Source organism: Arvicola amphibius, chromosome 12, assembly GCF_903992535.2.
Source record: "Arvicola amphibius chromosome 12, mArvAmp1.2, whole genome shotgun sequence".
Taxonomy (NCBI): domain Eukaryota; kingdom Metazoa; phylum Chordata; class Mammalia; order Rodentia; family Cricetidae; genus Arvicola; species Arvicola amphibius.
The window spans coordinates 123,176,428-123,298,323 of NC_052058.2; the positions used below are offsets into that span (position 1 = coordinate 123,176,428).

Genomic DNA, 121,896 nt, shown 5'->3' on the forward strand with positions numbered 1-121,896 from the left:
GATAGTTCTACTAAAGGTTCCTTGCCATTGTATAATGGTATGTCAGGTTTTTTCAGGCCTCAGCCAAAGTTGGTTGCCTCAACATTGCTATCAAGACTTCGTGTGGTTGCCCAGGTAGTCAATTGTCTCTGTCTTCTGTTGCACATTTTGGAAGTTTCTCGTTTGTGCTTCCTGGTTGCTTTGGTAATTTTACTCTCCTTCTCAGATCTTTGATGGGGTTGAAGATTAGATAATGGTAGCTACCTTCTAGATTATTTAGACTTCCCAAAGTAGAGTGATTAGAAAAATTCTTCGTTATATACTTCTCGCCTGATATTGTTTACTTTTTGTAATTTTATATGATCTGTTCCCATTGTATATAGTTGTATTTGGTTTCTGAATCTGTCTTATTTAGACAAAAGGGGGAGATGTTGGGGCAGCTGGCCCAATCCCTGCGTTCAGGGGCGTGGCTGCTCCAGCGGGGTAGCATTCCCCTTAAATAGGATTGGGGAGCCGGAAGGCGGCCCGCTCTTTGCGCTGCCCCGCGCTCACCTTCGGCTCCGCTGGACCCTTGGTTCTGTAAGTTCCCTTATCTCCCCTTGTATTAAAATTGAGTAATTATAAAAGGACTATTTTTGGTTATTTCCAATCTTCGCCGCATCATTGAAGCACTCTTTCTTAGCTGTGCCATTGCCCACCTCAACAAGAGCATGCAGTAATGTCTTTGGGAAGATGCCTTGTAGTTTAAAATATCACGTATCAGCAACTTTGGCCAGCTGTGTTTCTGATATACCTTCAGTGGAGCGCTCTAAAAACCCACATGTGGACTGGAGATGCCACTTGGTAGCGTGCCTACTTGGAAACAGGAAGCGCTGGATTCATCTCAGCATGTGGACCCACTGAATTCAGTGTTCTTACAGAGAGTCTTGCGCTGTGGACATCTACCCAATGGTCACTGAAATAGCTTGGATGGGCTGATGAAATGAACACTCTAATAAACAAGGCTGCAGGAACCAAAGGAAGTGGGCTGTGAAGTGGTTTAGTCTACAGAGTGTTTGCCTAGCTTGCACAAAGCCTTGGGGACAATACCCACCACTGCATAAACTGAGCATACAGTGTACATCCATAATCTCAGCACTCCAGGAGGTAGAGCCAGGAGAATCAGAAGTTCAAAGCATCCTTGGTTGTCACTTAGTTATCGAGGCAAGCTTATCTATAAATCAATCAATAAACATTTCAAAAATAAAACACAATTCTATGTATGCTAATGCATTCCTGTAATCTCAACATTCAGGAGTGTGGCTGTGAGTTTGATGCCAGCCTGAGCTATGTAACTTTGTTTCAAAAGAGCAAATGTCCATTCGCTAATGCCAGTCTCTTTCTCATGCTTGGCATTAGGTATCATTTTGAACCACATGAGAGAGCATCAGAAGTGCATCAGTGTTTCCCATTGGCTGAAATTAGCTTTGCCGCTCCCCTCCCCTCCCCTCCCTTCACCCTATGGCACCTAGATCAAGTCCCTCACCTGACAGTGCTAGACAAGTACACGCGAGATAAGCTCTTGGCCTCTGGGTTATACCCGTAGCCATTCTTTCCTTGGTGCACGTTGCTAGAAGCTGTGAAATACCTGCTCGGTGTTGGGAAGATGTTACTGACAGTTGCTGTTTGCCTCAATGCTGGGCACATCTGTCATGTCAGCCCAGTACTTGGGAAAACACTTTGGACATGTAGTCAGTTTCTGCTGCCCTTAACTGTGCTCTGTGGCTGCTCATAGGGAATCCTGTTGTCTCAGGACCAAGCGTAAGGTGGCTTTGTGTAGTAGAGTCCAGTCTAGTAAAGCAGTTAATGCTCATACATGAGAGAGAAGGTCAGGCCGTTCCTCAGACATCAGCGTTGGCCTCACCCAGGCCATTTGCTTTATTTCTCTGTCTACGGAAGGACACCGGAATGCATTACAAACATTTTTTTCTAGATGGATGGAGATAAAGACAAATTGGAGCACTGGACTGAGCTCCCAAGGTCCTAATGAGGAGCAGAATGAGGGAGAACATGAACAAGGAAGTCAGGTCCGTGAGGGGTGCGTTCACCCACTGTGACGGTGGGACAGATCTAATGGGAGCTCACCAAGGCCAGTTGGAATGGGACTGATGGAGCATGTGATCAAACCGGACTCTTTGAATGTGGCTGACAGTGGAGGCTAGGAAGCCAAGGACAATGGCACTGGGCTTTGATTGTACTGCATGGACGGGCTCTGTGTGAGCCTTGTCAGTTTGGATGCTCACCTTCCTGGACCTGGGGGGAGTTGGGAGGACCTTGGACTTCCCATAGTGTAGGGAACCCTGACTGCTCTTTGGCCTGGAGAGGGAGGGAGTGGGGGTGTGGGTGGAGGGGAGGGGAGGGAAGTGGAAGGAGGGAAGGAGATGCTTTCTTACATTTATTTATTTACTTATTTGTTGTATGTGTGTGTCAGCCTTTTTCCACTGAACCATCTTGCCAGCCATCCCCTGATTTTCTTTGGTCATTTAAATGTCAGTTTTGTAAGTTATAATCTGTTCTCACCCCATTTCCTAGAGGTGCTTTTCCTTCTCCTCTTGAGGGTGAATGTACAATTGAGGTGGCACTGGGAATAACAAAGAAGAAAACCACTGCTATGTTTAAAGGAGAGACGATCATGGGGAGAAACCACTGTTTTCTCAGAACCCCATCCACACGGTTGTTGTGTTGTGTTTCTCAATTGTGCGGATGGCCCCAGAGCCTGTGCGGTCTCAGCAAGCCCTCCACCATTGAGCTTCATTTCCTCAGCCTCACAGGACTGCTGGGGAGATGATATCAAAGAACGTTCTGTAGGTGCCATTTTGCCACAAGCTGCTTCTCAAGGCTCGGGTCCTTTTGTTTAGACCAAAGCAAGCTTTCTGAATTGTGACTGCTTGTTCCTGATTTTTAAGGACTTTATTACAATGACTGTTTTAAGCAAGCACGTGATTGATGCCCTGGGAACAGATCCGCATTTCAGAGAAAAGCTCCAGAGAGTGACATAGAGAAAACAAGGCTGAGCAGAGTTCAACAATGGGCATGACAGACACTCAGCTAAGTACTGGAAAAACAAGAGGGACCCATATTCCTTACAGATGTAAGTAGGGCAGCTCCCCAGCACAGTGTTTATTCTAGTGTGTGACCCTGCTGACCCCTTTCTGGAGCAGAGGCTTGCGGCTGGAGAGTCACAGAAGCATGCTGATTGGCCTCGCTGGCTGGATCCTGGCTGAGAGCCCAGATCTCTGGCAGGCCCTTTGTACTCACTTCCCCACTCCCAGCATCCAAGACTCACGTGTGCTCTGCTCTCCGGAAGACCTCAAGACACCCCTCTTCCTTTGCCCTTTCTTTCAGTTTCCTGTGAAGATAAGCAAAGTCAAGAGAATCACCGTCTTTTCCCAACCACTCGTCCAGTGATTCTGTCTTTGCCTGCTCGTTTTACCTTGTGACTGATGACTAGGTAATCATGGCCAGGGCTCCTGCTGAAGGTCCTCTCTTCCATATGCACGGAGTCCTGGTCTCTCTCCTTTTCAAGGACATTCTGCCTGTTGTTGAGCCCCTTTATCTCTGAGGTCCAGCTTCATCTCTCTCCTGGGTCCCTCCCATTAGAGCATAGACAGTTTCCTCTCTTCTAACCTGGGAAGCAAACCCAGCCTTCAGCCAATGCTGAGTCTTCAAGAGTCAGGCTGTTTCCAGAGTCCTGTCCTTCCCTTTCTGTTTGTCTCCATCTTTCATTTTCTCCATAAGCTGTGCTGATTGTGCTGGAGCCTCTGCCATCCCAGCGTAGTCCACCCTGTCAGGGGACTTCTGTCCTGACCAGTGCAGGGTGGCTTTGGGAACTCTGGTACAGTTCGCATCTTCTCTTCAAGTCTTTGGGAATCTCTGCTGTTCCTCTTCAAGTCTGATTGCGACAGTTCGTCGGCCTGCCCTTGACCGTGTTCACCTTCCTGCTTCCATTCATTCCTAGTGTGGGTGACAGTTGTACGGCTGGGGAAGACTGTGGGGCCACTGGCAGTGAGATCAGGATTTATCTCAACTGCTTGTACGGGCTTTTTCTGAACCATTCTCTTCAGAGGGATACCTTGCTCAGCCTAGATACAGTGGAGAAGGCCTTGGTCCTGCCCTATAACAATCCGCTAGACTTTGTTGACTCCCCATGGGAAGACTTTATCCTCTCTGAGGAGTGGATAGGGAGTGAGGTGGGGGAAAGGTGGAGGGAACAAGAGGAGGGGAGGGAGTGGGAACTGGGATAGGTTTGTAAAATGATAAGAGACAGTTTTCTCTTAAATAAAGAAACAAACAGACAGAGCTGAGCAGGAGAGCCATCAGGGGCCCAGACAAGGCAAACCTCAGCATTGTTTAGTAGGACCTCTCTGACCATGCCTCAAATCTCTTGACTACTGTTTGGTCATGGAGAGCAGCCGTTTCTAAAAGCCCCTGGGTTCTGCTTATGGCTGGCTCTGTTGGCATTTGTGTAAGAACAGTGTGTGTTGAGCAGCTGTCAGTGGTTCAGCCAACACTGGTGTTAAATCCTTGCATGAGAACCATTGCTTACTTTATAAGCAGACCTATGCGAGAGACCAGATCTTTATTTTTTATTTTATTTTATTTTATTTTATTTTATTTTATTTTATTTTTGACTTTTTGAGACAGGCTTTCATGCAGCCTAAGCTGGCCTCATACACAAACTCTGTGTAGTGACTATAACCTTGAACTCAACCTTCTGGCCTCTCCTCCCAACTTCTTTGGATGGCAGGAGAACACCGCAAGGCCTGGCTAAGAGGGCAGTCTTTATCAGTGAAGTAACTGAAGGAGAATGAAAATAACGGCAACCCTTACACAGGAGGAAGAGCTGGGGGGAACCTGCGTGGAAGACAAGACTTTATCTTGTTACCAACAAGCAGCAGCAGACTGTGCCTCGGAGCCGAGTCACTCGCTGCCTTCTGCTCTGGGTCACCATCCATCCTCAGTAGCAGCCAGGAGACGATTCTAGGGAAAGATACTAAGTTTATTATGTTTGGCCAAAGGTCACACGCATTATGACCAAACTAATCAAGCAGTACTTTTAAAACTTCTCCTACTTACCATCCAGCTGGAACATAAAAAAAATGACAGTGAATCACTTCCTCAGGGCCAACAGGAAAGCTGAAGTTTGAGCCTTGTGTGTGATTTTGTTCCTTTGCTTGTTTAGGAAAGTAAGCCATTAGAAGTTGATATCCATTTTCATTTCAAATACATCTATCTTCAGACCATTAGATTCCATGTTATAGTCTATGTATTTGAAGAAGCAGAGAAATATATGTTAATGAGAATTGAAAAGTTCTCTAAGTTTGTCATGAGTGAATATTTTTAATTGCCACATAATTAGATAACCTTCATTATGGTGCAGTTATTTATTTCGAAATTAGTCACAGTTCTTTATGATCACTTATATTGGTTTTACTACAGAGTATTTTTAGATTGTAATCTATGATGAGCTAATCATAGTTTTAAAAGGAAAATAGTGTATCTGTAGCAGGAAGAGCATTCAGATAAAGGAAAATGCGTTTAAACTTCAAGTATATTTCTTTTGACCAGACAGGTCAAGTCACGAGGACTTCCAGAGCTTAGAAGAAAATGCTAAGTGAGCACCTGTTTCAGCTCTCAACCCCTTTCTTTTCTCTTCACTCAGTCAATACTTTAAAGCATATTTGGCAGCAAGGAAGAGACCTTAAACATGACAACACTGTTTTGACACGTAATTTCAAGACAAAAACCAAGTTAGCCACTCCTCCCATTGTTCTTCGCTCTCACTAGCTGACTCTGGGATGCTGGGATGCTAGGTGAGCAGGTGTGCACGAGAGGCCTCACTGTCCAGCTCTGGGTCCGGGTGCTTTCTTCAGGACTGTCGGCTGCCTCTGTGTCCTGGGAAGCTGCCGGGACTGACATCTGCTTGTCAACGCACCCTTTCCCTTATTCTTTTCTGCTCGTGTCCATCTCTTGGAGGTTTTTTTGTTTGTTTGTTTGATTGACTGATTGTTTGGGTCTGTTTTAACCTCCTTTCTTCCTCAGCTTGGTCACTCTGAGCTCTATGATGCTTTTGAGCTTTGGAGGCCATTTTGAATCTGTTCTTAAGCCTCCATGGCCCAAGGCTCCAGTTGACTGGACAACTGCTTAGATTTTTTTTCCTCAAATCTCGGATCTCAAAATTAAATATAGTAATTTAGAGTTGGTGCATGCCGTTAATTCCAGCACTTGAGAGGCCCTGAATTTGATTATCAGCATCCCCCCCACAAAAAAAAACTTAGTAGTAAAAATTTTTTCTGACACAAAGAGCTATACATTATTTTTGGTAAAAATTTGTTCACAATAGAATTATTTTACACCAATTGGTCAGATTTTTAATACTGTAAGGCTAAAATGTAAACCTGTTTTTCATATATAAAATGCTTGTGATTGATACTGATTTCTAAATTAACTTAATGAAAGTAGGGTAAGAAATATCTATTCTCTTTAGAGTGAGATTTTGAAGAGCCTACTTCTGGTCTGTGCATAAATTTTGATCACTGTCTTGCAGCTGTCCTAAGTAATCAAGACACTGATAAGGAGTCACAGTAAGAGGGTGAACTCTATGTTAGTGCAAGGCTTTCATCCCCAAGTACCTGCAAGGGAAGTCTACCCTCAACCTGAACTGCCTCAATGGAATGCTTTACAGACGTCTGAGGCAAAACCTCACGGCCCAGGCTGACTTTGGCCCTGCTTACCCCTCTGCTGTTTGAATGCTGGAGCAGTAGGCGTGCACCTCCGTGCCCAGAGACAACTCCAGAGTTTTATAACTTGACGGTGCTTGAACAGACTGAAGCCTAAGTCCAGTTTGCTTGTCATTTCTGGGAGTGATATGGTGGGAAGACAACTTGAAAATGTGGCGTTTGAAGCTAATTAGAACTTATGGGTTTTCTTTTTTTTAGATGGGGTGTACCACAATTAATAAAAACCCAGAGACAGATATTGGGGTTCAATCTGAACACTAGAAAAGCAAAACACCCAGCCACTGGCTCTTACCTCTACCTCAGGTAAGGTAAGAAAATGGCAATCCTGCCTCCAGGAATCCTCAGAATGAAACTGAGCCTGAAATCAGTCTCTTCCTATTTTATATTCCTTTCTATAAAATAGAAAATAAAATAAAATAGTGCTGGGATTAAAGGCATGTACTATTACTGCCACGTTTTTATGGCAAACTAGTGTCACTACTGGGATTAAAGGTGTGTGTCAGCACTGCCTGGTCTGTAAGGCTGATAAGTGGGGCTGTTTTGCCCTCTGATCTTCAGGCAAGTTTTATTTATTAAAATACAAATGAAATATCACTACAATAGTGTCTCATGTTGGTGATCCCCCCTGCCTCTGACTCCCTAGTACTGAGCTTACAGGAACCCTCCATGTCAAGGGTCCCTAACTTTTTCAAACCTTATTTCCTGAATGAGAAGTTAGCTATGAATTAATAAGCATTTCTCAGAAATTGCAGAACTGAGCCAGGACAAGCTGCAGTGACTGTGGACAGTGCTAATGGGAGAAATGTGAGCTACGGCTTCAGCACTATCGGCCGCTTACTGAGAGAACAACCCCATACCGGTGAGGTTTCAATCTAAGAATTTAGAGCCTTTCAAATATTGCTTGTTGAACTATGTAGAAAACAATAGCCTCTCCCAATGACGGAAGTTTACAAATCTTGACTGTACTGTTTTTTAGTGTAGGTGTTAACTGTGATCCTGCACTTGCTGAGAAACAGCCAGCTTGGACGTCAGCTGCCATGACATGCACTTCTGCCTCCATGTTCGTCATCCTGGTTACCCTTTGTATGGCACGGCTGTGAGAGCAAGTTTGGTTTTTCTTATAATTGGGTTTGTCCTGCTAGGAACTGAACCGAGGGTCTGACACATCCTGTGGAAATGCTCTATGGCCTAGCCACATGCCCAAATCTTTTTTTAAAAAATTTTAGATCTGTAAAGCTTTATTTGAGAGGACCTTCATGACAAATTTAAAATCTAGGGAAGAACTTGATCTCAGGGGTTCACAGGAGCTGCACTTTGATCCCAAAGCATTCATAAATATGGACAGTGTAACAGACTTTTCTTTTTAAAAGATCCCATTGAGAATGGTAAATGATGGCTGCCACAGGCCTGATTTCCTCTCCCCAGAGGCATGGACATCCTCTTAGCCCAGTGCATCAGCTATGTAAGGTTACTGCATCATCCCAAATGTACAGCTTAATTCCTGCACTGAACAGGAAGTTTTATGGTCCAACTGCTAGGTTCAAACCTGGGACAAATGGCTACTGATGTTCCTATTTAATAGACCAAAGTAAACCTGTCTTCCAGGTTCTCCCAGCATCCCAGCTTGTTACAGAGTATGGCTAATGTAGTTTACATGTAATTGGCCCCATAAGCTCATAAGGAGTGGCACTATTACGGGGTGTGGCTTTGTTGGAGTATGTGGGGATGGCCTTGGAGTAAGTGTGTCACTACTGGGTCACGCTTTGAGGTTCCCTATGCTCAGGATACCTCTCTCCTGTCATGGTGTGTCTTCACAGAAGTAGAAGCCCTAACTACGGCAGCTGGTATATCCTACTCTCTATCCTAGACGTCTCCAACGCAGGGGCCGTGCTGTCCTTCCCTAGATGATCCAGCCATTTGGGTTACCTGGCCCTTTACCCTTGGCCTCTTGGTCTGGCTCTCCTCTCTCCCTTCCCTTCTTCTTCCCACATGGCTCAGGGTCTTGTCCATCCTGGACTCCCCAGATGTCTCTGCCTCTGGCTATGTCCTCCTTTCATCCACAATAAACCTTCTCCTCCACCAAACCTAGGGGCAGCCGTGTCCTTCCTTTTCATTTCAATCTTTCCCATTCATCTGGTGCTGAAACCTGGGATTCGTACATAACCGGAAAGGAGCTCAGCCAGTCTGAACCAGATGCTGACCTGACGTTCCTGGGCTCTCTATGGATCGTTTGTTTCTGCTGGCTTCTGCCCTCCATCAAATTTCACCCCAAATGCTAGCGTCGGCCTTCTCATCTACTTCTGCCTCCACGATCTATTTTCCTCTGTCCATTTCATCACATAGTTCACCGGAAAGCTTCTTTGCGGCGTGGTTCTGAGTGCAGCCATCGAGTTGGACCGCCAATGGGGAGAGCTGCTTCAGCAGCTGATTTTCCTGTGCACATGAGATTGTCTACTTTTATCTTTATTAATAATGGTATTTTCCAAACCTTTCTAGACTCATGAGGAGATTTATATCAAGGTGTTAAAATATTTATTTTACAATTCTTCTGATTTTGCTATTCCGTGGAATCTTTCATAAGTAGTGATTTATCATTTGCATAATTTCAAAGTTATGACTCAAATGATTTGAAAATGAGAGAGAAAAAAACCCATCTTGTCCTCTTTGCCAGCTCCTATGAATCATTGTGTCTAACACATTATTTATGTTCAGCTTTGGCCAGTCCATTTTCAATGTTCAGTTGTAGTGGTGTGAGAGTGTATGTAACAGAATTAACTATCTCTGCACTTGAGGCTCTCCTGGGTGGGATGAGAAATATGTGTACAGTTTTGGTCATTCCGTTATAGTCCATGATGACACAAGTTCCTCAGTTCATACTTGGGGCTGCTTTACTTTTTACCCTTCTCCCTGGGGGCTGCTACTTTGTAGGTATTTCTTTAGAGCAGTCAAATATTGGTGCCTTTGTTTTGAGACAGGGTCTCCTGACTGGAACCTGAATGGCCAGGTGTTGAGTGGGAGGACCAGGGATGAGAAAGAGAAGACAAAACCAGCAGCCAGGACCAAGAGGTCCTGTGGAAGCTGGTGTCAGGCAGCGTTATTCAGAAACAAATCACAGCATCATATATACTGTTTGCAGGCCAAGGTCAGCAGAGAGCTAGGTCAGAAAGGAGACACAGCATTAGATGGATAGCCACAGTCCAGTGGGGAAGAGCTGGGACCTCAGAAACCAAAACCTTGACTCATTCGAGGCACTGGCCTCAGCCTCGGCCTCAGCCTGGCCTTGCCCAGTTCGGTCCTGGACAAGGACATTTGACCTTTCATCAGGGCCTCTGAGGAAGTTTTGGGTCAGTCTGGCTCCCCACAGTCTTCTGTAGGCCAGGCTGACCTCTGATTCAGCGTATAGCTCGTCCTCCTGCCTCTGCCTCCCAATTACTTTTTTCTCTTTAAAAAAAAAAATCCTTTCCTTCCCTTTCTCTCTCTTTCTCTGTGTGGCTGTCTCTCTCGTTCCTCCCCCATCTTTAATTCTGGGATAAAGCCTCAGATCTGCTTTTCAGTTCTTAAGTGCTGGGATCACAGGTATATGCCACCATGCATAGCAGGTTCTATTCACCATGTTCTTAATAATCCCAACACTTAAATAGTGGTATTGAGTGGGCTGGAGAAGTGGCTCAGCAGTTTAGAGTACTGGCTGCTGTTGCTCATGACCTGGAGCAGTGGCTCAGCAGTTAAGAGCACTGGCTGCTGTTGCTCTTGACCTGGGTTGAATTCCAGCACCCACACAGCAGCTCACAACCGGAGTCTGCAACTCCAATTGCACCCAGTTGCACAAATCAGATAGCCGTTTCAGACTTCCACAGACACCCTTTCTGGACTCTTAGGTAGCCTTTCTGCCTGTCTGGTGAGCCTCTGGGGTCCTCCTGAGTCACCTCGAAGCACTGGGATTACCAGCTCGTTTGATGCATGCTGGAGACCCGAACTCAGGTCCTAATGCCTGTGCAGGAAACGCTACCAACCCAGCTGTCGCCCTAGCCCTGAGAATGCGCTCTCTATGCGAAATTTTGTAAAAACAAAAACACTACAGCCCAAGGATTACTTTTAATTCTTCTTGGCTCATTTAGATATTGAGCCACGCCTAGTATCTCAGTCCACCTCCTCTTGCCTGGGGATCACGATGCTGCTCCTTCACCAGCACCCTGTCAACCTGCGTGCCTCTATGTGCCACCATGATGAAAACAGACCGAACCTCTGTAACTGTGAAACCACCCAATGACGCGCTCTTCTGTGGAAGAGTCGCCGTGGTCATGGTGTCTCTTCACAGCAGTAGAAACCTGAACCTTTTGTAAGCCTTCTGTAAAAACGTTAACTAGAACTGTTCTCTTCATTTTAAATTTGGAAACAAAATTTTGCTAGCCTGGAGATGAGATTTAATTCTCTCGGTTTATTTTGATCCTTGAACTATTTTTAAAAGTATAAATGAATAACTGGACTTTAAGACAGAGACTTTATTTAATGTTTGCTAATGTTTTGTTATTTAAAATTCATTGCATGGATAGTAAAATTCTCCCAGCATAGTACTTGAAAATATTGTTCGAATTAATGTCTGTATATGTTCACTTTATATTAAAATGAGGTAAATGCATATTTGCTGTAATTTCTGCTTTTTGCATGGGTTTGTATATGTTGTGTGCATGTGGGTGGGTGCACATATGCATCTGTGTGCATTGTGGAAGAAGAGGCCGCTATGTTGGTCAGCGATTCTCCACGTTGTTCACCGAGGCAGGGTCACGTGTTGATCCTAGTGCTCACCAGGTCAGCTATTCTAGCACGCTAGCTTGCTCCTGAGAGCTGCCACCACCTCTAGCTCTGGGGTGACGGGTGGAACGATGTGGGAGCTGGGATCTGAGCTCTGGTCCTCAGGCTTTATGCTCAGAGCCGTCTCCTCGGACCATCGTTTTATTTTTCAGCACTGTTGGGAACGGAATCCAGAATCTTGCCCACGCTAGGTAGGTGCTCTACCATTAAGTTTTATCCATCACTCTCTGGAAGGTAAAAGACAAACTCTACGATGTTGAAAGAATACAGTTTTCTAACCGTAAACAAAATATAAAGCAGAAGGGCCTGAGCGGATAGTACGGTGAGAGTCTGTCTCCAGAATTCCTGAAGGCCATCCAGCCCTGCACGGGGCCTTCCTGGGAGTGCAGAAGCACTGGTTTTCCAGCCACGCTTGTCTGATGCTCGAAGTTAGCAGAGAATGCAGATGCCTGTGTCCGTGTCCCAGGACTGAGATCCATTGCTATCTATTGCCAGGGGAACAATTCATCTTATTGTCGGTTCTGGATGGCTTTTGCCTGAAGTAAAGCCACCTGAAGGAGTAGGCGATTCATCAATTCATCGGTCTTAATTATTATCTGCTCAGCAGGGGGAGGGCTGCTCCACCCGAGAAGCTGGGGAGGCAGCAAGCCCACCTGATAGGAACATGGCCATAATTCAGAGAAGGGAGGGCTAAGAGTTTACTATTTCCCTATGTCAGTAAGGGCACTGCCAAGAACTAGTCTCCTAAACTCCCAAATGCTCCCGTGGCATCCACGGCCCCAGGTCAGTAGAGGACAGGACCCGGAACACAATGTATTCTGGGAAGACTGGGAGCTTAGATGGGTCAGCTTCACAAGGGAGACAAACACTGTGTGGTCTGGATGGGAGCACACAGGTGTGAAAACTGTCCTACAGGGACTTTGCACTTGTGATTCTAGAACGATTTTAGAGGTCCATCTGAGTGGAGGAGGTCACTCTTTCAAATACAGATGTCGTGAAGGAAAGCATGGAGACAGGGGAGTGACACAGAGGACAAGGAAAGGGGGCAGAGACTGGAGGATGCAGCCAGGAGTCCAGCAGGTCTCCCAAGCTGGGAGAGACATGGAAGAGGCTTCCTTAATCTGCCGAGAAAGGAGGGGACTATGTCCTAGCTGCTGCTGTCACCGCCAAGCTCCAGTTTAGAGCTCTAGCCTATAGGGTTGTTTCTCCGTCATTCCTGCCCACCCGCGCCCCACCTGTCACGCCTCGCTGCACCCCAACACGTCCCGCCCACTTCCTGCAGGAGATAGTCAGCTGAGCCTTCAGCAAGCTTCCTTCAAGCTCTGCAGCGCAGGCACCGCCCCCCACCTCCTTTCCGTAGTGTCTTGCTGGCCGGCTCAGCGGTGCCCTGAGGGTGGGCTTGTTTCTTGTAATTTCTAGAGGATCTGTGGACCGAGCAGACAGATTTGGTGAGTGGTGAGACAGAAAAGTCTCTCTCTCTCTCTCCTCTCTCTCTTTCTCTCTCTCCTCTTTCATAACTTCGAGACTCCATAGATGCCCAGTGCCTTCATGGGAATTCCTCGTGGGAAGTGGTGGGAGCAGGTTGAGGGAAAGGCAGATCTGTTCATCCGAGTTAGGTCCAGCAGCTTGTGTGTTTGTCATCAGCCTCAGAGGATACCGGCGATTAGAGAAGAGAGCGGCGCGGGGTGGGGGTAGGGGGCGGGGACGGGGACGGGAACGAACAAGGACGATCTATGGGAAAGAGAGGAAGGGCAGACAGAATGGAAAGGGTTTTCTAAGGGTTGAGTTTTGGGAGAAGGGGCCTGAAGCCAGAAGAAAAGGAAAGGAAAGCTGTAATAAATGAAAATGAATTTGGTGCTTCCTCTCAAGTTGGGCGTCTGGCTGAGGCTCGTATCTGGACGGTGGGGAAATATTATTTTACTGAGGAACCTTAGAATGCCTTGTCTTTCCGGGACTGTATGTGTCAGATGTGTGACAGGGGCTCAAACTCCTGGTGCTCGGAGCTTGTTTCCTTTGGAAACTGTTTCCAGGCAGGGTCGCTTATATCTCAGGCTGACTTGGAGTTTCAACTCCTGCTGCACCCTAGTTCCCTGGCGCTAACTTTAGAAGCATGTGTCACCTCATCTAGTGCCAGGGACCTGCCCTTTAAGCAAACACTACCAACTGAGCTCAGTCCTCTTCAAGGATGGCATTTTGTAGAGAAGGAATGGAGTGTAACATCCCATCTTTTCCTAAAAACCTGAAGTTTATTGCTGATTAAACACCTTCAAAGCCCCTTCCACATATACAACTGAGGCACTTGGCTGAGCCTGGACACGCGTCTCTTCAAGTAATTCTTGTCTTTCTGCTTAAGAAACTCGTCCACTTGTTCTGAACTTATTTTCTGTTACAGATTGCCTGGACCCAGGTGCTTTAGTGTGTGGCCCACCATACTCTGAGGGGACTGCCTCTGCTTCACTGCTCAGCTGGTGAAATTGCATGTCCTGCTGCTCATGACAAGATGACTTCACAGAGGGGTTCAGAGAGTGCGCACATGAACCACAAGGGCCCATGCCACACTGCTCTCTGCAGTAGTAGCTCTTCCTCGCATGGCAGCAGCCTAAGACCACCCAAGAGTTGTGGAGGGCAGAGCAAACCAGTTCAGTTCAGCACTGTGGGCTCATCATGGGTAGCAGAGCGCCAGACTGGCTTGCTGACGTTGCTATTGTCGCTTCTGTGGTACATGCCTATGGCAGGTAGGATGTGGATGGAATGGGAAGGAACAGGGAAACAGGGAAGCCACTGTTGCTCCTGCCATCCCTGGTGGGCTCCTAGGGCTTGTGGTCTGCCATCTCTTACCCTGCCTCTTGTCATAGTGCAGATTGTGTGTGTGTGTGTGTGTGTGAGTACTCTTGTCATAGTGCAGATATATGTGTGTATATATATGTATATATGTGAGAACTCTTGTCATAGTGCCGATATATACGTATCTATATGTATATATATGTGAGTACTCTTGTCATAGTGCAGATATATGTGTGTATATGTATATATGTATATGTGTGAGTACTCTTGTCATAGTGCAGATATATATATGTGTGTGTATATATGTATATATGTGAGTGCTTTTGTCATAGTGCATATATATGCGTGTGTATATATGTGTGTGTGTGTATGTATATATGTGAGTGCTCTTGTCATAGTGCAGATATGCTGACCATGATGTGGGAACATGGACAAGGTTGGAGAAAAACTGCCTTTGTCTCACCCAGGCATCTTTACCAGAGGTTTTCGCAGAGGTGAGGAGGAACAGTTTTATCTCGTGGTGACGATGTAAAGGTCTTAGTTCTGTAGCTCAAGCATCTAAGATAAGGGACTGGTTAGTTCAGCTCCAGGACAACTTCCTATTTCATCACCATAGTAGAGAGGTCTTTCTTGCAGCTTACACACCTGTCAATGGCTTTAATCCCATTCAGAGGGCTGCAACCTCATGCCATAATCATCTCCCAAAGTCCTTACTTCTAAATGCTGTCCCAGTAGGGGTTTAGCCTTGACATATCAATGTGGGAAGGATGAAGAATTCTGTACTTAGCACATCACCAAACATGTTAACTGAAAATATAACATTTTTATTATGCATGCAAATGGATCTACAGCCTTGCTGTGACTCCTGTCAGACTTCTTTGTGGAAATTGATCAGTTGGGGCTGCTGAGATGATTTGGCAGATTAAGCCTGATGAAATAAGTTTGCTCCCTGGAGCCCACATGGTTGAAAGAGAGAACTTACTTCCACAAGTGTTCTCTGGCCTCTATATAGAAGCTACACACTCATAAACACCACACACACACACACACACACACACACACACACACACGGTAAATGTAATTTTTAGTTAAAAAATTAATCATCTGATTCTTAAATGTGCATGGACCCCCTAACAGCCAAAACAAGCTTATAAAGAAAGGGCAGGGAAGGAGCTCTGTCTGGATTAACAAGGACCCTTAGGTAAGAGCTGTTCTGAGCTATTCAAGGCTGTAACAGGGACTGTACATCACATTCCAGTGACTGGGTACCAAGAGCCTCCTGTAACTGTGTTCTTTTATTTCCATAGGTGGGCTGGAAGTGAAGACAGCAGAGATGCCACAGATGGTATTCCTACATGCCAATGTCACTATAGTCTGTGTAATCCCCGGCTTATCCCACCTCGACATCACGACTGTGGGAATCATCTGGTCTTTGAAGAATGAGTGGCATGAAGCCGAGGTTCCCATATATGAATTTTATGGAAATCACCTCAAGGCATTCCGACCTGGAGCCAGTGTGTCATTGTTGGGGCTAGAACGGGGAGATGCCTCCCTCCATCTGCCCAGGATCGAGCTGAGTGAGGCAGGAGAATACCGGTGCAAGCTGGTGGTCACCCCTGACCAGGCAGAAGGCACAACCAGGCTAGACGTCGTGGGTGAGTCCTCAATGAAAGTTCCCTGTGGCTCCGATGGTGCTGGGGCTAGTGGTGGATGTGGGTGGCCAAGCAAAGCAGAGGGTTTAGAACATGAGTGACAGGCTGGAGGGGGCTCAGTTCTGTCCATTGCAACTCATGTCAAGAAGCAAATACTAAAGAGGACGAGGCAGCAGCATCTTGAATTTAAGGCCATCTGGGCTTACACATTTTGTGTGAGTTGTATGAGGCTTGGTTGTAAAGTCCAGGCTCTGGCTCCAACCCCTAGTCCTGCTCAAACTAAACAAAAGCAAAACACTTCGACAGCCTTTAGCAACTAACCAGTCTCTCTGAACTTCCGTGCCCTTTCCTGTCCTCAGAGGTAGAGAAAACCAGCCTAAGTTGCTGGAAGGTGCCTTGAGCAGTGGCAGATGTTTTTCTGCTGCTCGAGCCAACCTTACCACAGTGCGTGTCTGTGACCGCTTCTGCCTTCAACCCCACTGCGTTCGTCTGCAGTTACATAGATTGCCATTGCCATTGCCTGATGTCAGGGTGTTGTGCATTTTGGTATTTAGTTAGACTCACTGGCATAGTCTGTTTATTTGTTTGTTTGTTTGTAGACAGTTTCGTGCATCCCAGGATGTTGGCTCTGAACTTGCTGTGTAGCTGAGTACTTTGTATATTTTGGACAAAAAAAAACCCCTTTATTGCCTATATATTTCACAAAATAGGTTCTTAAAGTCTTCCTTATCATTTTACTTTGCCAACGTCTACACAGAAGTGTTGGATTTTTAGTATCCTAACTTACTATTTTTTCCTTCATAGTTTATGACCTGACATGATTTTCCTATTGGGTTTTCTGGAAAGTGGTCTCAGGTAGCCTAGGCTGGCCAGGATTTGCGGTGTAGCTGCAGATGGCCCTGCATTCTGACCCTCCCGCCTCCATCTCCCTGTGCTGGTAGTGCAGCTTGTGCCTGCTCACCATGCTAGCCGTCTGTCCTGTTGTCAGTGTCACAGCGTCTGTCCTCGTGCCCCTCTGAATGGATCCAAATGACTGCGTCTTCCTGCACTATCTCTTTAAACTGCACAGGGCGTTTCCAAGACAAGCATGCTAAGACTCACTAGTGTCCACTGCAGCTATGCTCCAGTGCTTCTTCATAATCTGAAAAATGTCTGACAATAGCTTCATAAACTCTACTTGACAAAATTGCTGTGTAGACGGGGGCACAGCACACATGCCAGCACCCTGCTGGCACGGCCACCAGCATGCCCAGAACAGATTAATGTGTTCACTCATACCAATAAGGTCTTCCCTGTCAACCTCCAGAGAGCTCCCAGTCTGGTGTGATAAACGGTGGGGTCCCTAAGCTCATTGCTGGGATAGAAGCCATTCGGTGTGGTGTGAGGAAAGAAACAGGCGATTGGCTCTGACCAAATTGTGGCTTTTTTCGATGGCAGCTTACCCAGCCATGGCATTGTTTGTGAAAGCAGAGAGATATGGTGAAGGGCAGCACATTATATGCAAGCTGGATGGATTCTACCCAGAAGCCTTTGACATAAAGTGGGAGAGATGCACCCTGAAGGATTCCCGCTTCCGAGTGATTACTGACGGCATCGTCATTGGTCCCACAGTGAAGAATGATGATGGCACCTTCAGTGTTACCAGCTCCTTGGCCCTGAAACCAGCTCTGGAAGACCGTGGGATTATCTACCACTGTGTGGTGTCACACAGATCCTTGCTTGTACCCAGGAAGCTCAATCTCACTCTGCCCGAGAAAGGTAAGCATCCTCCTGCTCCCCACACACACTTGAGGACACGTGACTGGATGCTTGGGATTTTGAGAAGTCTAGGACCTTTGCTGGGGAAGGAGAGGAAATTTGGGGCTAAAGGAGAATCAGCAGTCCAGATTTAGGTCCTGTGCTGATGGCCCAGAAGTAGATGGGAGGCAGGGAGTATAGTGCAATCAGGGCTGTTTGTCAGCTCAGAACAGCCTAAGAATCTGGATGTTCCAGTGGCAGGGAGTGAGCAGCTTGCCAGCTCCTTGGAGAGCAGGGCCAGCATCATCCTCTGAGGATAAAAGACTGTCAAGGACCAGGGCCCAGCTGCACCAGCATGCTTTCTAGTCACGTTATAGGTTCCCTCGATGCTGTTTTATGTCTAAATCAGTAGTCTGTGAGGTGTGCATCAAGATGAGGCGTCGTGGAAGAACTTGATGATGGTTAAGGCTTGCTACGAAGTACCAGACTCTTAGGCTAGCACAGCCACTGCATATGTGCTCATCCTGGTAAGGTGAGGGATTTGAGCTCGTATCTGGGCTGCCCTGACTGTGGCTCTAGTGTTTTGTGGAGATGACCCTGCTGATCAAACATCTCTTCCTAGCTGAAAGGAATATAGAAGGTAAGGATCAAATAGGGCCATGTGTGTGTGTGTGTGTGTGTGTGAGAGAGAGAGAGAGAGAGAGAGAGAGAGAGAGAGAGAGAGAGACAGAGACAGAGATAGAGAGAGAGAGAAAGAGAGAGAGACAGAGAGAGAGACAGAGAGAGAGAGAGAGAGAGAGAGAGAGAGAGAGGAGTGAGAGAGAGGTGGCTGTGCTGGGTGAGCTGTGGGAGATGGCATTGTGCCTAGAGTAAGGACTAGAAGCATGTATGAATGTAACTTAAATATGCTATGTGTTTCTAATATGCATTTTTGTTCGGGTGGATGTGATGGTACATGATGTAGTCTAGAACCCATAAAGTTGGTGTGACATATAGTGTGTGTATTACTTAGACCTTATTTTGTCTCTCACATATTCCTTTCTCTCCTTCATTTCCCCTTCTCTCCCACTCTCTTTCTTCCCTCCTTCCACGCCTCCTTTCTCCTTTCCTTTACAGTTTGTATTATGTACGTGGGGGCATGCAACATGGTGCACGTGTGGGCATCAGAGAATAACTTTGAAGTCAGTTCCCTCCTTAAATGGGAAGCAATGATGCAACTCAATTACTTTAACTCACTGAGTCGTCTCAGACCCTCTGCTCAGGCTCGCCTTGAATTTGCTATGAAGTCTAGGATGATCTTGAACCATTGATCTTCCAACTTGCACTTCCAGAAGGCTAGAATTATAGGTCTATGTCACTGCACCCTGCTTAATTCAGTGCTGGGCCTTGAGCCCAGGGCTTGATGCTTGTGGGACAGACACTCCACAGTGGGGTGACATCTCCACCCCCTTCCTTTATTTATGTTTGAAACAAGGTTTCGATTTGTAGCCCAATTGTCTTGAACTTCATAACTCCCTAAGGCCGGGTTTCCAGGTGTGTACCACCGTGCCCCTGAGCCAGCCACCAGACCGTACTTCCCTGTGCTAAATACACTGATGTCTGGATGTGCGCATTAGGAATGGTGGCACAGAGGCCTGATAGTGGATCTCCGATGAGAAGTGACACCAGCCACACAGATTTCAGCACCAGTCCTGTGTAGTCTTGGGCCCAGTAAGTTGTGTGTGTGTGTGTGTGTGTGTGTGTGTGTGTGTTTGTAACTGTTCCTATTGCTGTCAGAAAATGCCCCAACAAAGGCAGCTTAATGAAGAAAGGGCTTCTTCTTGGCTTCCCATTCAAGGGTAAGTCTGTCGAGGCAGGAAAATGATGGCAGCAGGTACTTGAGGCAGGTGGCCACAGTGTGTGTGAAGTCAGGACACAGGAGGCCCTGAGAGCTCAGCTTGGCTTCTCCTTGCTCCATCAAGGACTCAAACTTATTGAGCAATGTCAGGCACAGTTAAGTGTGTCCTCCTTCCTCAGTTAACCTAACGTAGATAATCCTGCACAGATGTGCACAGAGGCTTGTCTGCTACATGATTTTCGGTCCTATCAAGTTGACAGTAGTGACAATCCTAACATCCTTCCCCCCCCCCTCTCTCTCCAGGATCTGTGGAGATATATGTTACTATTGTTTTTCCCAGTGTTCTCCTGGGTTTGGTGCTAGTTTTTTGGCTCTGCTGGTGGTAAGTACCTTGAGACAAAGACACAGTTCTAGACAGGCCTGTGTCTAGAACTTGGCTTCAGGGATTTGTGATCACAGTCATCAGACAGTGTCAGGAGCTCTGGGGATGGGTGCTGGGGTGTTCTGTGTTGTTTTCTGATGTTGCTTTAGAAAAAAGTTTTCCCATCTGTTCTCTTCTCCGTGACTCTGCAGAAGGACTATGGAGCCTCTGCCTGTCCGTGGGATACGGCTTGCACTGGGAATCACATCTGACCCTTTTGTTGAGAGAGGGGCTTTGAACTGTAGTGGACTGTCATGTTCTCCCACACACAAAGTCATCAGCAGAGGGAGTCAGTGCCCTTGTTGCTCATATTTTGTTAACACCTTAATGGGCTAACTGACTACAAGTTTTCAGTGGGGGACCAAGAATTTCTAAGTCCCCATTAGATGTTTCTAAGTTTAATTTCTGATACAAACAAAGAGAATAGTGCAGTTGCTTTAGAGGATCAGGACCCAGTGCAAACGTGTTGGTTAGAAGGGTCTAGGTTGTCAAGTGGATCAGCATCACTTATGGGCCTGCCAAGGCACCATCTGTATGGCTGATGCTTCTCATTACACTGCATTAGGAGAATTGGGATAGTCAGAGAAGAAAATAGGGACTGCTGGGCTGCAGAGATGCTCGGCTGGTAAGCGCACTTAATGTTCCTGTATAGGGCCTGGGTTTTCATTTCCCAGCGCCTACATGGTGACATCTGCTCATCTCCACAGGATCATGTACACATACGGTGAACAGAAACTCATGCAGGCCACACACGACCACATAGAAACAACACAGAAATAAGTCTGTCTTTAAAAGACGAAGAAAAGAAAGGCTGCTGATCCAACACAGGCCAACTGTTTTCTGGGGCTTACTTTCCTGGTTAGGGCTGAGCCAATGGGAAATCTGCTCATAAGGTTTTCTGGAGGGGTTTCTTGTGATGTTGATTGCTGCCTTTTGTTCTTGCCTTTCTCTAGCTGCTATGCAGGTGCTGCTACCACTTAGCAGGAACCCTTGAGTGGAAAGGGCACAAAGCACGTGACTCCGCCTGAATCTGGCATCCATTTCTTCTGTCTTTGCTTCGTCCTTCAGTGTCCTTCACAAGGGGACAGCTCCTGGACTGGGGTCCAACCGTCTGACATGCTGTCAGCTAAGAAAATTTCAGCTGTAATTTTTAAAGATCAATTTTTAGGATTGTTTTCTATGTGAGATTCTTAATCATGAAAACACGGTATGTCAAAACTTCCAATGAAAGCAGTCTGCAAGGGACATTTCTAGCTCCAAGTGCCTACTAAGATAAATATCTTGATGATACACCATAGGGTTTTGGAAAAACAAGCTGAAGCCAAACCCCAAATCTACAGTTGGAAGGAATTAAGATTAAGGCAGAGATTAATCAAATGGAAATGAAAAAGTATGTTAATGACTCCAAAGAGTCCTTTTGTATCAAATCCTTACTCAGGCTACTGGCAGAAAGCAAAGCCCCACCTTAATAAGGTCAGAGATGAGAAAGGAGCCATCCAGAAGCTAAGGGAGTCTTAGGACAGTCTTTAAAAATAGGCATTCCGCTAAATTAGAACGTTTTTAAAGTATTAGATGAATGACTTGGTATATATGATCTTCCAGAGTTAACCTCAGATGAGATAAATAATTTAAACAGATCTGTTAGGAGAAATGAGATTATGTAATGATAATGATAATTACAATAAGAACAACAATGTCTCCAAACAAAGTATTGTTCATCTCTGTCCAAACCATACATGGTTCTCTGAACAACAGAAAAATATACATACTTCTAACAAATCTGTAGTTTTTGCTAGGACTCAAAGGTATGAGTCTATTCCTTCTGTCTACAGATACCCACTATCTACTCTTTTCCTACAATATGGGTTTTTCTTTAAGTAAATTTTAACTTCTGTTCCCAGTTTAAGCTTATCTCAATAGGCTTCCACTTAGCTGGCAGACAAATCTAGGCATCAGTTGTTGACTACAACCTGCTCTGAATGGCGACGAGCCCTGGACTTCCTGAAAGCTGATGTGGACCAGTCCAACTAATGTGAACACTCCCTGTTCCTTCAACGAAGTCTGATGAGTGCCCCATTGCCTAAATGCTCCCCCCTTTGGCTAGCCTTTCAACCTGCGTGGGCCTGGATAACAATGCCCCAATGTCAGCTTGCAGTAGTTGTAGAAAGGAACACATCGTCCCGTGCCTCCTGCCCAGAATAGGTTGAAAGGCTGAGTCAAGGGGGAACTCCCTGGCATGGGGGACAAGATAACTACCTATAGTGCCTGTTGATACACTAGGTCCAGAGTTGTCAATTAATGGATTTATTAATTTAAGTAGTTCCATACCTCCTTAAAACCAGGGGCAAGCAGGACCCAAGATTGGGTCCTGTCTTTGGTGCTTGTGAAGGTGGAAATGTAGGAGCCAGCCATGGTAAACTAAATATGAACAGGTCACCCAAAGGAAGTTCTTTACTTCCAACCATTATTACCTACCAGAGTAGGACTCAGCTATCAATAAATTTAATAGAGGCCTGAGTCTCAGTAGTTTATCTGGAAGCAATACCTGATTGCAGGAAGAACCACAAGCTGAGATTACCTGAGCACCACCCAAGAACACACCATCCAAAGAAAATGCCTAACATTCCAACTGCTGTAGATAGGACCACCTGCCAGCACACATTCACCAGGACATCCCTAGACAAATGTGAGCCAATCAAGTGTCCTGAAGTTCAGAAACCCCTTACCACCACCTTTACTACTACAAAACCCTATTCTAACTAAGCTCGGAGCTCTCCCTTTATTCCAATACGTTGGACATGCAGAGAGACCAAGTATTAAAATAAAGTCTCTTTGCTTTTTTTTAAAACAAAAAAAGCAGTGTTCAAGCCCTGACATCATTGGTAAAAACTACCAGATGTTCAATGATGCAGTAACACCAGCCTTCTGAACATAGGAAAGAAAAGAGAACCACCAAACTCTCTTAGAAAGTCAGAATTAGCATCATACCAAAACTAGATGAGGACATAACAAGAAAGGAAGTGGGTTTTTTAAACATTTATTAATTATTTATTTATTGCATGTGTGTGAGCTTGCCCATGGGTGTGGAGGTCAGAAAAAAAATTACTGTGTTTTCACTAAACTCAGGTAGGAGACAAGGATGTCCACTTTCTCCGCTCTTATTCAATATACTTCTTGGAATCTTAGTTAGGGCAGTATGACAAGAGAAGAAAACAGCTATTTATACCTATCTATTTGTCTATCAGCTGTCTGTCTGTTGGTCTGTCTGTCTGTAATCGAGGCAAACAGGAGGAATATCAGGTCCAGTAAGATGGCTTAGCCTGGGCACCTGAGTTCCGTTCCCAGAACACAAGTGAAGGCAGAAGGAGAGAGCCAACTCTGTATAGTTGCCCTTTGACTGCCACACCCTCCCCATGGCATGCCGTTCCCCCTCACATGCATACACAGTAAAACAGGAATGTGGGGCATAGATAGGAAGGAAACACCAAGGTCTCCTTACGTGCAAGTAATACGAGAGACCCCAACAACCCCACCAGTGGTGTACTGCATATGTTGATGTTTTTAAAATGACATATTTGTGAGTTTTTAAAAGTGTTTTTACTGTCTTTGACTAGGAATTTGTAAAGCTCTGTATATGAACTTGATGTATTATTCAAAAGTTTACAAAGCCAAGTGATCCATGGTTGCTCTCTTTTATAAATATATTGTGACCAAGGAAAGCCTTCACAAGCACAGTCCTGCTACTTGAAGCCCTCATCTGCCCGTTTGCCTTGAAATACATGTTTTGTTGTTGTATGTATGAGATGCACTCGCACTGCAGAGAAATGGTCTGTTTGTGGACACGATGCTAGAATCCTGAGAGGCCTTACAATGTTGTCCTACTGAACAAAACGCCTTAAGTTATTCTTCACCAATAGATGATGAATTCATAGCAAAGAGGTCTCTGCAATGACGATGATCTGCGCTGGCTCCTTTGTATGCTAAAGATACCTGTGTTTCTGTTGTGTTACATAGCCTTCTAAGATCCAAAGTTTAGGGGAACAGGACGCTAATGTCCTCAAAACTAGAACTGTTACTGTGCTATATGAGGCAGGATAGGAAAACAGGGGAAAGAATGGGGAGAGGATGGAGCCCCCTGCTGGGGAGTCTGGTTGGAGCCTCTCACCAGCTTAAAATAGTTTCAGCCGTAATTCACATTTATGAATTGTGTGACTGTGGTTGACAACAGGGACATTTATGTGAAGGGTGTTAAAATAGCATACACCTGCACGTCCAAGACCCCAGGGAAGGTCTCCCTCCTCCCCCATGTGTTCTCGGGAACCTCCTAAGGAATAATAGCTTTGTTTACAATGTGATGGGCTAACTGCCTGTATTTCTACAACCTAGACTTGTTCCCCTGCCAGGTGCACTTCAGGGACCACCCTTTAGAGACAGTGACTTCCAAAGTCATTCCGTATCTAATCCAAACATGGCATTGAATACCTTTAATCTAGCACTGGGAATTAGATCTTTGTGAGTTTGAGACCAGCCTGATCCACATAGTGGGTTTGAGGCCAGCCAGGGCTACACAATGAGACATGCCTCAAACAAGTAAGAGAAATAGTAAATTCTGTGTATTGGCATTGTAAAGCCAATGAAGGAAGGTTGTTCTCTAGGAAACCCATGACCTCAGGGTGCGTTTTTATATTTTTTTCTCAAATGCCTTTTTTTCAGTCCTTGTGTTGCAATGTATAGTAAAAATCTCTTTGTAATAAACTCCAAATATTCTCCTCGGTGGTTTGTTTTGTAATTCTTTGCTTCAGTGAGTCAGAAGCTGAATTTTCTGTGACAACATTAAGAAATAGCTGTACCTGAGTCAAGGTCTCCAAAAGATTGGAGAACTCCTCCAGCCGCAGGTGGCAGTTCTAAGCTATCTCCACGCCAATGGCTGTAGCACCTTTTCTGGGCCTGGGCTGGATTGTTTGGAACCTTATGGGTGAATTCCCTCTGGGCCTGCATGCTACTTTGGTTTCTTTATTTCTTCTGTTTTCTGTCAAGACCTACATGGTGTTTAATAAGTACCCTGACTCCAGAAAAAAACAATCCTCAGAGCCAGCCACTCTGTTTCTGGGTCAAAGTGAGTGCTAGGCAGCCTTCCTGGGGCATCATCATGAGGCTGACTCTCCAGATGTGGCAAGCTTCTGTCCTAGTTAGGGATTCTGCTGCTGTGAGGGAACACCACCACCAAAGCAACTCAGGGAGGAGAGGGTTTCTTTCCATGTCCTTGTTCATCATCAAAGGAAGTCAGGATGCAAACTCACACAGGGCAGGAATGTGGAGGCCATGGAGGAGTGCTGCTCACTGGCTTGCTCCATCTGCTTTCTTATAGAACCTAGGATCATCAGCCCAGGGATGGCCCCACCCTCCATGGGTGGGCCCACTTCCATCAATCACAAATTAAGGAAATGTCCTATAGGCTTGCCTACAGCCTGATCTTAGAGAGGATTTATTTTTAATTTTAAAAGTTGTATAAGGCCAGATTATGAGGGTGTTACGAGACTGGGTGATCTGTCAAGAATTTTCAATGACAAAGAGCAATGATCTAAAAAAATACTTTCTATTTTGCATTTGGTATAACTATCTGCTAGTAATGTAACCATTTAGTTAACTACCTGTTAACTACCCAGAGAAATCAGACTTATCTCTCCAAAAGAGGTAACAAAATATGTTATTAAAAAAATAAAATATAGTAAATTTTTATAAAACCACAGGTACTTAGCTGAAATTAAGACATGGGTTGTTAGTATCCAGTCACACCTTAGCCCTGCCTCTTGGGAACCTGGCACAGTGCATCACCTGGCTGCCAACGGCAAGCAGTGCACTGACTGTACGCAGGTGCAAAGAGCCCTTTAAGGGACAAACTCCCCCAACTCCTGATCTTTCCGTTGCTCTTCTGAAGAGCTAGACAGGTCTTTGTCTTTCTCTTTCTCCCCCTTCTCTCTGTCTCTCTCCCTGACCTCCCTTCTACTCTCCTCTCAATAAACTCCACACTCAAGCTCCATCTGCATGGCATATTTGTCTCCTGCCCACATGGTGCTTACCTGCCATGGTACCTGCCAGGGTCCCTCTCACACCATAAATCATAACATGGGTCACTTTAGAAAGCAGTGTATGAGGTCAGTACTACTACAGCACCACTGAAGGCCTATGCGCCATGACCGAACACCCTTTAGGGGTGCTTTTTGTGTCTTGTTCTTTGAAAGTCTGTTTACTTAGATGGCACGTGGTAGGCTGACAGCTGACAGTTGACCATTGACACAAACCTCCTGAGAGATGTCCTGAGTGATGTGCTAAATACTAAGATTAGGGAAACCCTTCCCAAGGCCATAGTGGCATGCACACCCTTTCAACACCACGTCTGCCATCGTCAGTGTCAGCTTGCAGCTTCTCTTTACTTCCACAGCAGTCAGCCACAGCTTTGTGTAACCAGTGACTTGGTATGAATTAAATTCTCTCCAGCGCTTCCAATGGAATCAATTCTCTACCAATGCCACAAAATACATGGTCAACCTGGATGGCAGAGTTCCACAGCCTAAAAGGTGTAACTCATATCTCCCTCATGACCAGAAAAGCGAGCATCTTGATGGCCTCCAGCTCTCTTCATGCCGCGCTCATGTACAAAGTCAATGTAGCTGCTGTGCCCAGTCCAGGGTCATGGCACAACCTCTGTGTTCCCCTGGCTTCCACCACACCCACGGTGCTCACTGGTAGCAGAGAGCCATTTCCTGTTGTGTTAGTCTGCAGAAGAATTCCGTGAAGGTGCTCTCCCTCCACCGGCAGAGGATCAGAGGATGAGGGAGGAGTCAGGAGACCTCGCAAACCAAGCTTGCTGGGAGTCATTAGCATAGTGGGTTGAAGCAGTCTGCACACTGAGATCTTCAGGTTCTCTCGTGTCCTCTGTAGGCAATGTCGGCAGTACCGCTTGCTGGCCTTCTGTCAAAGGAGCTCGACCTTCTTGCTTTGTTAGTTTTTTTGGTCTGATACTGTTTTCCCACTACATCTAAATCGTGATCCTGGTCAGATGAATCTTGATTGATGGGAACTCTTTTGAACAGGTCCTCAGAGGCAGAAGAAGGCATAGTCCTCCATGATGCATTTCTGTAAGGGTTTGCAGACTTTTGGATGATCTAAAGACAAAGGCTTGTTCTTGCTCCATGTCCTGGTCTTCATCTTCCGTGACCACTGGAGTTAATTTATTCTTAAAATCCAATCTGATTATCTTGGGTCAGAAAAATAAGCTGATTTTGGTCTCTCCTTCAAAAACAAGGACTCCTGTTGGGGTTAATTCCAAGCCATAGTCGTTCCCATTTCTATCCTTGACCACGTGTGTATCAACTTGATACATTTCTAGCTGTTGACTTTATTCAGATAATTGGTTCCAGTTTGTGATGGTGTCTGACCTCTGTATTCCTCCCATTTCTCAGAAAGTAGCCAGTTCCATCTTTTCAGTCCTGAACTCGGAGGTGAGTCCAGGACTATGTCCCGTACATTCATTGTCACCAACTTCAGCTTGCAGGTCATAAGCTGCCAGCTGAACTGCTGTATCAAAGGGAGACTAATTTCCCACTGAGAATATCTTGTTTTAACTGAATAACAATTAAATACCAATTAGCTCTTCATGAAGATTATCTGGTTCCAAGAAATAAAACTTAAAGATGAAGAAAATAGGGTGAACCAATTTTTGCTTGCTTTTTTGTACCATCCAACCAATGTGCTACTTGGGCTGAATCCATGAATCTCAGACCAAAATAGTCACTTTCCATCGATTCAAGTGATACATAATTTGACCCAACAGCTCTTTCCCTTTGGCCTTCTTTTGGCAAGTCCACTCTAGCCAGAAGACACACCCTGCGTGTGGCATCTCCAGCGGCAAGAGTGTAGGTGCAATGCACTGTGCCTCTCAGAGTCACTTCTCAGCGTGTTTGCATGTAGACCGGTGGCCAGGAAGCTCAGCATTTCTGCCACTGTACTGGGAGGGAGGTTGTGAAGACCATGTAGCAACAGAGAACACAATGACTGGTATTTGACCCCTGGGAGAGATGCCCAGCTGGCTTGAGGGGAGGATGGGTCTCAATTGACACTGAGAATCCCCCTGGAGGCACTTTCTTAATTGAGGTTCCTTCCTTTCCGATGACTTTAGCTAGTGACAAGCTGACACAAGTTTGTCCAGCACAGCCTTTGTCTTACCTTCAAGAGAACTGTCCAGGTGAGGCTCCACCAAGGTGAAGCAAGTCTTCATTGACGCAGAACTCCAGATCTCATGAAGCAGCAATGTACCCATTCACAAACATCCAGTCCTGTGAATTCCCAAACTTAAAGACCCAGAAGGTGAGAGGAACGGTTTCTTCCAGCACTATGGGATAGAGGTTTCAGGGCCGGGTTATCCCCATCATGCGTTTCTGGCTCACAGAAAAGTCTAACAAACCACACACTGCTTCTGGGTTAGAAGCATTTCATTGGCTCCGTGGGGAAGCCAGGGGTATCTGTTCTTCCCCCATTGTTCATTCCCCTTGAACTCAGTGTCACAATCCCCTTAACAACTCAGGGAAAGCCCAAGACCAGGTTTTGGGATCTGATTGGAGCCACAGTTGAAGGAAGTGCTCCCCAGAGAAGTACAATGTGGATCCCAGAGAGCACTAGCAATGGCCATTTCTCGGGGGGACCTACAGTGCCGTCTTCAGGTAGAGAATTCAGAAGCATGGCAGAAATCATGAGCCTACTCTGTGACACTTTCTGTATCTTTATCTTTTTCTTTCCTTTTCATACACGAGCAGACACAAGGACAAAGCAAGGCTAGGGAGAACTGAACATCTATTCCTGAGAACTTGTTCTTTGCTGCATTTTATGGAACTGGGGCCACTTTAAAGCAGAAAATGTATAGAAACAGAAATTTGTCTATGTTTGTGATCTGGTCTGGTCACAGAACAAGTTAGAAAATGGAACAGTTTGGCCTAATATGGAAACTTGGACTATAACGGAGTTTTATATCTGGATGGGTTCTGCACAGAGATGAGGATGGATCTCCAATCTTTTTCTTCTTTTAGATGAATCCATTCTTGTTGTTGAGAGTGTCATTTCAATCACAACATTTCTCCCTTCCCTTCCCTCCCTCTCAAGGGTCTGCTGGTCTCAGTATCCAGATCTTGATGTCGCTGTGATGAACCCCACTGGGGGTAGCTTATAAGATTTGTTAGCCTCATTGAATGAATGTACAATGATTCCTCTAATTTAGTCCTTGTTTGGAATGTTCCAGTCAGTGTTTATATATGTTTACTTTAAATGTCTTAAAATCATAAAAATTCATAACATTTGCTGTAATTTCCTTTTTCTTTTTCTAGTGGTGCTGGAGATTGGCGCAGGGCCCTGCCCACAGCTGGTAGATGCTCAATCTCTAAGATTTAGCTCCTGTGCACAGAAGGCATGTGCTCCACCAGTAAGCTTTAGCTCCAACTTCTGGAATTTTCTGAAGCAAAGGACAAATTTGAAGACAGCACAAAACTACAGTTCACAATCGCTAACACAGCAATCCCAGGCCCAAGGGCCTGAGAATTTGTCACACAGAAAGATTGTGTTCCCACCATTCCCAGGGGCAGCCATGGAGCTCACTTCTTTTCCCTTTCCCAGGGAGTGCAGGCTTGTCTGCATCCCATGCCAACTCAACATGGGATAGAGACACCGAGGGCACAGGATAGAAGCTTGGCCACAATTCAGAGAAGGGACAGTGTCAATTAATTTTTTTTCCCTTTGCCAGGGTGAGCTCCAGCAAGATCCTACTACCTCCCATTCCTGCCTGACTCTCCAGGGTCACTTGAGGCCCCAGATCTCAGGGACAGGGCCTAGAACACAGAAGTTCTAGGGGGAAAGGGAGGTGGGCCAGCCTCACAAGGAGATATGTCCTGCATGGATGGGACTATGACCACAAATGTATAACTTGGGAATGTGGGCTCATGTGATAAAGGGTGTTTGCAAATGTGATTAAATGAAGGATGCCAGACTCATCTGAAGAGCAGCCATCCTGCCATCCCCTGCGCCATCATTCCTTTACCCTGGCTCCACCGACGAGCACCTAGTGTGTCTCCTGAGTTGACTGTGTTGAATACTGCAGTAGACAGGGTGGGGTATAGGGCGTAGATATTCTTAGAGTGACTTGAGTTCCATTGGATGTACACCCAGGGGTTGCACAGCTGGCTTCTATGGTACTTCTGCTTTTAGGTTGTCTGTCTGTCTGTTTGTTTTGTTTTTAAAGAAATCTCGTACAGATTTCCACTAGTTGTACCATATTTCTACCCACTAACGTCAACATTTCCTTTCTCCCTCCCTCCCTCCCTCCCTCTCTTCCTTCCTTCCTATTTCCCTCCCTCCACTTTCTTTTTATTTCTTGAGATAGGATGACATGTAGCACAGACTGGCTTCAAATTTGTTAGACAGCTGAAAATGACTTGGAACTCTTGATCTACCTCCCGAACACTGGGATTACATGGTGTGCTACTGTATTAGTCAAACTGAAAGCCTTCTGTATTACTCAAATTCCCCAGATCAGTTGAATAACAGAACTTATAGAATGAATATCTCTCTCTCTCTCTCTCTCTCTCTCTCTCTCTCTCTCTCTCTCTCTCTCTCTCTCTCTCTCTCTCTTTCTCTCTCTCTCCATATAAATTTGAATACATATATATGTATATATACGTGTATATATACGTATATATACATATATATGAGATTTATTAGAATGGCTTACAGGCTGTGGTCCAGCTAATCTAACAATGGCTGCCGAAGAATAGAAGATCCAAGAATCCAGGACTTCTTCAGTCCATGAGGCTAGATGTCTCATCCAGTCTTCAGATACACTGTAATCCCAAAGAAGCAGGCTCTCTTGCCAGTGCAGGAATGGACTTGCTACTGAGGCAAATGCAAGCAGGCCCAGAGCAAAGTTTCCTTTTTTGTGTCTTTAGACAGGCTCCCAGAAGATGGGGTGGCCCAGATTAGAGGTGGGTCATCCAACTCCAAAGATCTGGGTAAAAGGCGTGTCTTCCCTTCTCAGAGATCCTGATTAGAAATGCATCTTCAAATGAGGCAAATGTCCCTTACAGGTGTGCTTCTCCATTTGGGGGTTTTAGTTAATTCCAGATGCAGTCAAGTTGACAACCAAAACTAGCCACCACAGCTTCAAAGCCTGGTGACAACCATTGTGCCCAAGATGGGGCAAGATGTGATCTTGGTCGACTGCATTTTCCTGACAGGAACATGTTGAATCTTTTTCCGTATATTAGAAATTCTTACATTACACTTATTTATACATACATATGGCTGTGCACATATCATGGCACGCATGTGAAGGCCACTTGAAGGAGTTGGCATTCACCTCCCACCAGATGGGTCCTAGGGACCAAACTCAAGTTGTGAGCCTTGGCGGCAGGTGCCATTATCCACTGACTCCTAACACTGGACCCGTTTTTCTTATATATAGGTGATTTGTGATTTTGTTGTTGATGCTGTTTGGGTCTTGAGATGTAGCCTCGCCCTGTAGCCCAGGCTAGCCTTAATCTTACAGTAATCTTCCCGCTTCAGCCTCCAAGTGCTGCGATTGCAGTCATGAGCCACAAGCCTTCCGTGCACCGCACTTGAGAACTGGTTATTCTATTGATGTGTGCATCACTGAAAGAAATGCTTGTTCTTCTGCTTATTCCTCTGGGTTCTTCATATAGTCTATATGTTAATTCCCTGTCATGTGACTGGCTTTGAAGATTTCTTTCCATTCTGCAGGCTGTCTTCAGGGTGTTGTTTTCCTTGCTACGCAGAAGGCTTTCAGCTCGCTACACTCGGCTTCCCAGTTATTGGTGTTCCCAAGGCACTGGAGTCTTTCCAGATCGTGTGTCTATTTCACTCTCTTGCTTTCCTCTAAGAGTTTCAGCTCCCCACACCTTACATTAAAGTCTTCTTGTGAGTTGGTGTTTGTGCAACGTGAGATACAGGGATGGGGACTCTCCATTCTTCACATACGGATACCCAGTTTCCCCACATCGTGTGATGAAGAGTCTGTCTTTTCTTCTGCATATATTTGTGATGCCTTTGTTGAGAATCAGGTACTATGGCTGTGTGGGCTTTTTTCCGGGCCCTCTCCAGCTCCATCTCAGTGTGCCAATAGCGTGCTGGTTTTGCTACTATGAATCTACAGTGCAATGTAAAATCAGATATTATGACTCCCCCAGGATTCCCCTTTTGCTTGGGATTGTTTTGGCTTTTCTGGGTCTTTAGTACTTCCTTATAAATTTCAGGAGAATTTTTTTTCTAAGAAATACTTATTTTATTGGGCCTCTGTTAGGTTTGCTTGTTACATAGCAAAAACTGACTGATACAGTTCTCAGGAAGCTGACCGTTACCAAGAGCAATGTGATAGAGGCGGGTGAAGCTGCAAGGTCCCTGCTGAGAGAGTGTCTGCCCTGGGTACTGTAGTCAGCTGACATCCTTCCAAGGAGCCAGGGCAGCATTTTAGCTAATGTTCTCTCCCTGAATAGCTCCAGCCTGACTGAGTAAAACAGGAGTTCTCTGTTGGGGCAGTGTCTCTCTCCAAGAGATTGAGGCTCTTCCTACTCGATCTCTCCTAGTTCCTTCCTCCTCTCCATTCAGCAGACTGTACTGTGAGCCAAAAGCCTCCCTCCCGCCTGCTCTGCTCTGTATCTTCCAAAGAATCACCCCTGAAGCACATGTACTTCTGACTCTACCTCTGTGGCTGCTTCACCGAGGCCCCAGTGACACAGCAGAGACTAAAGAACTCCACGGAGGACTCGGCTCGTTCCTGACCACCTCAGGGTGGACAGTGGTAGTTTTTTATCTGAAGACTGTGGAGAACAGATTCTTAGCTGATTTCAAATTGCTCTCTGGGTGGGCTTTCTTGATGACTCATAATAGGTCATGAAGGCACACAGTAGAGTAAGAATTCTATAGTAAGATGATTTGCACGCTACCCCAAGACAGATGGGAAACTAAGGGCTTAGCAGGAAGTGGACCCCGAGCAAACTGTCCTAATAGTGTATGGCGGGTGTTTGTTTCTCTCTTAGTTACCATGAAATACCTCACCTCCTCCTCCAGTTATAATGTCATCTGACCAGAGCTGGAATTGACCAAATGGAGATAAATATCAGGCAGGTAGAGCTCCGCCGATTCTGGTTGACTCTGACTGCAGGACAATGGTCTGGGAGTTCGAGGCGCACTTGCATTGCAGCAAATGAGGTGGCTTCAGGGTGGGGAGGCTCAGAGCTAACATAAGAGAGTTAACCTTTCACCAGCGGTGGAAGAGAGCTGCTGGTGCTGACCTGTACAGGCTGAGCCTCAAGTGGGTCGTGGAGCGCAGATGCACTTGAATCCCGTGGTCTCTGGGAGGTGCTGAGTTGGGCCACACTTCAGAGGGAAAGAGTTATTAGAGGGATTATTGATGCCATAGGCAGACAAACAGCCCGGTGAGGAGGAAGAGACAAAGTGAAACTCCTCTCTCTTATTTCTGAGAAATGAACAAGGCCCCATGTCACTTAAGTAGCTCATAGGATGTAGTTGCAGGCTATTTGTCCCTGGTTGCTCTGTGGTTGAGGAAGGATTTATTTAACGTGTGTCCTTGATATGTGATGTTCACCACAGCCCTTGGCTTCTAGGGGAACCCAGCACACTTCTTTTGAGGAAGTCAGAACTAATTCATTGTGGTGGCACTTGTCAGATCTCCGAGGCAGTGAGGATTACAGAGGCATGTTCTATCTCTGACGTCAGGGAGGCTGAAATGGGCAGGGCCAGACCCAGGATCTAACATTCAGTTCATTACCACCAGGACCTAGAAAAAATCAAGTTGAGGTGACAGACAGATCACACCCTGGACTCACTTCACTTCAGAACTGGGCCTGCCAAGAGTGGGAGGAGAATGGAGCATAGCAGGACCCCATTTCCTTTCCTGTGAGCGCACGCGGTGCCCCAGGAACCATTTCCCTTCCTGTGAGCGTGTGCAGTGCCCCAGGCAGGGGGGCCCAGTAGAGAGGCTGCCAGTCTAGATCCCTGCCCTGGTCTCTGGCTCCACTCTTACTGTTCTTGCTCCCGCTCTCCTTTAGAGCAGGGATAGACCTGTCGTTCTTCAGACCCACAGCACTCTGGGGATGTGAGGACACAGTGGATGTGCAGAATTCACGTCGTCTTTCTCAGTCACCTGCATGCATTGATAAAACTCAAGCTGTACGATTTTAAGACTTTGGGAGGGGACACTAAGACCTGTGGTTAGCCGTGGATGCCTCCCCCTGGTGACAAGAAACTGCCCAGGGAAGGTGTTAGGAAGGAAGCCAGGTGAATGACAAATCTGCAAGGGGAGAGAGGGTCCTGTGTAAGCTTGGGTGTCATCTCAGAAGGGACATCCCCTGGAGATGTCCATCCCCAGGTGTCAGACCCGAATGGGTTTCCAGTTTGCTTTGCAAGTTCATTTCCAGACCAACAAACAGTCCCCAAGGAGAAGAGAGCAGCGTGGCTCTCCTCCCCTGTGGAAGTCAGACCTGATGCTCTGGAAATGTCACTCGCATGCTGAGTTGGGGACCAAGGGGTGGTATGTGCCCCGCCCCAGAATGCACTATCGCTGCTTGACTTGTCACACAGTAGAATTAAAGGCAAGAGAGATGGACGGGTGTCCATGCAAGTGGAGTATAGGCCAGTGAGGTCCCTGTGCTGTCGTGGGTACTTTGGGCATAACTGAAACTGTCACTTAACAGAGTGGTCCTGCTACCACTTTCAAATATGGGAGTTCCAGGCTTCCCTGAGCACATTTCCCCTCTAATTCTTAAATAGCAATACTGGCTGGCTATCTCTTCAAGACTTGAGTTTTCTAGTTTCTCTCTGAGCTAAACTTTAAAGCTTGGGATCTCTAATAGTGGAAATCAAGACCAGCAGCACAGATTTTCTGGCCTTTTGTAGGTCTTCCCTGTAGCCAGCAGGTGGCACCATAGCCTCATTTCTACAGGCTTCGGGCTGTCACCAGCCGCTTATCAGGCAGTTGGAAGGAAGGTTATTTGGAAGGGTCACCTAGGCTGCTGCTATTCAGCAGATTTCGCAAGTGACTCTAGCTCCTCCCTGTGGCCTTAGGCATAACTAGACGAGTCCCAGTTGGAGGCTACACCTGATTGGTAGATCCCAGCTCTGAGGGGGCTTCCCCCACCACACCTTCTCTCTAAACTGGAAAAAGCTAGTTCTGCTGAGGTGGAATCGGCCCTGGGGACTGTGTGTGAAGGGAAGAGGGCTAGGAGATTGGTAGCAGCAACTTCCCTGGCTCACCCACCCCTGCCTCTGGAGTATTCTGAGGCAGATCCTCCCTGATCTAGGGGCAGCCATCTTTAGCGTCGCTCTACCTGTAGCCCTGGGTTGTGGTCGTGTGCACAGCCCATCTGCCCATCATTCATTCTTTCACTGAGCAGCTACTTAGTTCCAGATGCCGACGTGGCACTGACCTGGAGGAGACATAAATTTAGGGATAGGGAGGAAGACCCTTAAACACGGGCAAAGAAGATGGCCCATGTCACAGAGGAGAGAAGGGCATCTCTCTCCAGGGACGGTCAAGAAGAATTATTGGGCTGGGGGTTTTATGACTATCAGCAGAGGAGACCATTCTTGATGTGGAGATAGGGAGCTACAAACCATTCCACACCGTAGTGACGATCACAACTCTACCCACTTGGGGGGCTATGGCTATGGTGACAGGCAGGTGGACAGCGGTGAGGGGGGCAGAGACAAGGACACCAGCCCTGAAGCCCAGATATGAACTGGGAGGGGCACCATGCAGGGAGTGAGACCAGGCAGAGCAACGCATCACCGAGAGGCAGTGGAAAAAAACACCTTTTTGTCGTAACATACTTTTAGTGAGCTTTCCCATCACGTAGCTAGTTCAGCAGCAATCACAAGAGTTAGCATTTTATTGAATACTTGTTATGAATCGGCACTTCTGAAGCATGTTACATGTGCTTTTCCACCTGCTCCGAGTCAACTCACTGAGGTAGGGACTGTTAACATGGATGAGACAACCGAGAACAAACTCATACACGGGGATTCAGGATATGAGCTGAACAATACCCTAGTTAGAGCCCACACCTCTCTGCCCCTCCCTGTGGGCACTTCAGCCCCCAGCAGAGTCTCAGGAGGGAGGCCAGGCCCTCACTTATGATGTCTGGTGGAGGTCAACCGGCTAAGATGGCCAGACAGACTGATTGGTGGGAGGAGGAGCCTAAGGGGGAAGGATGAAGTCCTCCTGAGGTGAGGGAAGAAGAGCCTGCTTTCCTGGCCTCCCTGCCAGGGGCATGTCGGGTGGCAGACGCTGGCAGTGCCCCCTTTTTTCCAGCAGCATGCCCTCTGCTTCCCCCCAAGAAAAGCCCCAAGTTCAGGCCGCAGGCGGGAGGCTTTATTGGGAATGGGGCAGTAGAGTTCTGGGCAAGGACACATGGCCCTGCTCGGAGAACCAAGGCTCAGGTCAAGCCCAAGGGCCTTGCCTCGGGGAGCTCTCTTCCCTCACCACTGAACTTTCCAATATTTCTTTTTCTAGCAAGTGAGATAAGCCATCCCTACCCACCAGCATCCTCCAGAAACAGTGACTCACAGCTACCCGTGGGGAGCCAGGAGTGAGTTTTGCCTGGACTGCATCTTGTATGGCAGGCACAGGACCCTTCTCAGCATATCAGGGTTTGCCCAGCACCCCACTTCCCAGCCTCTCAGGGTGGGGACAAAATGAGGCAGTAGGTGGGACACAAGATCTCCAGTCATTTTCCCCCTGCTTTGTCCCCTTCTGGCAGCAGTGGCCCTGTGGAGGGCAGCCGGGTAACCGTGCCCTGCCCTGCCCTGCCTGTGTGGGCCCCTCAGCGCCTGTGCTCTCACCCAGGCCTCCTCCTCTTACTGGCAGGATTCTTCAGCCATCACTTTTACAAGGCATGAATAGGGCTGGGACCTGGCCAGGTATTTCTTAGTGGCTACAAAAACAACAGTAGATGCCCAACTTGGGGGTCGCTTTCCCCCAGTTACCTGTCTGCTTGTGGCAGGATGAATCGTGAAGGGCCAACACTGGCTTTGAGACCTTAGCTTTGGGAGCCCTGAACATTCTATAGCCTCCCCAATGCTGGGCAGAAAGACGGGGTAAAGCCGGTCCTGAGCTGGGCCTGGGAGGAGCAGGAACAAAAATAACCCGGTACAGGCTCCTGCTGGGGCCAGAAATAGCATAGTGACAAGTGCCTTGTAACACCCTGGGCACACAGCAGCAGGGAGGCTGAGCCGAGGAGGGTCTTGTCACACAGCAGACCCTCACCTGGCCAAGGGGCTCGCACCCCATCCACTCTACATACCATATTTTACTCTCCATGTGCCCACATAAGTGAGTGGGGGCCCGAGGGACTGCAATTTAGGACAGGGAATCCGGAGAGATGCTAAACTTGGGCTTGGCCTTCGCCACAGCTACACTGCGCTTGCGCAGGGGCCCTCGTGCTGAGGCGAGAGTCAGAGCATCCAGCAGGCTGCGGTCCTCATCAAGTTGGCGAGCTGTGCAGAGTGGTGTGGGCACTTTAACGGTGTTACCAAATTTGGAGTAGTCCACAGAATATCGGCCGTCCTCCTCGGCCACAATGGGAACAAAGCGCTGCCCCCATAGAATCTCGTCAGCTAGGTAGGAGGTGCGGGCCTGTGTGGTAATGCCTGTAGTTTCTACCACGCCTTCCAGAATGACAATGATCTCCAGGTCTTGGTGGTGGTGCAGGTCACTAGGAGCCAGGTCGTAGAGAGGGCTGTTGGAGTCGATGACGTGGTAGATGATGAGCGGGGCCACCAGGAAGATGCTGTTGCCACCCACGCCATTCTCCATGGGGATGTCCACCTGGTGGAGAGGCACGACCTCACCCTCAGGGCTGGTGGTCTTGCGCACCACCTGCATGTGGATGGTGGCGCTGATGATCATGCTCTTTCGGAGATCCCCCACGCGAAGCATGAAGCAGAGGCGGCCATGTCGCAGGGTGATCACAGCATGCTTGCTGAAGATGAGGGTTTCTGCTCTCCGATGGGCCTGCGCCGTCTTCATGAAGATGCAGCCCAGCATGATGGCATTGATCATTAGCCCTACGATATTCTGTACAATGAGAATCAGGATGGCCAGAGGACATTCCTCTGTCACCATGCGCCCGCCGAAACCAATAGTCACCTGGACCTCGATGGAGAAGAGGAAGGCAGACGAAAAGGAGTGGATGCTTGTGACGCAGGGCACAGTGGTGCCCTCTCCGGGGGCCAGGTCACCGTGGGAGAAGGCAATGAGCCACCAGACCATGGCGAAGAGCAGCCAGCTGCACAGGAAGGACATGGTGAAAATGAGCAGCGTGTGGGGCCATTTGAGGTCCACCAGCGTGGTGAACACATCCTGCAGGAAGCGGCCCTGCTCTCGAATGTTCTTGTGGGCGACGTTGCAGTTGCCTTTCTTGGACACGAAGCGGGCCCTCCTTTCCCGAGCACGATACCTGGGCTCTGTAGGGTCCTCTGCCAGACGGGTCAGCACGTATTCCTCAGGGATAATGCCCTTTCGGGACAGCATGGCTCCGTTGGCCCCAGGAAGGGGCTTCCCCCATGGGGGAGCACTACACTGACCTTGCCTATGGTCTCTTTGTGGGATCCCCTCTTTGAGCTCTCTCCTCCTTGGGCTACCCTAAGCTTGTACCAACCTCTTGCCTGAAATGCCCCCAGCTGGGTCCTGCTTCTCTTTACACCAGTTTCAAATGCTAGCTCCACCTGCTCCTTGCTTACTGAACCCACAAACCAGCCTGCTCCCTACCTGGCCCTGGATCCCCGCTAAGCTATCTACCACCACCCCTGAACCTACCCTGAACTCCCTTTCCCTGGCTGAGCCTTTCTTCTCAAACCACCTCAGGACTTACCACCTCCAGCCCTCACTCGATCCCCGCTGTTCTCTGGTCTCACCCACTCTGTCCCCTCCAGACTCCAGCTTCACTTCTTGACCCAGTCTCCCCTCCAGGTGTGTTCCCTGACTCCCCACCCCACCTCTCCCCTAGCGCCCCCGCCGCTCTCCCGATCCTTCTCTAGCTCTCGTCCTCTCTGTCTCCTTGGGATCCCGCGCCCTTCGAGTCACCCCGCCACCAGCTGCGCTCGGGATCCCCTCGCCCTCCACCGCCCAGGCCCCACTAGCTCCGTGTCGCGGCCTCCCTGCTGCCCTGCCGCCCGCCCGAGTTCCCCGCCGCTCCGTCCCCGCCCCGCCTGTCGCCGCCGCACCTGCTCCTGCCGCTCAAGCCGCGGCCACCTCCCAGCCCCCTCCCACTCCGGTGCTCACTCCCGGCCGGCTTCCAGGGCTTGTGTCTGTCTGCGAGCCGGTCTTCGGGCGCCGACCCATGCGAGGTGGGGGTGGAAGGCTGCGGGCGGGGGGCTCCCGAGAGCAAGTGCAGACTCCGCCGCCAGGGGGCGCCAGATCGGCTCCCGAGCGGAGGACTGGGGCAGGCCTGGGCATAAGCCCCGCCCACAGAGGATTCTCGCCCCACCCTCGCCTGCTGCCATCCTCAGCCAGTCTATAGCACTTTCTTCAAGTGGAAAAGTCTTCTAAAGACGTTCCTTTTGTGAAATTCTCTTAGTCTGGCTCAGGAGTTCCTGGAGCCCTGACTTCTATTTTCCCCAGTCCGCAGTTGGCTCTTACCTGTCTCTCACACAGCACTTGATTCCCAGGGAAAGAAGGCCGTGAGAGTGATTGATTCAATCCTGAGGCTAGGATGAGATAAAACAATAGCCTCAGGACTCCTCAACTAACTATTCTTCCATTTAAGAGTTATTCTTGATCCTACATTTGTTTGTTAGTTTGTTTATTTGTCTGTTCACTTATTTGAGACAGGATTTCTAGTAGACAAGGTGACTTCACACTTGCTATCTAACAGAGGATAACCTTGAACTTCTGATCCTCCTGCTTCCACTGCCAGAGTACTAGGATTGCAGGGGCAGTGGCTACCACCCCTGAATTTTAAGAGGACTGCTGCATTTGCTTTGTACTCTGTACACTTTCACCCTGATTTCTTCCCCTTTAACCATGGGTGGTGTTGGAATCTGGGCCTAAGGAGCTTGAGCAGAGGGGGTGACTGATGTTATTGTCAAGAAAAGTGGTTATGTTTCCCTTGCCGATGTCACTATAGAGCAGTCCCTGAAGGCTGTTGGGTCACCTGTAATGCAATGGTATGTTCTGGGGTTCAGATCCTTTAAGACAAACCCAGCCCCTTTTGTGATTTGAGTGAGGATCTGAGGCAGGGGCTAGAGTAACAGTGGTACTGGGAATTCGGGATACTACGGAACATTTCCATATTGAGTAGGGGTCGTTCAGAGAGAGAGTTGTCTTCTATCTCTCCAATTCCACCTATAGGTTGAGTGGTCCCTGTTACAAAGAGTGAGATCAATACTATACTAATTGGGCATTATTACCGAAGGCAGAGAACATCAAACAAGTTGAATAGAAACTAGGAAGTCCAAGGACACAGTTAAACGGGAAATCTGAGGCCACTTCAACATTTATCCATCAAAAAAGAACCCTTGGAGAACTCCGGCAACTTTGGCTATCTTTCAGAAGTCCCTGAGGGAAAGGAGGCATCACAGGTAGGCTTGCTTAGCCCAGTAGGTAGTACCAGGATAGGGTGGAGCAGGAGCAGGCTTTGATGGGCATATGCAAGAGTCTGTTCTGATCATAGTGACCGGATATGGCCCACATGGTGGAAAGATACAAGTCTGAGCTGGTGGGCCATTAATTAGATCATCGCAGAGGGATCTGAACCAGGATGGCCTTGGGCATGCTCTTCCTCTGCTGCTTCCTTGTGGTGTGAGTCCTTCCCTGGCAGAGCAGAGCCCCTTATCCCTCCCTGTGTCTGCTCCTGGAAGTCCCGAGTGGAAGGAACTGCTGGTCCCACAGAGGCCTCTTAGGGCTGGCAAGGCAGGCCCTGCCCTTCCATATGCCCTTAGCTAATCCCTACCCCAGGAGATAGGAGGCTACTCAAAGGGCTCTGCCTTCTCTGATTCCCTGTTGCTCATAGCCATCTCCCCAAACACTGTACTTGTCCAGTTCTTTCCCCCAGAAGCCTATCCCACCCACATGCCCTAGGATTAAGGGTCTTTGATGCCTCCCTACCGCCTTATCCCGCCATACCCCACATGAACCACATGGCACGCCTACTTCCACTGTCACTCCTGCTGCGTGATCCCCACCTCTCTCTCCACCCGTCTTTCTGATTATCTAATTTCTTCCCTCTTACACCCAGCACGAATCCTGCCTTTCCCAGGCAGCCTGCCAGGCTGAGCTCTCCCTGATTGAGTTACTCTGGCTCTGGGCACTTCAGCCTTGCCGGGCTCCCTCTGGTGACCGATGAACTTTCCTTATGTTGTAGAGCTCTGGCCCTCCTGCAGTCCTGAGAGATGAAGGCCTAGCTCTGCAACCCCAGAGTCTCATAAGTCAATGAGGCGATAAGCAGGCGGGATGCAAATTATAACCAAATGTATGTAAATGAGCACCTGCCATTTCTTGGTGCCAACAGGGTTGGGACAAGCTGTTGTTTTGGTCTCCTGGTGTCTAGTCCCTGGCATCTTTGAGCCACCACCTGGCTGACTTGTACAGGGATGGCTCAGGGACCACCCTTCTCCCACTTCTGAATGCTTGTGGGTGGAGGAGGGAGGCGGAGATAGTGGCTTGAGATCCTGGCCTAGCAAGCAGAGTATTCCAGAACTCTACCAAATGACTGGGTGGGGGTGAGGGTGTGACCAGGTGAGGCCCTGAGATTCGGGTCTAGGGCTTCACTGGCATATTGGGGAAGAACACCTCATTTTCCTCCTGGTGGCTCCAGGACAGGGTGTAAGCTCAAGCTACTACTAGCCGTCTGTCATCAGACACGAGGGAAATAGCATTCAGAAATGGAGGCACCATCCTGATGTCACACACCTGGAGAAGCATTCCTCCAGTCTCGTGATCACAGTGAATTCAAGTTCTTGTTAAAGCCATGCTGTTCCTGTTGGAGGAGATGCTGGGTGCCAGACCCCACCATTATAACCCAGGTGAGCAGTAGAGTACCGTTGGATGGCGACCTGCTCCTTTATCTGATGGGGCTGCCACTGAGCCGTTACCCCCCTTGCTGTGGACTGAATTCCATCCCTAAATTAAGATACCGTTCTCAGTTACATTTATTTGGGGCCATGAGGAGATAATTAAGGTTCAGTGAGGTTGTGGTAGGAGCTAATTCAGTATGACTAGGGACTTCGAGGAACAACGTCCCAGGAGAAACCAAAGCACCTTGGTCTTGACTCTCAGCCTCCAGGATAGGGAGAGATACATTTTTCTGCGAAAAGCCACCCAGACTGTGGCATTTTGTTATGGCAGCTGGAACTGCCTGATACAGATCAGAAACATGATTTTTGCCTCTGTTCGCATGGCATCTTCAAGTCTGCTCGGTTCCAAAGGCTGGCTGATTTCTTGCACCCACGGGGTACTGTTGCCCCCCCCCCATAGAGCCAAGGCCTCCAGTAGCAAATAATTAATTTATTTACAAATGTTTTACACTTAGAAATCCTAGGCAGGCTAGTGGGGCGTGGGGTGGCACTTTGGCGCCAGCAAGTCACTTGTCCGCACGGACAAAGGAGGCGAATACGCTGTCCTTTTGGTTGAGAAGTGTCTCCGGCTTGTCAAACTCCAGGATAGCACCCCTCTTCAGGACCATCACCAGGTCTGCACTTAGGATGGTGTGCACACGGTGCTGGGTGAACAGGAGGGGCTGGTGTGTGTGGCGGGCGGGACAGCGGAGGAACCCTGTCCTCCCCCAGCCCGGAGGAGGCCGCTATGCCTCTGCCCGGCCACCACTTCTTTTTTCATGTAGTTCTGACAGACCTGAGGCTAACTATGTAGCCAAGGATAAGTTTGAACTTTTGTTCTCCATTCCTGAGTGCTGGGATCACAGTGTTAGCACCATGTCCCGTTCCTGCAGTGCTGGGGACTGAACTCAAGGCTGCACACCTGCCAGGAAAGCATTCTCCACAACCCTGTCTGTCTCCTGTCTGAGGCGGTGCTTCCAAACTGGGGTGGCCTTGATCCAAACCCTCTACCCTTCTCTCCTCCATAAAACCTTAGCTCGGCCCCCACCTCCCATCCTCAAGACTTACAGACTCCATCTCCAGGCCCTCATTTTCAATGAGAAGCAACCCCAGCCTAGCTCACAGGGCTTTAGGGAACAGTCTCTCTTGGAATCCAGAGAAATAGGGACAAGGCCTGAGGCAAGTAAAAGAGTAAATCTCGACACCCCAACATTCTGCTCTGCCCTTCTGCCAGCTCTCTGGACTCACTGTGAGGACTCTAGGGTCTTTCCCTGCCTACAGGAACGAGTCCACTGGTGACACTCCCAAAGGCGACCTTTCCACCACACACAGTGGCCCCTTACCGCAATGGTGACCACAGTGCGGTCTGCGAAGGCTGTCATCACCACTTTCTGGAGGATGTTTTCCTGTCAGGTGGAGGTGGTAGCTAGTGATTCATCTGCTCTGTGGATGGGATCTGGGATGGCTCTGGGAACATGGGGTCCCGTTCCCATTCACCCCAGCTCCTAATTCTATGCCCATCTTCTCTCTGGTCAGTCCCAGAGGACTGACCAGGTTCTCAACACTCAAGGGCTGAACTTGCTTTTGCCACATACCCCTTGATATGAATTAAATGTCAACTTGAGGCTAGGGACCACTCTATGCCAGCTGCTCCCTGACATGCCATCCCAGGACCAACCGTAGCCATGTCGATGGAGGCAGTTGCTTCATCCATGATAAAGATGCTGGTCTTCCTCACAAAGGCCCTAGCCAGGCAGAACAGCTGCCTCTGGCCTTGGCTAAAATTCTCCCCTCCTTCTGTGATGATGGCGTCTGGAGAGGCAGAACCAAGTTAGTTCTGGCTGCGAATACAGTAGCCCCATGGCTTGTGAGATGTAAGGAGCACATGTACAGGGCCCACGGATGCGGCTGTGTCAGGGTGTGTGCAGGGATGATGCAGCCGATACAAGAGGGCATCCATCTGCATGGATATGATGTGCAGTGGCCATCCTGGGGCAGCGCACTGCTGGCCCTGGGCAATCCTGAAGCCTGGGCCAGAAGGTTGAAACAGTGACGCCAAAGCTTGTCTAGCCCCACGGTACCTACACCGTGGCTCTGACTGATCCGGAACTGGAGCAGCATCCTGCCAATAGGCTGTATGACGCCTGTCTTTTATCTATGTCCACAGTGACTCCTCCCCAGGGCGGATGGACAGGCAAAACAGGGCTAGAGATACACTGTGGTATGGCGGACTTGCTCCATATCTCCCAGGGACCCTGAATGTCCCCTGTGCTAGACTCTGAGCAAGGTGAGTTGTATGATCAGAGGCGAATTGTTTAACCTTTGAACCCAGTATGGTGAAAGGTGGGGCTACATGGTCACTGAGTTCTAGCTAGATTCAGGGCTCCAAACTGGGGGCTCATCTTAGCCATGGGTGTGAAGTTTCCCCCGCAAACCCATCTGCGCAAGGAGCAGTCACCCAGGCCTCCTGGCAGCGCCTTCACCACCAGCTTCAGCTGGGCGATCTCCAGAGCCTCCCACAGTGTGTTGTCTGAGCATTTCTTCTCGGGGTCCAGGTTGAATCTGGGGGGAGGCACAGAGAGCCCTCAGGGAGCAGGGTTCTGCCTTCATCCCCAGAGTAGGGCTTGTGACTGGGGACTGACAACCTGGTGCAGGAGGGGTGCACTGAGGAGGTGGCAGTGAGTAGAGCACTTGGAAGAGCTGGTGTGGGGGAGCCAAAAGCACCCTCTTAAGCCTAGTGAAGGCGGCCTTCTGGGGACTCCCACCTGTGCTCAGAGAGCAAGGCTGGCCCGGGGCTCTCACCTGATGGTGCCACTGAAGAGGACAGGGTCCTGCAGAATGATGGACAGGCGTGAGCGTAGTGTGTGCAACGGCAGCTTGGCGATGTCAATGCCATCAATGATGATGCGCCCTGTATGGTGATGATGTCATAGGTCATGTGCCACCAGGGTAGGAGTGGTGCTGGGCACGGATTCAGCCTGGGACACGGATCCCAGCGAGGATCCCGAAAGGCAATGACTGTCATGGGGTTTCCTGTGACATCCCAACTAGAGGCCAGGACTGAGGTCTTGCTTGGTGACTGTGGGCACACGTGTGGCAGCTAACACACAAATCACCTTCAAACATATCCACCATTCGGAAAAAGGCCAGAGAAAAGGAGGACTTCCCGCTGCCTGTGCGGCCGCAGATCCCAATCTGGAAGCAGAGAAGCAGGAGCACCCTGTGGCCCTGGGGTATGCACGGGTGTGGGAGGTCACAGCACTGTGGCCCTGGGGTATGCACGGGTGTGGGAGGTCACAGCACTGTGTCCCTGGGGTATGCGGGGATGTGGAAGGTCACAGCACTGTGGCTCTGGGGCATGCAAGGTGTGGGAGGACACAGCACTGTGGCCCTGGGGGATGAACAGATGTGGGAGGTCACAGCACTATGGCCCTGGGGGATGCAAGGTGGGGGAGGTCACAGCACTGTGGCACTGAGGGGATGAACAGGTGTGGGAGGTCACAGCACTGTGGCCCTGGGGGGATGAACAGGTGTGGGAGGTCACAGCACTGTGGCCCTGGGGGGATGAACAGGTGTGGGAGGTCACAGCACTGTGGCCCTGGGGGGATGAACAGGTGTGGGAGGTCACAGCACTGTGGCCCTGGGGGGATGAACAGGTGTGGGGGGTCACAGCACTGTGGCACTGAGGGGATGAACAGGTGTGGGAGGTCACAGCACTGTGGCTCTGGGGGATGCAAGGTGTGGGAGGACACAGCACTGTGGCCCTGGGGTATGCATGGTGTGGGAGGTCACAGCACTGTAACCCTGGGTTATTGGGGTATGTGGGGATGTGGGAGGTCACAGCACTGTGGCCCTGGGCATGTATAGGTGGAGGAAGTCACAGTGTTGTGACCGTGAGGTGTGTGCTGGTATGGAGGTCATGGCATCTCCTCTTGTCTTGGTTTTCTGACCAGCTTCTCTTTGGCCAGGCTGGAGCCAGGGTCAAGCTTGCTTCCTATGGTGGTTCAGAGGGGGCTCTCTGGGGGACCCAAGAGTAGAGTGCAGGTAGAGATGGCTAGTTGTGCAGGCCTAGGAATGGGTCTGCAGGGAAGACCTGCATCTTGTTTGGCAGCGGTCCAGGAGGGAAGGCCCCAATGTGCCCCCATGTGCAAGGGCAGGACGATGTGGGATGGTGAGTGTGATGTGTGGGGATGTATTTGCTTCTCCACCAGCAGTAGGGCCATGCCTGATCCTACTGCTTCCTGGTTCTCGGGTCCTAAGAGAACTTACATAAAGGACTGATACAGAGACCAAAGTGACACAGAAGGGCCAAAGGGGAGGAGACAGGCAGGGGTAGAGATACTGCCCAAGGCAATGACAGTAAGGCAAAAGGACACAAAGAGGGACAGAGAGACAAGGGCAGAGAAGGAGGGACACAGCAGAGATGGGCTGAATGAGGATAGGATTCAGAGTGCTGGACACTGGCAGCTTCTCTCAGCCTCTGCTCTGAGGCTCAAGGGAGAGTCATGGATCCCCTGTAGAGAAGAGGCAAAGCCCCCTAAACTAAGGAAGTCCGAGATGGATGCCTCTGTGATGGTAGGGTCTGAGGGTAGGAAGAGGGCCACCGCTGACTGTTGCCCACCCAAGGGGTCCCACCCAGCTGACCTTCTGTCCTGGAGAGATGAGGGCGTTGACATGCTTCAGCACAGGCTTCAGGGAGCTGTCATAGCGCACACTCAGGTTTTGAATTTGGATCTTCCCTTGGTCTGGCCAGTTCTTGGGGATCAACGATGGTGCTGAGAGCCAGGCTGGGGGTCAGCCACCAAACGTAGGCCACTCCTAGCACCCCGAAAGGCCACCTCCCCACTCCGGGAATACCCTCTACAGGTTCTCACCCAGGAGCCCCTCGTAGCTCTCTGCCTCAGTTTTCAGAAGTGCATGGATACGCTTCACAGCCCCCAACTGAATCTCCATGTCCGCCAGGTTCCTCACCATCCAGTTGAGGTAGTTAGAGACCTATGCAGACGAGCTGGTCACAACGGCTCAGTGGTCACTGCTTTCTGCTTGACCTTCCGGATGACTCTGCTTACTCTGAGGACTAGGAGCCACTGGAAACTGCCTGGGAAGGGGCACCCTGGAGCCATGAGAGGCTACAATGGCAGTGGCTCTTCATCCATCAATCAGCAACGCCTAGGTGGGTGTCACCATCTCCCCCATATCTCAGTGGAGGGCAGTGCCCTTGGTGCCCAAGAGGGTACCTGACTCCTCCCGCCCCCGCCCGCCTCCACTCACCATCAAGGCGTAGGTGAGGCCCAGGCCTACCAGACCAGCAGAGAGCTCCCTGTGTAGGGAGTTGGAGATGGAGGTGGCAGCCGCAATGAGCACCACACATGCTCCGATGTACTCCTGAGGAAGGACAGCGGCTGGCCTGGGCTGTTGTGGGTCAGAGCCTCACCTTGGGGCAGAGAGTAGCTCAACCAGCCTGAGCCCCGGCCCCATACTCCCACAGCAGACACACAAGGGGCTGGCGGAAGCTGAGGCCTAGGAGGTAATGTTCACTCCAAGGTTGTGCACCCTGCTTCCTAAGGAAGCGTGTCTCACCACCGGCTTCAATAAGCCTTCACATGTGTGCATCAATGGCCCACTGAAGGCACACACTTGCCAGCTACCCACTTTGGACAGGATCTTATAGCCCAGGTGGGCCTGAAACTTCGTAGTCTTTTCTGCTAACCCCAGAGTGCTGGGATTACAAACATGGTGTGGGCTTTGGGCATGCCAGGCAAACACTCTCCCGGCTGAGCTGCATCCCCATTTGCAACACCTCCACTGTCCTTAATGTCTACACCCTGCACATGTCCACTTTCCTTGTTCCTGGAACACCTCTGGGGTCTATGGGATGGAGACGCAGGTTAGACGTGGAGGGCTGCCAGGGCTGGAGAACAGGAAGGCTCTGGGTCCCCACTATCAGCCAGTCCCTTTTGTTCTTCATCTGTTCCCCCTGTTCCAGCCCCACGTTCCCACCAGAACCCTGTCCCAGGCCCCAGAGTGGGATGGCACTTGCCATGCGGACTTCCAGCCACCTGTTGGCTGCCGTGAGGAAGAGGGAGGCAATGTTGTTGGAGTCTGTATATTCTAGAAGCTTCTGCTGGAACCGGGCCTCGTACCTGGAGAGTGAGCAAGATGTGACGGTGGGAGGTGTCCAGGTGGACACACTTCTCGCTTACAGAGGGCTCTCGGCAGCCCCCAAACAGGCTTGCTCTTAGGTTGACTTCACAAGTGGTCCCTGCCCCTCTGTCCACCTCTCTCCTGCTTCTGGCCCACAGGTGTCCTGTATTTTTCTCTATGGGGAGACAGCTTATTCTTTCAAAGTCACAGAGTGTGTCCCCGCTGAGAACATCAATGGTATCCAGCATAAGAACCACGTCCTGGTCAGGGCCAGTTATCAGCCTTATGTCCTGCCACCACGATGCAGCAGCCTCCCAAGCCTGCTCGGGGTTCATGGCAACATCTCTCACCCCCAAGCCCTTGGCTCATGCTCCTTCCATCACCTGGAAGCTTTTCTTCTTGCTCTTTAAAAATCTGGTCCCTTCTCAACTCTCAGGCCTGACCTTGACTGCTGCCTCCTCAGAGACACCTCCATGGCTCCTCTCCCCCACCCCAGGGGCTACCCCGACTCCTCCCTACCCCTCAATGGCCACTCCGCACCTCTATGAGCATGTCTCTGCAGCCTGTTAGCTGCTCAGAGTCTGCTGGAACACTCCCTTCTCTGGCATGACCCAGCTCGCTCCCCAGACTGGCGAGTTATGAGGAGGGCAGTGTGTATGCGCAGCTTTGGAGCCTGGCACTATCATGAAAACATCAGGGACAAGTGAGCTGACCCTCCGATAAGGCCTGGCCCTCTCAGGCAGGTAGGATCATTCTGGACAAAGATCTCTGGGCTTTCTGTCTGAACCGCCAGGCCTGGTCATTTCTCCTGCATCACAGTACACAGACCTGCCTCCTCTGATGGTATGGGCTCCTCTGCCACCTCCTTCAGACCCCTAGAAGTACTTGTTTAATGATGAACAAAGAGACCATGAGAAGCCATCTTGACACCAAACAGGGAAAAAAACCAAACTTGGGCACTCAGGGGGCCCGCCATACCTTGTTGGGCCTATGCCTATTCCTGATACTGTTTGTTCTACTGAATTATTTCCGGGCAGAGGACGTGGATCTGAGGATGAGAAAGTGCATCTCTGAGGTACAGGGAGTGTGCACTGTACAACCAAGTGGTGAACATGTGTACGTGGGTGAGAGGTCTGAGGTAAGTGTGAAGCTTGGCACGAGAAAGGTTTGTGTAAGTGCATGTTGATATGTGCGTGTGAGTGCACGCGTGCCCAGGGGACGCTGAGGAGCGTATGGGGTTTGAGGGCCCATGTACATGACAGGGAATTCGAGGCAGCTGACAGTTATGCCTGAGGACTGGGAAAGAGCTCTGCCACAGTACAAACCCAGACTGGCAACCAAACACCAGGAGCATACTAGGATCATGGTTTCTTCCTGGGCTAATATCGTGGGGACACTGATGTTCAGCGTGGACCGAGGGTCTCTGGGCCACACCGAGACCAGTGTAGAGCACTGTGGAGACTGCTGTTTCTGTTCCAGTCCGCTCATGTTGGTACACACCACTCTGTACAGATCTGCCTCTTCGGAAGGAGGGCTGGGCTGGTCTTCTCAGCCACTTCTGCCAGACTTTGCTTTTGTATGGCAGGCCCAAGAAGTGCTTATTTGATGAAGACCAATGAGAAGCTGTCTTGACACCACTGCCCCGGGCAGAGCAGCCTGGGTTTTAGACTCACACCTATGCCACATGGCTATTGTAAGGATGACTGTTAGTGACTCGCGTGCAAAATTTAGCCTTTGGCACTCCACCAGTGTGAAGTCAACAATGCTAGTTAGCTTCTACTGGGGCAGACTTCTGGGCTAAAGCCAGCAAATGAGCCACACACAGCAGTGATTAAAAGTCTTCTTTTCAAATGTAGGAATCATTCACCACGATGAGCAGGGGGTGGCCTAGGCAGCAGGTCCGTGGCTGACCAAAGGCTCAGTCTGAGCCCTGGCTTGATCTAAGGTTTAATGACATGCTGGAATCTGCTCAGAAGCCTAGTCCATTTAGAAAAGCAAGTCTGTGATGCCAGGGCCCAGCCCAAGAACAGCTAGACACATTTTAAAACTTAGAGCAGAGGCTAGAATCAAAAATAAAGCAGCCTCGGGCAGCTGGGAGCCAAGTCTGGAGCCCTGCACCAGGCTTTGGGGCTTCTGGGTTGCGATGGACAGGCTTGTGAGGAGTAAGGGGTGTCCAGGGAAGGCAGCCTGGCCTAGGGCACAGCTGTGCTCTGCTTTTCCCAGATGACATCTGAGAGGTGAATTCCCACAGGCCCACTTGCCTCAGGAGCAAGTAAGGCCTGTGCCAAAGCGCAGTGCACACTCCCTAGGGCTGACCTTGGACCTGCTGGTAGCAGGAGAGATGAAGGTCTTGGGCCCTCAGCTCTTAAGTCCTAGGGTTGCTCCTGACATAGGGTTTAGTGTCACATGGCCATTGTCATGCAGCTGTGCTGTTCTTAAAATAACCTGTTGTTACTGTCTGGGTTAGGCTTGGAGAGGAGAGTCCAACTATGTGGGTCAGGGGTCTCTGATCTGGCTCGGAGGAGGGACAGAGGCTCCAGGAGACTCAACCACTTCTTGGTTGTGAGGAGCAAGGGTCTTTTCCTGTCCCTGATAGCTTGAGATTGCTCCCAGCCCAACACCACCACTCAGGGTAGAGAGGCCGTGCCAGGGACACTGACTTTCAGAAAATCCCTGTGTGGGTGAACTTTTACCTGTCCTCTGAGTCACAGCTACTAGAACTTTTCCTCTAAGAATCCTTCCCTGGCTGCATCTTGTCTGTGCTCCCAAAGTCTTCCCTTTGGTAGAGAAGTAGTCATATGGCCTGTGGGGGACTGTCGGCCAAGTGAGCTCACTGTGTCAGATGGGTGAGCAGGCCAAAATCTGGGCTTCATGGGGCCATTTCCCAAAGAGGTCATGTGACCGCTCAGTGCCTCAGTTTCCCTATCTGGGCAGTGGGAACAATCACACCTAACACCTAGGTCACCACGCAGAATGGGAGGGCCTCAGGGCTGGCTCCAGGTATAGGGGCCTTTCCAGTGAGGCCACATCTGTGCCCAGCTGGTTAACCATGCCCTGCCTTAGTGCAGAGGCCCACAGCTGTCTTCAAGGCTAGGCTCTGGAATCCACATGGCCCGTCCTTGCAAATGGCCATTGCCCAAGGCCTAAGACATGATTTAGAGGGGTACGCCCTGGGCCGTCCTAAGTAGGGTCCTTTGATTTGTGTCTCACAGCCTGTGACCCCGAGGCCAACCCCACTCCAGTCCACCCCTCCATGGGGGCCTCTGGGCTCGTACCTGAAGGCGCGGATGGTGGTGAGTCCTTCCACAGTTTCAGCGAAGTGTGAGAGCAGGGGGAGCTGCGTGGTATCATCCAGCTGCTGCAGATCCCTGCGACAGACGGCAGTGTTAGCAGGGCAGCGTGTGCTCAGCCTCAGCGGGAGGGCAGCTGCAGCTGCCAGGCTGGGTGGCCTCATCGCCCTCAGCCTCAGTTTCTCCTTGCTGAGAGAGACAGTGTTGGCATGGTCCCATCACGCTACTGGGGGCAGCAAAGATGTTTATGCGGAGGGCTTCAACAGGGCCCGCTAAGCCCAGGTCCTTTCACCTTGGGCAATGTCCACCTGCCATCTGGTTCCATTTCACAGGTGGGCACCCTGGGTAGGGACAGCTGGCCGAAGGAACAGAAAGGCCAGATTTGACGGTCTCAATTCCCTGTTTCCTGAGAACCACAGGCCTCAGGGCATCTTAGGCCAGGACCTAAATATATAGTTCCTGGGTGGGGAGAGGAGGCTACAGGTCTCCATGGCAACAAGGGGCCTCCCGTTCCCTATAGCCATGCTTCATATGCCAAGTAGGCCAGCTGGGACACAAGAAGCAGCTTCCCCAGACACTGTTCCAAGAGTCAGGTACCAGGAACGGGGCGAGCATGTCTTCCCTGGCAGAGAGATGAACTTTGTGGGGCTGCTTGTGCTACAGCGTGTGGAAATACTTCAAGTGAACACGGCAGTATAATGTTTGGAAAGACACTGGCATATTGCTAATGCCAGCACAGAATGTCCCCCTGGGTGCTCAGAAATTCCAGGCCATTCAGACAAAAAGTCATTTATATCAATGCTGATTCTTATGAGCAGGTGATTACAGTAAAAGAAAAAAATGCATTTAAACATAATGATTATTGTTACCAAGCAGTATTTTGACTCTTGGTTCTTATCAACTATATACACTTGGAAAAGGTACTTAACTTTTATGGACATTACCTAAAGTAAAAAAAAAGTTCATTTTGTATCATAAATACTTACATGCTTATATGACCAAAGCAAAGGATTCACAGAGCTGTTATGAACATAGTCTGGTAATTCATTTTATAGATCAAAATAGAATGCATATAAACATACACATGTATGTGTATGCAAACACGTATACATATATATTAGGAATGAAGCCCAATGCCTGGAGCATGGCAGGCAAGTGCTCTACCCTGACCCACTCTTTATCTCGGTTCTACCTCGCTGTTTTTAACATGCTAATTATGAATCAGGATAGTGATTTAATAATGGTTGTCATCAGCAGGTTAAGTAATTGTGGTATTTTAGTTTTTCATTCTAATTTTTTGAATCAATGAGTTTCACAGAATAACTCTTAGGAAGAACTCTCTAGAGAATACTCTAGAATACATCAAGGAGGAAGTGTGTGTGTGTGTGTGTGCGTGTGCGTGTGCGTGCGTGTGCGTGTGTGTGTGTGTGTGGCGTGCCCTAACCTCACAAGGGCAGATCTGACCCGCGAGTGTCTGCGAGAGCCTTAGCCTATCACACTCTCACATCAGGTGCTGTCTGTGTCCCCATAGAGACCAGCCTGGGTCCTAAGTCAGCGTGGCTCACGGCGACCATTGGGACAGATGAATGAAGGCCATAAATGTGCACTTACCCTGCCCTAGTAATTCCATTCCTGACCACATTCCCCAAGGAAACTACTGAGATATGAACCGCAGCACGCGTGCTGACAGACAGTAGCTAGGAGAGGCATTTCCTCCATTCCTGTTGGCTCTTTCTAGTTCCAGTTTTGGGAAAGCACGACTCCATTACATTTACGATGATGATTCTGGCAAGCGTCCCAAACTGCCATCACAAAGGACTTCCTAACCCTGTTCCCACACCTTCACCCACCAGACTAGAAACGCTGCTGTCACCTGGATGCCACTCGGAAGTACTTCTGGATGAAGTAGCACACCACAGCGAGGGGTAAGAGGGCCACGAGAAACACAGGTGTGACGTAGGAGATGACAGTCAGGGCAGAGACACAGAGCAGGGTGGATCGGCTCAGACACTCCAGCGTGGATGGGATGTGCTGAGGAGGTGAGGGGGAGACAGCGGGGACATTTCTGTATTAGACTCTTTGGAGTACTACGTGCCACAGTGTTTGTCTCGTTTTACGGCAGGCACATAGTGAATCTGTCCAGCTACCCTGCAACCTCTCTGAGGGCAAGAATTAAGACTCTGTTTTCTCACCGTCTAGTTAAGATAAGTCAACACAGGAAATAGGCTGAACTCAAGTGAATATTCAGGATATCTTGTAACCTTCCTGAATGAGCCAGGGGAATCTTAGATAGAAACCAAAAAGACCTGGTTTCCCTTCAGACTTACAAAGCTCTCAAGGGAGGCCCCAGACCCCAACGTGGTGTCCATCAGATAGGGACACTGGGATCCCCACAAAGGGACACTGGGCTCTCTACATGGGTTCTGGTCATTTATGCAGAGAGACCAGCATCCAAGAGGAAAAAACCCTGGGGTCCCAAGAAAAGCCTGGCATAGTCGGTACCTGGTCAATGGTGTTACAGTCAGATGAAAACCTGTTCAGGATGCTCCCCAGGGGCGTGGTCTCAAAGAACCTAGGAGGCAAGCAGAACCACTTTTTACTGATTTAGTTTGTTTATGGAATGATTTAAATGTCCCTAGAACTTCTGTAGGTCTGGCTTCCTAGGAGCAGTTGCCTTCGTGGGTCTAGAAATATCTGGCTCATGTCCTTGAGAAGTCCTACAGCCACTCAAAAGAGTGCTGGCTTCCATTTAGCCTCGCTTCCTCACAGGTAATCACGGATGTCCTCCTTGGTCTGACTCACTTGGCAACTGATCCCATGAGACACAGCGTCCTCTCCCAGAAGCGGAGGTCCCTGCGGACAGCCTGTCAACTGGCTGACAGTGAGAGGCTATGCTGGCTGTCAGCACTCTGTCCTGGAGTTGGCCCAACCCAACCAGAGAGTTTCTAAACTTCAGATTGGGGGCAAACAGAGAATAAGTCAACGAGGCCGCCCTGTCCACGGGCCACAGAGAGATAACAAAGTTGGTTGTACAGGCAAGGGGACAGCTGTGAAGTAGGGTCCCAGAGGTCTGGAAGGCATGAGACCAGGTAACCCGTTTGTCTCTGTGGTTCGGGTGTGATGTTATAGCTTCTAGACACCCGGCACTTTCTGAGCTTTGCTCCATCACATGAGGGCAATTTGAACAGTTAATCCTGCTTCCAGTGCGAGAAACTGCAGGCTACGGAGGGAGGGGAGAGAGGAAGCAGAGGAACTTGTGGGCTGAGACGGACAGATTACACCACCTAGGGAAGGGAATTAACCTTTACCCAAAGTCTGCAGATGCCTATGTTGAAGGCTGATGTGAACATCAGATGAGCCAATCATGCAAAATGCTCACAGGGTCTGCTGAGTAAATGTCAATTCTCTCTGTTTCTCACAAAAAGACACCCTGGCTTGAGTCATCCCCACAACCCCACAGAGACCATCAGCATTCATCTTATAGAGGAGGGATTTTGGACTCAAAGCATAGTGACCTGCCCTGGTATTATCGGGTCTGCAGTACCTCATGGGGGCCAGGATAATGCAGTTGAGCAGACTGTGGTGCAACCTCTTGGCCACTTTCAGTCCTGTCCACTCCACAGTGACAGAGGTGACAAGGCACAGCACGATACCCAGGCTGCAGAGCACGGTGAATACCATGGCATAGACAGACTGGTCCAAGGCACATTCCTGTGGGGGGAGGGAATGAGAGTGTCCTGGGGTTGTATGTGGGCTCAGCCCCGCCTCTTCCTCTCTGCCAGCCCTGCTTGGGGCTCCAGTCATACCTGGCTGAGGGAGCAGTTCCGGGCAGCAGGGCTCAGAACCAGGGCACTGTCAGTCCACTTGGCCAGCCAGTAGTCAATGGCCACCAAGACCATGTGCTTGAGCAGCTGGGAGAAGACAAGCAGGGACAGGAGCAGAATGCCCGCCGAGGACAAGTACTTAGAGCAGGCTCGCCACGGGATCTTAGCTCGCTGGTGCAGCACTGAGGATAAGTTGTCATCTTCCTCGCTCTCAGCGGCCTCCTCTGTAGGGTGCAAGAACCCACCCTGTAGCTTCACAGATCACAACTCTCTGAAGGTGAACCAGGGACATCTTATTCCCACTTACAGATGGGAAAGCATACAGAAAAAAGAAAGATGCGCCATCAAACCACACTATTCGACTATGCCTAGAACCCTGGGTTTTAGTCTCTCTGTGTGTGATGGTTAATACTGTCAAGTGGAATCACCTATAAGACAAGTCGCTTGGCACACTGAGAGGGATTATCTACAATAGGCTAATTAAGGTGGGAAGGCCTGCCCACCACGGGTGGCGCCAGTCCATGAGCTGCAGTAGTACACTGAATAAAAAGGAGAAAGTGAGCTAAACATTTATGGCTTTCTGCTGCCTGATTGTGGATACAAAGTGACCCCCCAGCCTCATTCCTGTCACCACGCCTTTCCTGCCATGATGGGTTATATCCCTAGACCTACAAGCCCCAACACACCTTTCTGAAGGTTGCTTCTGTCAGTTACTAAAAGGAACTAGCTCATCGTGGGAGTTAACTGCACTCCCAGGCTGGTGGTCCATACCTTCCTCCTCTTCCTCATCCAGTAGAAGGCCGTCTTTGGAGGACATGGCACGGGGCAGGCCCTGAGATGGCTCTGAGGCTTTCCTCTCCATGACTGTCTCCTGAAAGACAGATGGACACTGGCCAGTGTCTTCAGGGAAGGAGAGGTTGGGAACAGCTACACTAGTGACTAGTGGCTTGCAGGTTATCTCTACTTTGGGGATGGTATACGTAGACACACGTTCATCTTGCCAGAGTTAATTTCTTCTCTTTATCAACTAACAGCACCTGCTATCTCAGAGGGGAATATTCTTCTCTGTGTGTGAAGGAGTCTATGTAGCCCAGACCAGCCTTGAACTCTCCATCCTCCTGCCTCATCCTCTCCAGTCTTTTACTATAGGTATGCACCACCACACCTGATTCTGCCCTGTTCTTAGTCTCTGGGATGCAAGCAACTCAGGTGGGCACATGACCGTGGACTGGCTAAACCTCACATTCCATCATCCTAGCAGGAATGATCCAATCAGGGTGAGCCCACGACTGGTGGCAGAGGGAAGCCCAGGGTTACTGACACAGCGCCGCTGCGGTGAGAATGGGGCAGATTTGAGAGCAGCGGAACAAAGAAACAGAGAGAAACCAGTGGCGAAGGAAACCACAACTCTCCTGGGACTCTCTGGTTTCATGAACCAACAGTTCCTTACCACCACCACCCCTTTGGCTTTGTTTAGATAGTTTGAGCTGGTTTCAGGAGCCTTTCAGCTAAGTGGTATCTAGACATCTGTGTGCATCTGAGTCTGTCCTGGGTCCCTGCACAGGTGCCAGCTGTGCCCTGGAAGAGCAAATTCAAGACAACCCTACATCTGTCCTTTTGGAGACTTCCTGGCGGGTGATGAGGACAGGCAGGCCTTGTGAATTCGGATTTAGTAGAACCTTCTAATTAAGGACTGCTGCCTGGTCCCCATATTCTCACCTTCTCCAGTTCTTGGTCTTGCCGGTTCATGAGGGTCTTCCAATGCTCAAAGAGCTGGCACTCAGACCTCTGGAAGTCTTTAAGTGTCCCCTCCCTCTGGATGGTGCCGTCCTTCATAGCAATGATCTGCCAAGCCACAATATAGGTAGCTTAGAGAAGTCTGAGACAGAGGGATGGCCATCTTGATGTACTGTGCAACCTGGTAACCCACCCTCACCAACATCATTCTCAGTGGGTGCCCCAGCAGAGCTAACGAGTGTACCTTGGCCAGGACTGGCAGGCTACCCACAGGACCTCATCAGCATCAGTTTCCAGACACTGAGCAGGCCCACTGTATGCTATCCCGAGCTGCTCCTCATGTAGAGTCTATCAGTTGTGGTAGCATGCTTGTTAGTCCAAGCGAGTGTGGCTGTGCCCTTTTGGAGTACAGGAAACTGTATCTGAAGCACCCAATGTCACCATCATGTAGAGCCAGCTTTAACTGTCGCCCACCCCATCCTGGGGTTCTGTGCACAAGTACCTCACGGGGCAGACACCTCCATATTTGCTTTACTGGTCTCAGGATTACTCTCCAATACAACCACAATGCTTTGCTTTCTGAACCCATTTAACCTGTTTTTTAATAGCTTCAGAATTGTTTTGTCCTTTTTATAGTGGAGAAGGCTCTCACTCCATGAGGAAGGTTTATTTCAAAAGAAATTAATTAACAGACCTATTTGGCTCAGACTTGAAGCTCAGGGAGGGTCTCAGATGTGTGGCTGCTATCCACAGAAGTTTTGACACAGGAGTAGGCAAGCGATCAGTTATCTTTATCTTAGCATTAAGTGATTCTCAATGAGATGGAGAAAACTATGCCCTACCTATTGAAGAACGGGGAGGGGAGTAAACAGTGTGGGGGTCACTACACCATGTTCCGTGGGAGTGTTGTCTGCAGGGCCACTGCCACTGTTCGTCCAGCATTCTGCATCTGACTGAGGCTCCACCCAACCCATCCCTGAAGGCCAATGGTCCAGGGAGTCGGCTCTCCCGACTATGGAACAGGATCATCCACAGCCAAGGAGAGCCTAGGGTACACCAGAAGGGAACCAAGCCAGGTAGGGAATGTCTGCATGCCCAGGTGACACCAAATCTCAGGACTATAAGTATTTGTTAGCCTATACAAAACCACCCAGGGCTGGTGTCTTGTGCTTTGTGACCATCAGCCATTGCTGCTGGGATGGGACTGGTTCTGTTTAAGATCACTCACACACACACACACACACACACACACACACACACACACTGCTCCAGTCTGTCCCCTTGTGTACCCTACCCAATCTGCATGCGGCAAGTACTGTAGCTTGTGAGTCACCAGGACCACTGTCCTCTTGTCATTCCGGAGCAGCTCCAGGATGCCGGCCTGCATTAGGTGGTCACTCAGATGGACATCCAAAGCTGAGAAAGGGTCATCCTGCGAGAGATGATAAAGCGTGTGGGGAATAGGTGGACGTGAGCAGAAGTCTCCAGAGTCCTATTGAAGCTGATCTAGGTACTGACACCAGCTAGCTTTGTGGTCTTGAAATACCCACCTGTCCTCTTGAGGGCTCCAGTGTCTTACTTATCACCCTTAAACAGACATTATCAGTCAGCTTCTGGTCCTCTGAGGCATCCATGGATACCCATCTCCTACGAAGCCTGAACTCCTCAGTACAGTGCCCAGGTCTCTCCAGTTTGCTCAGCCCCCCTTTTTTAGTCCCACTTCTCATCTGTCCTTCCCGAGTTCCCCCCAATCGCCCGAGCTGTCCTTTCTGTGTGACATGCTGCTTTGCCTTCTGCGTGACACGCTTTCCACCAAGCATTCTCCTAACCACGAGTCCTGCTCCTGTGTCCTATCCTCTCTGTCCCAGGGACAACCCTGTGCAGAGCCAGGTCTGTACACCCCTGCCTGCAAGGTCCCCAGGATCTCACATCCTGAGCTGTCCCTGTTATCAACGAACTTAACAAATGGAGGAAGGTAGCCACTGGACTCTTCTTCACAGTCATTTAAACATCAGATGGGACCCTGGATGAGCTAGAACCTCGTAAATTGCTGACTGTGTGTCAGGTCTAAGAACTTACACGTGAAGCATCGCGGGTGAGGAGAGCCGTGTGTGAGGGTCGGGGACAGAATAAAGCCAGGGTCAGAAAGCTGAGGTCGCTTGTGCTGAAGCTTTGTCTGAATGCCCCACTTCTCTTTTGCTTAATTGACTCTTCAAGGCTTTCTCCAGGAAGCCCTCCCTGATCACTCTGGTCATCTCAGCTGTCTCATGGTCTGGGCTACACAGCTTAGCTTTGAACCGGCTATATTTCCTGCACGTGTGTGAGTCTGTCTCCTTAATCAAACTTCAAATCTTCAAGGTCAAGGGCTGGGTATTAAGAGTCTTCAGTATCAACCAAGGAACATGAGTCAGAACTTGGCATGAAGGGGACAAGTTTTGTCTCGTGTTTGACAGCTAGAGTGTTGTGTTGAGAAGGGTTCTGAGGCCAGCTTGAGTTCCCTAGAGAAATAACTCAGAAATCAATTAGCAATGTCTAAGCTGAGCACAAGCTGAGACGTGGTGTCACACGCTCCAGGGGTTTGTATTCTGATGGTTGGGGCTGCTCTTTGGTCCTTTAGATAGGTTGTCTCTAACCATGGCTTGCCTGCTCTCAAGGTGATTGGAAGGCTCAATGGGAAGTCTATAATAGGTTATGAGCACTGTTCTTGCCTGCCTTATTTTCTCTATAAGATGACGCTGTGTATCTAGCAGGAGAGGTTTGTTTCTGATTGGGGGGGGGGCGGTTGTTGGATGATGATGAGTGTTAGGAAACCAGGCAGTCAGATGTGTATGTCCAAGAGGAGCTTCAGCTGGGGCACTCACCAAGAAGACAACATTGGTGTTCTGGTAGAGGGCTCGGGCCACACTGATTCTCTGCCGCTGACCACCAGACAAGTTGATACCCTGTCACCAAAGGAGAGGAAAAGGTCATGCCCTCAATCCTTCGGGTTCTCACTGTGTACTTGGATCTCTATGAGAAGATGGAGTCCCCAGACATCAGTCAGGTTGCTCAGGGAGCTAAGGAACCTTATGGTATTCAGGAAGAAAGGAAAACTCACAAGGTTCAGAAAGCTCCTGAAACTTACAAGATTCATGGTTATAACAGCAGAAGCAACTGCTGCAGAAGAGAGACTCCAACTGGCCACACTGCAGTAAGTTATGCAGGCTGCTGCAGGGAAGCAGCTTTTGTGAGTTATTAGCCATGTTGGAGTGGGCTTTGGATGATGCAGCTGCCTTTGAAACGGTCATACTTCCCTAATTAACCCCCAATAGATTCATGGGTTCACTAAGACAGACTTGGATGGAAATGGTTTTGGGTCTGTTGTTGGTGCCCCATCTGTGATAAACAGAGATTTCCTTGTCTTCCCAGGGAAGACACATAACACAGCACACCGGTTATCATAATTTCACACTACTTGAAGTTCTTCAGGCCTTTCCTTTGTCCAATTCCACCATTCATTCTTCCTAAGAAGGACCTCAGGGCACAGTGGGAGCATGGGTAGGGAGCAAGGTGGGATCTGCCACTAACCCGTTCCCCAATCTGTGTCTGGTCTCCATGGGGCAGGATGTCTATGTCCGGCTGCAGGGAACAGGCTTCGATGACCATCTTGTACCTGGAGAGTAAGGACAGGGGTTAGTTGACTGGCCTGGTCAGAGTGGGCCCTGAATCCTTTTATGGTCATTAGTCTGTGGCTTGCTGTGCCCCGTGAGTGTTGGCTTTAATGCACTTCCTGCCTAGGGCAAGCAAACACCATGAGAGCATGAAAGAGCTAAGGTCAGCGCTCACACAGCCTGCGGCAAGTTAAATATTTGAAGGATGAAATCGTATGGAAGCAAATAGGCTGAGTGAGGGATGAGACTGGGCTTATGGTCCCCGAGCAGTGGGAAATGCTGTAGCCAGAGCTCATGCTGGGGCACCATCTGGGAAAACCACTGCTGATTGTTTGGAGGTGGTAATGATGATGGTTGATCAAATATTTGCCTAGCCTGCACTTCTCATCCTTTTCTGGCCAGCTCTTAGTCTGAGCAGGAGCCAGCCAGCACCCAGGGAGACTTCAGAGTTTCTTGGTGACACCTGTCCTTAGGTAGCTTTGGATTTGACACCCATTTCAGTAATGTACTGGCTCACCTTGGGTAAGGTATTTAAGCTTCAGAACCTTGCTTCCCTCGAACATAAGAGTATTACTGCCAGGGACACGCACACATAGGAGAGTGGGAACTGCAAGGTTAACCATGCCTAGCTCAGCCCCACTCCCATTCTAGCTAGACAAAGAGGCAATGTCCTCACCCTCCTCTATCACATGGGAAGGGGCTGCTGGAACCCAGGCACCTCTGGACCCTTTGCAGACAGACTAGATAGTGGTAGCTGGACTCTAGGATGCCCACAAGTGCCAAGACCACACCCAGCCCTCCCCAGTTTCTCTGTCAGATGCTATTACCGCTGCTTATTGAAGGGACTCTCGAAGGTGATGTTCTCCTCCACAGTGGCGTTTAGCAGCCATGGTTTCTGAGATGCATAGGCCACAGGGCCTCTGGTCCTAGGACAAACTGGTGGTGAGCGTTAGGCTCTTCCCCGGGGGGCTCACTCTCAGAGCAACTGTCAGGCCAATCAATGGCTTAGACTGGGGCAAGAGGGTGGGTGTACTGAGATAGCCAGGTCATGTGACAGGAATCTGTGATGGGTACTGCATTGTAAGTCATGCTCTTCCTGAAGGTCTCAGACCTCTGCAAGGACCTATAGTTCTTCCAACCCCGCGTTGAACCTCTAATCCCAGGGACACAGTATGCAGCCACATGTAAGGGTCTGCGTACAGCCTAACTTGGGAACTCACTGTGTGATCACATGGGCATACGGGGAGACCCAGGACTTGGCTCTTTCTGAAAGGAGAATGGGGGAGGTCCCCCATGACATAGACTTTGGGAGGAAAATCTCCCAGGTCAGAGGAGACCCCATAGAGCCTCTGCAGGCAAGACTGCATCAAGATATGAATCAGTGTTCTAAGTGGAAGCCCTAGCAAGTCTAAGCCTCGGAAGCCTTGGGTGGCTAAGAACAGGCCTTCCATCTCATCTACTCTAGCCTCCACCAGCCCCATCTCAACAATGTTGCAGGGAGGATCCCCAACTGTCACCAAAACAAGCAATTCCTGACCCAGCTCCTTTAATCCCTCAGCAGCTGCTGAACTCTGCACAAAGGACATTTTTACAGAACCAGAGCCGGGGCAATCACATTCAATGTATTGTAGTTTCCAAGGCCCCTCTTCGCAACTCCCCTCACCCCAGAAGCTGCTGAGAATGAACAGCTGTGAACTCCCGGAACACAGCGGAGCACAGAGCTCTTTCCGGGACCCAGCTGCTCCCAGAGCACAATGGCTCTACAATTCCCAGACCCTTTGAGGAAGCCTGCCGGTCAGGCCTTTACGCTCAGCACAGGTACCTGACATCAGAGTCAGCCGCTGCCTCCCGCTCCGGGCTGCTGCAGTGGGAGAAAGACACAGGTCAGCCCCACCATGGGCTGGACACAACCACCACCACCCCGTGGAGATTTTAGCTTCTTCAAATCCCACCATGTGCTTCTGCAGGCCGTGGCAACCAATCTGCAGATGTGGCCTAGATGTGGTGAGGCCGGCAAGCCTCACTCCCTGACCATGTGGGTACGTGAAGAGACCCAGCAATCAGATCATTTAAGGGGGAGAATAGGGTGGAAAGGCCCCATGTGGGGAAACTTCCTGGGTCAGAGGGGTAGCCTGGTGGACTTTTCAGCCTCACCCTTGACTCTAGGTTCAAACGAGCAACCAAGACCTCAGGGCAACAGGGTGCTCTGACCACAGCCAGGTTGGGCCAAGCAGTTGACAGAATCTGTACCATGTGGGTGGCCACCTACAATTAGGAAGCTGAGAGAGAAGTATGAACTGCGGCCTTCCCCACATGGAGCGTGAACTGCCCTGTTATTTTATTCTCGTTGGACACATCTGGACTTTCACATGCCGTGTCTGGGTTTGGGCTCAAGTCGTACAATCACTATGGTTTGGGAGGCCGGGCCTGTGGGGACAAGGTGGCAGGCAAGGCAGAAAGTAGCAGGAGAGGTGTCTCTGAGGCTGGGGGGAAAGCCTTAGTGTACCAGCGAGCTGCACAGAGGATCAGCTTCGCCAGCCCAGCACACAGCCTCCAGGCTTTGCCTGTGTTCTCAGGGAAGGAGAGAAGGCTGTGCCATCTTTTTCAACCATCTATTAACTTTGGAATTTTTAGTCTTTCATTGAGCATATTTAACATGACTGAATTTTCTGTGTATAGCATGAAGGATGCCCATCGCTGCTTCTTAGAGACAAGGTTTTTTGTTTTGTTTTTTCTCATATCTCTGGAGCTTTTCAAGAACTATCTTTCCAACTATTTGTTTCCTACTACATTCTTTTTTATTTATTTAAAGGCAGGGATTCTTGCGTTCTAGCCTGGCCTTGAACTCCCAATCCTCCTGCCTTCACCTCCTAGGTACTGGGATTACAGGTGCACCACCAGCCTGGCTCCTGACACACAAGCATGGTTCATCTAAGGTTTTTGTCCTCCCCTCTGGAACTAATCTGCCTTCACTGAAGCTGCCAGGCTTAGCCTCAGGCTTCTGAGAACCCATGACTGCACAACCTTGAACTCACACTTAGTGTTCTCACCCACAGGCCCCAGTACCCCACCCATGCCAATCCTGTCCTGAGGCGGTACCTGGAGTCCTCTCCCTCGCTGTCCGAAAGGCTGCTGGGTCAAAAAGAAAGATGAACACCAGTTAACTCCCCATTGCCTTTCATCATGCCGGAGCTTCATGGAGAAGCAGTACCTACTCCTCCCACCTCCCACTCTTCCCAGGGGCCCGAGTGGCTTCCTTGAAGCAGAATTGACTCATCTCAATCTCCACATCCGGCCGAGTACCCTCCAAACAGCACAGGCTCAGCTGCTGCTACTGGCATTGACCTGGGGCAGCCGTGAGGCTGGCTGGGCACCATGGTGGTTTCATACCCAGGGCAACTGAGACCAGGGAGGGAATTTGACTTTCCCACAGCCCCCTACAGTCACCACTGCACACAAGGCTTCTCACACTGCAGAATCTGATGGCAGATCAAAAATAACTGGAGCAACTGTTTTTAAAAAGTAGAAAACTTCTGTGTGCATGGCAGGTGGTTTAAATCTGTCAGTGCCCGGGGAGCTGATGCCTCTCACAGTAAGGGGCGCATTTGTTAAACAGTGATCTAAATCTTAGGGCCAAGTTTCTCGGTGCTCTTTCTCCTGTGCCAGCTCAACACCTCTCAACCTTCCAGAAACATCTTCCACCAATGGAATGTGCACTTGTAATCTACACATGTGGGAAATCAACCTTATCTGTATTCATATTCATTTGTGATTACAATTTCTAAATTGATAGTATTTCTAGACTGGGCTGCATACAGCTCAGACTGACCTCAAGTTTGCTCTGTAGCTGAAGATGATCTCCCTGCACCCACCTACCAGATGCTGGGACTGTAGCCTGTACCACCACACCCAGCTATCTTATTTTAACAATGCTGAAGACGGCCATCATGCATTGAGCTTTTATAAGTAGTGATAAGTACTGTAATAGAATGGTCACTTAATATTTTTTAGATTTATTTTGTTATGTATTTGTTTATCATTTATTTATTTTATATGTGTGCATTAAGCCTGTGTGTAAATATGTTTACCACGTGCACGCTCTCTAGCCCAAGGTCAGAAGAAGGCGTTGTATCCCCTGGAACTGGAGTTACACGTGTGAGCTGCCATGTGGGTGCCAGGAACTGAACCTGGGTCCTCTGGAAGAGCAGCCAGGCCTCTTAACTTCTGAGTCATCTTTCCAACCCTAGAATGATCACTTTTAATGAACATGGAAGTTTCTTTTGATTTCTCAACTCCATTTTGCAGATAGGCTCTGAGAGGCTAAGTTAACTTGTTCAAAGTCACACAGCCAGAAAATGACAAAAACCTGATAGGTAAATCTGTCCTGTCTGGGGAGGACCAGGCGAGGTATGTCCTGCTCTGGGGAGGACCAGGCGAGGTATCTGTCCTGCTCTGGCGAAGACCAGGCGAGGTATCTGTCCTGCTCTGGGGAGGACCAGGCGAGGTATCTGTCCTGTCTGGGGAGGACCAGGCGAGGTATCTGTCCTGTCTGGGGAGGACCAGGCAAGGTATCTGTCCTGCTCTGGGGAGGACCAGGCGAGGTATCTGTACTACTCTGGCGAGGACCAGGCGAGGTATCTGTCCTGCTCTGGCGAAGACCAGGCGAGGTATCTGTCCTGTCTGGGGAGGACCAGGCGAGGTATCTGTCCTGTCTGGGGAGGACCAGGCGAGGTATGTCCTACTCTGGGGAGGACCAGGCGAGATATCTGTCCTGTCTGGGGAGGACCAGGCGAGGTATCTGTCCTGCTCTGGGGAGGACCAGGCAAGATATCTGTCCTGTCTGGGGAGGACCAGGCGAGGTATCTGTCCTGCTCTGGCGAAGACCAGGCGAGGTATCTGTCCTGCTCTGGGGAGGACCAGGCGAGTTATCTATCCTGTCTGGGGAGGACCAGGCGAGGTATCTGTCCTGTCTGGGGAGGACCAGGCGAGGTATCTGTCCTGCTCTGGCGAAGACCAGGCGAGGTATCTGTCCTGCTCTGGGGAGGACCAGGCGAGGTATCTGTCCTGTCTGGGGAGGACCAGGCGAGGTATCTGTCCTGCTCTGGGGAGGACCAGGCGAGGTATCTGTCCTGTCTGGGGAGGACCAGGCAAGGTATCTGTCCTGTCTGGGGAGGACCAGGCGAGGTCATGACACATTTATTGACACCAGTTCCTGGTCCCTTCCTCTGGGTCTTGTGGTCCCTGCCCATTCTCCCAGACCAGCCTAACCTAGCATCTCTAACCACCAGATTGCTGCGACTGACCCGTCATGGACAGATTGCGAGCACAGGGCAGAGAAACAGCGCAGACAAATTCCTGCCCTCCAGCCAAGGTTCAGATGAGTTTCTCTTGGGGGAACTTCCTCCAGAGTAGCTAAGGATGTGGTCTGAATCTCCGTGGTGTCCCTGAGGACTCAGCACACCCCCTCTAGCCCTGACTCAGCCCTGACTCGATCATCTTGATCCTTGCTGCTCAATTAGCCCTCCTAATGGACTGCCTTGCTCACCATCAGCTCCTGAGCGAGCCTGGTGGGCTCAGTGGGATTTAAAGGAAGGAAGAATATCTTTTCCAGCCCCCACAGTGCTCAGCACGTGATAGAGCTGTAATAAATGGAGCCTATTAACAATGATTGATCATTAGGAAGGAGAGATGGAGGCAGGCTCTTGCTAGCTGCCATTCCCATGCAGTGTCGAGGAGCTTGAATTCACACTCTGGTCTCACCCTACAACTGTATCCTGTCCCCACTTTACAGATGAGCACACTGAGGTTGCAGAATAGGCCCCATGCAACAGAGTCAGAAAGAGGCGAAGCTGAGGTGCTAATCTGAGTTTACTTCCTCTTTCAACTGTAGTCCTATGCTTCTAGCAGGAACTTTACTAAGGCTTTGTGTATATATCTTAAGCTAAAAAGCAAAGAACAGTACGTTCATGCTCTCTCATCGAATGTTGAAGTGTGTGTATGTGTTTTATATGCACTTGCTCATACAGCCATGTGTACATGCTGTTAGAGGCCAGAGGTCCACACTGAGTGACTTCCCCCTTGGTTTTTGAGACAGGACTCCCATGGAGCTCACTGGAGCAGCTAGCGTGGCTGTCCAGCAAATGCTGGGAACCACGCGTCAGCTTCCTATTGCCCGGCAAGTTCTTCACGGTTTTCTCTCACGGATACTCTGCTTCTCCTTGCCTGCACTTTGCACGCTATGATGCATCAAGGCACAGAGCCTGCTATGCAGGGCTCACATTCTGAAGCATGAATCAGACAGACTGACAGAAGCCAGAGAGTTAGTTACAAGATCCCAGAGGAAAGTAGGAGGAACCAAAGTATTAGAGAATTTTGAGGAAGATGATACACAAACATACAAAATGAATATAAAAATATAAATATAAAATGTTCCCCGCCAGCTCATGTGGTAGACACTGGTTCCCCTTTGGTCTTACTGTTTTGGGGAGGTTGGAGAAGCTGGGACCTACCTGGAGGAAGCAGGTCACTAGGGTGGGACACTGTGGCTATCTTGTTCCTGCCTTCTTCACTCTACCCTGCTTCCCGTCAGTCAGGAAGCTGCTTCCTCTTTCACCCTTCCCCAGCTGCTGTGCTGTTATGGCTCACTGGAATCCACTGAGCCAAAGACTATGGATTCTGTTTATGTGTTTTAAAGGCAGAGTCTCACTCACCATAAGGGCCTGGCTGACCTGGAACTTGCTACGGAAACTCAGGCTCACAGAGATCCGCAGAGCTGTACCCATAAAAGCCCAAACAATTTGTTTACCACCCTTAAATTATTTTCTCTGGGATTCTGATTATGGGGGTGCAGAGTAGCCAACAGCCTCAGCATTCATTCAAGGTCCCAGGAACAGATGAGAAGGAGACAGGAGGAAACTGAGGTGGAATGAGGTTAGGACTTACAGAGCCTCCAAAGTCCATTGTTCCTCCCTCCTGCAGGCCTATGACTGACCTGAAGCATTACCTCCCACCCATGGTATCCTGCACAGTTAGTGCCAAGGCCATATCTCTGAGATAGAAAAGACAGGGTATATTTTCATTGCTTTACAGGAGAAAACTAAGTTCCAAGAAGGCAGTATCACCTGCCCAAGGTCATGAAGCGAGGGAGTGGCACAGCGAGGACTAAAGACACCACCTGGTTCCCAAGCCTGCCTAGTCCTCTCCAGGCTTCCTGTCTACTGGATGCCTCAAGGAGACCTAGGAGCACCTGAGCTCCCAGTCCATCCTCAGCACACTAAGGTACAACTAAGAATGGGAGACAGGCAACTTTGAGCCAAACACCACAAATCAACAGGCAGACTCTGAGAAAGATCCAGAGCTAGGAGGGCCACTACTGGGCATAGCCACACACACTGACAGGTCACATGTGGGCATCTCAGCAGGTGGTAGGGAAAAGGTAGCAGGAAGTCCTGGGAAAAATAGATTTGTACTTCCTCATGGGGTGGAAACTTCTCCCCACCCTGTGCTTTCCTAAGGCCTACTTCCTGATGACTTTTTGGGGACATTAGAAGTCACGCTAGGGACTAATGACCTTACTTTTCACTTCCTGGGAAACAAATTGTACCTGAGTGCATCTGCTAATATTGACTTTTTATTAACATATTTTCTTCTTAGCGATTACACAGGAAGTTTGCAAATTCCCAGGTTGACATTCATTGAGCCAGGAAGCCAGGAAGAGGCTGACGACTCAGGAGAGGGAACGTGTGGGAGTCACATGGCTCTGAGACCCAGAACCAAGTTTGCTCAGGACAGCTTTGATGTGTCTCAGCTGATGGAGTCTCAGTGTCCATTCCAGGGCTCCTTCTACAGAGCTCTATCTACCTGGAGTCTCTTGATGGAAAAGGCCCGACTTCCATCCCCTAGAGTTACACAGAGAAGGGCCCCAGATCTGCACTGGGCACTGGGGAACAGCGTGGAACATTAAGGGGCCCAGAGTCACACAGACAGATCACCAGACAGTAAAAGGTGAAGTCATGGGGCTGGATCTGTCCCAAAGTGGGCGAAGAAGCTTGGAGTCCCCATCATGGAGCAACTTGAACAAAGGCTTGTGGGAGAGAGACACAGTCCCAAGCAGTCTCTGGCTCATTCATTTGTAAATGAATTCATTTACTAAAGTGACTATGGATTTGGAGAGAAAAAAAAAATGTGGTTCTTGTCTCCAGGGAGCTCACTATGGTTTCTCCTGGGAGACAGGCTGGGGTACAGTACAGGAAATTTGTTCTTGGCAAGGAGGCACATGGCTGAATAATGTTTATCATAATATTTATAGGGCTCTCACTACATGCTAGGCTAATCCTCTCATCAACCCCATGGGTTAAAAGGGGAAACTGGTACAGAACGCTTATGGAATTTTCCAAAACACAAAGATCAAATCTGAACTCAGGCAGCTTGGCCCAGAGCATCTGTTCCTGGCTGCTCAGCCATACTTAGCTCATTTGGTCCTTACAGGAATAAATGAACAGTACCAACAACCATCTCCCCAGAGCGTTCTCTACACTGCCCCTCCCTAATCTCCCAGCTTCCTGCCTTGTGCCCCCTGGAACTCTTTGTGGCTGCCTGGCCAGCAGGGCTTGACCCTGGTAAGGAAGAGTGTCCTGACATGGCCCTTGCCTCTGGCTGTAGGCATACACTATCAGGAGAGACTTCTAAGTCAAAAGCTATTTTGTTCTTGGCTCACTTTGGAAGTGCAACATCTCTCTGAAGACCTGAAGTCCAACATCTTGAGTTCGTATATCCTCCCAGGAACTATAGGCATCCAACACACAGTTCTCATTCTTAGCTCACTGCTCTGATAAAGGTGTCCAGATGGGTACCAGGATTTTGCAGGACAAATGGCAGAAGCCAACAGTCAGTTTAGTCTCTCTCTTTCCCATTATAATGAACTCCTAACTGACCTCCTCTCTGGTTCCTTCCCCCACTCCCTCATCCTTTATCAGAAGCAGGCACTTGTACAGTCTTTCAGCTCAGTGTTATTTCTCATGCCTGGTATATCTAATCTATGTCAGGTCACTCCGTCAGTCTCTCCCTCCCTCCCTCCCTCCCTCCCTCCCTCTCATCCCTGCATCCCACACAGTGCTCCAGGCACCCAGAGCCATGCTCTTCACTGTCAGCCTCTGCCTTTGCAGTCGCCTCACCTGGGATACCTTCCTCTCCCACCCTGCCTTTTCCGCTAGATGAGCCCACACTCATCTTCAAGGGGTCCCCCCTGGACTACAGGGCTCCTCGTACTCTGGGTGCTCTGCTGCCACACTGATTCTCTCGCCTTCTGTTGCAAGCAGTCCCAAGTCTTTACTAGCACTGCATTCCTGTTGCTGGGCACCGGGCCTGGCATCACAGGTGAGATCAATAGATTGATGTATTGATGTGGAGAAACCACAGTTTGAACTGAGTCAGGAATGGGTTCTCAGAGCCACCTAGGGATAGCTACAGGTCAGCCTATTATGACCCCAGGCTTCCTCCGTGCCTCAGATGGGCCCATCCACTGAGGATGGTGGGTTTTGATGTATGCAAAGCCCGAGGATTCATGTAGTGGTTCTGTGAAGAGCATGTGCCTGCATTCATACATGTGTGTGTGTGTGTGAGAGAGAGAGAGAGCGAGAGAGAGAGAGAGAGAGAGAGAGAGAGAGAGAGAGAGAGAGCGCACAATGAAGTTGACAACTTTTAGGTCATCAGATGAGATGTTACTTCTTCCTACGCTCTCATGCCCTTTTGGCCTCAGTGGAAGCTCAGGTGCCCGCTTGGATGCAGACTCTATTTCAGCCATAACAAGAACTGGGTAACTTGTTTCACTTCAGTTTCTTATCTGTTGGATGGGGAGAACAGTATCTACCTCTCAGGGTGAGGAAACTGACAGAGACACTGAAGATCCTGGTTAGTGCCTGACACATGGGAGTTACCCAGGCTTAGTCACCATGGAGAGGCTTCTCGCGTCCCCCTGAAGGGAGAGAAGCAGCAGCCAGACCCCTAGCACTGGAGCATCTTGGAGGAGAGGTAGAGTCAGCGGATCCCTGGGGTAGCATCTGCCACCTCTGGTGGCCAGAGGAGCTGGCTATAATGGTGTATGGGGGCAGAATGGAGAAGAAGAAGAGGAGGCAGCAGACAGGTTCAGAGGCATTTTGGCTTTTGAGCTGTGTGGGACAGAGAACCCCAGGGGCAGCTCCAGGTTTGAACTCTGCAATTCCTTCTAGAAAAGGTTTTCCCTGGGGAGAAACTGGACCCATATGGCCCCCAACATGATATTTAGAGAATAATTCCCTGGCAAAGGTTCCAGGGCACTCTATCCTGAAGCAATGGCCAAGCCTAAAGTCATTCTCTGATGTATACGCCAACAGAAAGCGACCCAAACCCTCTGAACCTCAGCTGCTGCCGTGAAGTGGACGACTTTGGTGAGATCATCCTTGCTAAGGGCCTGGTCCACAGCACGGGCCCAACAAACACTGACTTCCTTCAGCTCAGTTCACTGAGGCTCCTGTCTTCTTGTCGCAGACGCTCAGCTAACAGGCAAGGGCTCCTCACCCAAAGCTTCAAGGAGTTGTTACCAAAGCCAGCATAGTGAGCTCTCATGAGGGATCCCTGGGAAGGATTCTGAGGGATCTCTCAGTGGGATGGAGACAGGGCTTCTGCTCCCAAATAGGATCCAATCCTGGTGGGAATTACAAGGCTTATATGATGTTCAGGGAACCCAAAGGACTGACCTGCTAGGCCACAGCCACAGCAGGGAGAGAGACTTCAGGGAGAGTTTGGAAAAGAGGCAGTGGATGTGAAGCCTGTATTAACGTCTGAAGTCTTTCTGTGCAGCTCCGTGCTCAGTCTTATCAAAACCTGGCATCTCGGGTAATTTCCTTTAAAAATTGACCCGCAGGACAAACTGGCCCTCCTGCTAAATTGACTGCTGCCCTGATTAAGAGCTATGAGCCCCAGCTGGGGGACTGGGGCAACTCTTTTCCTTGGCAATGGCAGAGCACAGGGCCAGGATTTGAGGGGTGGCTGCAGCTGTCTCCTGCTGCAGGTCTGAACACTTCTCCACTCTGCTCATATCTCAGTGTCCCTGCCTATTAGATTCCACTTGATAGCCATCTTTCAGAAGCTAATTTCACCGCCTTCTAGAAGTAGGTGGATATAAATAATAGATTCATGAAGGACTCTGCCTAAGGTTCGGACTCTTTAATTAAGATAGTGATCTTTGGAAGCCAGTGTTTCTTTGGGTTACTCTGGGCCCTCCACACACACTCAGAATGGCCCAGTCAGTTTTGCTGATGACAAAGCTGAAACCAAAGTTGGCAGGGAGAAAATATGGGATTTAAGAGTGAGCATAACTGAGTTTGAATCTCCCCTCTGCCTCTTGCTAGTTGTGTGAATTACAGTAAATACAGCTCTTATCTATAAAATGAGAATTGGTACTACCACTCTGCTGGTTATAAGGACTCAAGGAAATCATTCGTGCATAGAATTGTGCAAAAACCTGGCACATCACACAGCAAGAGCTGACTGGCGAGAATGACAACACCACGAGAAAAAGAAGAGCATTTCCTAAGTGCCCACCCGTGCGGAGGCATCCTCCAGAGAGAGGTGGCTGGAGGGAGAGGAGCCAACGGTACCTGTTCCAGAAGACGGCCCCTGACACCTTCTGCATCTCTCCCAGGGTGGCGAGCAGGAGCGAGGACTTGCCACAGCCCACCTGCCCCACAATCATGGTCAGCTGGCCTGTGTGAATGAAGGGCAGCAGATGGGAGAGGAGCAGGGTGGAGTCTGAACAATGTCACCCAGAAGAAATGATGGGCAGGTGCTCACAGCCCTGGGCCCCTCATCGCCTCCCCTGCCCGGAAGACCTAAGAAGCCCTCTTCTCTTGAGTTTTACCTTCTGAAGCTGACACCCTTCTCTGGCTTCCCAGGTCCTTCCTACACTTCCCCGCAGAGCATCCCAATAGTTCATCTCTTTGTAGTCTCTCCAAAGTGCCAGGCTGGCCCCCACCTAGGACCCTCTGCCCCAGGCTGATGGGAACATGCCCTTGTTCAGAACCTCCATGTCCATACATCCTCCTAGACTACTCAAGCCTGATACCTGGCAGTGGATGGTTTAACAGCAAGGGGTCACTGTCTTACTCTGACTTCGGGGTTTGCCTACTTATGTCTAGAATTCAGACCTCACAACGCCCAGCTAGGCAGCAGTGGGCAAGTACTTAGCAAATATTGATTTTGTTTTTCCTCTCTGATTGGGACATGGGGGGTCGTCTGGAGGAGTGAGCTGGGTCGTACCTCGGGGGATACGGATGGTAATGTTGGACAGAGTAGGGATTCCATCAGGGGTCCAGGTGAAGAAACCTCCAATGATCTTCATCGTCCAACCCCCATGGAACAGAAGAAAACAGAAAGCAATGGGGTTTTCAGTTATGGAGTGTCCCTTCTCTCCCCTCCCCTGTGAAAGTCAATGGATACTATGTCTAATCCCTGCAGTGATTTCTTGGGCAGGACAGGATGGGATTAAGCCCTGTCTCAGGTACCCTAGTGGGTGTTCCCCTGATGAGTGGGGTGGAAATGTCCTTGGCTTCAGTATTCCTCTCAGCATGCAGGGAGGCTTTGGATGGAGGACCCAGAACCCAGGCTCTTGGTCTTGTAGTGTTAAGCTTCTCTTGGAAGATGGTGGGTGTGTGGTGAATTCAGGGTTGAGGACTCACCTGGACACAGAAGTTGTCAGCATCCCCATCCATGCTGGGGGTCAGCCTCTGCAATGGGCCCAAGAGGTCCCGAACCTCCTCCCGGGCTGGGCGCTTGCGGTTCACAACCTTGAGGGGCTGTGAATGGTTAGGAGGTGAGGGCCCCTGTACTGGACCCCTTCTGGGGGAATGTGAGAGCCCAGTGCAGTTGGGCATAAACTTCAGGACTTGGATAAAACCAATGGGAGCAGCAAGGGGAGGCTGGGCACTCACCACTGCCTGGTACTTGCCGGCTTGGCCTTGGGGTGCAGGCTCTCGAGGGGCACACTGTTCTTCATGGATCTCTGCACTGGACAGGAACTCACTCAGTTTTTGCACGCTGAAGGGGAAGTGAAGAGGTACCCTTCACCCCTGCCCAGGGCAGAGGAGGGGAGAGGAGGAAGTGTGATCTGAGAAAACAGCTCTTAGTGGGTGCCTGGTCCTAAATGTGCCCCCATAAAGACCATGCTGCAGGGGAGCTGAGCAGTGGGCAACTCCAAGGGACTGAGTAACAGATGTTACCAGGATTTACTTATTGATTACGTGTGGTAGGGTTGGGGAAGCACACGGACTATGACAACTTTAGTGAGTGGGTCTCTCCTGCCATATGAGTCCTGAGGACTGAACCCAGGGTACCAGGTTTGGTAGTAAGCACATTTACCGACTAGGTCATCTTAACACCCCTCCACCAGCTGCCTCCTTACTATTCTTATTATTGCTTTGTTTTGTTTTGAGGAGAGGTCGTATATAGCCCAGGTAAACCCCACACTTACTAGTACAGCTTTGAATTATTGATCCTCCTGCTGGGGTTACAGGTGTGCACCACCACACCCAAGTTCGCTCACACACACACACACACACACACACAGTGATGGGGACTGAAACCAGGCTTTGCCTATACTAGGTAAGCATGCTACCATCAAGCTAACACTCCACAGCCCCTAAGACTTTTTTTAAAAAAAAGGTTGACCTATAGTAGTTTAGATTTGAAGTACCTTTGTTTAATTTGGGTTAGTTTAATGTCAAAGATGGTTAGTTGGATGATAAGGCTGCAGGATGGCTGGTGTTGGGTTTTTCTAGTTAAACCATTCAAATTAAGGTTGGCTAGTGTTACTATTAGTTGGGATTAAGACCAGTTATTCACCACGGCTAGTGCCTGGGAAGCATGTACTATATCCCAGACGCCATGATAATTGCTATATTAGTATCATAGAGTCTTTTCCCATAACAGCTGCTCAATAGAGGCCCGGATGACAAGGAGGTGTGTCCTGTGATGGACAGCTTCGGGGATGTCCTTGCCTGGACCCTTCTCTCACCTCACTAGGGCTTTGACAGTGGACCGAACCACACTAGACAGCAGGAACAGTGGTGTTACCAGGATGTGGAAGAGAGAGAGGGAGGCAAAGGCCACTGAGGGTGAGAAGTCCGACTCTTTGAAGAAGCTGACGTGGCCCACGAAGGTCTGTGGATGAAGGCATAGGGAGGATAGGTGATTCGGGTGTGCATCCTGGAAAGGAAGCTCCAGAGCTGACAGGACTCTGGGGAAGCTTTCAGTTACAGTCATCTTCCTCAGTCACTCAGGGAAATGTCCCCAGCAAACTCAGGACTCGTGGTAGGCTCCCTCTGGCCCCACCCCTCTGTGCCAAGAATAAGCAGGGAGGAGCCCTGGGGTTGGATCTGCTCCTGTTCCACTTAGAATTCTGGCTGCTAGTTTCCTTAGTCCTCAGTCTGGTAAAAGCACAAAAATAGTCGCTACAAAACCGTCGCCTCCTGGGTCTGTCCCTGGCTACCTGACTGGATCTGTAGCACAGTTCCCAGAGTGCAGGCCAGGAATCAGCTCAATAAATCACATTGAAAATTAATTCCCAACCAGGCCTGACAGCCTGTGCACTCTCAGCTGCTCAGGGATGCCAACTTTAGGGGAAGTATCGATATCGTTCTAAAGCAAAACAAAACAAAACAAAACCCAGTTCAGGGTCAGACATGGAGGGGAGGGAAGGTGGAATGGAGTGTGGGCACCAGGGGTCTGGGGCCTTGCTGTAGGGCATGTGACCTGACTCCACAGCTAAGCTTAGGTACAGCTTCGATCAAAGATGCCCTGGAGAAAACACATCATGCCAGCCCATAATAAGGGAGCTGTGTGTGGCATGTTCCTACATCTAAAAAAGCAGGTTACACAACCGTGTGTGCAACACAGTTCTATTTCTGTAGAAGTGACACATCGTCTGCTTAAAAGGACGAGAAGAAACACCCTGAAGATGCTGAGTTGGGGTGGGGTCTGTCTCCATTTTTACTCTTTATAAACCTTCCCATCATTTCCACAACAGATATGTTGCGTCTTTTAAGTGTTTTCAATTAACGAATAGCCATTTTAAAATTCTATAAACATCACCCCTTCTTCTTCCTTCTCCCCCTCCTTCTTTTTGAGACAGGGTCTTATGTAGCTCAGGCTGGCCTTGAACCTACTATGTAAGCAAGAGTGACTGAACTGATCTCCTGCCTCCATCTCCCATGTGCTGGGAGTACAGAATGTGCCACCATGCCCAGTTTACACGGTGCTGGCCTGGAGTCCAGGGCTTTGTGCATACTAGACAAGCACTCTACCAACTGAGCGACATCCCCAGCCCTGTTAACTAATTTCATTCCTCTAAGTATTATGTCTCGTATCCCCCAAGACCTAAGACCGAGGCCCTGTCTGGGTGGAGTGAGAGGGGATCCATCTATGTTCACCCCCCCCACCCCTGGACACAACTTTGGAGATCCCTGTGCAAAAGCATGGGACCTGGAGGGTTCTCCACCTACCCTCTCCCCAGCCCCATGCAGAAGAGAGGGGTCCACTTACGATGAGGACAGCAGCAATAGGGATGGCTGTGTTCATGAAAACTGTAAAGGAAGCACAAGATGGGGTTGGGAGGAAGGTGGAAACAAGAAGGTGGCCGAGATGGTGGGGGTAGAGATCTGGGTGGAAGCCCATTTTGCTGGGTTCGTCTAGAGGGACGGCACTAGCTGTTTCTTCCCTTGCTTCTTCCTAGGGCTTCTTGTCCCCTCACCCTGGCCCTTGTTTCTGTCCTGTGAAGAAGTAGTGGAGGAAGTCCCCTGGCAGGGCCGGCACATGGCTGCAAGGCTGAGCGGTAAGCAGCTGTGTCTTAGGAGGCCCCCAAGGCTGCTCCGTCCTCTACCTGGACCCCCTGCATATCCCTGTGCGGAACAGAAGTTTTCTAGTCTGCTATGGGAGAAATTTCAAACTCCTTCCGACTAAGGGGCTGGAGGCTGAAAGCATAAATCAGGGTCTTCCTTAGATCTAAGGATTGGACTCCATGCTCAGGCTGGGTAGCTGATATCTGGAATAGGGGCACCTTCCTCATTCTGTTAGAAGGTGCAGCCTCAGGGGCTGGTGAGGTAGCTTAGTGGGTAATGGCACTTGCCACCAACTCTGCGAGCCTCAAGTTCAATCCCTGAAGCCCACAATGTAGAAAGAGAATAGATTCCCACGTTTGTCCCCTTGCCTCCACACGCATGCCCTTGGCATGTTGTATGCATGTGTATGTGTGAGCACACACACACATAAACTAAATAAATTTAAAGTTCAACCTCAAGTTCTCATCCACTTTTTTTCCATTCTCTCAGAAAAGCCCAGTGAGGAAAAGGCTGGTTCTACAATCACCCAGATTAAAGTTCAAAGACCAGGAGGCAGGGCCTGCAGCCAAAGGCTTAGCCATTGTACATGGCCCTGTCTGCTAAATAGCAAAGTCTCCAAAACTGCCTGGCTGTCCTGCTACAACAGGAACGTCCATGCAGCAGCTAGTTTCCACAGATTTGCACTGGAGGTGCAGCCACTGCTGCAGAGAATCCCACCCTGAAGGAAGGGCATGCAAGGTCCTTGCACTTAAAGCCCCTCCCCCAGAGGGAGCCCAGCACTGTTCTCCCAGAAAGGCCCTGGGGGAGTTATCAAGCATCTTTTCGAGGAGTTTCTAATCTGAAAGTGGAGATGGCCACTCCCTATACGGGGAAGACCCTGGGCAGTGCTAACCTTCCTGTGAGACTCAAAGGCATTTCTTCAGTAGCAGTACTAATGACGGCCGTGTTTCAACTGCACTTCCTGACAAAGGCAGGATTGCTCCCCAGAGGTACCCACACAACGCTGCCACCTGCTTTATGGTGTTTTTCTGGGGTTGTAGTAACATTACTAGTTATATCTGTGGGAAGAGGGTCTGGGGATAAGCTACAGCATAATCAGCAGCCACTGGGGAGAAATGGGCAAAAGAGGAAAACACACACCTGCCAGTCCTGGACCCGTGACTCACCAGCCACACAGCTACAAGGCTGGAGTAGCCCCACTCCTGCCCCTCTCAAGATAAAAGACTAACGTGGAGAAGCACCTTCTAGCCATTGCCCTAATCCAAGAGACCTCTGTCTGATGCTGGGCTCTCCTCGCAGCATCAGGGCAGGCCGGGATTTGGATTGGGGGTTGATAACAGCCTGCCAACAAGCAATCTAGCTCCATGTGGCTAGAGCGACCGAGAAGTCCCTACCTTCTGATCCTATAATCCAGGTCCTCGGCATTTATCCTGAATAATCACTTAAGAGACCGGAAGGCTATCAGCAAGATGGTGCCAGCCCCAGCACCATCACTGTAAACATAGCTCCAGCTATAGCAACAAGCCACCCAGAATGGGGCAGGCTGGAAACCTCCAGCACGAGGGGCCACTTTAGTAAGTGATGCTGTACACCTCTGGGGGATGCTTGGCAGGCAGAAAGTGTGTGATAATTGATATTTTATTCTAATGCATGTTTCCCATGGTCATGATTTTAAAAATACGTATATTTTTCTGTTTTATTGTCTTTATTTTTAGAGATGCCTGAACTCCTTTGAGGAATGAGACAAGCTATAAATAAATTAAAAATGAACATTTCAGAGCTGATGCAGCAATGTGGAGCCTGCTTGTGACAGAATTAATTTCTGCACTGTGCTGGCTGTTGCAGGAGAGGCAGAAGGATGAGAATGTGATTTTCTGGCTCGCTCACCCTCCCCTGGAAGGATGTCTGCTGCGAGAGGTCCCAGGTCCTGTCTGGTGTGGGAGCTAGAGGAGTGGGATCATCGGCTGCTGAGTTTCAAATGTCCCTCGGAAGAACACCCCATTACCATGGGGGAATGTGGCCACCTTGGGGATGTCACTGCTGCAGACTGGGGGCTTAAGACTGTGGCCCTGCACCTCTCTGAGTATGGCAGATAACGGTGGGGCAGAGGGAAGGGGTGAACAGGCAGTGGGATAGTAATTATTCCCGTGCCTCCACGCCAGCCCAGAGAGGGAAAAATAGTTTGTCTTGGGGCATCGGACCCCAACATCATGGTGTTTATTAAGGGAGCAAAAAGCAAACTAGAACTCCGTGTGTGTGTGTGTGTGTGTGTGTGTGTGTGTGTGTGTTCATGAGTGTATATACGTTAGTATGTGTGAGTGTGTGTGAGTGTATATGGGTATATGCATTGAGTGTATCGTGTGAGTGTGTGTGAGCATGTGTGTATGTGAGTGCACTGTGTGAATATGTTTATGTGTTTGAGCATGTGTTTGTGTTTGAGTATGTGTGAGTGTGTATGTGTGTGTTTGTGTGTGTGTGAGAGAGAGTGTTTGTGTGTTATGTATGCGTGTTTGAGTGTGTTTATGTGTGGCTTGTGACTGTTCCTGGACTTCCCATCTCCACCTTCCAAGTGCTAGAATTGCAGGTATGTTTCACTACACCTAGGTAGTTAGCAGGAGATTAATTTAATGTGCCCAGTCCTAAAAAGCCACTATAAAGGTGCAGCCCATCCGAAATGGTACAGAGATGTGAGTAATTTACAAAGATCCTTCACTCAATTCAATAATTATTGTTTAGCAATCTTTGTCCTGAGCCGAACTCTGTGCTAGCTTTTCACGCTCCCACTGCAAAGAAGATAACAAACCCATCCAAACCAGAGCAGATCCAGTCCTTGGCTCTCCTGGCTTTGTCCAAGCGATGCTTCTTAGCCTTGTGGGCACCAGCCTGGCACTGTATAACAGAAGCTTTTCATTTTCTAAGTTGCCATAAATATTTTAAGAGTCACATGCCAGGGAGGCACAGCGGCCATTTGTGCCCTGGTTAACTCCAGCTTTGCTCGTTGTGGAGGGAAGACAGAGAAGGGGCACTCAGCTCCGTCCTAGCTGCAAGCTGTGTTGGGAGGAAGGAAAATGTATTTTGAAGTGCATGAGAGCTATTTTCCATTTACTCTGATGTGAGCAGAGTCAGCAGAGTGGAGAGGAAGGCAGGGACATGGTACCCTGTTGTTGGAGAGTCACAGCAGGACTGATTTCTGCTCTCCTGGCTCCTCCTCAGCCAACCTCGCTGCCAAACCAGAAAGGATGCACATAAATGACCCTCAGTGGCCACACTGATTGGCAGAAGGAAGGACAGGTAACGAAGGAGAGGAGTTGGAGAAAGAAGAGGACCAGGAGATGGGTGTGGTGTGCACATCTGGAACCCCAGCACCCAGAAGGTGGAAGCAAGAGGGTCAGGGCTCATGACCATCCTCAGCCACATTGCAAGTTCCAGGTCAGTTGTTAGAAATGGTCTCAAAAAGACAAAGATATAAACAAATGACTCAGGGCTTCCATTGAGGAGGCCGCAGAGAGACAAGATAAGACAGGCAGCCTATGGAGTGTAGAGAACAGCTATGCTATGCCCGGCGGACACTTGTCCCCAGCCCTCCACATGTCTGAGCTGACCCAGCTGAGACTGTTGCATTGCCTGTCTAAGGTCCAGATCCCCGAGCACAGAGCACTGACAGAGTTGGCAATCACATCTTCAGTCTTCCTAAGCTCCTTCCATGGCTCCCTGCCCCAGGAGCGAGCCTAGTGGCCTGACACGACACATTTTCTCTGAGTTCATCTAGTCCTACTAAAGGAAGTCTGAGGTGGAATCCACCAGCATTTTTCCCACCTTGAGGCCTTTGTGACTGGATGCTCCTGTCTCACCCAGGCAATTCAAGCTTATCCTGGGAACCACTTTGGCCTCCCCCCCCCCCCCAACAGGTGTTCTCTGACACTCACCACCTCTAAGACAAGAATGAGCACAATTTGTAACTTTTGTGGGCATTCAGATTGTCCCCTCCTGTTCTTACCAATCACTGCACTGCTGCATGGTGGCCTCCCCAGCAGACTACAGACAACATCTGGCTAGGACTTGTGTGCCTTCTCACCAGTGCCAAACACAGGGCCTGGCACATAGGAGACAGTTCTCAGTCAGCCAATAAGTGCTTGAAGGAAACACAGGCACAGGCCAGGTGAGTAACACAGAAGACGCACATCTGGATCTGACCCTGTGTTCCTGACACATACAGGGCCACCTATGACAGTCACAGTCAGGGTCCCCTAAGACTGTGTGAACCGTGCCCACACCTTCCTCACTCAGGAAGCTCAACAGAGAGGTGGTGGCACTTTGGCTGGCTGACTGGCAGGACAAAGAACTCCTTGCCACTCCTCTGAGATGCTGGGGAGGTAGAAGTTCCCAGGCCTCTTTTAGCCCCTCATCCCACTGGCTGCCCAAGACACCAGAACTCTTGGTGACCCGTCTATAAAACCATCACAAAATGTCAGGAGGAATCACGTCTGCCCCAAAGCCTACCCGCAGGGTGTGTATACGACCAAACTGGAAACTCATCCAGCACATCCAGGCTGGGCCCCATGGGAACACAACGCCAGGAAGCCTTCACGTTGCCAGGGCCCCATGGCTGGCGCCAAGGGAAAAAATACGAGATTCCCATTAGCTCAACCTAATGACCCATGACTTGATCCATGGAAACAGAAGCAGGGAGTCCAGGAAGGTGACAGCAAGATCCCACCTGAAGCACGAAGCATGTGCCTGCAGCTAGGAGGGATCCCCACCCGACTCTCCCTCTCAGAAGAGACACCCCAGCAAGGACAAACATGCCAAGCAAACAGCGCTGGGCTTTTGAAGCTCTGCTGAAGGACAGGGAGCTGCACCCAAGCACTCAGACAGCTAGGCTTCATACCCCTATGTAGCCACCTCTCCATTCCCAGTTACTGTCCTATACTGAGACAGACTGTGTGTGTGCGGGCCAGAGGCCAGCCTCAAGTGTCATGCCTCGGAGGCATCCACTCTTTAGATCTCTACACGGGACCTGGGCTTGCTGATGAGGCCCAACTGGCTGGCCAGTTGCCCCGGGGAATTTCGGGCCTCCCTCCGCAGCACTGGACTTAAAAGCAAGGCCCCCACTTGCTCTCTTCCATGTGTGTGTTGTGGCTCAAACTCGGGTCCTCACACTTGTGTGGCAAGTCCTTCACTAACGCTCGACACCCCAGCCTCCACGTGAGTAAGAACCTGCCCTAGCTGTCTTTTTGTGTCCTACCTACTTTTCTTTTCTAACATTCTCGTGCACAGCCCGGGGACCATAGCTCACAATGACTTCTTATATATTTGTCCTACCTACTTTTCTTTTCTAACATTCTCGTGCACAGCCCGGGGACCATAGCTCACCATGACTTCTTATATATTTCTGAATGCCTAGAGAATATCTCCAAAGAGTGTAACACGAGCAGTGATAATGAGGTGGGTACATTGAAGAACTGGTTTGATGTATGCACATTCTGAACACACATCGAAGCCTTCACTGTCTCTCATAAATATGTACAATTATTTTACATTAATCAAAATTTACAGATAAAATGCCTAGAGAGATGGAAAGCCTAGCGGCCCTGGCAGCTGCTATTTGTTGCATCAGGATCTTGCAAGATAAGCCTTGGCTTTGGGACTCAGGGTCAGCAGGATTTGGGGAAAGGACCAGAAGGAGCAAGGGCATCTGGAGCCAAGCAGGAGCCTGCACAGAGACCCTGTACCTATCTTCGAGGCCTAAAGGGACAAGCAGAGCGACACAGACTGGTCCCTGAGGGACGTGAGGAGGCAGCACTGTTATTATTCTGATTACTCATGTATACGGGCTATGTGATAACTGATGCATGCATGGTGGCAATTAAAGCAGAGCTGCCAGTATCACTGGGAAAAGGTGTCTCCTAGCTATGGTGAAAAGCTCCAGCACCAATCTCATTCCTCGGTACCTGTTTCCTTATCACTCACCAGGCTATACTCAGGGTAGAGCTATGGTAATAAACCAGCCCATGCTGGGAAGGCAGGTAGCCAACAGAGATGAGGTAGAAGTGGACCTGGGTCTGGGACACTGGCTTCTCTTCATGGTCTGTTCTAATGTCTCCATCTCCTGGAGTGCCTAGTACCTGCTCTGAGAATCAGAGTCAGAGGATGCAGATGAGGGAAGAAGACTAGGAACCTGACCATGCCCATGGCTCTATTTTGAGACAGCCGGGTCTTAAGCCTCCCTATGTAGACATACATGTCATTTATGGTAGGTGTCCTAGCCGCTGCTACCTGGACCAAACTCTGTCTGAGGTATAGCTAGACCTAGTGTGGGTGGGGAGTACTGACTCTCTGGGGTGCTCAGGGCTAAGCAGTCCTTGTTTGATGGTGGCTACCTGGCCCAGGCTGGCCTTAAACTCACTGTGTAGCTGAGGACAACTTTGAACTCATGATCTTCCTATCTCCACCTCCCAAGTTCTGAGATTACAGGTAACCATACCTGGCTCTCTTAATGTATTTTGTTGTTTTGTATCTGTGTATAGTGTGTGTGTGTGTGTGTGTGTGTGTGTGTGTGTGTGTGTGTTGGTGCTCTTGTGCATGAATGCAGGCATACACATGCCATGGTACATGTACAGAGGTTACAGGACAATCTCCAGAGTCTATTCTCAACTTCCACCTGTCTCTGATAGGGTCCCTTGCTTTGCTCTGCGTATGGCAATCTATCAGGCTTCTGAGCTCAGGGATTCTCTGGCTGCAAACTCCCAGCTCCACATGAGGGCACTGGGATTACAGACTGTATGCTTGTCATTCAAACTCAGGTCCTCACACTGGCACAGAAGTTCCCCACTGAGCAGTCTCCATAGCCCTCTCTATGAGGACTATTGAAGCTGCTGATTCTCTCTGGTGGGGAAGTTTCGCCTGTGCATTTTAACTTCTTTATTAGTTAGCTTAGAGCTTGGCAGGTTCTTTCCACTCTATTCTGAAAAGTGTTTTTCATATGTGTATCTCTCCAAACACAGAGAGTTTTATGCAGAGGGAAAGGCTAGCCTGGGCTTCTGCTCTGTACAGACACCTAGCCCTTTTCTCTGCATACTCCCAAGAGAGGACAGCTTCCTTGGGGCAGTGACAGTTCCTTCTGACTCTGAAAATATTTCACGCTCGTAAGAATTGGAAACCTGCTTCGGAATATTCTGATCACACTCTGAATCGAGAGTTTGTGTTTGCATTAATTAAATAAAATCAACCTTGGGTCAGGAGGCAGAGCCCGCAACTAGTTGAAAGAAAGGAATCATAGAGTCAGAGGGAGTCTGGAGGATGGACAGAGGGATGCACAGGAAGTAGTAGGGAGGGACTTTGTGTGGCAGTCTTTTTTTTGGTTTGGCGGAGCAGAAGGATGCTCTTTCTGAAATGCCTTTGAAGGGGGAAGGTCAGTAGTTGCTCCACAATCTCTCTGAGCTAGCAGGTTTTCACCCCAGCCTCTGACTCCAGAGTCTTTATTGGTAAAAGGAACAACCAAGATTTAGTTAAAAACTGTATTTGGTGCCGGGCGGTGGTGGCGCACGCCTTTAATCCCAGCACTCGGGAGGCAGAGGCAGGCGGATCTCTGAGTTCGAGGCCAGCCTGGTCTACAAGAGCTAGTTCCAGGACAGGCTCTAGAAACCACAGGGAAACCCTGTCTCGAAAAACCAAAAAAAAAAAAACTGTATTTGGTGACAGTAGTGGGAGGCAGATGCAGCGGGATGTCGGAGTCCTGCCAGGCTGCTGCCCAAGAAGTGGGCAATAACTGCAAAGCCACAGCTGCTGGTTGCATCAGCAGCAGCTCCAGATGCAGCTGCTGCGCTGGTGAAGACAACAGAAACTCTTGCTATTCGTTTGCTCTGCAGCCTGTGAAGAGGTACCTCATCGTCCTTTCTCACTGGTGTGTCTTAGAGCTAGTGCAGACCCTCACACATTTGCCTACATGAATTAAACACTGATTTCTGGGCTGGCAAGAGGGCTTAATGGTTAAGAGCATGTACTGTTCTCAAAGAGGACCCCAGTTTGGTGCCTACCAGCCACAGCAGGTAAGTCACAACTGCCTGTAACTCCAACTTCAAGGAGATCCACACCTCTGGTTTCCAATGGCACCTGCACTCATGTGCACAGACCCACACATATATAGACATGAGTAAAAACAGTATAAAAGAATTTTGGGTTTTTTCTGATAGGTTTTCTCTGTGGACATCCTCAACCATCCTGGAACTCGCTCTACAGACCAGGCTGGCCTTGAACATAAGATATCTGTCTGCCTCAGACTCCTAAGTGCTGGGATTAGAAGCTTGCACCAGGAATATTTTTTAAAGAACACTGATTGCTGGGAGTTTAGCCACCACAGTCATCCAAGCAGCCTCTGGATTCTGTAACCCCTCCACCTCCCTACCCCACCCCCTGTCACCCAGGCCTGATGCCCTAGGCTCGCAGGCAGGTGCACTCACTGGAGATGGAGGTGTAGACAGCGAAGGCCCTGAGGCTGGTCATCTCCTTCCTGCGAGTCATCTCCACCCTTGAGCAGAAGATGTTCTCCCACGCGTACAGCTTGAGAAGCTTGATGCCCCGGAGCATCTCATTGGTCTGCTTCAGCCTCTCATTGGAATATTCCTGGGCAGGAGTGGTGGCAGTGTGTTAGAGGGATGCCTGTGTCCCTAGCTCAGCCAGGGAGAAGGTACCAAACCCATGTCCTCCCATCTGCCCAGCTCCTGTCCTACAAGCACGTTACTGGCCAGCCTGTTCATAGAAACTGAGGCTTGGACTGTGAGTGTGGGGAGGATATCTACTAAGATGAGGGAACGGGGTAAGGCAGAGATGGGACATGCGTATCCTGGGCCACTCACCAAGGTGCTCCGTTGTGCCTGGGAGAGTTTGGTGGCCACAAAGTACTGCACAGGAGCCAGCAGGATGATGACAGCTGCTCCAATCAAGGCACTGACACCAAGGATGTAGTAGAGAAGGATCACGCCCACAATGATCTGGAGAAGATGATGGGGGATGAACTCTGTGCAAGGCTGCCTTGCCAGCAGGCACTGGCACCATCCCCACCATCAGCTTAGAGAGCAGCATGACTCAGTGCCCAAGTTTTCAAACACCTTTGGGATGGAGGGTGCAGGACCAGGTATGGGAAAGCAATATACTGGGTACACACACAGTTGAGGCTCTGAGCTGGTAACCAGGGGCATTTACCAGGGGAAGGACTGATTTCCTCACTAAGTCTGAGAATTGAGTCGGCACCATGTATTCCATTTGCTGAGACTTTAGTTCACTCAAAGTAAGCTACCCATGAGTGAAGGACAAAATTGCGGTATCCATGCCACCGGAACTGCAGCACTTCACAGAAACTGAGAATGTGCTGTGCATCCATCATCCTGGTAGCTTGGCAGTATAGCTGGAGATGGCCTCCTGCCATCTTCTGATCCTCCTGCCTCCACCTATCTGAGTATGCTAGGCAAGCATGCCACCAACTGACTGTATCGCCACCCACCATCAACCCTTTTTTTTGCTACCGGGGACTAAACTCAGGGCTTCTCACATGCTAGGCAAGTGTTCTATCACTAACCAATACCATCCGGACATGTTCTTCTGCTGACCCACGTTCCACTTGACCCTTTTTGAGACAAGGTCTCACTATGTTACCTGTGTAGGCATCAGGCACCAAATCGCTCTTTAACCGGGTTAGCCTTCCAACCGTAATCCTCTTGACGCAGTCTCCCAAGGAGCTGGGACTACAGTGTCTGTTGTTTTGAGGGTCTTGTGGCATAGTCTAGGCTTACCTGGGACTTGAGAGTGTCCTGTGCAGTCCCTCAGAAGCTGGGATTGCAGGTGTAAACCCCCACACCTAAGCCTGGCGTCTTTCAATTTTTATTAAGCCTGACAGGCTTTCTTTGAAATGAGAACTCATTCTGTTTCTAGCTTTATGTAAATGACTGCCTACGTATGGTATGACTATTCATGAAAATGTAAATCTCTCTTGCTACTCCCCAAAGCTCCCAGATGACCGGTCTTCTTCATCAGCAGGTAACAGAGGCTGTGAAATGACCCCACACTACCCTCCTCCCTGTATCTGACATTAAAAGCAGTGAGTAGAGGGCCATGATAAGAGAAGAACCTCCTACTGGATAGTTCCACTGCCTACTTCCCTGGGATTCTGCCTGGCACAACCCTTCATTCTTACATGAGCTGTGCTTGCATGGAAGCAGTCAAGGTGTCCTTCAGCCGTCAGGGTTGCACAGACTCCAAGAAATCTTCCAGGGTACCCAGGATTCTTTGTAGGGGCCTCCAGGTCACCCACTCCAGGGTCTCACTCCTTAGCTCAGCTGGCCTAAAACTTGAGGCAATCCTCCTGCCTCAGGGGGACTTTTCTTGCCACGAAGTTAAGATTATATCATCTGTGTGTCAGGGTGGAGGTGGTGGCCAGGAACTAACCCAGGGCTTGTGCAGGCTACACAAAAACCTACCACTGAGTTACATCCCAGCCCTCATTTCTTCTGTGCTGGTCAGTTTTGTAAGCATGACGGCACAGTCTCTGATGATTTGAAAATGAAAATCAGTTTTGGATCAGTACGCTTAGGTACTCAGGAGACTGAGTCAGGAAACAACATGAACTCAGGACCTTGGGGCTAGTCTGGGAAACAAAGCAAGACTCCGTTTCAAATAACTTCAATAGAATGGCCTTGAGCACGCTCTGTAGCTGAGGATGACCCTGAGGTTCTGATCCTCCGGCCTCCTTCACCATCCCTGGTGTATGTGGTGCAGTGGCTGAATCCAGGCACTCATACACCTAAGCAATCATACTACCAACCGAGCGACACTGGAAAGCCTACAATACGGCTTTCACTACTTATAAAACCATTCCTTGTATGACTGTTCTACGAGTCATTTAAAGCTGGCTACACTTCCACTGTCCTAACGATACTACCTTCTATGATCACGGAGACAAGGCCCAATGGCCTGCAGTGCATGGGACACTGGGGGAAACCAGTAGCTTACCACATGGGTAGATTCCAGGAGATAGACTAAGACACAGGCGAATACAGAATGGGCACAAATAGCTTCTGATTTTGTGTCCTCCCTCCTCCTCCCCCATACCTACCTCCGCAACACAAGAGTTTCCCAGCACAATCTGATACCTGTACTGGCATAGCCCAGAGGTTTGGACACAAGAAGAAAAACCACATGAGTTGGTTTGTGTCGATGGCCACCAGATTGCAGATCTGCCCGGCAGTCATTTCCCCCATGGACAGGTTGGAGGTGGACAGCTGCATGATTTTACTGTAAATCTTGGTCTAGAAAAGAGAGCAGAGGGCTTCACGTTTGTCACCACTCCAGATCTGAGAAGGCAGAGGCTTCTCTGACATCCCTACAGAGCCCCCACGCCATACTGTCAGGGCTTCTGCCATAACTTTGCAATGACTGATACCATAGATCAAGTAAGCTGAGAGGCAGGAATCCAAGCCAAAGCAGCTACTTCTCCAGCAAGCGTGACCTCTCCCTTGAGGGACAAGACATAATTAGCTCTAAATCTCAAAAGCAGGTCCTCGTATCTATTTATGTTCTTGATTTACTGGAGACCAGAGCAGAACACACTTCAGAGACATAAAAATGATGCAACGGAGGAGCAGTCCATTTTAGTGGGGTCATCTCACCCTCAGGCCAAGTCACGCCATCACAGAACCATGGAACAAAGCAAGGGGTCAGCCTCAGCAGACCTGGGTCAGTCAGCCACAGGGCAGTGTGGAGGGTAATGGCTGCCTCCAGGCTCAGATCTGAAAGCTTTATGTGCTCACTGTCAGCACCTTCCAGAAAGATTGGGTTTTCAGGTTACATGCTCTGGAAAAGGGAAGAATCCTGTCCTGTCTAAAATGTCCACAGGGCGCCTGCTTTTGGGCACAATTGCACCACGTCTGCGGCAAAGCCTTAAATCATTTTTGTGTTAAGCTTAGTTTGCCTTTGTTTGTGGGTCGGGTTTTCTGAAAGCACGAGTCTCTCCTATACATCAGGGGAAGGCTGGAAATAATGACGGTGATATTTTTGGACAAATTCACATTACTTTCCATGTGCTTTCTGGATGTATGCAATTAAACTTCAAAGGCTAACCAGTCACTACAGCATTATTGAGAATCGAATTCACAACCCACTGTACATGCTGGCACACACACACACACACACACACACACACACACACACACGTGTGTGTGTGTATATGCCTGTGTGTGTATGTGCGTGTGTGTATAACTTAGGAATTTTGTTTGGTAACTTACACACAGATTCTCATATATAAGGGCACATTTTCTGTAGGTAACTTTCTGGAAATCTCTTAAAGGAAAGAGGTCTTTTATTTCTACTCTGCTTCCATAATGAATGTTATCATTTCCTCTTTGTGGCACATAAATAATTCTCTCTTATTAATGTGAAAGATTCAGTTAGATAAAAAAACAATTACAGGCTGATATATTAAAATCCCATTTGGGGGCTCTTTTAGCATAATTGGAAAATACTGGGCTGCAGTGTGATTTATGACACACAAATAGAAAACAGATCTGATGACAAGGCTGTCCAACCATAAAACTGGTTGTGGTGCACAAGCTGGCCTGTCACTGGAGGGACTGGAGCCAAGGCTAGGGTCCAGAACTGAGCGAGTCTGGTGCTTCTTAGCTCTGAGCCCCCATGAACCTGAGAGGGTCTTGGCGTGTCATGGGTGTCTCCACCTTTCCCGCCTGCTGGTACTCTTGAGCACATACTGTTTCCTCCTAGAAAGGCGCTGAAGCCGGACGGCACCATTTGCACATCCGCATCATCAATGCGACTATCGAGCCGCGTCCGGTACTGCCCCAGTTTAAGTGTGCTTTCATCCTCTGTTCAGCCCCTTTCATGTGCTTCTGGATGACTCTCGCGGGATCAGCCCGTGTTCCTGAAAATGACCCCAACATCTAATCTTTCTATAGTATAACTTTGATAAATGAGGCAGTTTGGGATTTCATACAGCTCTGTGAAAATCATCAGGGATGGTAGCAGTGGCTACTTGGCCTCACTCTCTTCTTTGCACAATGAGAATTTCAAGACAGGGACACACAGTCTCAAATGAGTGTATAGCTACTGAACTGCCATGGACTGGTGTGGAACCCTGACAAGCTTTTATCCTATGCGACCTGTTCCCACACAGGATTCTCCATACAAGGACCTAGCTCAAGTCCCAATGGAAGCCCTGAGGCTTGGATGGCTCTCATCAGTACTGTCCTCCATGGTGCTGAGTCCTTTCTGGCTTTGACCATCCTGCCAATCAATTCTAAAAGGTAGGACCAAGAGCTTAGACCTATACATCACGAATCTCTCTTTGTGACCCCTATGTCTGAGAGTTCAAATGGATCTTAGATGTTTTGTTGATATGTTATGATATGTTTGCATACGTGTATTCAAGCATACTATCCTCTAGACCTCCAGAATTAGAAAAGGAGTCTGAGGCCACAGTCTCTACCCAGCAGGAGAGAATGTCACAATTGACTGGTGATGCCCCCACTTTTAAGGACTGGGACGAGCCAAGGACTGAGCAGCTGGCATCTTGTATCAGTCTAGTTCAACGCAGAACCAGAGCCACTACTGCTTCCAAGTCCCCATGGTACTTTCCACTCCACAGCCAATGGTTAGTTCTAAACATGGGAAAAGCAGAGTTATTCTGATCTACAAGAATAAGCAAAGCCACGAAAGTAAAGAAGGGTATGACCCCAGTACCTGAATCGCTCCTCTCAGGTTAATCCCGGTTTCAATGGCGACATAGTACGAGGCTTGCAGGAATGTCCTTTGCAGTAGGAGGGCAAGGAACAGAAGCACAGCCAAGACATAGGCATTGCCAAGGAACTCTTGGGACGAGACAAAGTAAACCCCGAGAAACTGTGTCTGTGGAGAGAGAAGGCCAGTGGTGGCAGTTGCTGCCAGGAAAGCAACACCGTCAGGACAGGTCATGCTGTATGGTTGGATTACTGTGGGAAACTCCATGTTTGCAAAGCCTGTGCAATTCTTTGTAATGAAGAGCTCAGTGAGGAGCCGGGAGATTGGCTCAGCTGGGAAAGTACTTGCTTTGCAAGCCTGAAGATCTGAGTTCAGTCCTTGGCACCTACATGAAAAAGCTGCATGCAGCAGTGTGTAACCCCAGCACTGGGGAGACAGGTAGAAAGATTCCCGGGGACTACCTGGCCAGCCAGTTGCTGAATCAGTGAGCTCTGCTTTCAGTGTGAGTTCCACTCTCAAAAAATAAGACAGAATTGGTCAGATGGTGCAGTGGGTAAATGTGTTTGCTGTGCAAGCCTGGAGGCCTGAGTTTGGCCCCTGGGGCCCACATAACGGCAGAAGAGCAAAACCAACTTCAAAAAGTTGTCCTGGACCTGCACATGTGTACTGTGTCACACACACACACACACACACACACACACACACACACACACCAAGTAAAATACTTTAGGATTTCAAAAATAGAGTAGAAAGCGATTGGGGAAGACACGTGACAATGCCCTCTGGCCCCACATGCATGCACACACTGTGCACACACACAGCTAGACTGACAAATCCAACCAAATCTTCTGCAGCACAGACTGCCTCTACCTCTGTCATCTTCCCACCTGGGGAACAGAATGGGGTTCAGTCCTGACCTCAACCGTACATGACTCTCAGCATCTCGACCTCCATGCCCTTGGAGTGCACTCTGGGAGGAACAAGAATGAACGGAGCAGACCACGGAGGAGCCCAGACAGAGCAGCTACAGCAAATGGCTCTGCCTCAGAAAGGGAATCAACCATCTGCTGAGCAGTGACTTCTGAGTCGGGGTGTGTGGGGAGGGGAACGGGGATGGGACTTGGTGCTGACTGTTCCCCCGGGAAAGATGGGAACAAAGCACCGACAGCAGCTGAGAAGAACGCTCGGGAGCCCTAGCTCCTTCAACTCCCAGGACCTTCTTTTAAGTCTAAGTCACCCTCTCTGAACTCCAGCAAGGCCCCAGATAATAATCAGGAAAAACATTCTGCCTTTGTGCTAAAGATACCAGGAAGTACCAGCATTGCCTGTTTCTAGACCCACTGGCTCCCAGGAAAACTTTGAACTTGGTGAGCCCCCACCCTCCAGCACAGCCACATCAATCTTCCCATGAAGACAACCCTCTCACCTTTCTGACACTGTGCCCTGGCTGCGGACATCTGGAAGGATGTGGGAGGTCCTCCAGCATAGACAGAGATGGGAACAAAATGAGGAGAAACTCAAGATCACGACCTTGGCAGTGATCAGGCCAACAAGAGCTGAGCTCTCTCGGGGGCTCTTTTCTGAGAATCAAGATTCTTGAATCTTGGCTTAGGGGCCAGGATGGTGGAAGACCTTACTGTGGAGAGTACCTGTGGTGATTTTTCTGCCAGCCTTCATAACCCATAGAACTGCCTCGTCCTGCCCACAGCCACTTCTCCCCAGCGCCACAGGATAAGTGCTGGCCCAGGAGACCAAATGAGAAGCACTCTAAGGACGGCCCTGCTGAGGTCCTGAGCTTCTGAGTCACCATGTCACTGGAGAAACCACCAAAGGGAAGGGTGGAAGGCAGGAGGGTGGGCTTGGGTAGAGGGTTGGAAGGGGCAAGAGACAAGACATCAGAAAGCAAGTGCTCCGTTCTTCTGCCACGCAGGGAGCAGGGCGCCACGTGGGGCCCTGCTTTACACAAGAGGAAGCAGAGTTTCATGGCGGTGAAGTGGCTAACACAGGCTATGCCCTCATTAGAGCCATCATGTGAACATGGTCCTGTGCTAGCACACTACCTCAGATCCTCTGTCCAGACCTCATCTGGCCGTGTTCCCTGGAGTCACACTCCAACCGTTGATTATCACAAACAGACTTGCAGTTTGTGGCAGATGGAAATATGCCCATCTGGCTGGCTCTAGGTCAAAAGACACAGGCACAATGAGCTGTTTACAGTTTACTGTTAAATCCAGTCCTCTCAAGTCTCCCTATCCCAGCATCCTCTCAGAGGTCCAGCTCTGGAGAACAGAAACCATTATCTAAAAACCAAGCATGCTTTCAGTACCATCCTTACTAAGGCAACCAATGGCTGTGCACATGAAGCGAATCCGGGTCAAGTCTGTGCAACATGAAACCCAGTCCCAAAAAATGGAGAAAAGGAATGAATGGGTACCAGGCCAAGCAAGAAGCCTGAGAAAGAGACCCTGGTGAGCTCTTGGAGAAAAGACAGTCTGGGTTCTGGGAGGGGGTGAAAGGCCTGTGGTAGGGGAGAAGAGACCTGGACCATAGCTGATGGAAGACAAGGGCTTTGGAAGGCCTTACGACCTAGGCTTATGTTTCCACAAACTCTTGAGGAAGTCTTTTTTTTGCAAGCTGATGTTAATAATTCTTTTAAAAAAGAAGTTAGCTACATTTAAATGTATTTATTCTGGGACACCCAGGTGCACAGGCACATGTGTGGCACAACATACGTGTGGGGTCAGAAGGCACCTTGGGAAGTCAGTTCTTTCCTTCAATCATGTGTGCTCCAGAAACTAAGTTTAGGCTGCTGGGTTCAGCAGCAAGTGCCGTTACTCTTGGAGCTGTCTCTCCGGCCCTAAAATATTCTTTTAAATGAACCAGTACCAAGGTTTCTCCACGCTCCCTGTTTTCATCCGACAACGGAGGCCTGCAATGGAGGCTCTGGATACACAGAGGACTGATTCCAGAGCGGGAATGTGAGAGCAGGACTCCTGGGAGGCGGGCCTGCCACTGCCTCACCAGGGCATGGCTTCAAAGGCCCTGTCCTTGTGTCCTGGAGCTAAGAGGGTCCCTAGGCTCTTCCTGTTTCAGCAGGGTTAAAAGGTAGTCGTCTAAGAGGGCCTGAGTAAAAGCTATGAGACTATCTCAGATCCCCAGGGCAGCCCCCCTGTCCTTCTGCCCACACGTACACACCCACCAGCTGTCCCTGAGTTTAAAACCTCAGCTGTGGTGTCTTTAAAGAAGTCCCTCAACCTCTCTGAGCCTCAACTTCCTCATCTGTACAACAGTGGGTGAGGGCTTCTACTGCAGAGAGTCCCCAGACCATGTGCAAATGGCACTCAGAGCATAAGCAATCAGTATGTGAGCCTCCACACTCAGTGCTAGTGACTGCCCAGGCTGGCCCTGCACTCGTGGTGATCCTCCTGCCTCTGACCAACTGCATGTGGCCATGTCTTCATTCTTCATTTAAGAACCATTTCCCACAGTGTGTGTATGTCTGTCTGTATGTCTGTCTCTGCATGTGTGTGTGTGCATCTGTTTGTCTATGTGTGTGTGTTTATGTGTGTAGTGTTGTGTGTCTATCAGTCTGTCTGCCTATGTCTGTCTCTATACGTGTGTATGCAACTGTCTACTTGTCTGTGTGTGTATGTAGTGTGTGGTGTTTGTGTGTCTGTCTGTGTCCATTTCTGTGTGTATAGTGTCTGTCTGTCTGTCTGTCTATATGTGTGTAATGGTGTGAGTGTACATGTGTGTGTGTGTGCGTACATGATGCTGTGGCTTGAATCCAGGACTTCCTGGAGGAGGAGACACAAAGCTGAGGAGACAGTGACAGGAAAACGGCCACCACAGGCACTATGTGAACAGTGTCATGAAGAGGCCACTGACATCCCCACACCACAGAAACAGCAAAACATTAACGATCATTATGTCACCGAGAGTGAGCGAGACAAATATGGTCCCAAGGGAGGGAGGGGGACAGAAAAGGGTTAGAAGTGGAAGAGCAGGAGGAGGAGGAGAGAAAGGATATTTCACTTTTTTTCCCCAGAATTTGTTTGGAAACACACATAACCAGTCTGCATGTTCCTCCCACCGTAGCCTAGAAGGGTCAAAGCTCTGGCCTTGCATCCAACCTCAGGCTGCTCTTTTTTAGGCTCAGCTGATAGACCAGAGTGGTGCTGGCCGCTTCAGATATCAGTCATTCTTTATGAATTCAATTCCATCACCCTTCCGCCAACTCAGTGGCATCCCTGGCAGGTGACAGATTGGAGAGGGGGTTGGGCAAGAGAGTGTCGCTGGAAAGAATTAGATCCTGGGTAGAGCCCAGATTTCTCTGGGAAGAGATGACAGCGGGGCCAGGTTCTTCCGAGTGGGTTCTATGGGTTAGTCTAAAGAGCAAATCAACAATGCTTATCCTTCGGGATGCCAAAGGCGGTCTGTTCCTTGACAACTGTGTGTCCTAGAAGGGAAGCGGGGACAGACAGCTGCTGACAGCATCAAGAGCAGGTGCCAGTTCTATAGACTGGAGCAGGCTGGACATGCCCGGCTGAAGCCCTGTGCTAGCTTCCCCCTTGTCCCCACACCTAACGACCCCAACTACGCTGGTTTTGTACCGAGCTGCGAGGAAGGCGAGAGAACAAACGGCTGCATGGAAAGAGCTCATCTAACATTTGCTGGGCTCTGATGTCCAAGTGAGAATTAAGCTGCAGGAGGCAGCTTAGGCTGGAGAGCTAGAGAGTGTTCCAGAGGCTAGGGCTGTGTTTACTCTCAACTCTCGTTTCTATGTCGGAAATTTGCTGATTGCATTTGGGCAGCAGGGAACAAGTATTAAATCTGATAAGACCTGCTGCCACTGAGGCAGAGACATCTGTCCCAGGGATCTGTGTACCGATAAGCGCACTCCATCAAGAAGGCAATAAACCCTAGCCAGCCCTGGGGCTGAGATGGGGAGGCAGGTTCAGAAACAACCTTCTCAGGGCTGCACGCACCATCTCTGTGGGGTGCTTTCTGCTCTCACCATCTCTGTGGGGTGCTTTCTCCTTAGAAGACATTCCCCAAGAGTGGGGAAACACAGGAAGATGGTTAGCCAAGCCGATGGGGGCTCTGACCTGGGCTATTTCCCCCTGACATGCAGAATAGAGAAAGTGGACGATTCTGGGGTTGTCTATGGCCAGACTAAACCTGGAGATGCCACTGCTGGAGACAGAGAAATAACCACTCGCTCTCTCCTGGTGAAAGCCAGAGGCTCCACAGGCCAGAAAAAAAGGCCAGGGAGATGGCTCAGAAAACTCATGTGGTAGAGGAGAAGTGATTACAGTAAGTTGTCCTCTGTCCCCCACATGCATGACATGGTGTATGCGTGTGCACATGTACACACACACACACACACAGAGAGTAATATAAAGGGGAAAAATTTATACCCAGAAAAGGCCCCCAAAAGTATTAAAAGCAAAATAAGCAAAACAAACAAACAAAACAACAACAAAAAAACCTCCAAAAGTCCCACCTGGCTAATACAATTTCTCTCTTGAGATCCTATTCAATTACTTTTCTCAGGGGGAGGGGGTACAGGGTCTTACTATGTAGTAAGGCTGTTTATGTTTTCTCTCAAAGTCATACGTAGCTATAGATAGTTTATTTAGATTTCTCCATCATTGGATTTCACAATCCTTGGAGCCACAGTGACAGTTTGATAGTAATAATCATCTTGGTGTCATGGCTTGAGAGTCCAGACTTCAGAGCAAGACAGCGGGGTTCAAATTCTCAGGCTGTTAGAGACTGGCTGAGAGACCCTGGAGAAAGTTACTTAACCTGGCTCAGTGCCACGGTTCTCATCTGCAAATGGGAATAAGAGTGTCTATCCCATGAATTACATGTCATGAAAATTATATCTCAGTATACCCATTGCCCATCCCCCTTTACCCATCCCAAAGGGTTCCTTTAGGGATTAAACAAGAAAATGGGAAATGCCAGCCCATAGCCAGGTATGTGTCCTAGATGGATCACTAGGTGAGCACTGTTGTTAATGATCTTGATCGTAGTCCTCCATGACCCCACAGACCTGCCTAGAGCCAGCAAACGTTAGAATCAATAAACATTCTGGGCAAGTCAGACCCGCAGACTTGGCCTGTCTGGGATTCAAACTCAGAAGTACTCTGCTGACTAATTATGTTTAGAGAAAACTTTGTAAATCTCCGAAGGATTAACCGCTGTCTGCAAGGTCAGTGCTCGGGGACAAATAAACATTAATGCAGGGCACCACTAGCTATCAGGAGCCTAATTACTCTCAGTAGCACCAGGGCCTGTGTATGCTTGCAATGTTACAACAGACTTGTCACTGGGATTTTACAAGTCAGGATCTCACTGGGGACAACAAAGTTTCTCACTGCGGCCATCTTCACCCAGGTGGCTGCAGAAAATCAAGTGCCTTCAGCCACTCCTAGAAGAGGCTTCTGACACTCCTTTCAGAGTTATTCTCTCTCTCTCTCTCTCTCTCTCTCTCTCTCTCTCTCTCTCTCTCTCTCTTTCTCTCTCCCTCCCTCCCTCCCTCCCTCTCTCTCTCTCTCTGTGTGTGTGTGTGTATACGCACGCACATGCACGTGCACACACATGCATATATGCAGGTGCTCCTGGAGTTACAGGTGGTTGTGAGCTACCTAACATGCATACTGGGAAACAATCTCAGGTCCTCTGAAAAGGCAACAAATACTTGTAACTGCTGACCCTTCCACCGTTTTTACATTGGTTTTCAAGTTGATACAAAAAATGGGTTTCACTGCAACATTATCATACATCATAGTAATTTGCTCATATTCATCCTATCTGCCCCTCTTCCTGCTTTTGTTGGTCCCCTGTGCGCCTTAATACGTCCCTTGTGCTCATATGTTTTTAATATAATTAATATAATATAATATGCACACATACATACAAACACACACATGTATAGCCTTGTCCAAAACATTTTAGTGGTGGTACCTTCTGAGCCGAAAAGACCACTAAGTATCACATAGTCTACTGGGTTTCAAGTATCTTGGATAGGTAAAAAGCTTTATAGGCTAGGCATGGCAGTGCACACCTTCAAACTCAAGCATTTTAGGAGGTGCAGAGGCAGGATGATCAGGGGTTCAAGAGGAGTCCCACTGCATAGAGAGCTTAAGATCAGCCTAGGCTCGATAAAACTTGTCTCCAAAAACCAAGAAAGAGGGAGAAATAGAGAGAGGAAAGTCTAATATGTTAACAGAACTGGGGTAGTGGGAACGTGAGCAGGAAGTGGGACTGCCCATGGGACTGGCATGGTTTCTCCTCTATCAGCAGTCATCCTAGAGGCCCCTGCAGAACATCAGGAGCTAGGATTCCCAAACTAAAGGCATCAGGCTGACAGTCAGACCCCTCCAATCTCTTGCGGCATAGACTCTATTCACAGAATTTCGGATGACTGGACACAGGCTCTTCCAGAAGTGGATGATTCTGAAGAGACCCCAACCCAGTCATCTACAGCTAACATAGCTCACACACATACCTGCACAAGACAGTTGTGGGCAAACCTTCTAGAAGGTGCCTAGCCCTGCCCCAAGGATGGCCCACCTTAGGCTGGAAGACATGGTTCTCCTTCCCCAGGTGGTCCACAATCCCAAAGATGCAGAGTGGCCCGGCGAAGCCCAGAAGATCAGCCAGGATGCGGAATGTGCTGCTGAGGACCAGGCGTCTCCCAAAGGCATGGCAGAGAGCCCTCCAGATGGCCCGGGCACTCTGTGGGCTCTGTGTATCCTTCCGCTGCCAAGAGAGTCCCACAGTCAGATCAGAGTAGGTGAGAGTTCAGCCATGGAGAGCCCCTCATCCCATCACCCCTAGATCCTGTTGCCTGGGGAAGCCCTGCAGCTGTGCTGTCTGTGGAACATCATGGTATCAATGAATGTATGACAGGGCAGGTCAGATGGGGAAATTGAGGCCTGACGCATATCAAGTCACAGGGCCAGGAAGGGGGGTCACGTGATCAGCACAGCACCATCTTGATGGACTGGCACTTGCTATGTTCACTCATTACCGTGTTTCAATATTGCACCGAGTGCCAGGCACACACAGTGAAGGAACACTGTACAGGGAGTCCAGAGCTATGGGCAGGGTACGGAGGTTCTCAGGGCGTCAGTTTCCTCATGACTGACGGGAACTGACCTTCTCCTGGTCAAATTTGTAGAAACAGGGTAGAGACCATGATAACACCTTGCCCCCCATACTGGATGGAAACCCCCATCACTGCAGCTCCTATACTTCAAAATGAAGGGCACATGGCCTGGGGAGGCATATAAAGCCATATCCCTTACCAAGCCTCAGTTTCCCCATTTTGACAGTGAGTGTTTTGGACATGCTGGTCTAAACTGTAAGGGCCATCCCCACTCTGACCTTCCTATGAATATTTGGTCCTAGAATTCTCCCCTGCTACTGAGGGTGAGCCTCTTTCCATCCCCAGGAGTTTGGCCTACTGCCCTCCAAATCCCTGGCTGTGACTCCCTGGGAAGACAGGCGACTGGTGGTGTGACTAGACCCACTGACCGCCTGAGCATCAAAGGCCATGCAGAGTCGCTGGTAGTTGGTGAGGGCTCTCATGGCAATGGGCAGCTTGCCGATGGCCCGCAGGTCGATGGGCTTCTTGTGGGCTGTCTTGATGAAGGCGTTCATCCACCAGTAGGTCCCCTTGGACAGCAGGTTAACAAAGGGCTGCAGAAAGCGCACGCCCAGGTCCTGCAGGTCTTCAGGGGGTTTTACCTCCCTTGGAGTCTTGAAGAAGATGTACCTCTGTGGGGCATACGGGTGTAGGGCAGCGGGGAGGATGGGCGGGTGCAACTCCTCCCCTTCCCCACCACCCAGCAAGGGTCTAGGTGTGATGGTCTGCACTTGACCCTCTATGACCTCCAGGAAAAGGGCCTCCTGGGCCTCTGTGCTTTGCGGCTATTCACTGAGGCTAGGGAAGAATAGGGGTCACCACTGTGTTTTGTACAGGGTGAAGGTTAATGTTGACTGTCAGCATCTCCTAGAAGACAGGCCTCTGGGCATGTCTGCAGGGCATATCCACACTGGGTTAACTGAGGAGAAAAATCCACCTTACATGTGGGTAGCATCATTCCAGGGTTTGTGCTCCAAACCGAATAAAGAGGAGAAAGCAGCAGCTAGAGAGAGGAGTCAGTTAAGAGCAGCTTCTGCAGAGGACTCCAGTTTGGTTCTAAGCACACAACTGGGTGGCTTACAACTGTTTATGACCTCAGCTTCAGGGTATGTGATAGTCTTCCCCAGGTACCTCATGTACACATGACCCCCACCCCGTCATCCCCAGACACACATGTATGCATGGAACTAAAACACATTTCTTTGAGAAAGAGTCTCACTATGTAGCTCTGACTAGCCTGTAACTCATTAGGTAGACCTTGAATTCACAGAGATCTGCCTGCCTCTGCCTCCTAAGTGCTGGGATTAAAGGTGTGTGCCACTATCCCTGGCTAATTTAAATAATGTTTAATATAATTTTAAAGTGCTCTTAGAAAGAGGGAGGGAGAGAGAGAGAGAGAGAGAGAGAGAGAGAGAGAGGAGCTAGACACCAGCCAACACTTACCTTTCCCTGCTTCCTAACTGTAGATGCAGTGTGACCACTTGCTTCACGCTCCTGCCCACCATGCCTTTCTTGCCAGTGCCTCTACCCTTAAACAGCGAGCCACAGTAAACCCCCACTTCCCCAAGGTGCTTTTATTAGCTACTCTGTCAGAGAACAATAAGAGTAACTAACACCACTGGGCTTGCAGAGCTTGAAGTCATGTGGATCCGGCCCAAATCCTGCCTCCTGCACATACTATCTAACATCGTCTAACACATTATTAAAGGGAGTGAGGTATACATCCCAGGGTCTCTGTGGGAATCAGTTGTGGGAAGGAATGTACAGAGGTTAGCTCTCCTGGGGACCACGAGCTAAAAGCAGAAGAGCCTGACAGGTAAATTCAAAAGCATTTTTGCAGCAGCAGAAGACTCAAGTGAGAAAGGGCCACCACCACCAGGAAGGGCTGGAGAGCAGGCAAAGGATTGTGTCACTCACTGTGGGTAGCTCACACCTTTCTGTCAGCAATCAATAACACTGGCTTCACTGTAAAATGCATGCAGATGCCCTTTGTGTAAGCAGCTCCCTTCCTTGGTGTCTCTCCCTCAGGACAGAGTGGCAATACACGGAGAGGGAAGCATGTTCAATACATTATCTGTGAAGTCAAGAACTCAGGAGAAGTGAACGCCCGCCCACAGAACGAGGGCTGCACCAATTTCAGCTTATCTATATAGTGGAATGTCATGCAGCCACTAAGAGACTGGACTTGCATTTCAGGAAGCTTGGAGGGAGTTCTAAGAAATGCTGGTGAGAAGAGCGTGACACCGTGTATAATATGATTCACTTTCATGAAACAAATATTAAAGGAATAAACATAGTTACTTATTTGTATTGAGGGAAACCACTAAGGAGATATTTGTTTAGGTAGATGTGGATGATGTCCTATTAATAAAAAATAATATGGGAAGTAAGTAAGTAAGCCGTTAGTTTGAGTTACCTGGGAGAGTGGGGGATGGGGCCAGGACAAGAAGAAAATACTACTCTAAGGTGGAGAAGAAAGAGGAAGACCAAACAAAGGACACAGGTAGACACTCAGGAGGCTGAGGCAGGAGGATAGAAAGTTTGATGGTATCCTGGGCTACATAGTGATATCTTGTCTCAAGAAACCAACCAAACAAAACAGAACGTAAAAGGCACATGAGCAGTGGCCTCTGAACAATCATGAGTTCTCCACTGAATCCCCATCCCCCAAAAAAGAAGCAGAGAAAAGCAACCCCTTATGCTTCCTCTTCTCTACGGAAGTCAGCCCATATTCTTTCTCTGAGTACATGGGGTGGAAAGCTGGGCTCTGGTGGAATGGCTTTCCTGAAATCTACTTATGGTTTCAGTGCCCTGTCCAAAGCAATAAAGAGGTCTCTTGAGCTCTGCGGGATGGCAGCAGGGCCCACCCACATGCAAAGAACACCTGGGGTCAGAACCACACTTCCCACTTCCCTGCTTACCCTCACCCTGATGACATTGACCTCCACAAGCAGCAACATTCCATACAGAATCACCAGAAGCCCCGTGAGGCAGAAGCGTAGCTGAGAGAAGCCAATGGCATGGTCATAGAACTTGACAAACTTGATGGTCTTCGTGATGAAGGCCAAGGTCCAATAGATGAGCAGAGCTGAGGGGACAGAGAAGAGGTTGCCTGAGCACAGCATAGTGGGCCTCTACAAGCATGCAGGCATAAAGGAAGAGAGAATGCATGCTCAGGAGGCACGGGATGTCCAAGCCCATTTTTAATAAGGGGTGTGCATGCACGACTGTCACAGCACCCGTCTGATACGCAATCGATGGGCTGACTTTTGAGACATATCTCATATGTGTCTGAGAAAGTCATTGGAGCTGTGATTACAAGTATGAGTCACCCCGACTGGATCTAGTGTTGCTTGGAGATTCAGAATGGGCATTCTAACACTTATTACAGACATGCTCAGAAACACTGATATCCTAAGTCCAACAGGTCAGGCGTATAACAATGATGGAGAAATAGCTTCTCAAAGTCAGCTAAGTTATAAGTTACAGGCACTGTGCCAGCTAAGCACTTAAAACACATTTTCTCGTGTGTTTAAATGTTGTCACAACATTGAGAGGGAAGTGGCCTGTCATCCTCATCTCCACCAGTCAAGGGGACTGGTTAACCCATGCTGGGTAACCCATGCAAGGTCACTGCGGCATTAAGCAGCAAAGCTGGGCTCGCCAGTCTATGGTGACTTCAGGTAGAATTCCTAATATGAGAACATCGTAAGGATCTTTCAGTCCAGCCTGGTTGTTTTAGATAAGGACACTGAGGCCCACAGAGATGAATCAGGCATGTTCACTGTTAGCTTGTAATGGGCAGGAGGTGAAGGACCAGTCCCCGTCCTCAGTCTGGAGCCCACAGCACCCCAGTAATGTTCCCTGGAGGCCTGGGGCTATGGGGAACACAGAAGGAGTGACTATTAGCACCATGGAACAGTGCAGTTCAGTGATTAGAGGTGGAACCCTGCAGCCAGATTCACCCAGATTTACACTGACAGCTGATGCCCTTCGGTAAACCTCAGAGCACCAAGTGCGTTCAACATGTGTCCCGGGATAACTATAAATGCAGCCCAACACAAAAGCAGAAACTTACCTAAAACACTATGGATTTAGTCACTGCAGAGTCTCCAAGTGTAGATTTTGTAGCTTGACAATATCACACTGTAATGTCAAATGGCACTGTAACCCTCTGAGACCTGAATTTCCTCATCCATCAATGGGGCAGTGGCAGCACTGCCCAAAGGTGTTTGGGAACTGTGTGTAGAAATCATTTAGTACAGGGAGCCTGGCGTGTAGCATGACTGCCCTTTGGGCATTAGATGTTGACATTTTCATGAGAGCTGGACTTCAGTTTTGGGGTGATCTGCTTCAGAAGCCCTGGGTGAATTCTGCCCTAAATCTTCACCCTTTCCCATAAACTGCCAACTTGTCACTGTTAACTTGTGAGAGCAAACCGAATAAACCCCAACACAGCTAGATAAGCGGTCCCAGGGGCGGTGCTGATTCGAGCAGCTCCAGCACCCCTTGTCCTTAGCCATATTACAAACCAAGCCACAGTGAGCGAAGGAGGCTTGCAGTCTCACCTGCACCCATGAGTCATCAGGCCATCCTCTGAGAAAAAAATGAGCTCTGTTTGACCTGGTTGTGGGCTGAGAAGCAGGTCAAGACACCAGACCTCACCATGTGACCAGGTCTGAGTGTGGGCAAAGGAGAGAGGGAAGGACCCTGGGGAATGTGGAGATGGCCCCTCACGTGTGCTCGTCTCCAGACCACGGGGATCCACAGCGGGCCATCCCTGGCATGGGTTATTTCAATGTGTTGGGTATCTTTTTATTTATACATTTATTTATTATGTATACAATATTCTGTCTGTGTGTATGTCTGCAGGCCAGAAGAGGGCAGCAGACCTCATTTACAGATGGTTGTGAGCCACCATGTGGTTGCCGGGAATTGAACTCAGGACCTTTGGAAGAGCAGGCAATGCTCTTAACCTCTGAGCCATGTCTCCAGCTTCCATGTGTTGGGTATCTTTTGCCCAGATAAGAGGGTTGCCTACTGGGGCAGAGACTTGAGCTGTGCCTCTGTGTCTGGTTCCTAGGATTCTATAACAAGTCTGTGATTTAGCCAAGGAGGACTTAGTGTTCCTACCCGGATGGGAAACCAAGGTTCAAAGAGCCCGAGTGTCCTCTGCCAGGGCACAGAGGAAATTAATGGTATAGCCAGGGTGAGCCCTGAGAGTGTTCTCCCAGAGGAGAACCTGTCACTGGGCATAGCCGCACCCACCAGCTTCTTGGTGTTAGGCTGAGAGCAGTGGGAGCCTGGTCATAGGCATGAGTGGGAGGTGGAGTTTTAGGCTCTAGACACTCCGACTCTTCTCTCCATTTTTCTCCTCAGTGCCACACCCCTCCCACCACCATGTTCTGAGTAGTACATCTGCATATTCTGAACCCACCCACTGCTCTCCAGCCTCAGGGCCCATGTTGAGGCCACCATCACGTCCTCTCTTTACTCCCTGGGAACTGTCACTGCTCTCCCCCTACTCCACCCTGGCCTTCACAGAACCATATACGAGGTAATGTTCAGAAGCCCTCACTGCACCCACGGTCACAACTGATGTTCAGAATACTCAAAGCCAGATGTGTGGCCCATATCTGTAATCCTAGTACTTGGGAGGTGGGTCAGGGGTTCAAAGTCATCCTTGGCTACATACTGAATTTGAAACTAACCTGGTCAACATGAGATCCTGCGTCAAGGAAACCAACAAACAATTAAAACAAAAATGAAAAGAACCAAAGCAAAGAGACCTCCGCAATAGTAACAATAATAGTAATGGTAGTGGTAGTAGTGGAAGAAACCCAAATGTCCAGCAACAGACGAACGAACAGCAAGATGTGCCATAGCCAGATAATGGAATATTACTCAGTCCCAGAGGAAGGAAATTCTGACACATGCTACAACATGGACAGAGGACACCGAATAATTATCCTAAGTGAAGTTACTGTGGTGGTTTGAAGGAAATTGGCTCCCATAGGCTCATGAGTGTGGCACTATTAGCAGGTGTAGCTTTGTTGGGGTAGATGTAGCCTTGAAGGAAATGTGTCACTGGGAGTGGGCTTTGAGGTCTCAGAAGCTCAAGCCTGGCCTAGCGTGTCACACACTCTCTTCCTGCTATCTGCTGATCTGGATGTAGAACTCCCAGATAACTCTGCAGCACCATGTCTGCCTGCATGCCACCACGCTTCCAGCCATGATGATAATGGGCGAAACCTCTGAAACTGTAATCCAGCCCCAATTAAATGTTTTCCTTTATAAGTTACCGTGGTCACTGTGTCTCTTCACAGTAGTAGAAATCTTAACTGAAACATTACAAAAGGATAAAAAGTCCTTAATAGATTAAATTTATATCAAAAAAGGTCCTTAATAAAACCAGAAAGTAGAGTGCTAGGGTTCATGGGCTAGGGAAGGGAAAGGTAAGGCATTAATGCTTAATGAGTTTAGCGCTTTGGTTTGGGAAAGTCCTAGAGATGGACAGTGGTGATGGCTGCCTGGGTGTGTAAATGTTCCACAGCAATGCACTCGCAATGGCTAACATGGTCAACACTATGTTACATACATATGAACACACACACACACACACACACACACACAACCCAAAAAGAGGCAAGAGAACCTTGCCCACACACACACACACACACACACACAACCCAAAAAGAGGCAAGAGAACCTTGCCCAAGGTCAGTCAGGGCTGCACAGGGAGACCTTGTCACAAAAATAAGATGAACAAACAAGAATACAACAGCCACAATAGCAACAACAACCAAGACCAAAGGCAAACAACTGCTCCCTGCTCCCGAGAGAGGACCAGGGCCTGTATGAGGCCTGCAGCCTGCCGATGGTCTCCTCCCTGCCTTTCCTACTCCAGCCACTCTTTCTAAGATCCCTTTGTCTTCTCTGCTCCTCAGGGCCTTTGCACACATTCTCAGCTCTGCCTGGAGCCCTCCTCTCTTTGCTGTGAGTTCCAGTTCTCTGTTCTTGTCTTTCTTTGGTGTTCTCTGGGGCCCCAGAATTACATAGTATGGGATAATTTAAGCCGTATCATGATTTACCTTCTTGTGGGACTCCGGGCCTGTGACCAGATGTGGGCATTCGAAGGGGGATGATTTTTCCATGAACTGTCCTCCCTATCCCCATAGCTCAGCATCCCCTTTCACCTGATCTAGAATTTCCAGAACTGTAGAGCTTCTCCTGGGGGCAAAACTCTAACCCACAGTGATGATTTGCGCTCAGAAGACAGAACCATGCACTTGCTGGAAAGTGAGGAGGCTGGCTTTCAGATGCCAACAGTGTTTGCAAGATTCTGCTTAACCTGACCCTGGTGATTCATTATAGGGGGAGGGTTTTCTTGGGGACTGCTCTCTGAAGCTTGGAGCTAACATCTGCCTTCTGGATGCTAATCCATGCATACTTATTCATTCACATGGGGTCCAAGGGCAGGGCCACAGCTGGAGGATCCTGACGGAGCATCACACCTAACATGGGAAGGCAGGCCTGTGCATAAATATTATAAAATGTCCCCTGCATCAAGACAAGACAGCCACGTCACTGATAGAGCACAGAGAGTTCAGATTCTAGTGTCTATTACACGCTGTGACTCTTGAACATCCGTGACTTACTGACGGACCACCAGAGGCACAGCCTGGCCATAGACTGTAACAGCAAGTGACTGTAGGCTACACAGTAGCAGATCTACACTTACAGCTTTGAGGACCCTTAGAAACAGCTAGAAGCCTGCTCAGTGGCTTGATTTTCGTGAGGCAGCCTGAGTATCTGGGTAGACTAGACAAAGTCACTGAACCCCTGAGCATAGGCTTCTGCTCTGTGGAAGGAAAACCACAGTGGAACCCACCTGATAGGGCTGCCACAAGGATTAAGATGCATAGTACAGAGTCTGACATGTAGGAAACGCTCAGTGAATGTTTGCTGGTGTTGTTTTAAACCTTTCTGTTTCATATCTGTATGCAACACTGGGGAGCTACAGCTCCAACAGAGCTACTGTGGATATCAGTGAGACACACCATGGGAGCTACAGGCACAGAGCCTAACCCAGGCTGCACACTCCATGAAGGGCAGGCGGCATGGCTGCTGTTTCTGCTGGAACCCTGGTCAGCCATCCATGTCAGAAGCTGCAAGCCTTTACTCCTTCCTGAGTACCTAGGCAGCCTCAGGCCTTTCTCCGCTCTCCAAGAGACCTCATCCAGGCTCAGGCATTAGGTGCCATCCATAAACCCACATCTGCAGAACACATCTCCCTGCCTCCCCTCCCCCAAACACGGCTCATTCACTTAACTGCACACTTGACCCTGGAGTTGATGGTCCAGTGACATCTCAAATTCCACAAGCCTGAAACCCCATCCACATCTTGACACTACCTCCTACCCTGGGGCCATCTCAGTGACCTTTCCCCTGGGTGTCAGCTCCAGATTTCCACAGGTGGCCCTGCTCACTGGGCTTGGCCATGTTGCCCTCACTGCCAGGCACGTTCAGATCAGAAGACCTCTGCAGGCTGACTCCGCTTGGAGCTTCCCTGACCACCCTGTACAGACAACCACACCCACCACCCTCCTCCTGCACACAACTTGCTTGTCTTCATTGCATCCTCAGCACCCGTTCCTTGGCTGATTCACTATCTTTGCCCCTCTGCCTCCTCCTCCAGACCTCTGCTCTGTGGAGGCAGAGACCTCTTTACTTCTGACTCCCAGCCTGGGTTGGTGCCTGGAGTAAGTGCGCAGTGAATGCTGGCGGAAAGGCCTTCCCCATCCTTACCAATCAAAAGCTTGGGGAAGTTGGAGGTCTCGATGTTATGATAGTAGACCACAGATGTGATGGCAGCCATGAACGCCATCCCAGCGGGCATGTACAGGTGGAGGTGGCGGGATTCTGTCACCCTGGGATGGGAGAAGAGAAAATGAGAGAGGATGTGGATGAGGCCAGCACCCAGTAGAGTAGCACAGGGCCTATGCTTCCTGCTCAGCACACAGTAGGGCCTGGATGACCGTATGCTGGTAGTTCTGTATCCCAAACATTCCGTGCATCCCAGTTCACTCAGTAACAGCCTGTTTAACTGAGTGGCACAGGTAAGCACTGACAGTGTCTGCAGGCACTGTTCTAATGGTGCTGATGGCGGGCCACGTTTCTCAGTATATGCCCCTTTCCAAACATGATTCTAAGTACCCACTGAGTAGTAAATTGTTTAATGAAGCTCCCATGATGTGGGCACCCAGTCACCCTATTCTATAACCAAGGGAACTGAGGCACAGATTGGCTAAGTCATATGTCCAAGACTGCACTTTTGCCCTCCTCCTCTGGGCTGGGGGGCAGAGACTACTAAATAGTACCCTCCTGCTTTGACCACAAAGGCCTCAGTGCTGGCAAGAGGCAGGCATGGTGACAATCCACATTTGGAGCCAGGGTCTCCTCCCAGACCTCAGCTTCAGCCAAGAAGTGCAGAGGGTTGCCTTAGCTCTCCTGACCATGCTCTTCCTACAGACAGCAAAACATGGACCTAGTCCAGTCCAGCGCTAAAGGCCCAGGCAACAGGGCCAGCAACCCCTCGAACACCTCCCAACCTGTTCTTTCTACACCAACAATGCTGGGAACCCTCTGCATTCCCAGAGGGTCCATTTCAGCCTCCTGCCTCAGTAATGTCCTTTCTTATCCTTTTGCTGGATCCAGCAGGCCAAGTGCCCTTACCCTGGAGAAGGTAAGCATAGGCCAAGACCAGAGCTGCTATCTGACTCAACAATCCACGGAAGGGCTACTCCAGATGGGTGGCTTGAAGGCCGAGGGAGGGCAAAGAAGGGGGCGGGCAACTAGGGAAAGGTGTGGAACCAGGCTGCGCTCTGAAGGGACAAATATTTGCTCAGCAGAGGACTCATGCCATATGGAAAAGAGCACCATGCCAGACATCTGGGGACTCTGGGGAGGTCCAAGTGCAAGCATGGAACCATCATGGGCTGTGTGCCAAACAGCATCCTCCCCTTGTTGTTTGACCAAGATTTACAAATTATTCAGCCCCTAAGAGCTGTATGATGACCAGCTAAAGTGGGCTACCAATTCTATACCCTTTTCCCAGGGGTTAGTCTGAGGGCGGCCATGGGGTTCTGGCCACTGAAGTGCTAAAGTCAAGTCTGTAGAGCATGACCTCTCTGTAAGGAAGAGGCACGGATGGAACACGGCTTCCAAGCTTGCTCCTTCCTTCTTACAGGATACCTGCAACAGGGAAGCCACTTTGTGCTCATGAGGAAGGGGTGGCTGACCCACAGAGCAGTGGGGAAAGGCTGAGTCCCTGCAGACCACCAAACTGTAAAATCAACCCAAAAAGGTAGTTTTCTAATTTCTTGTTAAATGGGACTGCTAATTGATGTGCTTTCAGCCTGGATATTCCCAGTAAAACGTCTTGCTAAGAGAGGAGATACAAGGGAGAAAATGCAGAGGACAATCGCTGCCTGGGAGAGGGGGCTTCAGAACGCTTGCCTCTGTGCTAGAAATAATGCTGGAATGAATTTAATATGAACTGTAATTGGAACAATTATGCCACCGTATCAGTTATAATCAGTCCTAAATGCTTTTCTGAGTGACTCAGAAAGAAATAGCAAAGAAATTAGGTACAAGTTTTCTTTATGTCTGTCGAGTGTAGGGCAATTTGGGAAAGCCCTCGCCTCATCCCCGCCCCCTCATCACCCTGCAAGCTTTGGCTGCGCTGAATGAACTCACAGGTTCAAGCTCCCGAGGAGGTGGCATCACTACAGATTCAAGACACCTGAGTCAGTCACTAAATATGGCTGAGCCTAAGTCAGATCCCAGCTAAAGACTGTCGTCTTACCCAGCTCCGGCTCCATATGCCCCAGAGCAGTGTGGAAATGGGGAGCCACAGGGCAGGTCTATGACCTCACCCATCTGGCCCCTCATGTTCCTTCCTCACACTTGTTGACTCAGGAATGAATTCCCCAATGACCAGAAGACCAGAGTCCTGCTAGAGACACATTGTGCCTCGGAGGAGACACACTCGGTGGGCCTGGTGTGCACCTTCCAGTCCCTGTGTCCTGGACATGCATCCTCTGCTCCAGGCTCTAAGGCTGGACTCAGTTCCCTGTTCCTCAAAGAGGCAAGTGAGGGCTCAAGTTCTCGCCTCACATGTAGAAACGCAAGGTATGTGAAGACTGAGTGACGTCAATTCCCACATCTGGCACTGAGCAGGGTCAGCAGAAGGCCTGGGCCCCTTCTCTTCAGTGGGGTATTTTCCTGTCAGTCAATTATAACCTAGCCCTATATTCCTGGCCCAAGGGCTCACAAGTACCTTTCCTAGGTACTCACTAACAGTTTGGAAGGGTCCTGAGGAGGGTAACTGAGTGGTCCCTGGCTACTAAGCATAAGCACGCTTTATGGTACTCTTGTTGGTCTGGAAGGCTTTGGTCAGCAGTAGGACCCAATGCCTTGAGGAGGCGAGGCAAGACATTAGTGCCAACACCTGGATGCCTAGATACTAGGGAGCAGGAGGTGACACTGTCTAATTACAGCTCAGATGAGCTGGACCTCAGATGCTCCAGCCCAATGTCCACCCACATCTGTGACATCACCTGAAACAGTCTCTGAGGCTCCGACTCCTCCATTCTGTCTTAAAGATGGCTGCTCCACATCCCCCTATGTGGCTTTCTGAGCACACACTGCATCTCCCGCTGCAGCCAACCGTCACCTAGCTGACCTGCCCTGCCTCTGGATTCACCAACATGTTTTTGGCCTCTCAGGATTGCTGTGTCGAGGTCATCTCTATTGGGCTCAAAACTAAGAGTCAAGTCCAACTCAGACAGGCATTCTGCCCTCCAAACGCTTTCTCTTGAGCCCTAGATCTGATTTTCAGCCTCAGTCCCACGGCTCCCTTCAACATGGCAACTGCTTCTGCCTTCTCCATTCCTCCTGCCCCGACAGCAAGCCTGGAGCCCAAGGCCATCCCCACACATCAAGCTCTCCTCTGGGTCTCAAATCAAGATTGTGCACAGGCCCGGTGCACCTGTGCTTTGTCCCTCTTCCTCCTGGGTCATCGTCTCTCCACTCCTTAACGCCTTCCTCTGCCCATCAGAACACTTGTCACTGCTCTGAGCTCAGCTCCAAAGCCCCCTCCACCATGGAACCCGTCTAACACTGCCTTCTCCTCTCCTCCCAGACCATGTCTTTTTGCTATCATTTTATGGATCTTTCTGGGATACAATAAATGTGAGCAGAGCTTTGGTGTGCCCTGCACTGTGAATACAAAGAGGACCAACACCGAAGATGTCACCAGACACCCATGGAGTCTTCCTGACAGCTTTGCAAACTGAGACTTGAACACACGTTCTGATCTGCAGGAGAAGTGAGGAGAAGAATGGGGCCAGAGGTCGGTGGGACTGTACAGTGACAAACATGGGTGCCTGGAGATCCAGGGACTGAATCTTACAAACAAATGAGGACCAAGGAAACGACTTCGGTGAAAACAAGTGACATGCTGAACTGTCCTCTCACCCAGTTCAGTCACTTGAGGAAGAGACCAGACATTATCCACAACAGCTGGGGGCACTCTGACAAGCTCTAGAATGGTTTTAAAGGGGGCTGGTACAGAAATCTGCATTCCCTTTATCCTCCTGACTGCGTTTCGCGTCTGTCTAGGGCTTGGCACAGGTCACGTCAGACGAAGGGTTATGGGATCTAATAGCCATGGTACTGATTTGTGTGAGACATGTGGGCAGGCACAGTGAGGGTCTCCCTGGGCTTTCCCAGAAGTTCCCTGGAGCAGATCCACTCCCTCCTCAGCCACTCACTTACCCATCAGACAGGATACCCTCAGCGATCTCACACACAAGGACAAAGAGCAAAATGAAGGTCAGGATCCAACGTAGGTTGTGCCCTGGGAAATGGAGCCAGGTGCTGTGGTGGATATGCACCTTGGAGCTCTGGCTGCCCCATCCTGCAGGGAGAGATGCAGAAGGTAGGAAGGCCATCTGGAGGAAGGCCACCGGGGGATAGGGAGAGTATATACAAATCCTACTTCCACACGGCAGAGCGTATAAACTAAATGTCTAAGGACAAAGCCTGGACCCGTAGCATGGTCCTTAACAGGTAGCAAGCACATGGACCCCTTGTGTGACAGGTCATCCATTCTGCTTCATTTCTGATACACATATAGGCATGTATTCTATTTCTAGCTAAGCATTAATCTTTATCAGTAACTAGCAAATGCCTTCTGCAGCAGGTTTTTATTTTTGAGACAGGGTCTAATGTTGCCCACACTAACCTTGAACTTTCTATGTAGCTGAGGATGGCTTTAAATTCCCCGATCCTCCTGCCTCCACCTCCCAAGAACTGGGATTGCCTGGGTAGCCCAGTTCTGCAGCTTCTTACTAATCAGTTTGATGACCACCTTGCCCTTCTTCCCCAAAGGATTTTTAAGATTTGTTGTTTCTCTTAATTAAAGTAAATGAACATTTGAGGAATCGCGTCAACACCCTCTGTGAAGAGAGCTGATTGGCCTGGCAGAATCGAGGTCTTGGGAGAGGAGGGACTAGAGTGAAGAGGATTGTTCTGACTGGGGCGCCCAAGTTTGTAGACCACTTTCTGGCAAGTGCGCTGGGAGTCAAAGGGGTTGCTGATCCACGGTCCTGGGGAAGTTGCACTACGAAGACTCGTGATTTGTGGGGTAGTGGGGTACCGGCACCTCAAGTCTATCTCATCGTCCAGGAGAAGCTTCTGTACACGGTCCAGTCACGCCGGGACAGAGCAGAGCGGGGCTCGCGGGCCTTCACCACCAACCTCCCCTGCTGCAGCCTGCGCTCCCGTCAGAGGTGACAGTGCGGGCCTGGGAAAGGGGTGACCCGGCTCCCGCCGCTGCACCACTCAGGGTGTGGCCGACCCGCTCACGGCTCATGCGGGGCCTCATCCCTGGTCAGGCCCTGCGGTGACAAAACTTGGGGACCGCTTGAGCCGTGAGTGCCCGTTGTGTTCGGCGCGGGTTCAGGGATGGGGGAAGGGTACAAGGGCGGAGACGCAGAGCAGAGGACCTAGGGAGACTGGTGAGCGGGTGCTGGACCGCCGGGGCCGCGCTCCAACCCCGGGCCGCGCGCCCTCCCGCCCTCCGCCGCGCCGCGGCGCGCTCACCGATGAAGAGGATGGGGAAGGTGATGAAGAGCAGGAAGACGTGCGGCACCACGTTGAGCGCGTCCACGAAGCAGCCGTTGTTGAGGACTCCCTGGTCCACCCGGTAGGCGGCCGAGTGGTTCTCGGTGCCGCAGAAGGCCAAGGGCATGGCGGCGCGCGCACGGGCTCGGTCCGGGCTCCACGCGCCTCCCGCGCCTCTGTTCCTCGCAGCTCCCAGGCCTCCAGCATGGCCCGCCCCGCCCCGTCCCGCCCCGCCCCCACCTGCCGCTGGCCCCGCCCCATCCCGCCCCGCCAGCTGCTCTGTGGTGTGAGGGTGGGGTATCACCCAATGCGCACGTGCCTGGGTGCGCAGACACCGTGGTGTCTTCAGTGGGAGTCATAACCAAGATGATCCGGATGAGCCCGGAGTGCGTGGATTTGGGATTCCCGAAAGTAAATCCGCCCAGCACGGCCCAGATGGATGTACGGAGATCAGAGGGATCCCCATGGGAACAGAGTAGTACAAGCCCGCACCGGATTTGGTTCACAGAAACTGTGAAAAACTTAAACTTAGGAGAGTGCTTGGGAATTTTCCAAGTGACTCTGGCACGAGGTTGCAGAGGGACCTCAGGGCCGGTACTGATCTTTCCCATAAAGAAAGCAAGGTGCTTGGTTACATGACTGACCCAAGGTCTCCTTGATAGCCAGTGAAAAGCTAGCCTAAATCCAGTTCCTCTGCCCTTGTGATGATATACATACACATACATGCATGCATATATACATACAAACACATATTCACAATATATATGTGAATATATATATATATACACACACACACACATTGTATTTATTCAAATACAATGCTATTTTATAGATGAGACTTAAGCATCCATGAATTTGGGTATCTAACAGACACCCTGGAAAAAAATCCCCCATCGGAACACAGTGACAATTTTACATGTATAATACACACCCAAATTACTAAACACCTACATTAAGCAGAACTACTTTCATCTCTTTTATCTTTATAATCCTATGAAATATATCTATTTTAATTTTTTTGCTTTTTCTACACCCCACCACAGTCCCCGCCCCTCCTCCCAGTCCCTCCCAACTCCCTTCTCTCCACCCACGTGTACTCCTCCTCAGTTTCTCTTCAGAAAAGGGCAGGCCACGGGTGGTTATCAACCAGCCATAGTATATCAAGTTGCAGCAAGACTAGACACTTCCTCTCCTATTAAGGCTGGATGACGGGAGGAGAGGGTCCCAAAGCAGGCAACTGGGTCAGAGACAGCCCCTGCTCCCACTGTTAGGAGTCTCACAGGAACAGCAAGCTACACAACTGTAACGCATGCCCTAGATCAGTCATGCAGACTCCCTGGTTCCCCAATTGTCTGTTCAGTCTTTGTGAGCCCCAATGAGCTCAATTTAGTTGATTCTGTGGTTTTTCTTGAGTCTTTGACTTCTCTGACTCCTACAATTCTTCCTCCCCCTCTTGTATAGGATCCCCTGAGCTCCACCTAATGTTTAACTGTAGATATCTGCATTTGCTCCAATCAGTACCTGGGAGAATCCTCTCTGATCACTACTAGCTAGGCAACGAACTATGAGTATAGAAGAATATCATTAAGAATTATTTTATTGACTTTTCTTTTTTTGCCAGTCATGTTTGGTTCTATTCTGGGTCTCTGAGCTGTCCAGCCTCTGGGTCCTGGCCCTCCACGCAGTGTCAGGGATGGGCTCCCTCTAATGGTGTGGGTCTCCAGCTGGACAAGTCATCGGTTGGTCACAATTTCTGCACCACCTTTACTCCAGCACATCTTGTAAGCAGGACAAATTGTAGGTCAAGGAGTTTGAGGCTGGGTTGCTGTCCAAACAGATCCACTGGAAGTTTTGCCTGGTTACTGGAGATGGCCAGTTCAGGCTCTATATCTCCTTTGCTAGGAGTCTTAGCTAGGGTCACCCTCATAGATTCCTGGGAGTTTCCATTACACTGGGTTTCCAGCTTGTCCCAGAGATGTCCCCCCATTCCAGTTGTCTCTCCTAGAACTCTCTCCCTCCATCCTGTCCCCACATGATCCCTATGGTTCTCATTCCCACTCAGAACCCCCCATCCACTAGCAATGTCGATTCTATTTCCCCTTCACAATGAGATTAGTGCATCCCCTTCTTGGTCCCTCCTTGTTACTTAACTTCTCTGGGTCTGTAATTGTAGCATGGTCATCATTTACTTTACGGTTAATATCCACTTATGAGTGAGTACATGCCATATTTGTCTTTCTGGGTCTGGGGTACCTTACTTAGGATGATCTATGCTAGTTCCATCCATTTGCCTGCAAATTTCATGATGTCATTGTTTTTAACAGCTAAGTAATACTCCACTGTGTAAATGTACCACATTTTCTTTATCCATTCTTTGACTGAAAGACATCTCATTTGTTTCCAAGTTCTGGTTATTATGAAAAAGCTGCTATGAACAAAGTTGAGCAAGTGTCTTTGTGGTATGATTGAGCATCTTTGAGTATAACCCTAGGAGTGGTATAGCTGGGTCTTGATGTAAATCAATTCCCAGTTTTCTGAGAAGCAACCATATTGATTTCCAAAGTGGCTATACAAGTTTGCACTCCCACCAGCAATGGAGGAGTGTTCTCCTTGTTCCAAATCTTCTCTAGCATAAGCTATCACTTGTGTTTTAGATCTTGGCCATTCTAATAGATGTAAGATGGAATCTCGGAGTCATTTTTATTTGCATTTCTCTGACGGCTAAAGATAATGAACATTTCTTTAAGTGCTTCTAGGCCATTTGATATTGTTCTGTTGAGAATTCTCTGTTTAGATCTATAACCCAACTTTTAATTGGATTATTTAATTTGTTGATGTCTAGTTTATTAAGTTCATTAGATATTTTGAATATCTGCCCTCTGTCTGATGTGGGGTTGGTGAAGATCTCTTCTGTAGGCTAACATTTGGTCCTAATGATGGTGTCCTTTTTTTTTACAGAAGCTTTTCAGGTTCATGAGGTCCCATTTATTAATTGTTGCTCTCACTGTCTGTGTTACTGTTGTTATATTGAGGAAGTGGTCTTCTGTGTCAGTGTGATCAAGGCTATTCCCCACTTTCTCTTCTATCAGGTTCAGTGCATATAGATTTACATTGAGGTCTTTGATCAATTTGAACTTGAGTTTTGTGCAGGGTGATAGATGTGGATCTATTTGCATTCTTCTACATGCTCACATCCAGTTAGATCAGCACCACTTGTTGAAGATGCTTTCTTTTTTCTATTGTATAAATTTGACTTCTTGGGCTGGAGAGATGGCTCAGAGGTTAAGAGCACTGATTGCTCTTCCAGAGGTCCTGAGTTCAATTCCCAGCAACCACATGGTGGCTCACAGCAATCTGTAATGAGATCTGGTGCCCTCTTCTGCCCAGCAAGCATACAGACAGACAGAACACTGTATACATAATAAATAAATAAATCTTTTTAAAAAATAAATAAATAAATTTGAGTTCTTTGTCAAAAATTAAATGTTCATAGGTGTGTAGATTTACCTCTGGGTCTTTGATTTGATTCTGTTAACCAATCTGTCTGTTTTTATGCCAATATCATTGATTTATATTACTATTGCTCTGTAGAACAGCTTGAAATCGAAGATGGTGATACTCCGGAAGTTCTTTTATTGTATAGGATTGTTTTAACTATCCTAGGTATTTTTTATTTTTCCACATGAAGTTGAGTATTGTTCTTTCAAAGTCTGTAAAGAATTGTGTTGGAATTTTGATAGGAATTATCTTAAATCTGTAGATTGCTTTTGGTAAGATTGCCATTTTTCCTATGTTGATCCATGAGCATAGGAGATCATTCCATCTTCTGATATCTTCTCCAGTTTCTTCTTCAAAACCTTGACGTTCTTGTTATACAGGTCTTTCACTTGCTTGGTTAGAGTTACCCCCAAGATATTTTATATTATTTGTGGTTATTGTAAAGGGTGCTGTTTCCGTGATTTCATTCTCAGCCCATTTATCGATTGTATATAGGAGGACTACTGATTTCTTTGAGTTAATATTATATCCATCCACTTAGTTGAAGGTGTTGTAGGAGGGCCCTGGTAGAATTTTGGGGATCACTTATGTATACTATCATATCATCTGCAAATAGCAGTACTTTGACTTCATCCTTTCCAAATTGTTCTTTATGGTCTCCTTTAGTTGTTTTTACTTATGAGCAAAATAGAGAGACAGCTATATAGAGACAGACAAAGAAAAACAGGTACAAATGCTCGTGCCAGCAGGAGTCAGAATAGAGCTCGGAGGCCCTGAAGCTGGAATCACTGGTGGCTGTGAGCTGTCTGGCATGGGTGCTGTTGGGAACAGAGCTCAGGGGCTCTGCAAACCCCATGGGCGTCTTCCTGACCGCAGGTCCATCTCTCCAGTGCCTGGTAGCTTTTCAATGTCAGTTTGCTACAACCTAGAATCAATTAAGATCCTCGGGGGAGGAACTGCCTAGATAATCTGGCCTGTGGGCATGTCTGCGGGAAACTGTTTTATTAATTAATGTAGGAAGACCCAGCCTTCTGTGGGCAACACTAAATTCATGGGTAGGGGGGCCCTGGTCTGAGTAAGAGTGGAGAAAGTTAGTTCATCACTAAGAGAGAAAGAAAGTGAGGTCCATGTGCTTATCCTTTTTGCTCTTACCTATGGATGGGATGCTTTAAGTGTCTGTATGTATCCACGCCATTGCTGTGGGCTCTGTAATTCCTTCTTCTTCTTCCTTCTTCTTTCTCTTCTCTTCTCTTCGTCTTCTTCTTCTTCTCTTCTTCTTCTTCTTCTTCTTCTTTCTCTTCATTCTTCTTCTTCTTCTTCTTCTTCCTCCTCCCTCCTCCTCCTCCTCCTCCTCCTCCTCCTCCTCATTCTCCTTCTCCTTCTTCCTTTTTCTCTTCTTCTTCATTATTGATGGGATCTTGCTATGTAACCCTGTGTGGTCCAGATTAGCCTCAAGCTCACAATAACCTTCCTGCCCTAGGCTGGATTTTTCTTTCAGCTTTCTCCACATTTTCTGCATTATCCTTTGTTTGTGCAGTTACATGCTCAGCTATATTGTCTCTTTTGATATGTTAGTCATGGAAGCCTAACATTTTAGGCAGCTGGGGACTGCATCCGTAACTGGGCACCTTACTAGACTAGACTGCCTGCTGCTGCCGTTGGCATCTCAGTTCATATCATCCACCATAGGCTCTGCTGTGGACTCAGTGGTGGCATCACCCAGTGGCATTTCTCAGAGCATGTCCCCACCATGATGCAGCATATGGCAATACAGAATTCCTTATTCTGACTCTGTCACAACTTCTTGGGTGGTTTGGGAGCTTTAAATTCCTCATTTCTTAATGGAAAGAAAGCTGCATGGGTTGGGATTAGATCGCCGCTACAACGGAACTTTGCAGGTGGGGGAGGCAGGTTCCCTGTGGCCATTCAGTGTTCACCACAGCCCTGCACTTGCCTCTCCTGGGCTGTGAAGATAAACCAAAGGTGTGGTGCATAAAGTTCTAAGGAAGAGAGCTGCAGTAGGCTGAGGAGCGTTTAGTCTGCAGTCTTAGAGACTGTTTACCTTAGGGACACACACCGTGCAGCTGCCCCGGACACCTACTCCCACCGTCTAGCCCTAAAGTGAGACCACACAGCCCACTGCCTGACACCTGGTTTGGGAGTTCCTTTGAAAAGCATGGTGTCAGCTGCCCACGGAGGCGTGATGATGAGATTGCTCTGAATCAACTCGGCGGTGTGGAATCACCTCACATGCTCATCAGCACAGGGCCAGTGAAAACACAAGCAAAGAGCAGAGCTGTGTCCTTCGCGGGGCTGCAGCGGGCAAACATGGAGAATGAAGGGGGCTACACACTGAGATGGAAATGGCTCCCGGGCGCAGACATGGAGGAGCACTCAGCATGTGGCATTCCTTAAGGATGAGAAAGACTTGCTTGTGTCTATACAGTGAGGGGTGGCCTCTGGGCTTGTTCACTCTGGGGGCCCTGCCAGTTCTCTTGCAGAAGACCGAAAGTGTGCTCTATAGGCAAGAGTACCCCACTCTGAGAATTCACAACCATCCTCTGGCAGAAAACTGACCTGAATTTAGGGGTTCGATCCTTACCCACTGGCAGGCAGGGTAGGCGTCTCTTCTGGTGCTGATGTGGCTAACTGGGTGACTAGTGGCCATGGCCGTGGCAGAGCCCTTTCTCATGATGATAATAAGATAGGTGGCAATTCCGGAAATGAATCTTTTCTCTCATCCCAACCAACAATGGCCTGGTGAAAAACAAAAGCAAATTCAGTGTATATCCATGGTATTGTATTTAGTTATATTTTGCTGTGACAGAAAGAATCTAAGGAAGAGAGTCTGAGGGTACAGTGCACTGTGGCAGGGAGGTGTGGCAGCAGGAGCATGAGGTGGTTGTCATGTTGCCTCTGCAGTCAGGAAGAGGAAAGAAGTGAATGCGGATGCTTAGCACTCTTTCTCTTTCCTATTTGGTCCAGGATCCTAGCCATGAGATGGTGTGACCCATCCTTAAGATGCATCTGCACATTTCTATTAGTCTATTCTGAAAACCCCTGCACAGGCATGCCCAGAGGCCTAGCTCCTCTTTGGGGATTGCCGATCCTGTCACAGTGATTGTGTTGAACCGTCACCCCTATGCTATAGAATGTGGCAGAAGTACAGAGAACAATGTAGGGCTATTGGTACTGATGGAGAAAGACACCTCCTCCTGCCCCTTTCCTGATGACTGTGGGAAGCACACAGGCAGTGCTTCTGTGGTTCCACAGAGGAACTGAGATGAGACAACTAAGGTAGAGACAAACATCCTGCCTGGAACTCTGGGAGCAGTGGTGTCTGCTCTCCCCATCATACTCTGCCCTGCATCAGGAGAGAAGAGAAAGTTCCAGACAGATGGTGCCTTGCTACCTGCTTCATGGAGAGATGGCTAGGGGCCTAACCGCCAATGATAGTGTGTGTAGACTGTATGAGGTAATCCATATAGCTCGGGCAAGCTTCCCTCACCCAAGGAGGTGGCACAGACTGGTGGAGGCTAGGGACCCCAATCATACATGAATGGAGGGTTGATGCAGGAGCAAGAGGCAGCCTGCCATAAAACCAGAGGCATGGCAAAGGAGCTTGTAACAACAACTAAGACTAACATTTGCTTTCTCTTGGCCTATCAAGATGAGGGATGTTTATACAAATTAAAATTTTGCTTTTGCTAGTTAAAGTTGTTTGAGACAGGGTCTTATGTAGGCCAGGATAACCTCAAACTTGCTGTTTTAGTCAGTGTTCTATTGCTGTGAAGAGAACCATAACCAGAGCAACTCTTATAAAGGAAAACATTTAACTGGAGCTTACTTATGGCTTACTTAGGGTTTCAGAAGTTTAGTTCATTATTGCCACACCAGGAAGCATGGCGGTTGGTAGATAGACCTAGTGCTGGAGAATTAGCTGAGAGTTCCACACCCGCATCTATAGGCAGCAGGAAGAGAGACACTCTGGGCTTGATTCGGGCTTTTGAAAGCTCAAAGCCCACCAGCGGAGAAGTACTTACTCCACCAAGGCTACACCTCCTAATCCTTTCAAAGCTAGGAGCCCATAGGGGCTGGTCTCATTCAAACCATCACACTCGGTTTGTAGTCAAGGCTGTCCTTGAAATCTTGATCTTCCTGCCTCAGCTTCCCTAGGGCTGGGATTACAGGCAGACGTCACCACAAGCGGGTTGCTAGTGTTTTGGTCTAAGAGGCAATCTCTCTAGGGTCACCCAACCAAGAATGACAATTCCCATGGACAATCTACCTTATGCTTTGAGTGTCAAAATGGTTTAACTTTCAGTTCCCATCTATTTTGCGAAGTTGTGGAACTTTCAAGAAGTTAGAAGGGCTAGCTGGAGAAAGTGAATTGCAGGAGAGCAGAGGTCTAGCCTTGCTTCCTGGCCCCTCCCTCTGTTTCCCACACTGCTGATACAACGTGACTGGCCACTTCTCATTCTACCACCAGGCTTCCCTTACAATGATACACTGTGACCCCTTAAACCATGAGCCAAAATAACCTTTAAGCCTGGTTAACTGCTGAGTATAGTTAAGGACAAGTTCAGATTCTTGTTTGTTTGGGGTTTTTTTGGTTGTTGTTGTTATTATTGTTTTTAAATCAGATTCTTGTTTCTTTTAGAGGAGAATTCTTTCAGAGTTCTGTTCTTGTCTTTGCAGGAAAATAAAAAATACCCATTTTCAAAATTTCAAAAGACCTTGGACATCTAGACGCTAGACGCCTAAAGAAGAAAAGATAGCTATCCAGAAAGAATCACCAAGCAAAGAAAAATCCAATTTATAATACCAATATTCTTTGCAGGGTAAAATCTCACTAACTGAACATACCTAACTCCTTACTTCTCAATCTAATCGTGGTCCCGGCTCACTTAAAAATCAAAGCTGGCTTTGGAGTTGGACAGTGGCTATCCTCTTCTAAAGCCAAGCATGTGGTTAAAAGAAAAATTCAGAGTTTCTGTCTCATATCAGGAGAGTACCTGGTGTGGGACAGAAGGAAGATAAATATCTAGGGACTAAGGTAATCAAAACTCTGCTTTCAAAAATCCTACTTCACCCCATACCTATTTCTGTCTCTATGGTACCTTTCTTTGAATACAAGTCTATTGAAATTCAAACCTTCAGTTTTAATATGAATAATGTTTAAGTTTTCCACAGTGAAAAATAAATTTTCCTACAGTAATATCTGAAGTCCCAGGAAGAAGATGGGGCCCCACAACAACAATTCCACCTGACTCATAGGCTGCCACTCAGCTGATAGCACCACTTAAAGATCAGCTTTGGACATCAGACTGCTCAGAACATTTTCTAGGTGTCTAGCCGAGATGACCCAGCCTAACAAGGCTAGCCGAGATAACCCAGCCTAACGGGGGCTAGCTAAGATGACCCAGCCTAACAGGGCTAGCTGAGATGAGCCAGCCTAACAGGGATAGCTGAGATGAACCAGCCTAACAGACTGCTATAGCCCAGGACCTGAAACAAGCCTGTACTTTCTCATTACGCAGAGACTGGACAACAGATGATCAAGCTACCTCTCTTGGGACTTGACAATTAACCAATTTTATTTTCTTTTCAGGACCCCTAAAGATACCATGGTCAAGATATCCTAAAGATTCGAGGCTAGTCCAG

The 121,896-nt window shown here is 49.2% G+C and overlaps 3 protein-coding genes and 1 pseudogene across 4 annotated transcripts; 1 reads left to right on the forward strand and 3 right to left on the reverse strand.

The window, feature by feature from the left end:
- The first annotated feature begins 12,889 nt into the window (after positions 1–12,889).
- On the forward strand, positions 12,890–22,491 carry Ncr3lg1 (natural killer cell cytotoxicity receptor 3 ligand 1). 2 transcript variants are annotated; one of them, XM_038313923.1, is made up of 6 exons: positions 12,890–13,018; positions 13,963–14,305; positions 15,662–16,009; positions 17,444–17,764; positions 19,884–19,962; positions 20,955–22,491. In XM_038313923.1, the coding sequence occupies exons 2-6, from the start codon at positions 14,071–14,073 to the stop codon at positions 20,980–20,982; spliced, it is 1,011 nt and encodes a 336-aa protein (XP_038169851.1). In that variant the 5' UTR covers positions 12,890–13,018; positions 13,963–14,070; the 3' UTR covers positions 20,983–22,491. The 2 variants fall into 2 exon arrangements, with proteins under 2 accessions (XP_038169851.1, XP_038169852.1); XM_038313924.1 differs by lacking the exon at positions 19,884–19,962.
- Positions 22,492–26,692: 4,201 nt separating this feature from the next.
- Positions 26,693–28,321, reverse strand: LOC119802952 (annotated as a pseudogene).
- A 9,114-nt stretch (positions 28,322–37,435) lies between these two features.
- On the reverse strand, positions 37,436–38,608 carry Kcnj11 (potassium inwardly rectifying channel subfamily J member 11). Its single transcript, XM_038314127.1, has one exon. It carries the CDS (start codon positions 38,606–38,608, stop codon positions 37,436–37,438), a length of 1,173 nt encoding a protein of 390 aa, XP_038170055.1.
- Positions 38,609–43,366: 4,758 nt separating this feature from the next.
- On the reverse strand, positions 43,367–112,861 carry Abcc8 (ATP binding cassette subfamily C member 8). The gene is made up of 38 exons (XM_038313551.1): positions 112,714–112,861; positions 111,385–111,526; positions 107,353–107,474; positions 101,466–101,632; positions 98,934–99,176; positions 97,968–98,156; positions 90,387–90,551; positions 87,788–87,943; positions 85,499–85,633; positions 85,103–85,265; positions 76,348–76,388; positions 74,822–74,967; positions 73,740–73,845; positions 73,488–73,604; positions 73,069–73,144; positions 72,411–72,516; positions 63,874–63,906; positions 62,597–62,635; positions 61,602–61,700; positions 60,692–60,776; positions 59,986–60,066; positions 58,419–58,556; positions 57,107–57,232; positions 56,159–56,258; positions 55,370–55,611; positions 55,108–55,274; positions 54,066–54,135; positions 53,437–53,594; positions 51,549–51,641; positions 48,170–48,272; positions 47,401–47,514; positions 47,004–47,124; positions 46,774–46,904; positions 45,246–45,324; positions 44,932–45,040; positions 44,588–44,691; positions 43,808–43,941; positions 43,367–43,535 (listed from the first exon to the last, which is right to left on the reverse strand). Exons 1-38 carry the CDS (start codon positions 112,859–112,861, stop codon positions 43,374–43,376), a joined length of 4,710 nt encoding a protein of 1,569 aa, XP_038169479.1. The 3' UTR covers positions 43,367–43,373.
- Between the last annotated feature and the right edge of the window lie 9,035 nt (positions 112,862–121,896).

Excerpts from the sequence above, each read along its gene's own strand:
- Ncr3lg1 (XM_038313923.1), top strand. The coding sequence starts at position 14,071 with ATGACTTCACAGAGGGGTTCAGAGAGTGCGCACATGAACCACAAGGGC. Across the intron at positions 14,306-15,661 it reads GTGGTACATGCCTATGGCAG|GTGGGCTGGAAGTGAAGACA; the intron begins GTAGGATGTGGA and ends TTATTTCCATAG. Across the intron at positions 19,963-20,954 it reads GTTTTTTGGCTCTGCTGGTG|CTGCTATGCAGGTGCTGCTA; the intron begins GTAAGTACCTTG and ends GCCTTTCTCTAG.
- Kcnj11 (XM_038314127.1), bottom strand. The coding sequence starts at position 38,608 with ATGCTGTCCCGAAAGGGCATTATCCCTGAGGAATACGTGCTGACCCGT.
- Abcc8 (XM_038313551.1), bottom strand. The coding sequence starts at position 112,861 with ATGCCCTTGGCCTTCTGCGGCACCGAGAACCACTCGGCCGCCTACCGG. Across the intron at positions 85,266-85,498 it reads AGGCACAACGGAGCACCTTG|GAATATTCCAATGAGAGGCT; the intron begins GTGAGTGGCCCA and ends ACTCCTGCCCAG. Across the intron at positions 74,968-76,347 it reads CTATTGCTGCTGTCCTCATC|ACCTTCGTGGGCCACGTCAG; the intron begins GTAAGTGGACCC and ends CTTCATCCACAG.